The sequence below is a fragment of the Pelecanus crispus genome, chromosome 2, assembly GCF_030463565.1.
Source record: "Pelecanus crispus isolate bPelCri1 chromosome 2, bPelCri1.pri, whole genome shotgun sequence".
NCBI lineage: Eukaryota > Metazoa > Chordata > Aves > Pelecaniformes > Pelecanidae > Pelecanus > Pelecanus crispus.
In genome coordinates this window covers 70,728,335-70,872,513 of record NC_134644.1, presented here as the reverse complement: position 1 = coordinate 70,872,513, position 144,179 = coordinate 70,728,335, and the positions used below count along the sequence as shown (strand labels likewise).

The window sequence follows — 144,179 nt, the reverse complement described above, 5'->3', positions numbered from 1 at the left end:
TAAGGTTAGGAAGTTGGTCCACCTTTATATCAAATTTATAGGTTTCATAAATAAAAGACTTATCCTGAAATCTGCTGAGGTCATTAGAGGTCATTAGAGGGGCTCCCTTATTTGGCTTCAGGGAACCAGCAATCTGGAGCAACAGCATAAAAAACACAGAAAAGCAGAAGTGACAGCTACTAAGTGTGCCGAAGAAAGTTTAATGGTGAGTTCCTGAACTCCTGAAAAGGTCAACCTTCTAACTGTGAATTGAAAACATGGGAAAATATGAGAATTTGACCATAGAGATAAGCTGGAAATACACAAATAATAATGATCCAAGATAACAAGAGTTATTACAAACAAAATGGTACAACATCCAGGTACCTGTAATGAGATTAAAGGTAAGCCAACTCCAACAGTTCCAGTATACAAAAAGGATGATACATACCTGAAGAAGAGATTGTAAAAAGCAGATTAGTAATGAATATTAATGTAACCAATTTACTAATTTTTCATGATTCATCAGAATTTAAACACATTTTACATTAATTACATTAGTATACTAAAGGTTATCATCACAAGTACAAACCCTGAAAAACTGCACAAGAATGTGATTGCTGTTTATATATTCTGCTAGTTCCTGCCTGGTCACCATACTTCTTATCACGTATGTATTTATTAGTGATACGCTTTAAACTCATTGATCTGTAAGAATCTGCAGGAACAAACATTTTTCTCTCTTTTTCCTTCATGCAGCAAAAGCCATTCCTTTCATTTTGATTAGTAACAACATTCACCATTTAGAACACTAAGCACTTCTCATTCACCTGTTCAAAACCACAAAAAGGACAAGACATGAGTATCAAATAAGTAAAAATTTGCTTTCAATATCATTTGTGCAATTTCTAATGCCAGTTGAGTCTCAGGTAAAGCAGAGTTCTAGATGACACAAAAGGAATGGAAATACTCAGTAGAAACAGGTAATTTAAAAATATCCCTATTAGAAAATGAAAGGCTTTCGGCGAAGAGCATCCGGAATGGTTATATGCTTTTACGACACAGAAGAACCACTTGTTTAATTTCAGCTGATCTTGTATCCCCATGAAGTGTGCAAGCTAGGAAGCACAGGAGATCCTCAAATTCTTGAAACTACTAGCTCTTGCTTGTTATCTTATTGCCTAATGAGACATAACTTCAATTCTTTATAAATGTAAATGAAAGAATATTAAACTGCCTTAATGATGAGTACCAATTAGTTACAGGTAACAGGTATTTATTGAATGGCTTTTTTGTTAAACTGAGTAGTAATTCATGCAAGAAAACAAATCATTCCTGGATTACCATTGTGAAAATTTGGAACAGACTACTGATCCTAATATTTCAGAGCAATTAACCCCCGCTTCTCCTTGAAGTAATCAAATTTATAAATTGTGTTCCAATATATTATTCCACCTGGCTGCTTTTTTCTTTTTTTCTTTTTTTTTTTTTTCATGTTGGAAAATAAACTTGCTGCTGGAAATGCATGAGCAAGAAAACTGTAAGAGTAAAATAATTCTCCCAGCAATAGTAGGGACAATGATTCAAAGATAAGAGGCATTTATCTGCATAGGCTGACACACAATTATTTTGCTCACATACTAAGCCAATTTAGACCATTTGATAGCTGTATAGCTTCAGTTAAGGCAGTGCTGGCAGGCAAGGTGTATTAACACTTTTAGTAATGATGTTAATACTGAGCTTAATAAGGTGTCCAGTTGGCTTGGACATGCTCATCGTAAAAAATTTCTTCCTTATATCCAATCTAAATTTACCCTCTTTCAGTTTAAAATCATTGCCCCTTCTCCTGTCACTACAGGCCTTGGTAAAAAGTCTCTATCTGTCTCTCTTACTAGCCTCCTTTGTATATTGAAAGGCTGCAATAAGGTCTCCCCAGAGCTTTCTCTTCTCCAGGCTAAACAACCCCTTTCAGCTTTTTTTCACAGGAGAGATGTTCCATCCCTCTGATCATTTTCGTGGCCCTCCTCTGGACCTGCTCCAACAGGTCCATGTCTTTCTTGTACTGAGGACCCCAGAAGTGGATGCAGTACTCCAGGTGGGGTCTCATGAGAGAGGAGTAGAGGGGCACAATTGCCTCCCTCAACCTGCTGGCTGCACTTCTTTTTATGCAGCCCAGGATATGGTTGGCTTTCTGGGCTGCAAGCACACATTGTTGGCTCATGTCCAGCTTTTCACCATGAGTACCCCTAAGCCCTTCTCCACAGGGCTGCTCCCAATCCCTTCATCCCCCAGTCTGTATCGATATTGGGGACTGCCCACACCCAGGTACAGGAGCTTGCACTTGGCCTTGTTGAAATTCATGAGGTTCACATGGGCCCACTGCTCAAGCCTGTCAGGGTCCCTCAGGATGGTATCCCTTCCCTCTTGCATATCAACTGCACCACTCAGCTTGGTGTCATCTGCAAACTTGATGAGGGTGCACTCAATCCCACTGTATATAAAGATGGAGCCAGACTCTTCTCAGTGGTATCCAGTGGATGGACAAGAGGCAATGGGCACAAACTGAAACACAAGAAATACCATTTAAACATAAGAAAAAAACATTTTTTTGGTGAGGGCGGTCAAACGCTGGAACAGGTTGTATAGAGAGGTTGCAGACTCTCCATCCTTGGAGATATTCAGAAAAAGGGCTAGACAATGTATTAAGCCACCAGCTTCAGCTGACCTTGCTTTGAGCCAGGGCGGGATTGGACAGATGATCTCAAGAGATCCCTTCCATGACATCAAAGAAACACCCTTACATAGAGCAAGAACCGGGCTCCTAGTCTGGTATAGAGAATTTCAGACCTCAGGAACAGAGGCAAGAATGAATTCCATTTGCTTACACAATCCTTAAAGCTACTACACTTTGTACGATAATTTTATGATTATGTAGTGTCAGATATTTTTAGGTGTCCTTAATCCTCCTGTCTTTATTTTTCCAACCCATACTGATAATTGTTTCCTGGAACATGAACTGACTAATCAAAAAAATATTTTAATGACCTTGAAACTGAGGTAACATATTTGTAGCTATTTTAATGCCAGTATCTTCAAGCCCCAGATTTTCTTTTTAACATCTTATAGAATTTTTAAAATCTTATCTAATATCTTCCAATTCTAGTATCTTCTTCATTTTCCCCCTAAATTAGACTCGTAAAGAAAAATGTAGTCATTTATCTTGAACACAGTGTACCTTCTAGCTTTACTATCGTTCCATTTAGAAATTGTTTTCCTATAGGCCTTGCACAGAAATTCTTGGGGGCACATTTTTCAGAGGCAAAAACAGCAGGTAAGGAATCTATCATCAAGAAAAATTATTGTCCATTAGGTCCCAATTTCCAGTGATGCCTTTGAAAATTTCCTTGCATACACTTGCATGAGAGCTGCAGATGAATGTCAAGAGCTATACGTACCTCAAAAGTAACAACTGTACTGGCACTACATTGCATACTGGTGAACCTTAAGAGGTTTACTTCTTACCAGCATAGCCAAAAGTTAATTCTGAATATGCATCTGGCAAGCAGTTAACTACTGCTACACATGCATTTGATATACCAGGCCCTAGAAGTCAGAATAGTACCACTGAAATCCATGGAGACCAGCTAGCATAAAATGGTGTAAACCTCATTATAAGAAAATTAACATATCCTTTCAATGATTTTTTTAATGTTCAAATTAAGCCAGCCACAGAGTGCCCGATGCCCAAGTCACTGCACTTGTGACCAAGATAAGAGCACAATAGGGCTTATCCTGAGATCTCAGAGTGGCCTGGGGGGCTGCACCACCACACTTTAGGATTCTGAGTGACTGGCCAATAAAATGGCAGATAAAATTCAGTGCAGATAAGTGTAAAGTCATGCATGTGGAGAAAAATAATCCTGTCATTACTAGTTTATTATCACTACTCAGAACTCAGGTCTGGAGAATATGATATTTTCTCAGAACTACGAGCTCAATATGCAGTCAAAAAAGCAAATGAAATGGTAGGCATTCACAGGAAAAGAACAGAGAACAAAATCAAGACCATCATAGAATCATAGAATAGTTTGGGTTGGAAGGGACCTTTAAAGGTCATCTAGTCCAATCACCCTGCAATGAGCAGGGACATCTTCAACTAGATCACGTTGCTCAGATCTCTGTCCAGTCTGACCTTGAATGTTTTCAGAGATAGGGCATCTACCACCTCTCTGGGCAACCTGTTCCAGTGTCTCACCACCCTCATCATAAAAAATGATCCTTATATCTCGTCTGAATCAACCCTCTTTTAGTTTAAAACCATTAGCCCTTGTCCTGTTGCAACAGGCCCTGCTAAAAAGTTTGTCCCCATCTTTCTTACAAGCCCCCTTTAAGTACTGAAAGGCCACAATAAGGTCTTCCTGGGGCCTTCTCTTCTCCAGGCTGAATAACCCCAACTCTCTCAGGCTGTCTTCATAGGAGAGGCACTCCATCCCTCTGATCATCTTTGTGGCCCTCCTCAGGACCCGCTCCAACAGGTTCATGTCCTTCTTGTGCTGAGGGCTCCAGAGCTGAATGCAGTATTCCAGGTGGGGTCTCATCAGAGCAGAGCAGAGGGGCGGAGTTATTTCTCTACATGTGCTGTCCACACTTCTTCTGATGCAACCCAGGATACAGTTGGCTTTTTGGGCTGTGAGCGCACATTGCCAGCTCATGTCCAATTTTTTGCCCACCAGTGTCCCCAAGTCCTTCTTCACAAGCTGCTGCCAATCCCTTCATCCCTCAGTCTGTATTTATACCAGGGGTTACCCCAACCCAGGTGCAGGACCCTGCACCCCTGCCTTCTTGGCCCTCATAAGGGCCACTTCTCAAGCTTGTCCAGGTCCCTCGGGATGGCATCCCTTCCCTCAGGTGTGTCAATCACACCACTTATCTTGGTGTCATCTGTAAACTTGCTGAGGGTGCACTGATCCCACTATGTCACTGATGAAGATATTAAACAGTACTGGTCCCAATACAGACACCCAAGGAACACCACTTGTCATTGATCTCCATCCAGACTGAGCCATTGACCACTACCCTCTGGATGTGACCATTCAACCAATTCCTCATCCACCCAACAGTCCATCCATCAAATCCGTATCTTTCCAATTTAGAGAGAAGGATGTTGTGGGGGACCATGTCAAAGGCCTTACAGAAGTCCAGATAGACAACATCCTCAGCTATTCCCTTGCCCACTCATGTAGTCACTCCACCATAGAAGGCCACTAGATTGGTCAGGCAGGGCTTGCCCTTGGTGGAGCCATGCTGGCTGTCTTGAATCGCCTCCCTGTCTTCCATGTACCTTAGCATAGCTTCTAGGAGGGTCTATTCCATGTGTTCCATGATCTTCCCAGGCACAGAGGTGAGGCTGACAGGTCACTAGTTCCCAGGGTCCACCTTTCTACCCTCTTTAAAAATGGGTGCAATGTTTCCCTTTTTCCAGTCAGCAGGGGCTTCACCCTGACTGCCATGACTTTTCAAATATCATGGAGAGTGGCTTGGAAACTGCATTAGCCAATTCCCTCAGGACTCTGCAATACATTTCATCAGGACCCATAGACTTAGGTATGTTCAGGTTCCTCAGGTGGTCTTGAACTTTACAGTGGGAGGGACTTTGCTCCTCTAGTCCCTGCCTTGAAGTGCATCTACTCAAGACGTGTGGGAAGAGAGATTGCCAGTGAAGACTGAGGCAAAAAAGTTGTTGAGTACCTCAGCCTGCTCCTCATCTGTTGTTACCAGTTTGCCAGTGTCCTGATTTCAGCTGGAATAGAGTTAATTTTCTTCCTAGTAGCTGGTACAGTGCTGCATTCTGGATTTAGTATGAGAATAATGTTGATAACACACTGATGTTCTAGTTGTTGCTTAGTAGTGCTTATACTAGCAAAGGATGTTTTGAGCTTCCCATGCTCTGCCAGGTGCACAAGAAGCTGGGAGGGGGCACAGCCAAGACAGCTGACCCAAAGTGGCCAAAGGGATATTCATTCCGTACCATATGATGTCATGCTCAGTATACAAACTGGGGCGAGTTGGCCAGGGGGCAGTGATCGCTACTCAGTGACAGGCTGGGCATCGGTTGGCAGGTGGTGAGCGGTTGCATCATTTGTTTTTCCTGGGTTTTGTTCCTCTTTTTGTTGTTTTCCTTTTCACTACAATTTATTATTATTATTATCATTATTATCATTATTATTTTTATTATTTTATTCCAATCATTAAACTGTTCTTATCTCAACCCACAGTTTTCTTTACTTTTGCCCTTCCAATTCTCTCCCCCATCCCACCGGGGGAGGGAAGGGTGAGCAAGCAGCTGTGTGATGCTTAGTCGCTGGCTGGGGTTAAACCACAACAGCCAGTCTTGCTCATCAGGGAGGTTACGCTATCTTTGACCTTCCTTTTCTGGCTGACATACCTATAGAAGCCTTTCTTACTATTCTTTGCATCCTTTACCAAGTTCAGCTCTAGCTGCACCTTGGCCTTCCTGACCCCACCCCTACACAACCAGGCAATGTCCCTGTACTCTTTCCAGGATACCTGTCCTTGCCTCAACTGCCTGTGCATTTACTTCTTGCCCTTTAGTTTGACCAGCAGGTCTTGATTCATCCATGCCAGTCTCTTGCCTTCCTTTCCTGATTTCTTACACCTGGGGTTCGAGAGCTCTTGTGCTCTGTGGAAAGCATCCTTAAAGATCTGCCAGCTCTGTTCTGCTCCCTTGCCCCAAGGGCATTACATCACTTTACAAGCTTATGGTTCACCTGTACTTTGAAATTTATGTGCAGTCCTGCCTCTCTCATCTCAAAAATAATACAATTTAAATACAAAGGTTTCAAAGAAAAGCAACTAGGATGATAGAAGTTACAGAACACCTCCTGTTCAAGTAATGGCTAGGTGGGCTAGCTAGTATTCTTCAGTCTGTAAAAGAAATAATTTGAGAGTGAATATGCTACTTCAGAAGATTATTCTTCTGAAGAATAAGAACTGTTAACTTTCTCTTCCAATACATAAATCTCAGGTTCCATCAAATTAAACAAGTAGTATTAAAGAAGTTCAAAGCCAACAGAAGAGGTGATTTGTCTTAATTTTGTGTTTCTGTGAATACTTCAGAGAAGTGTTATCATATGATTGCACGGTTCTTACCTTTCCATAGACAAGCATTGATGACCACTGCTTTTTTCCTAAGGCAAAATTTACTGTCAAAAAGATGGGTAAGAGTACAGAGACAGTATATTCCATAGACACATACGTAACACAAATGTAGACATTTCACACTCAGGAAATAAGTATTTAATCTCTGGATCCAATGCTGCTTCTTTCATTTCCTCTTTCACTCCTCAGAAGAAGAATGCAGAAAATCTATGGCAAGACCATCTTTGTGAGGAGGCAGCTGCAACCTATTTGGAGACAAGATACTGGGCTAGATGGACACTTTACCTCAAGCAGGCTCAGAGGGTAAAAGATACTGGAGACCTAGTACGGCATTAGTTTATTGGGCAGAGGAGCATAACTAGGATGATTGTTGCTCCACATAAACTTGCAGCAGTGCCCATGAAAATGCATGTATCCAGCTGCAAGTAGGATCGAAAGACAGAATAACAGATGGAGATTAATTTCTAATGCCTACACATCATTATTGATAGCTGAGCAAAAAATTAAGTAGATAGAGAGGAAATCAGCACTTCAGAAACAGTAGCTGTCCTGAGCAGAGGGACCGGTGAGCACAACTAACAGTCAGTTGTTTAGTAGCTAAGGTAACTGACATTAGAATCAGATATTCAGATGGTAAAAATTCTGGTATCAAGTACTGTGCTTAAGTCTCTACATTGACAGTATAATGATTCTGTTCCTTTTCACCTTAATTTGTTTAAAGTAGATAGTATGTTTCCTGCAATTAAAATTTCTGAGAGAAACAGTCTATACTGCTCTGAAAATCCAGTATTTAGCACATTGTTTAAAACTGTGTGGCTGCAAAATCACATTTATATTATGAAAAGAAAAATCCTGATGCACTGAAATGCACTACAACGTCTATTTTAACATAGTATCTTTTCCTTGGCTTGTATGCATTTGTTGGAGAAATCCTACTAAAGGTAATATAAAAAGTCCCTGACTTTATTTTCTTAAAACTGTATTAAAAGAGACTTTTGAAAATTTGCAGAACATCAAAGTACTTTTTCCTGTGCTTCCTTCACATAGTAACAAAGGATTTCTTAAAAAATCTGCATTATTTGTACAACTATGGTTACTGCAGAAAGACACTGAACACAATATGGATGAAACACATTAACACTCAGTGTATGAACAGAATGCTATTTGCACACAAATGTGGGAGATGTATTTTTCTGAGTCACTCTAGACAGGGAAAGAAGAACTCTGCATAAACCACCTACTCTTCTTGTGAATCTTGGCTTTTCTATCAGCAACTTTCAACATCTACTTAAAATCCTCTTTTGACTGTGTTCTGTTGCAGGGACTTATTAGTGGTTTTATATTGAGTGGGGTTTTGTTTGTTTTTAATAAGAATGTAAAGGATTTGGATGTCAAAAAGATTTGGAGAAAGTAACATTTCATTTTCCCCTGGTTAATGTCCAGTCAAATGCACTCTGGGAACTAATTAGATTATTCTAATCTTGTGAGAATAACTTTTATTTTACCAAACTTGTATTTCAAATTTCTGTAATGGTAGACATAGTTTACTTTTCTAGCTATGTCTAAACAATATTAATTTTTAAAATATTAAATATCTGAAGATTTCCTAGTCTTCATATCCATTACTATGATGAACCAGGAAACCAATAAACATGAAAAATAATTATCTGATTAACCTTTTGACTCCTTAAAAATAGTTCAGATGGGCTACATTACATTATCAAGTATTGCTGACACTCAGGTGAAGATTTGTAGAGAAAAATATTTGGTGCTGACTCCCACACCCAGTATACTTGGCATATTCATTTATAGCCATTACTTTAGAGAACCTTTTCCTCCCATTCCTGACAAAATTCATATGGTTAGAATAAAATGGGAACAAAACACATCCACGTTTAAGGTGAATATGCATAGTAAATACACTGTCTCCACTTCACCCACTTTTAATTAATACTTAAAGAATTTGATTTGAGATAACCATTAGACCAAAAGCTGGAAAAAACTTTGACAAACCTGCACCAAAAGCCCCCAACCTGCCTTATTTAGGATAGATAGTGGTCTAGAACTGTAGGCCAACCTCTAAAAGCTTTCCTTGGCCAACTGAAGATCACTTCATTAGTGGTTATTTATTAGTATGTAGTGAACAAATGACGGACTTGTTAGAATGTATTTCTTGGCAAACTCCTCAGTGTAACTACTTATACAGCATATCTTCCTGCAGCCATTTGGATCCCAATATATTCTGTCCTCTGCTAAACACGTCACTTAACTATCACTGATAACAACTAGAAGTCTTATATAGTGTAGAATCAGTCACAGAATCATAGAATGATTTGGATTGAATCGAACCTTCATAGATCAACACACCCTGCCATGGGCAGAGACTCTTTCACTAGACCGGATTACTCAAAATCCCATCCAACCTGACCTTGAACACTTCCAACGACGGGGCATCCACAACTCCTCTGGGCAACCTGTTCCAGCGCCTCACCACCCTCATCATAAAAAATTTCTTCCTTATGTCCAACCTAAATCTACCCTCTTTCAGTTTAAAGCTGTTGCCCCTTGTCCTGTCACTGCAGGCCTTGGTAAAAAGTCTCTGTCTTATTAGCCCTCTTTATATTGAAAGGCCACAATAAGGTCTCCCCAGAGCCTGTTCCTCTCCAGGCCAAACAACCCTAACTCTCTCAGCCTTTCTTTATAGGAGAGATGTTCCAGTCCTCTGATCACTTTTGTGGCCCTTCTCTGGACCCTGTCTAACAGGTTCATGTCTTTCTTGTACTGAGGGCTCCAGAGCTGGATAAAGTACTCCAGGTGGGGTCTCATGAGACCGGAGTAGAGGGGGAGAATCGCCTCCCTTGACCTGCTGGTCACCCTTCTTTTTATGCAGCCCAGGATACAGGCAGCTTTGGTGCTTGTGCAGAGTTTATGAAATTAATTAAATTAAAAAACATCCTTAATTTTAATTAAATTAAAAAACATCCTTTGTTAAAAAACAAAGGATGACAGTTTATCACATTCATCATCTGTTCTGAACTGCTAAATGAAGCAGGGCCAAGGAGAGAGCTAAAGTCTACCACACTTCCTGGTACAGTTTTCAACTGTACCAACTTGCACTCTCCTACATAAGGCCAGAGCACAGTTCAAGGGATAACATATACCAGAGACCACTCCCAACAGCCACTCTAGAGAAAACTTTCTTAGGTTTCGCTCCCTTCTCCACTACACAGACATCAACAGGCCTTCATGACACAACCTAATCATAAAACACATGCTTTGTGTTCCAATTTGTGAAAGCACCACTCGGAAATAATACAAAGTCTGTGTTGTAGCCTATCATATACGTTGAACTAAAAAACAGACAAAAAAATTACTATTTTGCCTTAGAGCTACCAGGACATCACATGTGGTCAGAGGTACCTTGGATATGAATATTCTATGCCACTAGGAGAAGAAAAGAGCCTCTGGCCATACTTACTTAACCATACAGACACAACCAAAAAAACAACCTGGCTTCTCCAGCCCAGCTCTCCATGGTCATAGGTATCTGTGAAAGCAGTGCCCAGCCCAGATGAGTCCACAGGACACCTACTCCATATGCAACAAAACACAGAATACTAATCAATACTCTATAACAAATGTAAGATCTATAGATAAATACCAAAGGAAGAACTGTAACACTCCACAGGAATAAGCAGGCAAGATTGAGAAAACGTATTTCCAATTTACTCAAGATATACATTACAGTCCTGAATAATCCTAGGAAACTGGTACATTCCATGCTACAGACAAGCTAAAAACAACCGCTAGTCCTTGCCAATTTACCCATTGCACTCATTATGAGACTGATATACCTGCCTTGACAGGAAAAAAATGGACTGAGGAAGGAGAAATCTATGTAAACTGTTCCATGCTATTTTTTTCATTAATTCTGTTGTCTGGGGAGTGTTCTTTTCATCTTAGACTCTTCTTGGTGCTGTTCAATTTCTTAAGCATTGCATTCTTATGGCTTATTTGGACATTAGACTTTCTAAAGTCCAAATTTTACCATTACTGCAATAAGTTGAAATTTATACTGAGTCATCCTATTGAAGCTAGTTATTTCATAAGAAAAAAGAAGAAAACATTCCTGGACCACTAGCAAAAAGTGTCAGATTGGTTGCTTTGAAGGTGATAACAGGAAAAAAACCTGGCTCCAATTCTGGAAGTTATTTTAAAGGAAGTTCCACTTATTTGGCCCTGATGCTTTTCAAATTTTACTTTTGAGCTTTCTTCTTGTTCCTTAAAAAAGGCAAATGAAAATATTGAATGTTAATTTCAAAGTAACTGATATGACTTTAATAGATTGATGAGTTATATTAGGTTAGCAATAAAATATTATTCCATTTCCAAAAACTGATCAAGAATTGAAAAATAGCTTACACAGATGATCAGCCGTATATTATAATGGTGACAGAATTAGGCCCTAAACAGATAACATAAAGAATGGCAGATTAACACTCTGAAGTAGATCAAATAAAAAGGCAAGACGCTTGAGCTACAAAACTCTTTATAATATAAGGAACAATTATGTTTACTACAAACAATGACATTGAGAAAAAAATCTTTAAAAAATATCTCCTAATAAGCAGAATGAGCACTAGGAAACTGAGATAGGATGCAAAGAAACGGCATAAAGCTGTGTCAGGGGAAGTTCAGATTGGGTATTAGAAAAAAGTTTGTCATTGAGAGAATGGTCAAGCACTGGAAACAGCTCCCCACTTGGTCATGGCCCCAAGCCCATCAGTGTTCCAAAAGCATTTGGACAATGCTCTTTGACATATGGTTTAACTTTTAGGTTGCTCTGTGTGGAGTCAGGAGTTGGACTTGATGATCCTCGTGGGTCCCTTACAACTCAGGATATTCTATGATTCTGTGTTTTTGGATTCACAGTACAGGTATTTCAAGTGACAAGAGCACCATCTAAATAAAGGTGCTATTTAATGGATAGAAATTAAGAAGAAAAAAGCACAAAAGTCAGATGTTAAACACAACGATGGATATGAATGTTGCAATTACTTTGCCCTTTGATTCTCTTTTCTTCCTTCTTGCTAACATCCCTTATTCCATAAGCAGCCAAAGATACGCTATATAACCTATATTTCAGGAATACCACAGTAGTAACACCTCTGCACATGAATGTAATTATGTATGTCCTGACCATCTGTCCCCTTTCACAGTACCTGCACAGATTTTATGCTTATCAGTTCTCAAGCTATGCCAATACGAAGTTGTGTTCATCTTACCTAGCTCTGATGGTACAGATTCATATTACTTTTGCAGACCTTAATGTTTAAGAGTTTCTTTTTTTCTGTTTATTCTAAGAAATTCACTACTATTCAGAATCAGGCTTTTTATCTGTTCTTTATCAAGAGGCTACAAATCTGAATCATGGTTTAGTCATTAATCCAACTCCCATTAAACCAACAGAAAGACTCCGTAACAATACTGCTATGTGTCAGATTCATCATCAATTTAATGCAAATATTTTGCAAAGACAAACAGAAATAAAACCGGGTAGACAATCAATACTCAAGAGAGCTTGTCTTTATATCAGTTTTTTAAAAGGCAGGCAGTACAGACAGGTAAAAAGGCAAGACACTTTCATGGCTAAAGATGGTCATGCATTCCTTTTCTTTAGTATAGCAAAATGGCTACAAATTAGAGGACTTTAAAGGACTACTTTATTAAATCTGAGTATAAGCTTGGTGTTTTAAACTGAAACTTGGTAAAAACAAATCGGCTGCATTCACAGCACATAAACATATTACAGCTTAAAAATTTTCCTACACCAGTTAAAAAAAAAAAAAAAAAAGGAAGTCCAGCAAGTTAAAATGTTTTTTTATTTTCCGTGCACTTTTTCAGAATGTAATTACTTTTCCATCACGAAAAAATAAAGTATTTCAAATTAATAGTTTACAAAGGATGGCAAACGAGTTTGCTTAATAATACTGCGCCTACACGTGAGGAAAGGAAGACAGCCGCGAAAATTCCACACTGGCTGGCAGATGGCAATAGTTGACAGGTACTAACAGCATTTTCACAGAAACATAGAATGGTTTGGGTAGGAAGGGACCTTTAAAGGTCATCTAGTCCAACCGCCCCCTGCAATGAGCAGGGACATCTTCGGTCAGCGCAGCTTATAACCGCTCACGTTTCACGCACAGAAATACAAACAGGCGGCCCATTTCTCGGTCTTTCCCCTTTCGTGTTTGCTTCCACAGCGCAGGAGCTGCCCCTCACCCTCCAGATGCTTAGGGTCGAGCACACCCTGTCCCTGCCCCGCGAGGGCAGAGCTGGCTGCAGCACGCTCCTGCTCTCCAGACAGGGCAGCCCCGTTCTGTTGTTAGCGGCACCACCAGGGCCGCGGCTCCGAGCACCCCCTCCGCCGCCGCTGGCAGCCCCGCAGGCCCCGCGCTCGCAGTAGCGCCCGAGGGCTCCAGCTGACTACCTGACGCATCACACCGGCGCTGCGCCGCGCTTCGCCGCGGCCCACGGCGTCACCTCCGCTCTTACTTCCGTGAGCAGCGCCTGCAGAAGCTGCTCCGCAGCTCCAGGCCTAGCGACGCCTTCCCCCCGGCCCGGCACGCCCTCAGCGCCGGGAAGGAGGAGCTCCCCCACCTCCCGCTCGGTGTGGAGCGGAAGCCGCGACAGCGACGAAAGGCCCAGCCCTGCGGCTGCCGCAGCACCGCCCAACCGCCGCCATGAGCCGCTCAGGCCCGCCCGCGCACCACGAGGGCGGGGGCGGCGGCGGCGGCGGCACCGGCACCGCACTCAGCGCTGAGGCGGTGGCAGGCCCCGTGGTCACGCCTCCGGCAGGCTCCGATTGGCTGCGGAAAAGCGGATGCGCGGAGGGCTGGGCGGTGGCGCGGTGCCTGCTGGTCGGAGTGGGAGAAGAGGGAGAGGAAGAAGAGGGGGAGGAAGAAGGGGGGGGGGGAGGAGGGGCGGCTTGCCGTACCGCACCTTGGGAACTGCCCCGCGGGAGGGGGCGGAGGAGAGGGGAGGGCCTTTGGGGGCGGTTCTCCCTCCCTGGCTGACGGTTCCGTCCGCTGGGCGGGGGGAGGGTGCTCCGTGCAGGGGCCGGGCGCGCTGGCCTCCCCCGCGCTTCTGGTGGTTGAGGCGGTGGCCAGGCTTTGGTCCTTGTGACTGCGGCTGGGCTGTCATCGGTGGGCGTGGCCTGCTACACCACCGCTGACTTTCATCCCCGGCTCGGCCTTTTCTGAAGGTAGCTTGCGCTGCCTGCGTCCGCATTCCCAGGGCAGAAAGTTAAAGATAACTTTGTGCTGCCTTAGTACTTCCTCGATTCTTGCTGGCTGCAAACTTGAGGGACGAGCATTACTGTAATACAGTTAAACTTTAACGGGTGTCACTTTTCCCCAGATCAACAATTCATATGTTGTTAAAATTACTTCACAGTGGTAAACCACTCAGAAGAGCATTTAACTCAGGTTTGGGTTTTTTTACACCATAGGTAACTCTGTTCTCTCCAAATGCTTAGTCATAAGCAGCGTTCTGTCCTTTGCCTATAAATGCAGCTAGTAAAGGCAGCTTAAGCAGAAGAAAATGCAGATACTGTTCTATTGGTCCGGAGAAAACACAACCACACCACAAGAGTATGCTGTCTGATTTTTAACTGCTGTGTACACTATACACTAGAATAGCTAGTTTGCTGATTGGTTGAGTCGCTTGCCATCTTGCACTTTAGGTAGTAATTTATTAGTGTGCTTCAGGGATGTAAATCTCTACAAAATCAGACTGTGTAACTCATTGTTCACGTGTATGTATATTATGTAGAGGTACTGCAAGAGAGAGACAGCCTCTTAAGTATGTGATTTCTTATATGCTTAAGATTAATTAATAGATAGTTGATGTATGGGGTGTCTTGTCTTCATTATCATCTTTCGTCACTGCTCTTCTTTCTCTTTTCCTTCATTCCAGTGCTATATCTTCCTACTTTGCACCATCTCTGGCATTCATCAGTTCATGCAGTATAACAATTCAACTTGCTAACCCAGCAAAAAGCTATTGCATAATTCTGGTTTTGTTGTCCATTATTCCATGCAAGTTGATTAAATCACTGCCAGAGTAATCAGAATAAAGCAACAGGAGGACATAGCTGGAAGGAAGGTGGATGTGGTAGGAGCAGGACTTAAAAGTTTCTTAACCTTAGGCTGTGGAAAAAACCCTCAGGTTGTCTTATCTTTCTCCCTTAAGTAAGCCAGAAGGCCTGGAATTCCTGCATAGGAATGTCCATTGTTTCCCATCCCTTTTTCATCTGTTCCCAGGTAATAGTGAAGCACCAGGAAGTGTTATCCTTTCTGTTTTGGCTGAGCTGCCATTTATAACCCTTTTCCTCTATTAGTAGATTGTGGATGCTGAGAGATTAAAAGAAAAAAAGACAAAGGAATGTCTGTTCCCCTTGCCTACTGCTTTTAGATAAAGAAGTTGTTAACAAATACTGTGTTAATCTAACTATTGCATAACTACGTAACGGTAAACTCAAGCTAAAATGCAGTTTATTAGCTTTTGGGCATCTAGTGCGATGACCTAAATAGGAATCATCTAGACAGGTCCAGAAGAATTGTTAGGTAGACCTGGACAGGTTTCTGAGTTTTTAAGCTCTTCATTTCTATGAATGAAGCTCATCATTTTAAGCTCTTCATTCCTATGTGATTGGGAGGAGAGAGTTTTTCCCTCTCCTCAGACAAAAATCTGTGGCTGATATTTGACAGTGTATTGTCTGACAAATGTAGTTTTCTCATTCATGGCGATTTGTTTTTCGTAAACCTGTTTGAAATTACTGACATTCTTAATTTGGATCTGAAGGGGAGCAGAAATTTGGCTGGTGTTCAGTACTAGTCCCAATAAGAGCTAAGTTAATTTAGATGTGCCATTGACATAGTGCAGTGTTTAAATATGTTCTATTTAATTGTTTCTTGAACTTTGAATAACATGAAATGCAAAGTGCTTTTTACAATTCAATGCCTGAAAACCTAAAGTTTTTAAAAATGATGTAATGCTCAAACACCCCAAGATACTTGGGAACAGCATTCCTAGATACAGAAACTAAGCCTATTAAGGCTTATAAATCTTCACAAAAGAACATGTTACATTTTGAGTTAAATCATGGGAGGGGTATAGAGAGTGGTGGATACACAGAGAGAGAGTAGGAATTCCTGATTTAGAAATACATACTTTGTTTCTTGTGTCCTGGATGGATCTTACTCTGGATGCCTCCTGCACTGTATTAAGTACCTTTTCTTTATAATTATTCCTACAGAAATAATGGCATAGAGTTCAGCAGAGATAGGCCTAATGCTATCAGAGAAAGTGCAACCCGTTTTCTCTTTCATACATTACCTTTATATTAAAAAAAAAAAAAAGTTGTTGATTATTGCAGGCTCATAAGACAAATCTAAAAGGTTGATTGTGGTCAAAGCCCTCATATATTTAGAAACTGAGGTTTTATTGTTCCATAGCTTCTTTCTTAAGGAAGATGATACACAGGCCTGTGTAGTTGAGGGGTGTTCTCCCTGTACAGAAGATGATAGTAATTTAATTTGTGTAATATGCAGCTGCTATAAATACTTGTTTTCAAGGAAAAATTGGAAGCATAGAGGTTATTTTGTCCAGGAGAGTGGATATGCAGGGTTTTGAGCAGGTGCTGGCTTGATATTAAGTGACATTTGAAAGATGTAATACTTCTTTCTAGCTTTGTTTTGCAATCATTACCAAATAGTTACTATTACTAGTTCTACCATTAAAAAAAAAACCCAAAGCTAAAACCAACCAACCAAAAAAAAAACCCCAAAACTCCTCAAGTAGCAACAAGAAATCCGTTTCCTATTTTTGTTTAGTACTAAAAACGTTGTCCTAGTTCTTGACGTACTGCAGAATAGCTTCATCCTGTATTTTGTATTAACCATATTAAGTATTAAAATGTATAGAAGATACTACCTGCCTTTCTTATAAATATGCTGAGGTTAAGTATGTTGCCAGCCATGCCCCCAGACCCTGCCTGCCCTTTCACTCTGCTGTAGGTGATCATAGCATCATAGAATCATAGAATGCTTTGGGTTGGAAGGGATCTTTAGAGGTCATCTAGCCCAACCCCCCTGCAGTAAGCAGGGACAGCTTTAACTGGATCAGGTTGCTCAGAGCCCCATCCAACCTGACCTTGAATGTTGCCAGGGATGGGGCCTCCACTACCTCTCTGGGAAACCTGTTCCAGTGCTTCACTACCCTCATTGTAAAAAAATTTCTTCCTTATGTCTAGTCTAAATCTATTCTTCTTTAGTTTAAATCCATTACTCCTTGTCCTGTCACATCAGGTCTTGCTAAAAAGATTGTCCCCATCCTTTCTATAGGCCCCCTCTAAGTATTGAAAGGCCGCAATAAGGTCTCCCTGCAGCCTTCTCTTCTCCAGGCTGAACAACCCCAACTCTCTCAGCCTGGCCTCGTAGGAGAGGTGCTCCAGCCCTCGGATCATTTTTGTGGCCCTCCTCTGGACCTGCTCCAACAGTTCCATGTCCTTCTTGTGCTGAGGGCCCCAGAGCTGGACGCAGTATTCCAGGTGGGGTCTCACCAGAGCAGAGTAGAGGGGCAGAATCACCTCCCTCAACCTGCTGGCCACGCTGCTTTTCATGCAGCCCAGGATACGGTTGGCTTTCTGGGCTGCAGGCGCACATTGCCGGCTCATGTCCAGCTTTTCATCCACCAGTTCCCCCAAGTCCTTCTCTGCAGGGCTGCTCTCAATCCCTTCATCTCCCAGCCTGTATTGATATTGGGGGTTGCCCCGTCCCAGGTGCAGGACCTTGCACTTGGTCTTGTTGAACCTCATGAGGTTCACACAGGCCCACCTCTCCAGCTTGTCCAGGTCCCTTTGGATGACATCTTGTCCTTCTGGCATGTCAACCGCACCACTCAGCTTGGTGTCATCTGCAAACTTGCTGAGGGTGATGTTCAATCCTTGTTCCTTTGTGGAAAACTTCAGGAGAAAAGAACTCATTTATGAAGTTCTCTGAAAGATTTTAGTCCCCTGAAATTCCTAGATCTCTCTCACAATGCATTGGTTAGTTTGGAGGTAAGGACTTTGTCTGGTTTTTTAACAGCTAGCTTAAGAAAGATGTAACCAATACACACTGAGTCTTGAAAGCATATGGAAGATGAGGTTAAGAAAGTGTCAGCTGTCTGTAGCAACATTGCAAGAATTACATGTGTGCTTTGTTCGCCTTTGTTTTCTGTGGAAAAACAAAAATAAAGTATAAGGGAGAAGTTTATTTTCCAATAAAGGTGAAAATCGGTATTTGTGAATTGAGGGAGTCTCAGTGCCTAATTCCAATTCCAATACATCACTGAAGTTGTAACTAAGGTGCTGATTTCTGAGACATGTGTCCTAAGAGATGGGCAAGAAATGGTAGGTTTCAGGCTGAGGTGGTAACTTTACTTCTGCACTTGATCATCAGCAGATAAAGCTTATTTTCCTGTAGCTATTCAAAGTACACTTTAGAAAGCATATATGGATTTAGTCTATTTCAAAATGAGGAGCCATAACAAGCAAACCTTTGGCAGTAGTTTGAGTGAAGTAGATGTAGAGCTTGGGTGTTTCAAACTTCAAAGTTTGTCTTTCACAAAGATTACATTGCACTAGCCAGTGAGTATGCCTCTGCATGTTGAATTGACAACACTTGGAGGAACTTCTTTTTAATAGTGACTATGATTTCACAAAAACTCAAGAAAATCATAGAAATCTCAGCAGCATCATGGGGATCCTAGGTGCTTATTATGGGGATCTTAAGTAATTGCTTGTGTTCTGGGATTATCTGAGTTACTTAATTATTTTTATTAAAAAATGACATCAGTATATTCAGTAATTATTACTTCTGAAGTTTTTCTGACTCAAGTGAGATAGCAATTAAGTCCGTGAATTGTTGAGCAGTAATGTGGCTGAAATAAAGGTATTTGCTGCTTCCTGCCCCTACCACAAGCTCTAAAACAGACCTTTGTATGGCTGAGTGCTGAAATAAATCTAAAAAAAAAGATATTAGAACATCAAAAACTACCCCAGATAGTTATCTTTCAACTGGATCAGCTTTCCAGTTTGGTTTACTGTAGTGATCTAACACCTGACATAATGAAGAGATATAATGTAGCGTGGTGGGAGAACTTGAACTCAAGTGACTGGAAGTGGCAAAGGAGAAATAGCAAGTGCTGAGGTTTCACATGCTGCTTCAAAAGCTGGTTGTCAGGCTTTACCCTGAGATGTCTTTCTGTAATTAAAAGGAAGTTTGCTAATTTTCATTCTACTGTTTATAGCTTTTTGCAATGGTAATACAAAAATAAAATCGCTGTTTTTTCCTAGTTTGTAACAGTCAGGTTATTTTCAAGAAAAATGGAGTGAAATGAATGGCTTGCTGCTGCAGCAAGGGAGAACTTTTGTCCCTGTATCTTACTTCTCTGTTCCCTTCTCATACCTCAGGTCCTCCCTCCCTCCCTCCCTCCCTCCCTCCCTCCCTCATCCATGGCTCCTGGCTGATACAGAATGTAAGATCTATACTTTTGCATCAAAACTTCGGCCTGTGACTTTAACTCTCAGTGGAGAGAAACTGCAGACTTGTTTAGAGATTCTTTGAAATAGTATCTCTACTGTAAGATTAACAAACCTGGAACAAGTTCGTTAAGAACCAGCAAACACCAAGGTCAGAACTAGGAGCATCATCACCCAAGACAAGTGCAGAGAAACCAGTTAAAACTAGCGCATATTGTACCAAGCTGTGACAAGCTGCTCAGTGAGCCAACTCAAGACTATATTTGGGAAAAGGATCCAGAGTTTATAGAAAAGGCACTGAAAGACCCCTCTACAAAGACCACTAGGGACCCCCAAGGACCACCCAGCATGCGCACCTGGGGAGAGAATATGTAAATAAGTTCCAGGGATTCATTATCCTAAGACCACCTTTTCCAAGAAATATGAAGAATATGTATATTTCTGTCCTACATAAATGGTATGTCTTTGGTTGCATGGCATGCACGTTAGGTGGAAATATCCCCCATGCATCCGGTGCCGTAAATAAAGAATGCCTGCTTTCTAAAGCTCCAAGATGAGTCTTAGAGAGTTTTCGTAAGTCATAATTTTTGGTATCATGGCCACGTAGTCCTGCACATTCCTTTGCCTTCACTGTGGCTCTCATCAGACAATTCTGTGAGTCAGTTCAGTTCATTAACCTAGCAGAGAAGACAGTTGTCTTTTTCATGGTAGACTTGTTTTCTGGCAAGTTGACACGTTGCATGAGCTTGCAGAGGAATCCAGAGAACACAAGAGTTTGTGCAAGGTAAAAAGTATGTGCAATGACAACTTCTGGTGGGAAGCATGGAGAGTGAAAATACAAGAAAAGTATTGTCAGCTCCCTCCCTTTCAGGGTCTGTGAGCTGTTAGATCAGGTCATCTTATGATGCCACAGTCTCAGGTCGATGACTGCCAATATTAGAAGAGGACTGAGTTCATAATTCAGTCTTGCTTCTCTTTCAACGTTATGCTTATTTAAAGTAAAATATTCTTGGTTTGAAAGTATGTAAAGGCAGGCTTTGTTCACCAAATACCTTTATATGGACAACAGATACCCAGTCATGTTTGTTTCTCTTCTCACACCTCTCCTCCCCCGCCCTAAAGAAACACCACCACCCCCACACCCCGAGCCCATTTTCATAGAATCATAGAATCATAGAATCGTTTAGGTTGGAAAAGACCTTCAAGATCATCCAGTCCAACCATTAACCTACACTACCAAGTCTACTCTAAGCCAATCAAGGGTAGACTAGACTAAACCATGTCCCAAAGTGCCACATCTACCCATTTTTTGAACACTTCCAGGGATGATGACTCCACCACCTCTCTGGGCAGCCTGTTCCAATTCTTGACCACCCTTTCTGTAAAGAAATTTTTCCTAAATTCCAACCTAAACCTCCCCTGGCGCAGCTTAAGCCCATTTCCTCTCGTCCTATCACTTAGCTACTTGGGAGAAGAGACCAACACCCACCTCACTACAACCTCCTTTCAGGTAGTTGTAGAGAGCGATAAGGTCTCCCCTCAGCCTCCTCTTCTCCAGGCTAAACAACCCCAGTTCCCTCAGCCGCTCCTCATAAGGCCTGTGCTCCAGATCCTCCACCAGCCTTGTTGCCCTTTTCTGAACACGCTCCAGCACCTCAATCTCTTTCTTGTATTGAGGGACCCAAAACTGGACACAGTATTCCAGGTGCGGCCTCACCAGCGCCGAGTACAGGGGAACAATCACCTCCCTGCCCCTGCTGGCCACACTATTCCTGATACAAGCCAGGATGCTGTTGGCCTTCTCGGCCACCTGGGCACACTGCTGGCTCATGTTCAGCCGTCTGTCTACCAACAGCCCCAGGTCCTTTTTGGCCAGGCAGCTTTCCAGCCACTCTTCCCCAATCCTGTAGCATTGCATGGGGTTGTTGTGACCAAAGTGCAGGACCCGACACTTGGCCTTGTTAAACCTCATACAGTTGGCCTCAGCCCATCAATCCAGCCTGTCCAGGTCCCTCTGCAGGGCCATCCTACCCTCAAGCAGATCGACACTCCCACCCAGTTTGGTGTCATCTGCAAACTTACTGAGGGTGCACTCAATCCCCCCATCCAGATGGTTGATAAAGATATTGAACAAGACTGGCCCCAAAACAGAGCCCTGGAGAACACCGCTCGTGACCGGCTGCCAACTGGACTTAACTCCATTTACAACTACTCTCTGGGCTTGACCACCCAGCCAAGTTTTTACCCAGCGAAGACTACGCCCGTCCAAGCCATGAGCTGCCAGCTTCCCAAGGAGAATATTGTGGGAGATGGTGTCAAAAGCTTTGCTAAAGTCCAGGTAAATGACATCCACAGTGTTTCCATCATCTACCAGGCAGGTCACCAGGTCATAGAAGGAGATCAGGTTGGTCAAGCAGGACCTGCCTTTCATGAACCCATGCTGGCTGTGCCTGATCCCTTGGTTGACCTGCACTTGCCTGTTGAGTTCGCTCAAGATGAACCTCTCCATAATCTTTCCCGGCACCGAGGTCAGGCTGACAGGCCTGTAGTTCCCCAGGTCCTCCTTCCGGCCCTTCTTGTAGATGGGCGTCACATTGGCAAGCCTCCAGTCATCAGGGACCTCCCCTGTTAACCAGGACTGCTGATAGATGATGGAGAGTGGCTTGGTGAGCTCCTCTGCCAGCTCCCTCAATACTCTCGGGTGGATCCCATCTGGCCCCATAGACTTGTGAGCATCCAGGTGGCATAGCAGGTCATTAACTGCTTCCTCCTGGACTATGAGGACTCCATTCTGCTCCCCATTCCTATTCTCTAGCTCAGGGGCCTGAGTACCCTGGGGATGACCGGTCTGGCTATTAAACACAGAGGCAAAGAAGGCGTTAAGTACTTCAGCCTTTTCCTTGTCCTCGGTGACAATATTCCCCCTCCCCCCCCCCCGCCCCGCATCCAGCAAAGGATGGAGATCCTCCTTGGCTCTCCTTTTATTGCTAATGTACTTGTAAAAGCATTTTTTATTATCTTTTACAGCATTGGCCAGATTGAGTTCTAGCTGGGCTTTTGCCTTTCTAATTTCCTCCCTGCATGACCTAACAAGATCCCTGTACTCCTCCTGAGTTGCCCGCCCCTTCTTCCAAAGGCGGTAGACTCTCCCTTTTTCCCTGAGTCCCCGCAAAAGCTCCCTATTCAGCCAGGCCGGTCGTTTTCCCCGCCGGTTGGTCTTACAGCACGCGGGGACAGCCCGCTCCTGCGCCCTTAAGACTTCCTTCTTGAAGAAGGCTCAGCCTTCCTGGACCCCTTTGCCTTTCAGGACTGTCTCCCAAGGGACTTTCCCAACCAGGGTCCTGAAGAGGCCAAAGTCTGCCCTCTGGAATTCCATCGTAGCAGTTTTGCTGCCCCTCCGCTTGGCATCACCCAGAATTGAGAACTTTATCATATCGTTTTTATGTGAAGATCTAAAGCATGAATGGAAGGGAGATTTAGCGTGTTGGTTCTGTCTTTTGATACAGCCTAGTAGGTGTTATATAACTTGAGATTTTGTTTATAGGTTTTGTAGGAGGAGGTTTAACTCGCTGTGTCCGTCAGAACATGGACAACATTAGCATTCATTTTGCCTAGAAGATGCTACTGACTCATGCCATGCAGCAAAAACGTTCAGTTTCTAGCTTCCTGGTTTATTGAAGTGATGTACAAATGTTAACTTGGTTTGTTTTCTATGTATTAAGAGGGTATTCAGAATCTACGTTCTTTAGAAAAACTCAGTCTCTACTACAACCACATTTCAAACCTATCAGAAGTGTTTAGACTTTGTAGCTTACTGCACTCCAAAGTTTGGACCTGCATTTGAATTAACATGTAAAAAAATCTGATTATTACCTTTTCATAGTGCTCATGCTTCCAAGCTTTAGACAATTATGTAGATAAACAATACATGTTTACTGCATAAATGCATTTCCTTGTTTTTATAGGACAGGCAATTTTAAGGAAAGTGGGCTTCGGGTTGGGAGTTTGCTTAAAAATCTCATGTAGAGGATCTGTCCATGTGTTCTTTGCTTTTTATGTGTCATGATGTAATCTTTGTAATGCAATCAAAACGTTGTTAATTTTTTATCTTCTACTTAAATAGCAGACAACGTTTGTTTTGATCTGTGTGTTTGGAGCTATTCTGTCTTGGTTTTTTTAATGTTTGGGATAAAATACTTTCACCACCCATGACAGATTCCTAGTAGAGCCTAAGTGAACAGTCAGTAATATTTCTGATCTTTTTTGGTTTTAAAATGCTGTAGAATGCATTTCTTTTGTATAGGCACTGTCCATCCATCCTGTCTAGTATGTGGGGAATGGATGCTTAATTCTCTGCTGTGCCGCGTACTGTCATGTGATCTTGAGACTGTGTCTTAAGTTTATACAGCTTGCATGCGTACTAGTAAATTAAACAGTCCTAGTATAATTTTAGTGGCCTTAGCTGCTGTGTATGTGCCCATGCTTGCCTTTGGCACCGTACCAGGCAATGAGAGTATGACTGCCAGAGCTATAGTTCAATAGGTATGAATAGAACAGAATAGCTGAGTTGGAAGGGACCTACAACAATGATGGAGTCCAACTGCCTGAGCACTTCAGGGCTGACCAAAAGTGAAAGCATGTTAATAAGGGTATTGTCCAAATGCCTATTCAACACTGACCAGCATGGGGCATCAACCACCCCTCTAGGAAGTCTGTTCCAGTGTTTGACCACCCTCTCTGTAAAGAAACGCTTCCTCATGTCAAGTTTGAACCTCCCCTGATGGATGCAGCTTTGAGCCTTTCCCACGTGTCCTGGCACTTGATCCCAGGGAGAAGAGATCAGCACCTCCCTCTCCACTTCCCCTCCTCAGGAAGCTGGAGAGAGCAGTGAGGTTGCCCCTCAGCCTTCTTCTCTCCAAACTAGACAAACCCAGTGTCCTCAGTAGCTGTTCCATTTATAACATGAAATGACTTCAAGGCCACATCTTTATAGGGGTGCCTTTCAAGCAAAATCACCAGCATGATGCGCACTAAGGTTGATGTCAGTCAGTGTTGTGGCTTGTTAGTTTAATGTAACAGAAATGTAAATAATGAAAGCTGAAGAAAGCAAGCAACAAACTCCCTTAATCTAATTATTTCAAGTATTATTGCTACCATTTTTAAATAAAATGAGGTTGTTCAAAAAATCCATCAATGGATGACCTTGAAGTTGCAAGGATGTGGACTTTCAGGTTTAGATATTAAGTGTGTTCAGCTTTGGCATAAATCCCGTTCATGTTTTGGGGAGACTACACTGTCTTCTGTAAAACATCAGACTCCATTAATTCTGTCAGTTTAGACTGTAGTTTGGAAATAGAAAATTACTTCAGAAGTTTTGAAGTAGAGATCAAGGTAAAACTCAGGGAATACAAAACAATACTATATTCTGCACTTAAGCTTTTATATTACTGTCCTATGAGGATATGACTTGATTAAATTCACACAGGTACGCACACACCTCATTTACAGATTAACTGTATACACAAATGTTTTGATAACATAGCTTATTTCGTTTTTGTTTTCATTTATTCCTTTGAAATGTCTTGATAATAGGCTTACCTTGTGCTTACAGTTACACAAGGGAAGAAAACTAGATTCTGTTTCCTCTGGGAAGCTGTGCTGTTTTTTCTTTTCTGTGGAGCTACAAAAGAAATTGCTATATTATTGCTTTGTGAACTTTAATCTGCCATCCGTATTGTAGTTTTGTCATGTTTGTATTGTTGGTTTGTATTGTTGCTTTGTCATTGATATCAAAGGCCACAGAAAGTGAAGACAGCTACTTCTGTTAGTAGTTACTAGTACTACTAACTGACTAAACACTATAGCAAGATGTATATTTTTAAGTCGATGTTAACTGTGAGGCCTTCCTGTGTTTTCTGTGACTTTCCTAGAGTTATTTCTGTATTATTTTTTGCATGTGAAGGCTATTTGTTCAATTTTTCCCTCCTACCAAATTTCAAGAGTTTCACAGCAGACAGTTTGCATCATGCTCAAATGAAGTATTCAGAAGCTTTCTAATCTGCATATGAAGTCTCAATGCTACTGACATTAGTCATCACTTTTGGCCACTGATTCTGTTCCCAAAAATTCTCATTGTACAAGGCCAGCCTAAATTTCCTACATGTTGCCAAAGTTCTATATTTGTCACCCTCCCTTTATATTCCTAGGTAATCTAAAAGTATAATTAACATAAAGTCAGCAAGTTTGTTCCTATTGCTTTCTTTATAGCTCTAATGTGCTATCAATGGGAGATGATTTTTGGCAACTGATGTAATATAATGGATTTTTTCGAAATGACAGTCAAGAAATAACCTTTTTCTGACATCCAAGTTAAAAAAAAATCGCATTTCCTCTGTAGAATGGTTTGATTTACAAGATTTGTCAAGATTTTATGTACAGTTGCTATGTTAGTATGGATTTCATGTCCTACAATGCTGTCATCACACATCAGTGTGTTATCAACATTATTCTCATACTAAATCCAAAACACAGCACTATACCAGCTACTGGGAAGAAAATTAACTCTATCCCAGCTGAAACTAGGACAAATGGGTTTGCTGTTGTGAAATACCTGGTTTGAGTGTAGTTCAGTTGCATTTAAATTTCCACTGTGTTCATTCTTTGTATTTATGTAGCTATATATTGTGCCTTTAGGCACCACTCTGGCAATAAAAACAATTTTATATTATTTGTTGAATGTCAGCTTTGGTACTATCATTTTGTTATATCAAGATACAGGACTAGATTATAGAAATTACAATTATAGTAATTTTAGTATTTTGTCTTTACATATTTCTATGAAATTTATTTTTATAACTTTATCTTTTTTATATATTTATGCTCACATAAACACAGGCATAATGCAATTGTTAACTTGACCAGTGTTTTTCGGTTTAGCAGTGCTTCACTGTGTCCTATTTACCTAGCACATTGTTGCAGCTTTCAGAGCGATTCTCAGGTGGACTAGCCTGCCATTAATAGGTCTAAATTAGTAGACTTATTTTAGCCATCTGATTTTAATTGTGGAGGTGGCTAACTCATCAGGTTTTTAATCTTACATTTTTAAAGGTCTCTCGCAATTAATTACTTGTAAATAAAATAAAGGCTTTGTGTTTCCTTCCTACCAGTCCCGTGACTGTCTGAAATACTTTCATCAGCAATGTAAGCCTTCCAACCAGAAGTTCTGTTGTCTAGTTTCTATTCAGCTGAAATTATTCTTCAGCATGTGTTGTACGTAGAACTCGCTCAAGTGGCGAATCCATAGAGACCCTAATATGTCTGTTCTTCTTGTTCCTCTTAAGATATTGTTTTTCTGGACAGGCAGTCTGAAAATTGTGGAATGAGAAAAAACTATTTAAGACCACTGTCATTTAGTGTGCATTTACTTAAATTCCTCAGCATGTTCAAACTTGGGTGGCTAAAGTGGATGTATAGACTTATGTTTAGGGCTTTTACCTTCAGTTATAACAGCTTTTTCACTTGCCTATGTGATTCTATAGATATCTTCAAAGAGGTGAGTTAATGGAGGAAGTTATTCTGAATAAATGTATTCTGGGTAAACTTACATTACTTTCCCTATTTCCATCCCAAAGCAACAAGATAATTTCTGGATTACAAGGAATTTGGTATTTACAAATGTATAGCAAAGATCAAACTGCACTTGGCTTGCTGCTGGAAAGGTACCTTACCAAGCTTGAGGAGTTGGCTGACATCATTGAGTTCAGCAAAGACAAATGCAAAGTCCTGTACCTTGGGTAGAATAATCCCCTGTGCCAGGTACAGCATCTGACTGGTTAGGTACCACCTCTGCAGAAAATTTAGACTCTTGCCGGATAATGAGCTGAATATGAGTGCAATACATGTTGGGCTTTATTAACAAGAGCAGATTGAGAGAAGCGGTTATTCCCCCCTACTCAACACTTATGAGGCAGCATCTGTAACACAGTGTTCCACTTTGGGGTTCCCAAGTAAAAGAGAGGTAAAACTGGAGAGAGTCCAGTGGAGGGCCTCTAAGATGGTATGGGGCTGGAACATATGACATACAAGGAATAGCTGAGAGATCTGGTTTTGTTTACCCTGGAGAAGAGTTGGGGGCAGGGGAGCAGGAGGAGAATCTAATTGCTGTCTTCCACTACTTAATGTGGCCATATAGAGAAGACGAAGCCAGACTTTTCACAAATACACACAGTAAAAGGACAAGAGGCAGCTAGCATTTCTATGGCAACAAAGACAGTTCCAGCTGGATGTAAGGCAAGTATTTTTTCCCTTGGTCCAGCACCCAGGGAGGACTTTCAAAATATGATTGAACAGAACACTGTGCAGCTTTGTCTGACATTGAAGTTAGAGCTCATTCAAACAGAAGGTTGGACAATGGAGGACATGGAGATATCCCTTACAGCCTGAGTTATTTTATGATTGTAATTAAGATACAAGCTAGTTTCATACAACTTAGTATTTTAACTTTGATTTTTCCTCTCAGAATGGTGTTGGAAAATTTTCTAATACATTATTACCTTTCATTTAATCCCTACTCTGAAGTTGTAATGTGGATTAGTGGAGTCACGTGCAGAACTGCAGTGAAAAATGACACTGGCCATAAGTAGCAGAGAACAATTATTGACCTCCCCATTTTATAAAATGGAAGTTGTAACACAGAGGAGGTGGATAGACCAAGAACACTCAAATTTCTGACAGACCTCTAATTAAAACTAAATTGTTCTGCCATAACTGCAAGAATATCCTACTACAGTCCATTTGAAAAAAGCTTACACTGTCCTGTGACATCCCTTTTGCTAGAAGCTTGGAAAAATCCTGTGAAGTAACCAAAACCAGAAAGGCTCTGCAGCAAAATTACTGATATAGGTGTTTTCCTCTAAAATTTTATTAGAATCTGAAGGATAGCCATAATGCAAACTTAGGCCTGGTTTTACATCTCAGACAGGAAACTGCTGTTACGGATTTCCCTTTGAATTTTTGTTTTGACACAAATTGGATTTGGACCCAGCAGAAATACTAGGAAGTACAGGAATTTGCTGGTATTTCAGGTTCCAAGGACACCATCACTTTCTTATTGCTGCTACAAGTGCCTTTCCCCCTGCTTTGGTTACAGTAGGATTCTTCTGTGCTTTAAGAGAGCAGTGTTCTGGCTGCTGCATTCTAGTGAGAGACTGTTGCAGGGAAAAGGGGAATAAGCTCTAGTAATGTGGTCATCATCTTGCTAGCAAAAGTCTTATTGATCTGATGGAGATCAGCAGACCTTCCTGTTAATGCTACCCTGTGTAACCTGGTCTTTGCACTTGGGAAGGTGAAATAATTAGTCAGCTTATATCTATATAATTTGTGAAATCTTCAGCAAAAAACCCAAAAGCTTGGTAAATAAAGTTGTGGGTAAGGGGAAGATAGTATTGTTTCTCTGGCTTTTGTGAGACTCTGATTGATACAGATCTTAAAGTTCTGCTTCTGGGTTAACATGTGAATTAAGCTTGGGATTTGTATAGTTTTACTTTCAAGTGATGAAGGCAGCTGCTGATTATACAGTTGTTTGAGACATAATTTTAAGAAACATGCATGTTTGGTACTTGTAGTCAAGTTATTTTTATGTTTTTAAATTTTCAAATATTATTTCCTTGGTATCTGTAAAATTGATGGCATAAATGTTAAAGAACAAGAAGTCTGAGATTGGACCCACCTCTCAAGTATGGAAGCAACATGGTAATAAATAAGTAAGCTTGTATTGCCATTAGCTGTTTGGTACCCATAGCTGTTTTGGTACCAGAGATTTAATGAAAAAAACCCTGCACCTGTATAGGTACAGGCTTAAAGAAATACTTTTCTTTTGGTTGTAGATGAAATGATCTTAAATGTCTGAACTTCTTTCTGGGATATTCACCTTTGTTCTGTTGTCAGCCTGGTATTTGCTCAAAACTGGGAGCATTTCAGGTTACAACTGAGGTACATTGGGCTATTGTTGGAATAATCTTGCCTTGTGTTGTTAGTTTGGCCTTGTCTAAACCTTTCTTATCTCTTTCCTTATTTTTGATGTGTAGCTATAAAATTTCTTCCCACTGCTAATGGTAGCTGCAATGGTATTTACAAAATTGGGCTCTGCTGAATTGGTGACATCTTTCTCATGGCTTTTGCAAGTTTAGCTTGTAACTTAAGGCACAAGTGAACTGAGCAGCCTGACACTACCTGCTTTGCCAAAACTAAAAACCAGAATAGATACTTCTTTCAAATACTTTTTTCCAGGTGAGCCTTTCTTTTACTTGTTAAACATTTATAGGGTTTTTTTTTGTATTGCTTGAAGGTCAGCAGCTTTATAGTCTTTGGGATCAAAGTGTTTCTACCACCAGCTCACTCTTTAACATTTTAGATAGTAGGACTGACATTTCCATTGCTAATAAATGAAGTAGAATTGCATGGGAAAGGAGACTAGTGCAGGAAGTGCTTCACAGTTGGCATAGCACAGTCATTTTACATATCTGCTTTACTGGCCAACTGTAAGTTCAAGGTCCTGAATTTTTAGCAGTCCTCACTGTTTTTTCCTGATACTTAGAATTGTCATATCTGCGTAAAGAGAGAGATTGAGGTTTCATTGTAAGAGGTGACAGTCTTACGTGAAGACTGTACTGCTGTCTGTACTTTTTTTGGCAGAGATAGAGTAAGTTTGTATACTGGCTTTGAAGAGTTACATTTTTTTCCTTTGGAAAAAAAAAAGGCGGGGGGGAAATGAGAGAAGAATCATTAGCAACCATTTTAACAAGCATGTTTCTGAATACAAGTTGTTAGAAATACCTAAACAGCTTTGTGATAGGAAATTCAGCTAATGCTAGGAAAAGATTAACTCTCAAGGGTCTTGATTCCTTAAAGAATGCAAGTGTTTGACTTCAAGCAGGTAGAATGATATATGAAATACCTTATAAGAATTAGCTCTTGGTGCTTTAAAAAAACCCAAAAGGTGGCATAAGACATTTGCATTATGTTTAATCACCTATATTTGGAACTTGTGTGGAATTTTGCATTCAATCCTTGTGCCTAGAGTATGAAATTTCAGTGTAGTGGAAATTGCTGAAGATTATATTAGTGTTTTTTAGGCAACCATGAGTTCAGTGTACTTATGCTCTGAATCCACAGAAAGCAATTTTAACAGCGGTAGTGCTGACACTACATGCTATAAGAAAATAATGCAGCATACCACAGTATACACATTGGCAATCTATGGAAAAAAGCAAAAATAAAGTGTAGAACAAAATTAGAAAATTATCAATCTGTTATCACCTAGTTTTCTTATAATCCCAAACAATCAATTAGTGTGGAGTACCTGGTCAGTGGCTCAAATTTCAAAAGCTGTATTTCAGTTCTGTTCAAAAAATACCACGTTTTATTTTGTCATGCTTGGAAAATGAGGATCGTCTAAGTGATCCATTAGCACTCTTTTCTCTTGCACATTCTAGTGTATATCCATATATTAAATTATCTGTAGTTATTTGATAACAAACCTATTTTTTTTTTTCTTTGCTACAGTGTAAGTATTTGTCTAATGTTTCACTAGCTAAATGTCTCAACAGTAAATGAGGACCTGAAAAAGAAGTAGCAAAGTTACATTTTCAGAAAGTAAGAGTAAGGATTTCTCTAGAAAAGATCCAAATCTAAAACTTCAAGATGAAGCTGAAGCTTATAATAAAATTACTGTCTGGGCTAACTTTACAACCCATCCAGGTTTTAGCACTTTAATTCTTCTGCTTGCTTTGTTCAAGGTGTTGATTACCATGGTGCAAATTATTACTGTATCTTCTGTATAAGAAGTATGTGTCTATGGCTGTTTATGGCTGTTTTCTACTTTGTTTATTATTCTCTGTCAGTATCTCTGAGAGATATCTAATCTCTGTAATGAAATGGCCATCAAATTCAGTCTTCAAGTAGAAGGAATTTTTGAGCTTTCTAATTGGTGTCTTTACTGAAGAAAAGACTGCAGTCTTCAGTTAGTACGTATACCTGTTGTGGCTGGCTCCGAGTTGTGTGCAGACTGGCCAAAAAGTGCCTCTTGCTTAGCAGGTAGCATGCATGAGAGTACTTCAGGAGCGCAGGGAGGTAATGGCTTAGGTGAACATTAGGTAATTTGGCTAATAACTGGAGCTAGTGTTGTGGAGGAAGAGATGCACATGGGCTGCACAAAAGAGGATCTTGAGCTAATACTGAGTGTTGAATGCGTAAATAAAAAGAACATGATATAACAAATCTACAGGTATAAGGTATCATACAGACTGCTAGATACTGATTTGCAGTTCCATTAATATTGCTAAATCTCTTCTACCCCACAATCCTCAGAGACATAATGGACACACATCTTGCAGTAGAAGTGGCATGGAGCAGATGCACGAGCCCCTCTGCTTCCTTCCTCCTGTGTGACAGGAGAAATGGGTGTGACCTTTGGGCTTCAGCTTGATGTCATACATTAGATATTTGGTAGTTCACACTCTCCCTGATCTTCTCTAGCAACAGCATACAGTGTAGGCTTTAGGAGAAAAATCTTTGTCTATTTAGCAGAAAGATTCTTTTTTCCTCCACATGTAGTCAGTGAATGTGCATAGAAGTGAACTTGCATTGCTAAAGTGAGATGAGATTTGCTCGTAGCCTGGACTTTTCATTGAAGTTTGTCATCAATAATTTTAACCTTAGATTTTGGGGTCTCCTTTAACTCTTTGTGATGAGTTGGTTTTGGTTTTTTTTTTTTTAATCGAAAGCAGTTTCTAGGTGGGAGTTAGGTCTCCAGACCATTGCCTGTTTCCTCTATGCCTTGTGCACCACCTCGTGGATTCTTTTAACATCCCTCCAAAGATTCATCCTGTCACAGGTCCACGAAATACAGTAATTGCTTTTTTCCAAAAAGATAACTCACACCCCAGTTACTTTGTCTAGTAACAAAATATGTCTCAATTCATACCTTTCTGTTTATCTTCCAGTTGTGTTTAGCAACATCATAAAGAGTTCTTACTTTAATATATGGCACAAATAATCATTAGTGGCAATTTAGCCTTCACTGATCTAGAGAATCAGGAAGGACAGTACTTTCAAAAGTCTTAAATACTGTTTGCATAAAACCGTGTGAAAAGATCTCACTAAGACTTGGCAGTGAAGATGTTTTACAAAGTTGAAACTAAGTCTTGATATTCTTTCTCCCCCTTGCTAAGCATCATGCATACAATCAGATTTAGTTGCTGGCATTTCACTTCTGTAAATTTAAATTTGTGACTCAGTTCTATTTACTACAGACAATGTGTATTACAAATTATTCCAGTAGTTTATACATGCATTATTTTTCCTTAAGCAAAGATCCTTTTACATTTAGTTAACTTGTATGTAAGGTGATGACATTTTTGCAGTTGCGAGGAATATATGAAGTACTCCAAAGCAAGTAAAATTTTACTGAAAGAACTAAGCTTTTCCAAAATAAAAAAATAGATACCTGAGAATTAGTCTGGAAGTGTTTTGATCATCTCCAGATCTAGTTTCAAAAACTAGGTGGATTTTCATAGTAAAAAAGTCAATAAAAGTCAATTCTTGAAAGTCATTTTAAAATGAGGATATTCTGTTGACATGACTGTGTATTTTTTTCTTTTTCAGACTCACTAGAAATAGATGAATTATTGCCTTCTTCAGAGGAGCACATGCAAGCTCAAGAGAGTTCTAACACACTCTCAGCATCTGAATTGCCTAGCAATAGAAAATTGTACAATGAAACAAACCAACGTGCTGAAAACAAAAAACTTCATAGGTTTGCAGAAAAATAATGAACAACCTAAGTATGAATGCCTAGGCAAAAATTATTCATCACCTCTCTGGAAACTGTATGTGGAGAACAAAGAACAAAATTGGCAGACAGCAAACCACTAGAAAAGAGAGCTGATTATTGTGCATTATTTATCTCAAGTGTTAAAATGGACTTCTAATGGCAATTACATTTTCTTAGATTGCTTTTCAGAAATTAATATAGTTCTGTCAGTCAGTACCTTTTTTGCTTGCCAATGTAAGAACTGCTGAGAATCCTGTTCTCTGCAGTGCCAGGCTTAGGACTCTCTAATGTTTTCATTCATTTGGTAAGCAGTCAGAAGACCGTGGTGATGGTATGTCAGTCCTATAGGGAAAGATCCATCATCTTGTCCTGTTTATTGGAATAACTTTTGCCAGAAAGATCTCTGGCTTCTATGGAACAGTACAGTAGCAATTTGTTTTAGACATATATGCATTAGCATTATTTGTGATGCCAATTTGTCTTTTAGTGAAATCAAAGATGGAATTGTGTTAATTCTCTGTTTCATGTTTGGGTTGGGCAGCTTTGTAGTAATGTTAGTAGGGACTTCATTATAGGAAAAGTTAAACTTTATAAAGTGGAAGAGCTAGAGAAGTAGTTGAGAAGCTATGCAAAAAGCTTTTGCTTAAGGCTCTGGTTTAGTCCAAGAGACTACAGTTTTGTAAAACTACTTAAAAACTGAAGAATGGGAGTCTGTAAAGGAAATTTTTCAAGAGCTTTAATAAAAGTAAATGCATCCAGACTTTTCCATGGTAAAAGCATTTGACTTAAGAATGGCCAGCATAGTGGTGCTTGGGGTTTTCCCAAACAAGCTAGAGCTTGTTGAACCCTACTTAATACTAGAGCTAAATATAGGCATTCTCATCTTGAAGAAAGTAAATGCTTTTTTTTCAGAAAAAAAGTTAGAACTACAGAACAAACTGTTGAGTACCTGTTTTAGGGCTTTTTAATGCATATACAATGTAAAGGATTTTTGGCAAAACTACCTGATTGTACCATTGTTTGTTGCATATCACACTTTGCAATTAGGAGATAACTGCAGTTTAAAAAAACACCACCTAGAATTGAAAGTTTTCTATTTTTTCCCCTCCAGTTACTTTCAGGAAAATCATAGGGCAAGAGCTCTGGCAGTCAATAAACATGTACATAAAGCAACACCTGTGAAACATCTTCTGGACGTAGTGGATAAATACTGGAGTGGTAGTAAATCATTTCACTGTGATGAGAAATTTCTTTTTAAGAATTTTACATATAAATTGTGTATTGTGTTGATATTTTGAGGGACTTTCATTGAAATTACTTTAAGTCTTCCTGTCCTAGTGGATGTTGTGTGTTCTGTAAGTCTATGAGCTAGTACAGTGCAGTTTAAATTTTGAATAGCTTGTGGCATATAAACTTCTTTCCTCTGTGGTATGAAAATCGGTATTCCAATATAAGTACAGAAGTAGTTATGTAAAGAATATTTACATAATTGCATACAAAATTTACATAAAGTTTTAAAAAAGTGATAACTAACCCACAACCTTAATTAAATCCACAGGAAGTGAACTCAGAAAGTGAACCTGCAGTGTTGCCTCAATGACTTTGGAGCGGGCAAAATGATACAGTTGTTAAGTGGTCTAGTTGTAATTTTTAGCTTAAGGCCTAACTGTAGTCTAGCAAAACCATTGGCAGAAGTGTGAGGGGGTGCAAGGCTTCTGCTTACACTCCTGGGTTGGGCTATTTGTAATGCGAGGTGGAGCAAGTAAGGATTCATTGGTTATAGGTGTGGCAGTGCCCTACCCGGTGGTGTAGGGCAAAGGCTCTAGACTGCCTTATCTCCTGTACCCTTTTTTTCTTCCTCTGCTGTGTGCCAACTAACCCAGCTAGGACGACTCGAAAGAGAATTCATGCAGAGTTGGAGATAAGCCTGCTTCAGATTATTCACGCTGGTCAACAGGTCTCTTCTGAAAAGATATTGAACATTGTAGTGTCCCTTACACTGGACTTGCAGCAAAGTTGTGTCTGAACCAAAGCATTTAACTCATTTTTGGTTAGTCTATTAGTCATTCAGATCATGTGCCACATTCACAAATCTTTGATGTTGTGTGGATAATTGGTTGTCTCTGGGCTGTGGATTAAGAAGTAAGTTTGGAGACCTGAAAAAATGTTTTGCACAAGAGGCAGCGTTATTTTTAAAACTTGCAGTTTTAGTACTTTCTTTCAAATGCAGATGTTTCAGATTAAGCTACAGTTACTAAATCTACACAAAAACATTGCCTTTTTGTCCAGGTAGGTTTATATGACAAAATTCTACTACAATCCTGAGTCATGCAGCTAATGTCACTGAAGTTCATGGAAGTCACTGACAGACTGCAGCTGAGGCAAAGCTTTGCATTCTTAGGAAATGTAGAAAATGTGTGTTTAAATAGCCAACCTTGATTTTTTTTTTTTTTTTTTTTAATTTAGAGGTAAAGCAGGACCTGTTTTCTGCAATGTGAAAAAATCCAAAAGCAGATCAATAGAAAGATTCTGCAAAAACTTGTTGAGAAATTAATTACCTGTTCTCAGAGAGGAAAAAAACTTTACAAAGCAAAACCAACAACATAGCCTGAAAATTAATGACCTGATGTCAGAATTGGGCCATACTAACTGGAAGATTTAGCTTATAAAATTTGCCATAGGGTGTTGTTGCATTCAGTTGGATGCATTTATAAAGCTTTAGGACTGTTTGCACTTTTCACATCACTCATGAGGTTCAATCTTTGTACACCATGTATTTTTGCCATAATTTTCTCCCTGGCAGAATCTAGAGCTAGCTGTGAACATGAGTTCTGTGAAGAATATTCTTTTTTCAGGGTTTTCACAGGCATGTTTGTCATCAGGATTCAAAAGAGGAGATGATGACTCAAGATTGCTGGTCTGACAACCATATTCATCAGCCTCCTCAGAACCTTTTTTCAGCCTTTTTTCCACTGAGCATTGGGAGAATTTGCCTCTGCTTTTTTTTCTGAAGATCAGAAAGGAAAAATGTGGTTCCTGGAACTGTGGTTTCTCTGAATTCATTCGTTTTGGCCTTCAGTTATCTGAGTAACATCACGCTCACTGGCTTCACATTCTGATTGCCATACCTTACCTCCTAATTTTTGCTAATTATATAAAAACGCCTCATGTCTCCTTCAAACATGTGGATCCTGCTTGCTTACCATCTTGTTTCTACTCTGCATTTCTCACTGAGACATGATGAGTATTCTGTTTTTCTAAATTTTTCTGTAATCTAAGTATTCAGCTTTGGCAATACTGACTTTTACCTTCTGCTGAAGAGCAATTGAACAATTTCCTCTGCTCTGCTCATTCCCTTCTGACATCAGGCAGGCATCAAGAATAACATGTATTGTTTTGTCTTAAGTAAATTATCATAAGGTGTGAACTTGGAATTCTTATTTTGCTGACTTTGGTTTGTGATCAAGCATAAACCCCATCTTTCTTTCCCCTTCCTGTCTTTGTGGTGATTTCAAAACAGCAATCAAAAAGGCAATCTCCTGCATCTGTCTTGATTCTCTGGTCATCATTTATCATGTTGCTGTTTAGGGAGAAAGAGGTCTAGAAATTCTACAGGAACTAAAAATTCTTTGTATACCCCTCAGGTTGATGCAACCATAATAACTAGAAAGGGTTTGAAATTTAAACTATATGTAGAGCTTCATTTCATGAGCTTTGGATGCAATGGTGTCTTGGTGAATTAAATCTGAAATGTATTAAGCGCTGTAATACTCAAGCCAATGCTAAAGGAAATTCATTAAACTACTGTATTTGTAATAAAAGATCTGAGTGTGCATGAGACTGATGGCAAATGCAATTGCAGACACAGTGGCCATCAAAGGCAAGTTTTTAGGCTGCCTTCCTTGAAGGTAGACAAGTGGTGGTTAAAGAACAAAAAGAAGTAAAAGCATATGACCTACTTTAGCAACACAGAAGAGTTCAGGCTGTCACATGAAAACAGAAGCTCTTTACATTCCAAATGTAAATGTAGAAATACCAGAGGAAGTGTTTATCTTCTAGGACCAGATCTAGATCATAAGAATAATAAAGGAGGACTCTTTTGAGCACTAAATCTAATCTGTTAGTTCTCCAGGCCTACATACCATAAATGGATCAGGTAGTGTAAGATAACATCCTTCTTTGTGCTACTAGTCAATTTACCTTTGGCTTACTTTTTGGTTTTTATGTTCCTGAATAATGCTGTGGTAATCTACAATGTTGAAGGCAACAAATTACCTGTAGACTGGATTGGGAACTACATGTATGCTGCTGTTTCTGTCCAGACCAGATGAAAAGTTAATATCCTAATAAATATCCTTTTGGGATTGAAGTTTTCCCAGCTAGGAAGTTATGGTGGTAACACTATGATGTGGGGTTTTGGGAGTGTGAGGTGGTGTGAGGTGGTGTTTTTGTTTCATTTTGGTTTCATTGGTTGATTGGTTTTTTTAATTTGTGAGTGCAAATAAACTTTCACATTGTGTTGCTAATAAAATATATATGTAAAGTAAACATTTTCTTCTAGCACAGAATTTTTCACTGAGTGTTTGACCAAAGTAATCTGTTAAATGCTGGGGTTTGGGTTTTTTGGTGGTTTGTTTTTTTTTTTTTTTTGGTTTTGCTGTAGTAACTTGCCACCTTTTAGGTGGATCCAGGTGTACATGAATCCAAGCAAATTGGCAATATACCTTTGCACCTATGATTAAGACTCAAATTCTTTTTCATGAACCAGGAAATTTGTCCGATGAACTAGCAATTTATAAAAGTGGTGATAGCTTAAGCCAGTTTAGTGGGAAGAGGGAAGTGGGGAGGGCAGGGAGAAGTGGATGTACTGTTGGCTAGACCTCATTTGCTTGGCATGCTTAAGGTGAACTCTGTTGTTTGAGATCATGTTAACATAACTGTATTTTGAAAGAGATGAGCTTGGGCCTGTTTGTTTTAGGAGCTTGGCTGCTTTTCTGTTCATTTATAATTTATGGCATTCTAGTTTGTGTAAAATATCTGGGAAAAATAGCTACTTATTCAGTAATTAAAATGAGTTGTTATATGGTCTGCCTTCTAGTTGATCTGCAGAGGAGTAAAAATTTGGGCTAAAATGAAATTTTAAAAGACAGTCTCGTATTACTTCTAAAAAGAATTAGAAACACCACTTGGTCTAAAATTATCTCAGTAATGTTTAAATGAGATCAAGCTATGGCCCAAGAGAAGATAGACAAGAATCTAAGAGCAGCAGGAGACACAGATCAGTGTGAAAGCCATTGTCAAGTGCTGTTTATGAGGTTCATGAGAGCATGAGAAGGCGATAACGAGCATAGATTGTTCATGGGACAAAATGCTGTGGTGCTGCTTTCAGGCAGACAAGATTTACTTTAGTAAAAGAAGATTACATCCTTAAGGATGACTGCGTCATGGCAATTAGCTAAAGTAGGATCTCAAAATTAACACAGAATTTCAATTCATGCTGGTGACAGTGCCTGGGAGCAGAGCCAGAATTTCAAATAATGGGAAACATTTAATACCAGTTTTTAATATTTTAATACATATTTATTGATATATTGTACATGCAATTATAGTTAAAGATATATTTAAATTTAAATATAATATATAATTTTTATATTTTACACTGCATCTGGTCCAGTGACTTCAACATGTGGAACTTATTCTCATTGGATAGTTATCAATGTATGACCACACTAATTTTTTCCACTAAGTAATTTATAGGAAATGCTACTTTAAAAAGTTTGCTTTGAAGTTCAAAATACTGCTGAAAGGAAACTTTTTAAAAAATCATTTAATTTAGCTGGGGAAGTGAACAAAATTGGTTGCCTGCATTTTTTTAATTTACAGAACTTTAAAATCTACCAAGAATTAACAGACATGCACATGCCACAAGACTACAGTTGAGCAATTTAACTGGAGCTATTACCAGTTAAGAAACACAATGAAACAACTTTTTCATAACAATATGGGCAACAACAGGCGTTAGTAACATTGCAAAGAAGGCAAAGTTGTTTCATGAGGGTAGTGTTGATCAACACAGCCAGAAACACTGAGCACTTATGAAAACAAAGTCAGTACCACCAGCAAAACCAAACCCAGTACCAACAGCCTGTCTCTGTCTGATCAGGATGAATGGCTGTTAGTAGGAAACATGCGTATGTTCAGTGTTGTTCCCTCGAGATAGTCTATGCAACAGCCAGTGCCTGGATCCCTCTTTTCCCCTGCTGCTGGCACCTGGACATGCAAGCCTATGAGGACCACAGCTATGCTTCAGCTGCTGGTACACTTCCCCCACACCCCACCCTTATGCATACCAGCACACACCGTGGATCCCTTGAGTAACTGGGCTTTTACCTGTGCAGCCAGTTCAGTAACTGGCCCCTGGATTCTGTTATCTGCAGTTGCCTCCTACATAGAGACACACACCTTCAGCCCCTGTGGTCTCCCCAGTAGTTGGCCAGGACTGCCTGGTCCCTCCAGTATGCTCTTCCAGTTGTCTCAGAGACATCTGGCCCACTTCTATGGGTGCTGATGCTAAAGCCCCTTCACCTACTTGCTGACGAGGTTCAGCTTGATATTTGCTAGCAGTCACATGGTGGTATACATCCCCTCACTTGAGCCAGTGGCTGACACCACAGGCACATAGGTTCCTAGTACCCATGGTCCCCAGTCTAGTTGCTGGCACAGAGCCTCACTCACTCTTAGCTGCTGGCACCACAGGTACCATTGGCTATTATGACCCGTGGTCTGACTCCGGTTGCTGGCAATTAGACCTCCATATGCACATATGTACACAGAATAGAGAATCCCCTCACCCAAGAAAACAGTTAGAAATGAAATTTAGTAAGACAGGACAGCTGGCACTTACGAGGTCCAGGGCATCGCCAAACGACTGTACAGACCAGCGACCAGCACCTTTTCCCTCTATTTTCCTGTGCTTGTTCCTCCCCAGACCACCTACAACCCTGCCTTTGGTTCCTTCCATATATATCCCATAATGTTGTACAATCCCTAATTGCTCATGCCTGCATAGGCCTTGATCTGTAAGGTGCTCTGGAGAGCCATTGACTCATCTCAATGTGTTTCACACCTAGACAGTGAGGCTGACTGCTCTTCTGTGACAGCCCCAGGAAGGGTTGTGACAGGGCCTCCTTCTCTCTGACCAAGTTCTTTGGGTCTCCCCAGCTGCCATCGTGCCTTTGTGCTCCTTTGTGTTTGTGGGGATGAGCTTTTCAATCACAGAACAAATGATAGAGTTGCTGGACAATGACTGGCTACAGTCATAGACAGCATGAAAACTGATCACTGCTTAATTTGAAACCTTGGAAACTGCCCTTCTTTTTCCTGGCAGTACTGACCTTGCTGCTTTAGCCATTCTAAATAGTGAATGAAAAGAAGGATGATTTTGTTTCTCCATTTATGATAAACTGGCATCCTGCCACTGTACTGTCCCTGTAGCTAACAGCCCTCTCTTCAAATACCACCTTAAATAACTGTCAATGACAGCTACCAGAACAATCCTGCCTGCACTTGGTTGTCTTCAGTATTCAAGTGCTGTCCAATAGGTAACCCATTTCAGTGGCAACTGAATTCAGTCTTCTATACTAATATTATGTATGACTTGGTAATGTTAGGTTAATGGTTGGACTGGATGATCTTAAAGGTCTTTTCCAACCTAAATGACTCTATGATTCTATGTATGTTTCAAATCCAAGTTGAGGCCATTTTATAATAGACAGAAAATGGGCAAAAAAAGGTGGGTAAAACAGAAGTATTTGTAAAACGTTGACCAGAACACTACTCCTAACTTTTGAGTGCTCTTCTCATTTTTTTTCCTTCCTCAGCTTTCTTAGTCTGAGAAAAATAAAGCAGAGACAGAAGGGAACAAAATTAACAGGATGAGTGTCCTGATTTCGGCTGGGATAGAGTTAATTTTCTTCCTAGTAGCTGGCATAGTGCTGTGTTTTGGATTTAGTAGGAGAACAATGCTGATAACATGCTGATGTTTTAGTTGTTGCCAAGTACTGCTTATGCTAGTCAAGGACTTTTCAGCTTCCCATGCTCTGCCAGGTGCACAAGAAACTGGAAAGGGGCACAGCCAGAATAGTTGATCTAAACTGGCCAAAGGGCTATTCCATACCATATGGCGTCATGCTCAGTATATAAACTGGGGGGAGTTGGCCGGGGAGCAGCGATCGCTGCTCGGGAACTGTCTGGGTATCGGTCTGTGGGTGGTGAGCAATTGCATTGTGCATCACTTGCTTTGTATGCTATTATTATTATTATTATTATTATATTGTTATTATTATCATTACTATTTTACTTTATTTCAATTATTAAACTGTTCTTATCTCAACCCAGGAGTGTTTTTCACTCTTACTCCTCCGATTCTCTCCCCCATCGCATCGGGGCAGGGGGAGTGAGCGAGCGGCCGCGTGGTGCTTAGTTGCTGGCTGGGGCTAAACCACGACAATGAGTGAAGTAAACAATTAAAAGGCATAGTGCACAGGTTGCTTCAGATAAAGAATGCCTTTACTGAAGTTGCTTCAGTTGCCCTACCTGCCCCACCCTATTATCAGCAGAAAAAAACCTGATCCGATTTGTCTTCAGGAGTGGAGGATGGTTAAGGGCACGAATCCATCTCGAGCCAGTGAACTTAAGAAGCTTAGCTAAATTATTGATACAACAGCAAAAGTAGCAGTTCAAACAGATTTGACGCTGAATTATTTTCTAAATCCTTCTTGTTTAAAATCAGCTGTAGTATCTGAATGTGTAACAGCTCATTTTTAAATCAAGAGATTATATTTAAATGTCAAGCGGGTGGTCTATTTGTTTATCTTTTGTTCAAAAAAATCAGAATAGAAGATAAGGGTAATGCATGAAATTTCACTGACAGCTCTATGTGGAACTATAGAAATACTACAACTACTAAGCTGCTTTCAAATGATACCAAACAAATACAACAGCATAATATACCACATGTATTTTGTCTTGAATGGATGAGTTGAAAAGACCCACAAGCTCTAGTAAAGGCACTACTTTGCTGAATTAGCTTTCAGGTTGAATTCATGGCATTTTCTTAATAAGGGACTCACTGTTCAAATATTTATTGGCATCAAATGGTCTTTTGTTTAAAAATAAATGTCAATCTAGGTATCTGGAGTTTATTCATGTTCCACCACACTGTGTGGAGAATTCCTGGCCCCGCCTTTTTTTTTGGGGGGGGTGTCATTATTTAATAATGGCAATAACAGCAAATTCTTATTTTTCTGCATGACCCTCAGTTCCTCAACTGCAATTTTTTCTTAGGTACAAACAAAACTTCCTTGGATGAAGAGTGTAGTCTTATCCACTACTATAAAAGCACTTAATTAGATGATCCCAGGTAAAGAAGCTATTTAGCTGGCCAACTTGGAGAAAACAGTCCATCCTATCCAATTTCTGTTTCCCATACAAAATTCTCCTGGTATTACAGTGATGATCTTAAAGGTCTTTTCCAACCTAAACAATTCTATGGTTCTATGTTCACAGAACTCAAGTGAAAATGGGATTAAAACCTCTATTTTATTTTCTATAGTATCATCTAGTATCAGGGATTGTTACAGAAAAAATTATCCTGTTGCCACAGTAATGATATAACAGATGGTAACAGTTTTCTGTTATCATTCCAGTGAGGGTGTAAAACTCATGCTCTAGTTGACTAGTGTACCTGCCTCAGAGAGGGAAGACACACTTGCGCTAGCTGGAAGCAAGTTCTGTATGATTCATTCTAGCAGCCCCAGTTAGCTATTCTTTCCTACTATCCCTGCCACTCCTTATATTCCTGCATTCATTCCTGAAAACCCCTGCAGCCCTTGAACCCTTAAGTGACCCACAGGATGGTTGTGTAACCTCTTGAGTTCACAGTTTTGGAAATAAAGTGATGTAGACCTGGAATGAACTTCTGGTTGGAATGTGAACCAGAGCAGTAAATTTCAAGGAGCCTGGGTTAGTTTACATTATTAATAAAGCAGTGCAGTGAGTTAAATAGGCAGCTGAAGAAAGGAAAAAAGACTAACCAGAAGACCAGGTTTTATGAGCCCCTGAAGATTTGGCAGAGGTAGTGCTTTTTTTTGCCTTTCCTCCACCCCCACCTTTCTTCATGCAGTCCTGTCTGTGGTAGAACCAGGAGAGATTAGCCTGCATTTGGCACATGGACATGAGAGCAGGAGACCTAACTGATGCTGATGTGAGTGGTCAGTTCTGAAAGCTTGGAACAGAAAACCAGCAAGGGTTAGGTGGCACTCTGTCAGTCCCATCTCAATAGGACTATCTCTACCTGTACAATCTGTGCGTGGTTACTGCAACAGTAGCTATACAGAGAAAAGGTAACCCAAATAATTGTATTCCTTGAGTAAAGAGAACACATACTGGCAGATGTTTTTTCATTTTTTATTTTAAAGTCGTGATGCGTAAGTGGCATGTAGGGTTGGGTGGGCATTTCTAAAGGCTTTACAGGAAAATAATAAAAAAAACCTGAAATCTTTTGAAAATACAGATCTTATATTGTGTCTTATATTCTCATAGGGCAGAAGGGTACTATCTCCCCTTCCTTAAGGGCTTTTTGAATGCAAAATATTCTTGATTTTTCCTTTAGTAATCCCTAATGCTTCTGCTTCATTAGGATTTTTACAGTTTCAGTAATCATAGATGCTCAGAAATAAAGGAGCTTTATCTGGCAGTCATACTACAAACAGCATATGGTCTCTATGCAGGAAGAAAAGCTATCTCAGGACACAACTGTATTAGATTTCACTTAAAAGGCATTTCTAAAGAAGGTTGTCTAGTGAGTGAGCACAGAGAACACCATTTCCAGTTCATGAACAACTGGAGAAGAGACAGTGTAGCTGTAAGCTGCTTAGTTATGTTTCCTTGTAGTTGCTAATCCAGTACCTTTACATTTCTAGAGCAGCACTGTGCCTGGGTTATTGTCATATTATTCATTATGTTATTATGATGTTCTGAGTTTAATTAAATAACTTCAGTCTTCTGTTTCTTGAAAAATCATGGTATTATTGCTACTGGGAAGATGAAGAATATTGTTATTTATGATTTATGAATAAAAGGTCCGTATTTGCTTTTGAATGTAACATCCTTAAAACAATGTTCCGTGTAGCAAATGACTTTCCTTGCAAGTAAAACATTTTCAGCACCACTCAGAGAAGCTGAGAGAAGTAACTCAAGCTTTTGAGACTGAGGACCAATCTACGGTAAAGTAGCTAGTTAAGAAGAAATTGATTCATCCCTGACACATCTCATTTGGTAGATCACTATCATCATGGCTATTCAAGGATCATACCAGAGTTCTCAAAATGTTAATGGTCAGCTTTACTCATTATTAAAACTAGGAAAATAAATGGTAAGGAATAAATATATTCTGCTCAGAACCAGAGCTGGTTGTTCAGAGAGTATTTTGATGTAATTTATACATCTAAACTGTAAAATAACTGTTGGTAACAAAGTTTATCAGCAAATACCATTTACTTCAAGAAATCCAGGAATTGATGTAGTAACACATTTATTGATCACTTTACCAACTAAAGATACAATTTTATACAGTCAGTCAACAGCAGTAACATACTTTATGAGAAGCTATGCTTTAAAAAATGGTGTTTACAATATGGATTTCACTACAATTTTTCAAGCCAAGCTTTTACAGTGCTAATCAAACAACTGCTGTACTTGAACTTTTTCCCTAAAACATCAACAATAATATTGTAGACAAAGTAGCTTTTCCATTGTTAATGTGGGTTTAGAATTTAACAAGACAACTTTAAAAGGTTTAAAACATCCATAACATTGTCATTACTTTAACATTCACACTGATAAAGTGATACATTTAATACTTTCTAGCATTAATAAACAGTGTAAAAATATATTGCATATATATATATATATATAAATTTGTTTCCTTTTCCTGAAAAAACCTAGTACAAACTAGTAGTATATGATCCCCCTTCAAGTTTCTTTTACTTATTTTAAAGATTGAATAGTAGTAGTTTTAAATTAACAGAAACAAAGATATGGAAATAGAGAATCACTGTTGTGCTCCCCCATAACCTCTTGTCATAGTTACTAAGCATATTAACCCCTTGGTAATGGTAGTTCCACTTTTGCTAACACCAGTTAGAATTTTGGCACTGACTGCAGTGGGGATAAGATTCTGCCCAGTGTGCTTTGCACTGGATGGTGTCAGGCCCCCTTCATCAAGTGGTTAAAAGTCTTTGCTTAGGATGTGTTTATCTATTGTAGTTAAGATTAAGAAATGCTACGCTCAAGCTGTTCATTTGCAATAATGAAAAAAAAAAGTTTCAGTGTTAAATTAGTGAGGAAAAAAGTAAACTTGTAAGGATAAATGATCATGTAAAATTTTTACCGTGTTGAAAATTTCACAGTGAACACAGTAGGCTAGTACAGCTGAATGTTAATGTTTGCAATGCCCGCAATTATAAATATTGCAGGTAATTATTAGCACACAGCAGCTTCCTGGTTTTCTGAACCAAGAGGAAAGAGAAATGAAAATAAGAACAAGAGAGAGTAAGATTCACTGAAGGTTTTTATCATGCTATACAGTGTTCCAAGGAAGACTATGTCAAGACCTATCTCCATATCACAACTATTTAAGGATTAAATTTTTATTAGTGTTCTAGGTAATCAAAGGCAAAACAGTTTTGCCTCTACACTTTATGATCAGGTCCTGACAGCATGCACATCCAGATTTGTGGAAATAAAGAATCAAAACATCTAAACCAAATTAGAAATGGATGTTGGAACAACATGGACAGATAAACAAGCTAGCAAAGGAATAAAGCATAATGTGGATAAATAAATGGTTCATGACTGAAGAAAACCAATCTCAACATTCAAAAATTATACTTCTGTATAAATATATATTTCTCCTGTAATATTTAAATCTGTGAAACATAAAACCTTGCTAAGAATAAACTTCAATGTACTTAACCAACATTGACCATTTCTCTGCTTTACAGAATGTAAAGACAAATTACTTTGTATTATAAGTATTATACAAAACATTTTCCCTGCTGCAATAGTTTGCCAAAGCTGATATATTCTAAACCCAGCACAAAGATAAACACAAACACACTTTTGATGCATCCTATAACTTGTTTTTGTCTATGACCTTGCTGTTTCATACTCTACAGTGCTAACAAAAGTAGTTTGCCAACAGGATTTTATACGGGACATTAGAGTTTGTAGGTTAACTGACCTTACACAAAACCTTTATAAAGAGCTAGTATGTATTCAGCATGAATATTACAGACATACAGCATTTCAGTTGCATTAATACAACCATATTTAACAGAGCCCAGGCTGCATTATTTCACATTATTTAATTATTTTGTTTAAAAATAGCATTTGAGCAAATGCAAGCATACAGAAACTCATCTGATGTAAACTGGAACTTAAAATAATTCACTATTGTGGGGGTACAGATTGCCATCTTTTTTCTTATTTTGTTGATCATCCATAATATAGCTCCTGATCAAAATGTAAAGATGGATGAAGTATGAGTGTATTTTTAGGGCTACATTATTAATCAACTTCAATGTAACTTTATTCATGTTTGTGATCTGTTCTGAAAAATGTGCAAAGTAATAGAAAAATCTTAAATAAAGATAACTGAACGTAAGGGCAAATTGTCATAAGCGTTATCTTTAAGACCTTTACAAATGCTTACAACAAAATTCACTTTGTACAGTGCCATAGGCTTTACGGTAACTCACAAAAAGCGATGCTGTATAACTATATTTGAAAATTAATTCATTGGGTGGTTACCTGCAGTGGAATATAGTAGGTGCCTAACATTTTTCCAAATCAGATTAGTCAGTTGGGCATTTCAATGTCAATTTCCAAATGTAAGGTATTAAAAAAAAAAAGCCTCTTCTGTAGTCTTGCCACTCATGTATATATATGCCCCAAAGTAGTGCATGTGTGCCTGCATGTGTGCATTTGCATGATTACGAAAGAGAATTTATTTTTAAAAAAATAATTTCAGACTACCAGTATTGCAAATGTCTGCCAAGAATACCCAGCAAACAGGCTGGGGTTTTTTCCCTTTTATTTATTATCGGGCTTGCTCTTGCCAAAGTCTACCTCAAGTGGATGATCAATTAGTTTGAATGAAACAAGCCAATCTAAACGTTTACTGACAACAAAGTAAAGAGTTATATCTTTAACCTGTTTTGAAATCCACCTTCTCCATATGGATTTTGAAGCAATATAGCCAAAGTAATATACTGAAAAACATGAAAAAATACCAAATATATTACAGTTATTTCTCCCCACAAAAACAAATTACTTGAACAATTCAGATGTGGAGGTTCTATCTGCAATACTCTTTAGCTTCCTGAAGCACCATTCCTATAGCTGGGACATTTTTCAAAGCATTGTTTTTGAGTTTAAGGAGCAAGCATGAATGCAACTAAAGGTCTCTCACTAATTTTAGGATTCTGAAGACTTAAAAAGAACATCCGAGTCCATCATTTCCAGCTTATATTAGGTAAGCCGAATGGGCACTTGGGTACACAAAATGAGTAACTGAATGTCTAAATGCTATTTTATGGGCAAACACTCCAAACACAGGAGGTACACATTGTATCGAGTTGAGGCACTCCAGACTGTGAGAATTTTACACAAGCTTGAGATCCATTATGCTTCAGGTATTTAATTTTATAAAGGTCTATGGTCTAAAAGGTCTTTTTATAAAGGACTCAAGTCCATAGGCATTGTACGACAGTCCTGTTCCCTGTTCCCACCTCAATATACCATGACTAACTGATGATGAAGAACTGTGTGCATACGTAGTGACTGTCAACTTGCTTCACAAAGTTGGGGCAAAGAAAAATATAGGGCCCACGCAGGGCATAATTTTAAGTGGTCTCTTAAGAACACTCAGAGGAAATTTTGCTTTCACCCTGACTCTCATACTTCCTCACTACGGAGGAACTCTTCTTGTCACACCATGTTAGAATCACTGAAGAGTGATTTCCTCTAGAAACAGGAACAGGGTAGATGTGTAAAAACATAAAAGCCTCCTTAGACCTTTTACATTCATGCTATGGAGGGAGCATGGCAGTGTCACCAACTGGCCAAGCTGAACAGCATTGGCTGCAGGACTAGAGTTTGGCCCTAATCAGATCTAAGATTTGGATCAACATCTATATGGTTTAATCACTTAGCTGGATCCAAAAAGTATGTGTACGCACACACAAACCTGTACAAATCTTGTGTATTGCATTACTTATTACCAATTAACAGATGAGCCAAGAACATTATGTGTATTCATACTGCAAACAAGGTACACAAAGGTGTAGTTATTTTGGCACATACGCAAGGCTAACAGTCAGTTAAGAGGACGCATACTAGTGCAACACATTACATTTGCTCTATCATGACGGTAAAAGGTTTGTTTCTTGGCCAGTGCAAACAGAGAATTCATGGATGACAGGCACATGCCCCCAGAATACATGCATCACTGAAAGGCAGGGTTATGTTTTGAATATCATACATGCAGGCACAAGAATTAAAATTTATTTTATAACTATGACAAGCCTTAAGGAAAAAACCTATCAATCACAACTTTAAATTTTTGATTTTGGAGAAAGATATATGAGGATTTTCTCTACAGATGGTTACTCATGGCTGGGATACCTATCACTTGCAAGCCAAACCCACAGCAGTCATTTCTCTTTTAGGTCTGGCTAATTCCAGCTACCATAAAAAATATTAATTGAGCCAATAGAGGGAAAATATGGGTGACTGAAATGCTAATTCATGAACAAAGCTTTCTATAATGCCAAAAAGTTGTCAGAGGAATTTTTAATTTAGGTAAGGCCAGTAAAATACATGGAAAATATCATACTTCAAAATATCTTTGAAGGACAATCTCTGTGCTGAATGAAAAATGTAAGTTGTGACATGTGAGTAGTTTTGAAATCTCCCTTTCCCTTCTCTAAAGAGAAAAAGAGATAAGGAATACTGTAGGTTTAACAAAAAAAAAAAGTGGGTAGATCTTGGCCACTGTCCAATGTTCAACATTTCCTTTGGGATTCCAAATATTTGATTACAATTAATGACAACTGTTCACATAGGAGTGTTGAAACAATGTATGTTTTTTAATGTCTGCTTCTCAGTAACATTATTGTGATAGCTTTGATACCCACAAAAAGCAGGACAATATTTTTTGTTTCTGATATTTACATGTTGATAAGGTTGTCGAAAAACTCTCAACAAGTAACTAAAGCACATGGAGTGACTAGAGAGAATTAGTAAGCAAGCACTGATAAGAAAACCCATTTGAATTCTGCATATTTTATTTTAAAACTATGTTATATTTCAAAAATGTAATGTAAGGACTATTCTTTTGCCTCAGTAAGGATTTTTTTTTATTGTCCTCAGTCTTGCAAAGGCTTTGATGGTCAGGTTAAGCCTCAGTGGAGATACAGAAAAGATTGTGTACTGCCATAATATTTAAGGGTTTAATTTTAAATGAACAGTATAATTTGAGTTTGTTTTTTAAGGCAGTTATTGCTAAAAGCTACCTTTTGGTAGCATGTTCAGCAGTAATGAAAGCATTTTATAGAAGATGTCGCATAGAAGAGTGCTGCATAGTATAAGATGCTGAAAATCAGACTGAAAAGTTAGATGGAATGAGTTGAGAAGCCCAAAAAAAGGAGATGAGTGTAAACCTTACTAGGTACCCATGTCCTTACTTCAGACATGACATTTAGTTACAGTTTGGAGTATGGTGCATAGGAAGAGCATATGCTCTACAACACCTCAAGGGTTGAAAATGGGTCGTCTCCTGCACCCCCTGAGCTATCTCTTCCCCTCATCTCTGAGGACCCAGCTGTACTTGCTTTCCTGAGAGTTGACGGAATGGCAGATGAAAAAGAAAATGTACTTCGCCTCATTCCCAAGCAGGCCTGGAACTTATGGCTAACATTCAAGCTAGTATTTAGGCTTTTAATTTCCTACAGATATTGGTGGAAAAGTAAGAGCTTAAGTAGGTGGCTCTACCCCTAATGCACAGCTGCATACACTGCTTTTATTCATAGCCCTTACCTTCCACAGCAAGTGTAGTAAAAGGGAAAAATCTTTGCAAAGTACTATCTTTCCAGCCACAACTTCCCTTTGCCACTGTCATATCAGAATGACTTCTTATCATGCATCTCTTTGATTTGAGTTTTAAAACTATCCAACTGTAGAAACAAAGAAGAAACAAACAAGTGTGTTCCTCAAAATAAAATACTGCTATCTGAAGCATCTTCTCAGGTCCTGATCAAAAGCTTACGACGCCATTGAAAGTATTTAAAATAATTTTGCATCAGGTCCATACAAAGTGCTTTGGTTCATGGCAGGGCTTTTATACTGTACAAGTAATGCAAAGTAAACTCTGGCAGAACCACAGCTAGTTCCATCAGCCTCTTCTAAGCAACAGAGCAGTTCAATTTCTAGTCACTGTCAGCTTGGATCTGTCCGCATTCTCAATTCCTTTGCATGCCTTCTATCTTGTGAGTGTGCTGGTCTCTCTCACACTGTGAACTAGCAACTTAAAACCTAATTATACCTTAAAACTTTCCTAACCAATCACTCCTATGTAGCAACAGTCTGGCATTACTGACACTCAGTATTTGGGTACTTGAGAAACCCTGTCACTTGTGCACCTCAGGTTAAGTATCCCCTGATGTGCCAGACAAGGCAGCTAGCTAGCAGAGCATGCTGAAAGGGCTCTGCAGTAGACTGGACTTCACCCTTCATTCAGGCTGGGTCCAGATCTTTTCAGTTACCAATGAGTTATGAGTCAAGACTTAAAGTCAATGGGAAGAACAGGGACACTGGGTTTGCCTGTAACTTAGCTGAAAGATTTATCAAGGGTTAGAGGCTTAGCCTTTTTATTCATAAAAAACACGACTATCCTGGAGCCTTCTTCAGGTGCACAGGCACCAGTGACGTAGAAGAAGGTTCCCTACATCTAGACAGTTCGCTACCATGCTGGAATAATTTAGCCATTGTTGGTATCATCATGGTATGCTATTTCCTGCCTCAGAGTGTGACGGGTCACCAGCGCAACACAGGAGAGGATAATCCTTCATTCCATGGAAATTTTTCTTCAAGAACAATGGGTTACTCTTGGAAAGGATTCACAAAACTGGATGATTCTCACCCTGAGCATCCTTACATACATCAGAAATCTTCCCAGGTAACTAGAGCCAACCATGGGAAAAGCCATTTAAATCTTTACAAGATCATGTGCTGAGTTTTGGCAAACTTCCCTCCCTCTTAAAACAAAACCCAAAACAAATTATAAACAAACAAAAAAATCTCCAAGTCCACAAGGAAGTCCTTGCCTTTGTTCGCTATTGTTGTTTTGGTTTCAGGCTGATGTTTGGGCTCAGTCATTGGAGACAAAGTTACAAGAAAGGCTACCATTCAATGTCAGAAAAACAAAACATGAGCTGTTTAAGGGCTGAAAACCAGTGCTCTGTTTCCAGACATTGGCCAAATACAGACTGTTGACCTGCATGGCACACGACAGCACACACTGCTCACTAAATTTTATGTACTCTGAGTGGGATGCTGATACAGGTGGGAGGAGAGCAACAAATTTATTAACCTTTATTCAGAGTTGAACATGAAAACGAGTGCATGAGCTCTTTTTGAAAGCAAGCAAAGCAGAACTACTAGCAGCTGTTTTTGAATACTGAAAATCTTATCTTTCATAATTTTAGAGAAGCAGAGTAATACATTAGTGTACTTGTTCAGCTCCTGTGGAAAATTGGACCAGTCTTTTCTCTCCTTTTTAACCAATACAAAAAATGAGTTATTTTTATTCCTATCAAGTTGTTTTGGTATTCTGGGCCCCATACAGGTCACACTCAGCTGCCTATACCTTACGCCTGTGGAATTGGTTCTCCTTCTATAGCAGTGGAAAGCCATTCCCATCAATACCATTACTCCCACGTTAGGCAGCAAAAATGAACAGAGAATCAAATCCCTTGGCTTCAAACAAATCCAATATAAAATGTAGTCCAGTTATAATAGTATATTTTTGTGAGAAAATTGCAACTAATTACATGGATATTAATTATAAGTGTCCTTATTCGAGGGGGCCGTAAAGTTGCCTTATGTGTTATAGCTTAAAGGGAATATGTGCCAATGCATGTGCATAATAACATTCACTTAACAGCAATCTGATTGGCAGTGTTTAGTCATAATCAATATTTTAAAGCATAATTAGCTTAATGCCCCCTTCATTTCAAATGTGAGGCAGTGCAAACTTGAAAACAGAATGCAAAAAGCTTTAATAGACTTTCTTAGTAATGTCTCGATCCTCACCTCTTAGGTTAGTACAACAGCTCCATCCAAACCCAGCCAGTCAGAACCATGCTACAGTACACACAGTAACAAGCACACAAAGTATAGACAGGAGGAAAGTAAGGGCTGGTATTTTCCACCTCTTTCTGTTGACATAAAATACTTTAAAACCTATATTGTCCTCAAAATAGCTTTTTTTCAGTTTTTCATGAGTGGTGTATGACATTTACAGGCTAGCACCTTGTATATTACAACCACTTACTCCCCAATAGTATATTGTTGAATGTTTTAAGGAAAGTGCCAGATCCTGTATAAGACATTTTAAAAAAGCCCCAAAACAGTAGTCAAATCAAACTGCATAAATAATGGGATATTCTTCAGAAAGTCTGCTAGGAAAGACCCCTCTTTTCAAGAGGTTCTCTTCAACATCCTCAGGGCAACTGGACATTTAGGAATGTTTGAGATCTTTTGCTTGAATTGACAAAGTGTGGTATAACTGCTCTTGACTTTTTTTTGCCTAAAACTCAACAAAATCATGTATTTTTTGTACCGATATATTTGTTCTTGCCAATATACGCATGAGGAATGTAATGAAGTGGCATTGTGCTGCAAGTAGCTCAGCAGATGTTGAAATCAGTTCCAGTTCCTGAAAACAACTTCTTGACAACATAGTCTTAGCATTCACAATAACCAAAACATGTGGGATTCATCTACATCATTCTTACAAATATATTCTCTTTCCCCCTCTCTTTCTCCCTCTGTGTTGTAAACCCTCAGCCTTACTTGCTTCCTTGTACTTTATGATCGTATGTGCCTGCATGCTTATAGCCAGATACATATCCTGAAGCATCCACCAGATCTTCTCGGCCAGCTTTGCCTTTTCCTTTCCCACTGGGATCAAACCTCTCTTTGTGAGAACCCGTGAATTTTGATGTATCTGTAAGGCGCGATACAGTTGGAGATGAAATGGCTTTCTATTGGAAGAAAGAAAAGAAACAAAAAAACCACATAAGAAATAAATTATTCTTAATACAGGTATTTGCACATGCTACTGACATTTAAATCTTTGCTAATGATGGAGACTATGTAAATACCTACTCACTTCCAGCAAAAGGATACAAAAAACCTGTTTGTTTCTTGCCGTTATATACAATGACAATAATCATACAGCCAAGAACAAAATAGTGAAAGTTATGTCAAAAACTTTTAGAAGATATGAGATACTTCTGATTAATAATCAAGTTCTAAGCACCTAAGTTATGACAAAGTCATAGGGAACAGCCATGTTCAAAATCCATTATGTTAACATCCAAGCATAAAAGCCTGGCTCCACCAATATAGAAAAAGCAAACCAATGCATCTAGAATTCATTGCTTCAAGACACAAATTTATTGCGAACTCTAGGATTCATGAAAGAAGTAACAAACTAGGACTGAAAGTTATTTTCAATGATAGCAAATTAACAGTCTATGAAATGACATTGAGAAAAGACTTCCCTCTACATTGCTTCCACTGAGTCATATCAGGCTAGTTAAAAATCAAAGTTTTGCTGTCATTGAGACAAAAAAAAAATTGACTACACAAGCAGAAAGAAAAAGATATTTCACAGAACAATATAGGAGCATGCTAACCTGTGTGCATGGACTGTGAGCAGTCTCTTTGATCCTTAAGTTTACATTTTAAAATCAGAAGAGAAAGGGCACTAAAGGAGAAGGGAAACCACAAAAGATTTTTGCATAGTAGTGGAAATGGAGCTAAGATGAACAAAGACTGATAAAATTTGGGTATCTTTCTTACGTGCACCACCCTGTTAGGGTGCATTTTAGAGACAGAAGTGACATGGGCTTCATTGCAGTGAAGCAATGGGAAACACCAAAAACCTCATTCCCCCTTGTCCTGGTTTCAGTTGGGATAGAGTCAGTTTTCTTCCTAGTAGCTGGCATAGTGCTGTGTTTTGGATTTAGTATGAGAATAATGTTGATAACACCCTGATGTTTTGGTTGTTGCTAAGTACTGCTTACACTAGTCAAGGACTTTTCAGCTTCCCATGCTCTGCCAGGTGCACAAGAAGCTGGGAGGGGGTACAGCCAAGACAGCTGACCCAAACTGGCCAAAGGGGCTATTCCATACCGTATGCTGTCATGCTTAGTGTATAAACTGGGGAGAGCTGGCCAGGGGGCAGTGATCACTGCTTGTGGACTGGCTGAGCATCAGTCAGCAGGTGGTAAGTGGTTGCATCACTTATTTTTCCTGGGTTTTGTTTCTCTCTCTTGTTGTTTTCCTTTTCATTACATTACTATTATATTTCAATTATTAAACTGTTCTTATCTCAGCCCGCGAGTTTTCTTACTTTTGCTCTTCCGATTCTTTCCCCCATCCCACTGGGGGGAGTGAGCGAGTGGCTCTGTGGTGCTTGGTTGCAGACTGGGGCTAAACCACAACAATCCTTTTTGGCACCCAATGTGGGGAACCAAGGGTTTGAGATAATAACAGATTAACCAGGGCTTATTAAGGAATTTATATTTATTAACAGTTGCGGGTCATGGTATTTATTCATCTGTTCTTGATCTTAGTTTATCTTATCTGCACCACACTCTTTTTTTTTGCTGTACATGTTGAAGATTGGTGTTGGTTTTTGCAGTTTGCTGTGCCCTGCAGTGATTGGTGATGTTTTGCCTGGGAGATTTGTTATTAAAACACTGACCTTGAGCTTTATCTGGTATTTAAGCTTTGTACTGATGTCATTACTGTACTTAGGGTACCACCTTGTAGAGACATTTAGCAATTACACTTTTTCCTCTGAGAGGTTTTTTATGGAGGAAATGCAGAATGGCACCTTCACTACCTCCTTCTATGATGTTTCCTCCTTTATTACAATAATTTTTCAGTATCTTGAACATTCTTGGACGGTTAAGATACTTCTATTGGTATTTGTTAGGAGTATTGTTTCAGTTTTGTCTAAGGTTAATTAGCAATTTAAGAATATCATGCAGAGATCTGCCCCAGGGATGGATAGTTATGAGTGGCAGGGTGTGTGGGATAGCATGGGCAAATGCCTAGGATGGTGGGCACCTCCAGTGTTTTGGAACTTCGCCCCTGAACAAGTGCAGAATCATGAAAAATTAGTAGAATATTTGGAAAAAGTATGCTGTCACCCTGGCAATTCTAGGGAGACACAAATCACTGCAACGTGCTGGGGCCTGGCCGTGTTCAACATTATTCAGTACCCTCAAGGGGAAGAAAAGGTCTCTGGATCTGATGACAAAGTGACAGGCACTGCGGCTACTCCAACCCCCATGACAGGCACTGCAGTTGAACCAGGGAACCAACCCATGCCAGTATCAGTCGCCCCTATACACAACAAGAAATATTGGAAGCAAAAGTCAGCTTGTTTAGAAAGGGATGATGAAAAAGCAGGACCATCACAAAGAGAGGAAGAGGAAGAGGAAGAACTCGTAAACAAGACAGACACCACCTGATCCCTATCCTTGAGTGAGCTGTGAGGTTTGTGAAAAGATTTTAGCTGTCATCCAGGTGAACACATTGTCACTTGGTGGCTCCGATGCTGGGATAATGGGGCCAGTAGCCTGGAATTGCAGGGTAGGGAAGGCAAACGGCTGGGATCCCTTTCTAGGGAAGGGGGCATTGACAAAACAATTGGAAAAGGAGCACAAGCCCTCAGCCTCTGGAGGTGACTCCTGCCAGGTATGAAGGAAAGATATCCCTTCAATGAAGATGTTATGCATCGCCCAGGCAAATGGACCACCATGGAAAGAGGTATCCAGTACCTGAGGGAATGAGCCATGCTGGAGGTGATTTATAGTGACCTGAACAACGAGCAGTTATCCAAAGATCCAGATCAAGCCCGGTGCACATGGCCCATGTGGCGGAAGTTGGTATGGACCGCAGCAGCGTCATATGCCAACTCATTGGAAGTAATGACCTGGAAAGATGAAGAGGCGCCAATGGTGGATGAACCGGCTAGCTGACTCTGGGAATACGAAGAAAGTATCTCTTCCTCCCTCATCTCGGCTGTGGAGAAACCGTCCTGGAAGGTCCAGAAACTCAAAGAGGATAGGTGCTACTCTCCACCTGTACAGACCAGTATCTCAGCTGTTAGGAATCAACGTTGTTCTGCTCAAGAGAGAGGATATAGAGGGTACACACCACGGGGCACCCTATGATTTTACCTGCGTGACCATGGAGAGGACATGAGGAAGTGGGATGGAAAAACCTACCTCGACCCTAGAGGCACAGGTACATAAGTTGCAAGGAAAAACAATCAAACAAGGGGGTTCTTCCAGGAAAATTGCTGCTCCAGTTTCCAGTGGGCAGTTCCCCAGACAGAGTAGAAGGGCTGATCTTACTTCTGATCTTAATGATCCTGACTCATATCTACAAGAAGTGAGTAACCATGACCAGTATACTATGACCAGCACTAGAGGGGCCCTGCCTCCAGCCAAGTGGAGGAAAGGGACAGTTGGGTTTACTGGACCGTGTAGATTCAATGGCCTAGCACATCAAACCCACAGGCTCTAGTGGACACTAGTGCATAGTGTACCCCAATACTGTCAAGCTATACAGGGGCAGAACCCATCTGTATTTCTGGAGTGACAGGGGGATCCCAACAGCTAACTGTATTGGAGGCTGAAGTAAGCCTAACTGGGAACGAGTGGCAAAAGCACTCCATTGTGATTGGCCCAGAGGCTCCATGCATCCTTGGCATAGACTACCTAAGGAGAGGGTATTTCAAGGACCCAAAAGGGTACTGGTGGGCTTTTGGTATAGCTGCCTTGGTGACGGAGGAAATTAAACAGCTGTCAACTTTGCCCAGTCTCTTGGAGGACCCTTCTGCTGTGTGGTTGCTGAGGGTCAAAGAACAACAGGTGGCAATTGCTACCACAACAGTGCATTGGTGGCAATATCGCACCAACTGAGACTCCCTGATGCCTATCCATAAGCTGATTTGTTGACTGGAGAGCCAAGGAGTGATCAGCAAGACTTGCTCACCCTTTAACAGTCCCATATGGCCAGTGCAAAAGTAGAATGGAGAGCGGAGACTAACAGTAGACTATTGTGGCCTGAATGAAATCACACCACCACTGACTGTTGCCTTGCCAGACATGCTAGAACTTCAATACGAACTGGAGTCAAAAACATCCAAATGGTATGCTACAGTTAATGTTGCTAACTCGTTCTTCTCAATCCCTGTGGCAGCAGAGTGCAGGCCAGAATTTGCTTTCACTTGGAGGGGCGTCCAGTACACCTGGAATCGACTGCTCCAGGGGTGGAAACACAGTCTTACCATTTGCCATGGACTGGCCATAAGGCAAAGATTTTGGAATATCGCCAGAGGAGGAGGTGATGCATGCTGAAGAGGCCCCACTGTACAATAAACTGCCAGAAAATGAAAAACAATATCCTCTGTTCACTGATGGATCCTGTCATATTATAGGAAAGCACCAGAGATGGAAAGCTGCTGTATGGAGTCCTACAGGGCAAGCTGCAGATACTGCTGAAGGAGAAGGTGAATTGAGCCAGTTTGCAGAAGTGAAGGCCATCCAGCTGGCTTTAGACATTGCTGACCGAGAAAAGCAGCCAGTGCTCTATCTCTATACTGACTCATGGATGGTGGCAAATGCCCTGTGGGGGTGGCTACAGCAATGGAAGCAGATCACCTGGCAGCACAGAGGCAAACCCATCTGGGCTGCTGCATTGTGACAAGATACTGCTACCCGGGTAGAGAACCTGGTTGTACCCCACGTAGATGCTCACGTACCCAAGAATTGGGCCACTGAAGAACATCGAAACTACCAGCAGGTGGATCAGGCTGCTAGGATGGAAGTGGCTCAGGTGGATCTGGACTGGCAACATAAGGGTGAATTATTGATAGCTCGGTGGGCCCATGACACCTCAGGCCATCAAGAAAGAGATGCGACAAATAGATGGGCTTGTGATTGAGGGGTGGACTTGACCATGGACACTATTGCACAGGTTATCCATGAATGTGAAACATGACTGTAATCAAGCAAGCCAAGCGGTTAAAACCTCTCTGGTATGGAGGATGATGGCTGAAATATAAATTTGGGGAGGCCTGGCAGATTGATTATATCACACTCAGCTCTGTGTGCTTACAATGGTGGAAGCAACCACCTGATGGCTGGAAACAACATATCCCATGCCCCATGCCACCACCCAGAACACTATCCTGGGCCTTGAAAAGCAAGTCCTGTGGCAACATGGCACCCCAGAAAGAATCCAGTCAGACAACAGGACTCATTCCAAAACCACCTCATAGACACCTGGGCCAAAAAGCATGGCATTGAGTGGGTATATCACATCCCCTATCATGCACCAGCCTCCAGGAAAATCAAATGATACAATGGACTGTTGAAGACTATGCTGAGAGCAATGGGTGCTGGGACATTCAAACATTGGGAAACACATTTAGCAAAAGCTACCTCGTTAGTCAACACTAGGGGATCTGCCAATTGAGCTGGCCCTACCCAATCAAAACTTTTACATACTGTAGAAGGGGATCAAGTCCCTGTAGTGCACGTAAAAAATACGCTGGTGAAGACAGTCTGGGTTACTCCTGCCTCGGGAAAAGGAAAACCCATTTGTGGGATTGCTTTTGCTCAAGGACCTGGGTACACTTGGTGGGTGATGCGAAGGGATGGGGAAGTCCAATGTGTACCGCAAGGGGATTTGATTTTGGGTGAAAATAGCCAATGAACTGAATGGTATGATGTTAATTGCTATATAATACTCTATGTCATCTCTTTTACGGTTGCTATATGCTGTATCAACAGTATTATAGTAAGAATCGCCCAGATTAATGAAGACTGAACTTTGATGAAACCGAGCAAAGTGCAGCAGTGATGGAACCAGAACTGGCTTCAGCATGCAACAATCCAACACCACACACCATCTCGCCAGCCCTGAAAGACTGTTGTGACAGATGGAGCCCAAAGTCGTGGACTAAATGAACTCAGCGAACATTTTAGAGGATGGCCGATGGACTAAGGGAATGACATCTGGGTGTATGTATCAAAATACAGGAAAGGTGATGGTGATTAATTGGAGTGTATTGGAAAGGGTAGGACCTGGGCATGACATAGATTGTATAGAATAGGGGGTGGATACTCTCCTGGTTTCAGCTGGAATAGAGTTAATTTTCTTCCTAGTAGCTGGCATAGTGCTATGTTTTGGATTTAGTATGAGAATAATGTTGATAACACACTGATGGTTTTGTTGTTGCTTACACTAGTCAAGGACTTTTCAGCTTCCCATGCTCTGCCAGGTGCACAAGAAGCTGGGAGGGGGTACAGCCAAGACAGCTGACCCAAACTGGCCAAAGGGGCTATTCCATACCGTATGCTGTCATGCTTAGTATATAAACTGGGGGGAGTCGGCTGGGGGGCAGTGATCGCTGCTTATGGACTGGCTGAGCGTCGGTCAGCAGGTGGTAAGTAGTTGCATCACTTGTTTTTCCTGGGTTTTGTTTCTCTCTCTCGTTGTTTTCCTTTTCATTACATCATCATCATTATTATTATTATTATTATTATTATCATCATCATCATTATCATCATCATCATCTTTCAATTATTAAACTGTTCTTATCTCAGCCCATGAGTTTTCTTACTTTTGCTCTTCCACCACCATGGAGAGAGGTATCCAGTACCGTGCAGGTGATTTATAGTGACCTGAACGACAAGCAGTTATCCAAAGATCCAGATGAAGTCCGGTGCACACAACCCAGTTACACAACAGAGCCAAAGCATTGTCTGGCCACTGGAAATTACTCTGACAACTCGTGGAAAACAAAGACACACACTTCTGTAACAGTGCATAACCTGTTAGCTTCACTGTGGGCACAGGCACTAGGAATTCTGTGATATTTTAAGTCTTACTTGTGAATCACTGTTTTGTTTAGTAAGTGAAGGGAAACATGGGGGCTTGTACCTTGAACAAAAATTCTGCCACAAACCAGTAGGAATAAGCTTTTATATAGTGTAACATTTCCTGTTAGGCAGTGTGCACGAGCAAGAACCCAGCCACTACTTGAAGACAAACTGTCAGACTGCTTGACTAAACAAAGTCTTCCACCAAACACCATTTCGAACCATGAAGCATCTATAGTAGTGGGCAGTACATGTGTCTCACCTAACTCTTATAAATACACAGGCTCCTGTCCTGGTTTCGGCTGGGATAGAGTTAATTTTCTTCCTAGTAGCTGGCATAGTGCTGTGTTTTGGATTTAGTAGGAGAAGAATGTTGATAACATGCTGATGTTTTTAGTTGTTGCTAAGTACTGCTTATGCTAGTCAAGGACTTTTCAGCTTCCCATGCTCTGCCAGGTGCACAAGAAACTGGGCGGGGGCACAGCCAGAATAGTTGATCCAAACTGACCAAAGGGCTGTTCCATACCATATGGCGTCATGCTCAGTATATAAACTGGGGGGGTCAGCCAGGGAGCAGCGATTGCTGCTCGGGAACTGTCTGGGTATCGGTCAGTGGGTGGTGAGCAATTGCATTGTGCATCACTTGCTTTGTATGTTATTATTATCATTATTATATTGTTATTATTATCATTACTATTTTACTTTATTTCAATTATTAAACTGTTCTTATCTCAACCCAGGAGTGTTTCTCACTCTTACTGCTCCGATTCCCTCCCCCATCCCATCGGGGTAAGGGGAGTGAGCGAGCGGCTGTGTGGTGCTTAGTTGCTGGCTGGGGCTAAACCACGACAGCTCCCCATTTCACTTGCATTTTAAAACCCCCGCAGGTCCTAACAGCTGCAGGAGCATACTAATAAAGGCTGACTGTACGACAGAATACATGTGGGGAAGTTTCTTATGCTTATTTAAGTTATTACTAGATCATTCTCCCTCCAAAAGAACATATGACGCTTCTTACTAAAAGGCATTTTCTTAACTATTAGCACACTCCTTGTGTGTTCTTAACAGACTTACTAAGAAAATGAAGATCCCATCTATGACTCTTCCCATGTAAGCCAGCAAGCAAAAACCTAGGGCACAATACTTGCCAAAGTATCTTTCATCATCCCTAACACCAGAAGAAGCTGCTACAGAAGATGGAAGAAAGCTTACCATATAATCAAAGGACTAAACTTTGCTCTATGTTTACTTATATAACACTATTGCTAAAAGCCACAGGATGCTACCAGGGACAAAAGCTGTTTGTACTGTAAACATGGAAATACTCCAAATGCAAGACAGGGGCAATATTCAGTATAAAGTTAATTAAACTTAACACATACTTACTTTCCTTGTATTTCATCACCACTACTTTACAGAAAATCAGTTTTCTCTAAATGTGCATACACTCTGGATTATCACATGCAGAGAGAATTCTCAGAAACTCTAGGTGACTGCCTTTCCCTTTACCAAATTCATTCTCAGGACAGACTGCTATTCTGAGAATTTGTAATGGTAAGTTTAATCACTATTTGGAAAAAGAAGGACTACAGCTTCTGCTCCTCTGTTTCAAAGGGGTGGCATGATCAGTATGAAATTTGCCTCAATACCCAAATTACAATAAAAATAAGTAAGAATTTTGGTACAGTAACATAATTGTAATAGACATACAAAGGCTTGTATCAGTGCAATATGAAAGGAAATTCATGCATATTAACATGTAAGAAGAAATAGTAAAACAAGGATTCATAGAATGTTTGTGTCATTAATGAAGGACGTTCTCAGGAAACTACTCCCAGGACATCACTCCCAGTGATAAACTTAAGGAATGTGTAGTTTATATCAAGACAGCCTGTACTCTGATAAGACCACAACACAGATGACTTATCAGAAAACAAAGGTGCATCCTAAAAACAGGATGATAACAACTAGGTTGCAGTGTGCCACATGAGCCTTTCCTTTTCCTGTTAGTCTACTGGGAAAACAGAGACACATTTCAAACCAACAAGGAAAACAGAGGATGGGCAACAACTTGGCCTACAATTTACAGTCTGAACTAGGATCCTGAAGCAAAGGACCAATCTGTAACAACTATTGACTCTTAAAGGTCATGAAACATCTATCCAAAAACTAGTTTGTCATTGTCAATCATAAAGAACCCAGGAGACATAGTCATGTCTTAGTAGTGATCATCCCTTGTCCTTTGTGTCCCACACACAGAGGGGACGCAATGTGTGTGCCAAAATGTGACCAATTTGGCACACACATCTTCGTGCTTGACTGTGAGAGTGTGAGTGAATTAAATGTATTAGAAAATAGGTACATGTGAATGAGAATCAGCTTACTAGAGACTTTGTAAACAAATTTTACCTTCACCTTCTGTAGGATCTTGCACTGAGTCGAATTTTGTTTGTTTGTTTGTTTCTCCCCACTAATTTCCCTTGATACTTCTCCATTTGGAATTTACCAGTCATCTGTCTACAGATTTCACATCCACTACTTCCTCCTGGTGTCTCTTTCATAACACTGTTACATCCTCTGGTGAAGACTTCTGCTAGGACTAACATGAAAACATTCGCTTATAACTCATTCTTCATCTGCTAGAGCCAAGTGTGTTCCCAGTGCAACAGCAATACAGCAAATAGTTGAAATACAAAAAAATACCTCTATGGTTTAGAACCCCTTTGACATACCTCAAAAAAAAAAAAAAATCACACTTACTTAGCAGACAGCTTGGGGCAATGGTTCAGATCTTTGTCTTTCATATCTATTAATTGAAAGTTGACATGTGTATGTGCAGGGAGAAAGAAACATCAACATTATAAGTAAAGGTAAATTAACACCACAGATCAAAAAAATACAATCTTTTTGTCCTGAAAAACAGTTAAAAAACCCCTAAAACTCCAGCACAATGAACATCACAAATCCAGAGCAAGAACAACAGTGATCCTCCATCCTGTTTCTTTCAGCCCAGGATGGATCAGAAGGCTTCCTGCATCACAGGAGTCACAACATGTGAAATGAACATAAAGGCAGTAGCTGCAAGGCAAAGATTCTTTCTCCAAATTGTTTTTAACTGAGTAAGAACTGCAGCCTTTTCCTAAGTTGCACGTGAGGTCACTGGTGCACCCCTTCCCACATGTGACAATGTTACAACTGAAAGATGGCAATCCCTGTTGGTTTCATGACAGCACAATTTCTGTGAAATGGGAGGCTCACTTTGTTTCCAACAGTACAAAATTCAAGCAATTTTAATTCCTTGTACAATATGCTCTCACTCCCTGAACTGATCCATCCATATGAAAGATCAGAGCTAATGAGATGCCACCATAAGGCTATGCAGAACACCCCATTTCTCCTTTTTCTTCTCCTTTTTCTTCTCCTTTTATGTTTCTTATGATGAATGCATATCCATTAAAAAGAAAATACTACTTCCTCTTTAAGGTCGTGTGAACATTATGCAGAAGGGCCAGGTGCAATCTAAGCATCCTGCTAAGGTGCTTTCTTTCAAAAAAGCCTTTGTAAATACAGAGTAGAATACACATGATTTCACATCCATCTTGGACTCCTCAACCACAAGCAGCTAGTGGTACTATATACCACAGAATCATAGAAGGGTTGAGGTTGGAAAAGACCTCTGGAGTTCATCTGCTCCAGACTCCCACTCCCTCACCTAGAGCCAGTTGCCCAGAATCATGTCCAGATGGCTTTTGAATATCTCCAAGGATGAGGACACAACAACCTCCCTGGCCAGCCTGTGACAGTGTTTGGTCACCCTCACAGTGAAAAAGTGTTTCTGGATATTCAGACAGAACCTCCGATGTTTCAGTTTGTGCCCATTGCCTTTTGGCACTGGGCACCACTGAAAAGAGCCCGGCTCCATACCTTCCTTCAGGTATTTATACACATGGATGACATTCCCCCTTGAGCTTTCTCTTCTCCAGGCTAAACAGTCCCAGCTCTCTCAGCCTTTCCTCACAGGAGAGATGCTCCAGTCCCCTTAGTCATCTTCATGGCTCTTCATTGGACTGTCTCCAGTAGCTCCATATGTGTCTTCTGCTGGGGAGCCCAGAGCTGAATGCAGCACTTCCAGATGTGACCTCGCCAGTGCTGAGCAGAGGGGAAGGAGCACCTCCCTTGGTCCACTTGGCAATACTTTGCCTAGTGCGGCCCAGGATACCAGTAGCCTTCCATGAGGTAAGAGCACATTGCTGGCTCATGTTCAACGTGGTGTCCACCAGGACCCCCAGGTCCTTTTCTGCCAAGCTGCTTTCCAGCTGGGTGGCCCCCAGCATATCTCTGGTGCATGGGGTTGGATCCTCAGCAGGTGCGGGACTTTGCACTTCTTGATGAACTTCCCAAGGTTGCTGTCAGCCCATTTCTCCAGCCTGTCAAGGTCCCTCTGGATGGCAGCATCTGGATGACCTATCAGCCATTCCTCCCAACTTTGTGTCATCAGAAAATTTGCTGAGAGTACACTCTGCCCCGTCATGCAGATCACTAATGAAGAAGTTAAACAGTACTAGACCAAATATGCCCCCTCTGAGGTACACCGCTAGTTACTGGCCTCCAGCTAGACTTTGCGCCACTGATCACCACCCTCAGGGCCCAGCCATTCAGCCAGTTTTCAATCCACCTCACTGTCTGCTCATTCAGCCCCTACAGCAACAACTTGAGGGGCTACGAGACTCTTATGGGACACCACGTCAAAGGCCTTACTAAAGTCCAGGTAGACACTATCCAATGCTCTTCCTTCATCTACCGGGCCAGTCATTTCATGGTAGAAGTTTATCAAGTTGGTCAAGCATGACTTCCCCTTGCTGAAGCCATGCTGAGTACTACTGATTACTTTCTTGTCCTTCATGTGCCTGGAAATAATTTCTAGGGTTAGCTGTTCCATCACCTTCAGTGTCCTAAGGTGACAAGTTTATTCATAAAGATTCCTCTGTGAGCTGATGACTTATTTTTAGTGAACTGCCTTTATGAACCAAATGCACACCCAACTTGTTTTTATCAAAATGTGGTTTCTGTTTATGAACAACAAAACCAACTACAGAGAGTAAACTGGCAATTGAACTAAAGGCAAAAAACAATTAAAAGGGTAGCTGGGATCTCATTCTTCTGTGCAACCCAGCTGTTCATTACAATGCACATGGGCATTGGGAGGCAAATAAAAAAAAAAAGGGGGGGGTGTGGGAGGAGCTGACCATTTCTCATCACTGAGGAAAAATGTAGGATGAAATATAGTGAACAGCATAAAGGGATGGATGAGGCCAATTTCGATCTTAGCAAGACAACACTCTCCCTTCATTTTCACAACAAGTCAGAGACAAATGATTCTGTCTTGTCATATAGCAATTCTGCTTGAACTGTTTACTATCTAGAGTAAATTATATAATCTTTCTAGTTACATTTTTCTAAACCCAATAAATTACTTGGAGCCAACCTCCTCCTCTCCTTTCTGTGAGCCCATGGAAGGCTCCATTTTCTTTCTCTTATTTGCACATACAGTTAACCACAAAGTTTGCATCACAGAAGATGCACATGACCTTAAAATTCTTTTTTTTAAAGATCTTTCTCTTTAAGAGAAAAGTTTTACTTAGCACAATAGAATCAAATATAATCACCGTATAAACTCATTTAGGGAACACCAAATGAATCAACCAAAGGTACTTTCCAAAAATATCAAGACTTCTGGTCTCCAAGACTGACCATTCTTCCCTTCCCTTAGTTATTTCCATTAACACAAGCCAGCAGCTGTAATTTCAGTGACTTTTCCTCTATCAAAAGAAGAGACCACTGACAAGAGACCTGTTCATTCACCAGGCTTGTGTTTTTACTGATATTTTGCTGGACCACTGTGCTCCCCCAAATCTTAAAAAAATCTTTTAAAAATGGCTGTTACTCCTTCACTGTCTGTTTCCAACCAAAGATATGGTCACATGACCTCCAAGTTCATGGAAACATCTCAGATGAGTCAGGAAAGGTATGTATGCCTCCTGCCTTTTTCAACTGAAACTCCTCATACACCAAAACCTCACTGAGATCAGAACAGGCCACAGTCTCAGAAGCAGCTATGGAAATAAAAAGAAATTTTATTTAGACCAGTACATTTGTTAATCTAAAGTGATCATGCATTTTTTGTTAGCAATTCAGTATTTTTCCTGCTTTGTGTCAGTGTTTACAGGGAAGTGCTGCTAAGACAGCGAGGAGCTTGGAGTGTGTGGCATACAAGAAGATGACAGAAGGGTGTTTATTCAGACTCAAAAGAGAGTAAAAAGAGGGGAGACAAACCGAGTTCAGAAGTACATAGCAAAAAAAAACCAACCCACCCCACCCAACCAAAAAAACCCCACACTACAAAAAAACAAAACAAGAGATAATGGACACTATTTGGAAGATGGGAAATTCCAACTAGACACATGGGAAAGAATTCTTCACCACTGTGGTTGGTCAAGCAAAGAAATGGCTTACCTAGAGAGACTGGTGATTCTCTATCCCTGGAGATTATCAGAACTTAAAATCATAAAGTCACAGAACAATTTAGGTTGGAAGGAACCTTTGCATATAAGTCTTTATCTAGCATAAACACCTAATCACAGCAAGGCTCAGATGAGCTTGCACAGGAACTGCTCCAGGCAAGTCCTGAATACCTCTGAAGACGGAGGTTCCACAGCCTCTCTGGGCAACTTGTTCCAGTGTTTGACCACACCCAGGGTAAAAAACAAAACAAAAAATCCAACACCTCATCCAAATTACAAATTGCCCATGTTCCAACTTCTGTCTGTCTGAAAAAGCCCCCATATCAAAGACAGGAAGTGAAAGCTGTAGAGTCTTTTTAAACCCTGAAACCCTTAACCTCAGTGCCACATGCCTCCCTCCTCCTTTCTTTTTGCAGACACCTCTGCAAACTTGGGTAGATTTCTCCTTCAACCTCAAGATAACAGATGAACCCAAGAGCAGTTTACAGAGCAAGTAGAACATTCCATTTCATCAGTTTTGAGAGTTAGAATAAGTTTCAGAAATGTACTATCCATCCTTATGAAACTGAAAGGAACTACAGCAAAAAGGAAATGACAGCACAGAAATCAGGAACGTACAATCTGTCAACACTACTGCAGAAGAATATAGCTCTTTGCCAAAGAAAAATACATCCACTGAAAGCCATGGTGTTGCACTGGCTTGGCCCGTTTGCAGCAGAGAAACTGCATCAATGCAAGTAAGTCAGCGTGTATTTTATGGACTCAGCAGGAAATCTATCTCAACTTTGGTGTCAAAGGCTTAGAATCATCCTATGAAGCTTGTGGCATAATCCTGAAAATAGGGTAACAGTGTAAGACTAAAAGATTCCCCACACTTTCAGGACTCTGCCTGACAGAACAAAGCTGAGGCAAGAAGAAGGAAGACAATTCAGTGCTGCCAAGGCCGTGTTCTTCAATTTCTGTCAGCAAGCATTACCATCCTTTTTACGAAGCACGCAGTTTAAAGCGCCAAGCTAATGCCAAGAAAGCTGGACCATTCACCTGGCACAATGCAACAGGCTGGACAAGCAGATCAGTGCAGCCCCACACAGTGGTAGCTGCATCGCTTCCATTTCTGCGGCTAGCACAGTCTGCCGCAAGCTCTTGTTAGCTGTGCGGATTTGCACGGAACATGGCACCGTTCCCAAAAAGGATCTCGAGAGCCAATTACTGGGAAGTAAACGCAGCAAGAAAAGCTACTGGACTTCAGGAATATCATACGTTCAAGACAGACATGAAGTGCAATGGTTTTTACAATGAACTCCTGCCTCCACTGAAACAACTTGCCTCAAGATATTTTCTACTGCTTGCCATCACCAACAAAGACTCAGGTTTGATTTGAAGCTGTTCCACAGCTTAAGCAGAAACTTACTGCCTTGATGCAAAACACTGCAGTAAGGTTTTTTGAGCTTTTTTGCTCAAATTACAAGTGTCCAGATAGTACAGAAACATTACCTTCCTGCTTTAGGTATTGTATCTCATTGATCATCATTTTTTCTCAACTCATGTGCCAAATTAAATCAATGATATTAACACTCTGATGCGAGAGCTGCAAAAATTGGTGCTGGCTCTTCAGGATACAATGCTGCTCTTCAAAATAACCAGTAACTCAGTAGCAGTACTTCTGTTTAGGAAAGCAGCAGTGTGCTGGGAGTGCACTGACAAAAATGCTAATGATGGGCAGCAGGTAAGGTGCCAGCATCACTCCTTACCAGTAGGGTACACATTTTAGCCATGGTCTTCCTGGCTACACTCTGTCAACTGTAATCATCCTTCCTCAATTCCTCACTGAAACTGAATGGCTTTCTGTATTTGCTCTTTCAACCATAAAACTTTAGTATCTAACAGCATTTCTTCCTAAAAAAGGTTGCCATAGAGATTTGTTTATGTAATTAAAATGTTCTGGGAGCCTTAAGAATCAGCACCAACGTCGGCAATCTTAGCAAGATTTTAAAAATTATTTATTTGCTGGTAACATCCAGAACCTTTGTAAAGAATGAGAACCTAAAACTGACTATGAAAGGGGGGAAAAAAAAAAAATTCTCAAAGGGAAAGTTTTTCTTTTTTGGGGATTATACCAGGACTCCATACCAAAGAGGGTTTTTTGAGGTTGGGGGGTTTGTTTTGGGCTTTGTATGTTTTTGGTTTTTTTTTTTTTTTTTAATTCCTGGGAATACATGTATATGCATTAAAACAACCTGCAGATAGTCAGGAACAGAGATCAAGCTTCAAAGAAAAACTTGGATTTCAGTCATGTTTCTTCAGTTCAGCATGCACACAAACACACAGACACACACACACACGAAAACGATAAGCAACACTACTTCAATAAAGCCAGAAAGTAGTAAGTAACACCATTTTCATTAATCAGGGTGACGACTTTCAAAGGAGTAGTTGCCAGTAACACCACGTGGGTGCTTTAACACCGCAAGTCCTAACTCTGCATATAGCACCTAGAACATCTCACCAACTAGTAGTCCGGCTAGAGCTCGACCAAACTACGTTAAGAAGGTGACGTGTATGTGACATCACTTCCAGGAACAATTTCAAATTAGTAAGTTAAACCTGCCTGGCCCAGATCTAACTCCATCAAGCTAAGACCATGTAGTGCACAGCCTTAAAGGGCAGATCAGGTGTTGTACACTTAGCATTTACAAGTGACCCTTTCTTTTCCTCCTCTGTAATATTAGCCCCAGACTCCAGCTCCCAAGCAGTTCAAGACTCCAAGCAACTACAAATCATGGCGTCTAGTAGCCCGATTAACACGGCCTTCCACAAAGTTGAAAACAACGTGCCAACACTTCTCTGAGGAAGAGTTTTATATTCTTATGGGTGGTGAAGATGAAAAAGAATAGGGAAGATAGTACAGGCTCACGGGGTTTTTTCAGCTGGGGCGTTGGTGAATCTTTCTGCAACTTAATGTTACCACCAGTCTTCAATGACATTTGTTCCGATTCAGTTGTAGAATAGTCCTCTTAAAATTTCTAGATAATGGGAAGAACACAAGAACTACAACATTTATGGTATACTAATCTTCTTTACAAGATGGATGATTTCACGCTCCTGTCCTTATTTTAATGAGTCAAACAACGTACATACATATACACATGCTTTGTTCCTACAAAATTTCCCCTCTAACTTCAGAACAGCAAGTTAATTTCTATCCTTTATGCAGGAACATAAAGAAACATACATATTTTTTTCCTGCCACAGTCATCATATACCACAACCAGCCCCCTGACCATCTTGGTGGCCCTGCACTGGGCTTGTTCCAGTGTATCAAACTCTTTCTTGCACAGGGGAGCCCCAGAATGGGCACAGCTCTCCAGATACAGTCTCACTAGTGCCAAACAGAAGGGAAGGATCCCTTCCCCAGACCTGCTAGCTACACATTTACTCATGCAGCCCAGGATGCGGCTCCCTCCCTTGCTGCCATGACTCACTCGCTCCAAGGACTGCTGCTGACTCATGTTCAACTGGTGGTCCATCACGACCTCCAGAACTGCTTCCTAGACTGTCGGCCCGCTATCCAGCCTATACCTCACCAATTTGGTGATGACGCGACTGGGGCCAAGGCCTTGCCATAATCAAGGTATACTGCTTTGCCCACAGTGCCAGGCATTTCTTCAGAGAAAGCAACGAGGTCGACCAGGCATGACTTGCCCTTAGCAAATCCACGCTGGCTGTTCCAAATCACCTTCTTGTCCTTTGTGTGTTGAGAAAGGGCTTCCAAGAGGATTTGCTTCACAACCTCCACAGGGACTGAGGGTACGCTGACAGGCCTGTAGTTACCTGCATCCGCCTTCTTGCCCTTCTTGAGTATGTGTGTGACGTTTGCCTTTTTGCAGTCACTGGGAACCTCCCACCACTACCATGGCCTTTTGAAGATGACAGGGATCAGCTTTGCAATGACATTGCCCAGCTCCTTCACCACCCTTGGATGCATCCTACCTGGTCTCATGGACTCGTGTAAGTCTCATTGGCTCAAGTGATTCTTAACTGCGTCTTCCTTCACTGTGGGTACTGCTTCACGCCCACAGACTCTGCTAGCAGGCTCGGGGACCTGCGAACCCTGAGGACAAGCCCTACCGGTTGAAAAGGGAGGCAAAAAAGGCATTGAGTATCTCTGCCTTCTCCACATCCCTTGCCACCAGGTCCCCTGCCACACCAAGCAGTCGGCCCACACTTTTGCTTGCCAGTGTACTTACAGAAACCTCTCATGTTGTCCTTCACCTCCCTCGCTAGTCTCAACTCCAGCTGAACTTTGGTTTTCCTCACTTGCTTCCTTCATGCAGGGGCTACATTCCTCGCACAGAGCCTCTCCCTGCTTCCACCTCCTGTGTACTTCCTTTTCATGTTTGAGCTCCGTCAGAAGCTCCACGTTCATCCATGCTGGCCTGTTGCCATGCTTGCTCGACTTCCTGCACATGGGAATGGACCGTTCTTGTGCTCTGAGGAAGCTGTCTTGAAGATCAACCAGCTCTCCTGGGCCCCTCTGCCCTCCAGGGCAGTTTCCTGTGGGAAACTGAACAGGCCAAGATCTGCCCTTCTGAAGTCCAGGTTTGTAATTCTGTTGTTCATCTTGCTCACTCCTCTCAGGATCTTAAACTTTACAGTCACCTGGTTGCTGCAGCCAAGGCTGTCTCAGCTCTTGCATCTTTAACCAGTTCTTCCTTTTGATTGTGAGTAACAGGTCCAAAGTATCTCCTTGAATCATTGACCATCCACATTAAGAATTTTTTTTTAATTCATTTTAGAAATCTTATGGATCACTTATTTCCAGTCATTTTAGCTTGCTTAATGTCACCCATGAGTACCAAGGCATGGGATTGCAAAGTTTTTTCTAACTGTCTGGCTTTATCTATCTCCTCTTCTTGATCAGTAGCTCTGTAGTAGATGCCTACTATAACATCATCTGTGCTGGTCTGTATGCTGCTCCTTACCTGCAAGTTCTCGACTCGCTCATCACCTGCCCCAAGGCAAAGCTAGATGCAGTCAAGCTAAACCTTTACATCGATCACAAACCCTCTTCATCATTTTCCCCACTGTATTTCCTGAAAAGCCTCTATCCATCCATTGCAGCACTCCAGTCAGGAGAGCTGTCCCACCACACCTCCACAATCCCAGTGAGGTCATAGCTCTGCAACTAATTTGTCCTGCTTGTTCCCCATGCTATGTGCTTTTGTCTACAGACATTTGAGATGGGTACAAGTCCTGCTGTATTTACAGAAGAGTGAGAGCCTCCCTTGTCAAGCTTGTCACCTAGACACATCTGCTCTGCTCCTTATGACCTTTCCTCTTCAGGTTATGGTAATCTTCCATACCCAGCTTAACACTCTCCTCAATAGATTAGCAAGCCTAGTTTGCAAAGACACTCTTGCTCCAGTTTGTTAGATTTATTCCATCCCTGCTGAGTAGCCCTCATTCCTCTGGTCACAGAAGCCAAAGCCCTGCCTGCAACACAAGCCATACAGCCAGGTGTAGTCCATGTCTACCCAAGCTTTCCTCCTACCTGTAAGGATTGGGAAGGCAAGACCAGAGCTCCATGCCCTTCACCCTCACCCCCCAACTTCTGTGGTCTCTTGATATGCTCCAGGTTACCTCTGGAGCAGTACTGTTGGTACCCACAAGGAAGAGGAGGAAGAGGTCCATGATAGAAGGCTAGACAAATCTTGGCAGTGCATCTGCAACAATCCCAGATCCTGGCACCTACCAAAGAACAAAACTCCTGAGACATCAGGTGGGGTCAGAAGATACATGCCTCGATTGTCCACAAGAGGAATCTCCAGTAACTATCTGTGACTAGTACCCATTGCTCCTGACACCTGGTACAGCACTGTTGCCAGGGTATGGTGACACGTTATGGAACAGAGAGGCGTAACAGCACGTGAGATATTCTGGATGACAAAATCCATGATCCCTCAGTGGTCAGGGACGCCTCCTGTTCACTCAACTCTTGCTCAGATTTTGGCTAACACACAGCTCATGCTAAGGCCTGCTGGGAGCAGTGCCATTAGGTCAAAGCAAGGGCAACGTGTAGGCAGGACACAATGGACAGGAAGAGGTAAAGATCATTACGCAGCCATTATCACCTGCAGCTTGCTGGCTCCTGCAGCCAAAATTCTGGCATACTGCTTGTCTGGCAGCCTCTTCAGAGTCCACTAACTTATGGAAATTGTATAGGCCAAACCCCTACACTGAGAGGTATAAATATATCAGCTTATCAAAAGGTTTTTGAAGCTGAGCCAACAGCAGACAGACTGCTAAGGCTTTTGTGCTTCCTGGTGTTATACAGGGGACACTCACGCTGTGATAAAAGAGGAAAGGGGGAGCACTCTCACCGTGGGCTAGAGTACTGCGATACCCCCTCCACTGTTGTTCTTCTGAGGATTGAGTGATTCATGTACTTTTTAAAGTCAGAGTCCAGATTATGATTATTCTATTGCTCGCTGATTATTAAAAATTTGACTTGATCTGCAGAGGGTCCAGGTGACTGAAAAGTATAGGTAACTGCAATTTTAGGTAATAGGAAAGCTATCCTAATTGCTAGAAATTCTGCGTAACAATAAACTACGCTGATTACTAAAAATCTTTCTATAATAATAAAGCTCTAATTATAACTACAAACTTGTGGCCAGTTCTCATTCTACCAAGGATCCTTAAAAAGAACCTGCCTGTCCCCATAGCATCAGGCAGTGTTGGGTGATGCTATCACTCATTTTTTCCCTTTTGTGTGGACACTAAGTTCAGACTCAACTGACTCTGATGGGTCTTGTTGATCCTCACCAATGCCCAGAGTACTATACCTATTCTGAAACTGGAGACCTGTGGGTGGAACAGATCTGTGACAACTTCTTGTTGCCAGAAGTCACAAGCTTCCAGCCTTCTCCATCTTAATAGTCTCCATTTACTTGGTCTCCAGCTGTCGCTCCTTCCTCACCTTGTGTAGCTTGGGTTTTCCACAAGTACCATCTCAGTGTCCTCTTCATCTTCCTCCTTAATCTGGAATCTCAGGGCCTTGACCACAGCACATCTCCCACAAGCGAGGCCACCACTGCCCTGACCTCTAGGGATAGGCAGGAGCACACTGCAGCACAGGACCTAGACAGAGGGCACCTCCCTCTGGAGCCAAGGACTCTGATGTGCTAATGGTAGTCCTGCAGCATGTTGAGACCACCATTGTACAGTCTTCAAGCAGAGCCACATAGTCTTGAGTGTAATTTCTAAGCCTCTTTGCACTCCTGCTGCAACAACTGCTATGTCTCATTTGCCGTGCTCTGTGGGCTGCATTCTGGCTTCCTTGCTCTTTCCCAACAGGTCCCTTTTTGTGATAATACATTCCTGCCCACATCACCATCACCCTGAGCACACATCACCTAGCTTTTAAAGTGCTGTTGCTGTTGTACTGCCCTGCCAACCATACCACCCTCACAGCAACTCTGACTGGACTGGGCCCTGAGCAACCTGATCTAGCTTTGAAATTAGCCCTCCTGTGAACAGAAGGTTGAATGAGATCATCTCAGGTTCCTTCCAATTGAAATTACTCTACATTTCTGTGTCAGGGACCCTGTTGAATACACACTGAGGTTCAACTGGTTTCATTTTAAGAGCCGGCAGTGACCAAAGCAAGTACCTGTTCCACAGGAGGTGCAAAAATGCATTCAACATAGTTACAACTCACAGCTTTTGGTACAGGAAAAGAAAGAACCTCAGTCTTGCTCTTGAAGCCTTTGTGTGGAAGTGAGGACAACTAAAAGGCCCTAGACTTCATTTACATGTCTGATTGTAAACTGTCAGAGATATATGACCTGTACTATATATTCTATTGCCAGATCACTACCAAATGAGCTAATAAAGCTATGGCTTAATCAACCCCTATCACTTGCCTGTTGTTTTTCTTCCTGTGTGACCAAGCCAACCATACACCTTCCATTGCAGATGAGAAAGCAGCCCAAAATTTCACTCAGTTTCAATGTCGGGCTGCTGAGCCTTCTCAACCACATCAACCACAAGTAGAGATTTTTGTAATTCTACAACATTCTGAAGGAGAAGAACAAATAAACAGAAAAAGAAAAGAAAATCTTCCATCACAACACACACAACACACACTAAAATCCTCCTTGTCTGATGTGAAAGAAAACTTTCCAACCATCCTGTTGAAACAGTGGTTTCCCCAGGCTGCCATTCAGTACAGACATATTGCCCTGCTCTGCCCCCCCTGCCGAAACAGGGAGCACAAAATATAAGAAGTTAAGACATAAAAATCTCCAAATGCTGCTGAAGTATACTTATCCACAAGCCTCACTTAATCATGCTTTCAGCTCCCTCCCTAGTCTGTTTATATTACAACGTCTCAGTAGTCACACTAAAGTTTTCTGGCTGAAACCTGAACCAAATCTACATGACCTACAGCAGAGCTATACAGAGCAGGGCACACACTACATGGCATGACAGAGTAATCCCAGAACAGTTTAAGAAAAGCTTCATATAACTCTGTCTAAGCATATAGAAAGCAGTCCAACTTAAAATTTCCAGGACATAGACTTCCCAAAATAAACAAAGCATTAGAATGCTTGTATATAAATCTGCATTCCCAGGTTGCTGGGGGCAGAGTGGCTATGTATTTATTTATTTTAATGCCTTCAATATCAAAGTGTTTGGGTCATTCTTACCACCCAGGAACTAAATTAGCATGATAAATCAAACATAAAATTTTGGTTCTTCCCCCCCCGCCCCACTCCCAGCCTGCAATCTCCCTCCCTTTAAGCTCTGCCTCCTGTTCCTCACTTTGCCAGCAAGCAGGAGAGAATATTGTGATCCCTCCGCTTGCCCATTATGCCTTCACTTCTCCAATTCTCCCCAGGACTGCATGCACAATAGGAGTACAGGCAAGCCTTACACTGCTGGCTCATATTCCCCCTCCATTCCTCTCTCCCTGCTGCTGGCACATTCGTATACCTCTGCAGCACCTATAATATACTACCCTGCATCTGCAAAGCTCTCTCTCATCACCCTGTCATCCACGCAGAAAGAAGCTGTTCCCTTATTAGCAGCCATTGATCATTTCAATATCTGACTGCCGAAATACCGAAAATGGAATCAGGAGTGAGGCCTAGAAGAATGTGCACAATTCAAAGGGAGAATCCCTGGACAGATGAAAAAGTTATTCGAACTCACTAAAATGAGTGAAGGACAAAAAGAAAGTTTCATTATTTTAAGTCTACCATACTATTTTAAGCCTGTTATAAATCAAAACTACCACTTGTTTCAAATGAGAGTACAAGAGTAATAAAATAAAGTCTTGAAAAAACCTGACAAATTGTCCAACTCAAGAGATCTTTCCACTTGACATTTCCACTGTTCATTTGTGCAGAATCAATTTCTGGAAAGATTATTTACAATTAGATTCTCATTCACAGATCTACAGCCAAAATTCAGGAGGATCACAATTTTTAAGCAGATGAACTAAATTGACAGGACTATTCAAGTTGATGTACTCCAGTATCTCCTAAACTACAGGGTAAAAGCTTGCCTAACCCGAGCATTTAAAAGGACAAACAAACTTACGCACACTAGGCTTTATAACTTCCTTTTCATATATAAAGCTTAATGCCAATATTTAAAAAAGAAAAAAAAAGAAAAAGAAAGAACATTTGAGTTCTGACAGACTTGGAACAAACAAAAAACAAAGACCAGACCACATGATAATTATTCCCAGATTTCCAGTGTTGTGGGATTCACATGGTGTATTGAATGTATTTTAAGATGTCTTTGCTTTAGTCATTTTGGTATTTCAGACAACATCTTAGAACTGTTTAATGAGGTTCTAAATTTAATTCCCTTCTATTCTTTTTTATTTGGATACACCACTCGTCATGAACGTTTCTATGTTCTAACCACACACAAGAGCTCTCCTTGAATTTCCCTGACTGTGCTGCTAGGTGGTACTACAATTCCCAGCAGAAGCAATGACAGTGCCACACAAGAATACACCGTAGTGCAATACTCAGCTGTTGCATAATCTTTGCTCCCGCTCAGCTCAGCACAGTTGTTGCCTTCAGGCCCACAGAGGCGTGCTGCTTGGATTTGTGGATTGTAAAGGGAAGCAGGTGAATATAACAACACTGCAGCAGAACAAAGGACAGCTAGAACAATCCATCCATTAGATCAGTAACATACCGTTACTCCAGATATAATCGGGGCTTTTCCTTCAATTAGTTTATATATTTCTTGAACTGCTTCCTCATCACTCTTGTCTTTAAATCGCTTCTTGGAGAGTTCTTGAAGAGCTTCCTTAAACTGCTCAAAAGTGATAGTTCTGGAAGACTTTCCCCTGTTGAAACACACAGAAATTGAAAGAAATTACAAGAGAGCACAACAAGCATTCCAAGAATAGCAGAATGGTTTTGGTTTACCACAGTGAACAACAGAATACTGCAACAGAACAGGAAGACCCATGCAGCCCATTTATGGTGTCAAATAAAATGTATCCCAGGAACATCACTTTCTTTTTTATGTACTTCAGTAGGATAGTGCTTTAGAATTTCCTTTGATGACTGTCCAGAAATAAAGAGGAAATAAAAGGACCCGGCCTGCTGTCAGAATGCATGCAGCTCATCAAATCTAATATAGTCTCTTTTGGTTGATCACCTGTAAAAGCCTGCATGCATAAAAGACAAGGACTGAAGCATCTTAGGTGAGTTTTGTTATTTAATATTTTTATTCCTTGTTGAATAACTGGTTATGACATATTATTCATAGGTCACTACCTATGATTTCACAAGTAGATTAAGAATAATGCTGTTGTGTAAAGCAAACTATTGAAAAGCACTTAAAAACTTGAAATTCCTCTTCGAATAAAGACTGACAAATTTTAAAGTGATGCATTTAAATTCAATACCCATTTTCCTTCTTAGACCATCACCTTCATAAAACATTCACAGGTTCATGGAAAACACAGTATAGCAGTCTGATAAACTCATAAACCCGCCAGAAATTCAGAGCTGAAGACTTGCTGTTGTTTTCACAAATAGGAAGCCCATATTTCCACACTAGTAAATTACTTGCTTAGGTTTACTTTCAGTGGAGATTTTGCTATAGCAATGTACAGTGCAAAATCTGACAAGTAGAGTGGGAAATTCACACTTTACAAACATCCGTTTATACAGTCACTCCTGCAGATCTTTTGCACCTATCAGGCCAAAGGGTTCAATTGATAAAACTCTTACAAAGAAACTCAGCATTCACTACAGAGGTGTGTTTAACCAAAAGGGGATTAATGCAAGTCTGTTTTCTAGCATTTTAAAATACTCTGTTTAGGCAGGAGATAATGTAGTGGAATACTGTTCCTTTCTTTTCCCTAATACAAAATTATTTTTAGTGTTCCTCATTTTAAAATTCAGGTATGAGGCTACAGCATTAGTGAGATTACTCACCATTAAAAAAAAAAAATTCTTTTCTATGAATTATATCACACACAAAACACACCTTGTTCTGTATTATTAAACTACAGGTTCCCTGATCTTTAGAACAAGATTTTACACATCAAAATTTAGCCATACATTTTAAGCTAAAATTTAATACATCAAATAGAAAAAATTTCAAAAAGGTGTTCTGATACTTACACTGATTTAACCTTAAATAGTACCATCTTTAATAGCAAAAGACGTTTTTAATTGCTTACAACATTACAAAACACTCACAGTCAAAGCAATATTTGAAAGTCCATGTTGCTGGGAAACTTGCTACTACATGAGTTTTTTCTGCTGCTTAAGCATTTCTTTTTATGCCAATTTAGAGAGCACTTCAAGCAAATCAGAGGAGGGGAAAAAAATCCCGAACACCACCATACAACCCAGACCAGTCCTTTCAACAGTGACAGCTGTTTATACAGGAATAAATGATAGATGCAAAGATGGAGAAAGCGTGCACTGGCAACAGAAAAACTATGCATAGAAATCTGATTTTAATTCAAGTGTCACAAAGAGCCACTGCGAATAGCTATTCATCTATCTATCATTGATTTATCTTTGCTCTTCTCTTAGACACTTCAGAGGTCTATCTGTGAAAGTGAAAGTGAAATCCCACTCAGCTGGAGGGTGTCTCCACTAATGAAAGGGGGAACTGAGATTTCTCAGTTATAGACACCAGCAGTTAGGAAGTGACTCCTCCTTCAATTAATTAAATACAAAATGAAATTTTATCCCAGGCTTTTAAAACAAGGATAAATTGGTTATTCACAGCAAAATTCAACACTAATGCAACCCTTTACATACCATTCATTACTAGTATCCTGTATTTCCAACACAGCCCAACATGTAACAAATCCCTACATCCTTCACACTCTACTTTAGTCAGAAGTAAACTTTATCTGTTTTTTGACCAAATTTTGCTGTTTGCAACTACTTGTCTGCTTTAGGTGAAGCATATGCTGGAGTATCTCATGGAATTAGCTAGTAAAAGAACATCATGACAGTGGAAATGAAGAATATAACCCAATATTTCATTAATCGGAAAGACACATGGAATAAACTGCAATTAACTACTTGGAATTTGTCCAGGATTCTCATTAATAGGATTAACATCCCTCTTCTGATGAAACATGTCCAAGAACTTTTAACTAGCTCAAGAGGTCAGGACTTCATTTTGTTTTGCCTCTCATTTAGAAAAAGACAGCATTGGCAATCACTGCAAAGCTTCAGTGTAACACCACGCTAAGGCCCTTGTTCACTACAACTCACAGCCAAGTCTAACATACAGACCTTTCAAATGCAATTTTCTGTAGCACATAGGTTACCTGGAAGGCTCCAATCAGGATTGCTACAGTTTAGCTTGGATCATCAGTCAGGATCATCACAATGGGAAAGGGAATGACCACTTTCAGCAAAAACTGTTGAAGTTCATGTTGACTCCTGCTATTTTTATTAACCCGTGTAGTATTTTTGGTTCTGCACTTACCAAAGAGATGAGCACAACCTTTTTTTTTTCCCTTCATTGAAAGGAAAATATATAAATAAGGGTGCCAAGAGGAACAAAGAACATCTCCTTCTGGTCTAAGACATAGACATTGGTACCTCTCACATTCGGTCTTTTCCCTGTCACACAAACATGGGGAAAGGAAATGAGGTTTCCTTCCCTCCAACTTGAGTTGTAACCACAAATTGGATACATATATGAGCAATGTACTATTGCTGCTGGACCCAAAAGAAAAAGAAATGTGCATCATAGCAAATATTCTTTACCAGCAAAAAACACTAACTGAAGTGACACTAAAAATAGGATTGGGAGTAAAGGAATTTTTGGAACTACATCCCAAGTAAAGTTGCCCTAAATAAAGCAGCTTTAATTTTGAAATTCGTTATCTTTTTCTACACTCCAAAAACATTCTCTCTCCCCCTCCCATCTGTTACAATATTAAACCCATTTGAAAAGCATCATAATTAACTCAAAAATTGTACAGTTGCAAGGTACGCTAAGTCTTGTGGAAACCCCTAAGAACATAACTTTTGATTAACTCGCGTATACTGGCACTTTTGGTATGCCATGTACGGTACACATATGCCATGTACCATATCATCTAAATTACCAAGTAGCAATGCTACAACCCCTCCTGCCTCTGGAGAAAGGTCTCAAAGTGCTCTGAGCAGCTGCTGTCATCATTGTTACTCAGCAGGACTGCATGCTCTTACCCCCTCTTCTATCTGTACAGTCCTGGGTTGAATGCAGAGGAGAAAACAGACTGAGTAGGCAGAAATGACAGAGGCAAAGTCTCTCAACAAACCTACATAGCTCTTGATTGACACACTCTTAAGCCACAGGATCAGCCCCCTCCAGGTGCACAAAAATGCCTTGCGGAGAAGGACTTGGGGATACTGGTGAAATTGGACATGAGCCGGCAATGTGCACTCACAGCCCAGAAAGCCAATCGAATCCTGGGCCGCATCAAAAGAAGTGTGGCCAGCAGATCTAGAGAAGTAATTCTGCCCCTCTACTCTGCTCCAGTGAGACCCCACCTGGAGTACTGCATCCAGCTCTGGAGTCCTCAGCACAGGAAAGACAGGTTGATACTTGTTAGAGCAGGTCCTGAGGAGGGCCACAAAAATGATCAGAGGGATAGAACACCTCCCCTGTGAAAAAAGCTTGAGAGAGTTGGGGTTGTTCAGCTTGGAGAAGAGAAGGCTCTGGGGAGACCTTATTGTGGCCTTTCAATACTTAAAGGGGCCTTATAAGAAAGATAGGGACAGACTTTTTAATAGGACCTGTAGTGATAGGACAAGGGGTACTGGCTTTAAATTAAGAGAGGGTAGATTCAGACTAGATATAAGGACCAAATTTTTTATGATGAGGGTGGTGAGACTCTGGAACAGGTTGCCCAGAGAGGTGGTAGATGGCCCATCCCTGGATACATTCAAGGCCAGGTTGGATGGGGCTCTGAGCAGCCTGATCTAGTTGAAGATGTCCCTGCTCATTGCAGGGGGGTTGGGCTAGATGACCTCTAAAGGTCCCTTCCTACCCAAACTATTCTATGATTCTATGAAAAATTATAATACTATGAACACTGCATGACACACAAGGCAGTCGTACCCTCAGATTACTTCCCCCATTTTTAATGTCCTGTTCACATTCAGGAAGCCCCTTCCTAACACCAGCTTTTCAGAGGTCATGAAGTTAAACTAAAAAAAACCAACTAAAAAGCCCCAAACAAACCAGTTTCTTTCTATTAAACAGTTGCTACAAATAATCAGTTTCTTTGTGCATACTTGTAACTTGTTTTTAGAAGCTCAGTATAAATATCTTGTTTCTGTGGGAATAACAAAACAAATACATTAACTTTCATTTTCCATGTGTTACGAGTTCAAATAACTTGTCTACAATTAAGTATGCCAAGGGCAATATCTCAGCTATTAACAGTCTTCTCTTAGGTTTAGGACTCCAGAGAGTTAACAGAGACCTAGAAAGAAGGTAAAATACTGTACTTTAAACAAGCAAAAAAGAAGACAAATTGAGTAGAAGGAACGTGTGAACAGCTACAGAAACACAACACAATCAGACACTGGAAACACAAATTAAAACTATCTGACCAGAAAATGAGACAAAATGGAAATAGTAACAATAGAGGGAATGTGGGGCAAAAAAAAGGCTTTTATGAAAACAGATGTCATAAGGTTGGCCACCTCAATGAAAATAACAAAATATATAGAATCATAGAATCATAGAATGCTTTGGATTGGAAGGGACCTTGAGAGATCATCGAGCCCAACCCCCCTGCAGTAAGCAGGGATTGAACCTGTAAACTTGGCGTTATTAGCACCGTGTTCTAACCAACTGAGCTAACCCGGCTATATTAGGGACATTAATAATATAAATTTTTAAAGCCCTGTACTTTGTTATGACACAAAGAAACTTTATGTTTAGGAAGGATATATCCTTACATGCAATTCTATTTTAAGCTCTGCTTCTTACAACAAACAGCATTACACCAGTGCATCGTCCTTCGGTGGAGGAAATAGTGTATTCATTGTACACTCATGAAAATTGCTTGCATCTATGCTTACCTTTGGGAACAGACTGAACACACATTTTAGGAAGCTTCCCCTCACTTCATCTTCCTTGATGGGTCTCTCCACATGTAACCGCTACAAATGGGGAGAGCCTGAACTAAAGCTTGAATTCCTCAGTTTGCTCTTGGGAGCCCAAGTTCACATATGTAAAAGCATCAGTTCTGAGCCTGGGCATCAGCATAGTGAACATAAAGTGTAAGAGATCAAACATTGGCCCAAAGTAGATTGCAATAGCAAGTGATGCAGTTTTGCTTTGCAAATATTACTACTAACAGAGTCCTACGTTCACAAGATTAGAACAACGCAATGTGAAAATATACTGTTGCAAATTAATACTTCTGTGTTATTTGGACTTGAATACTATTAACAGTTGTCTACAATTTTAGCTGAAAAGAAAAGCTAATACAAATACACTCCACATACCCAATACACAAAATCCTTGACCAATATTAGAAATCTTTATCTCCATAGCACTATTACAGTTCAGTGTTAATACAGCAAAGTCTCCAACTGAATAGTTTTCTGTCTTAATCTCTGAGCTACCCATACTCCCATCCCAAAAGGTCACTTTCCCTTTCAGTTTTCTTAGACTGAAGAAGGGAAAGAAGATGCAAAAATACTCAGAGAAGCTTCTATTCTTGCTAGCATGCCACAGAGGCTTACAGCAGGATACGCTAACCAAGACTGTTTTGCTGTGGAAGTTGTCACCTACCCACAAAGCTCTAAGGAGCATAGAAAGTCTGACAAGGGTCTGAAGACTTCATAACTAGAAGTGGGAGCCCAACAAATGTTTTTGCATAAACTCTTGTACAAGGAGTTTTGTCTGTCTAAATTCACCATGGACTTGGGTGTCTCAGTCAAATGAGCACTCAAGCAAAACTCAACAGCATCATCTCTTGTAAGTCAAAACAAACAGGATTTTGGGTATTCCCTGTATTTATTCCCTTCCCAAGAGTCCCATTCATTCAGAAGACAGAATGAAGCATTGTGCTGGCAACAGAATGCCTGAGTGGCTTATTTGTCACAGTTTCTAACTTACTGGCACAATAAATTTAATCGGGCAATTTCTGATTTGCCACTACTACTCCCACATCCATGTAGGTAACCGCTAACCAAATAATAAGAAACACTCCTGAATTATCAGAATTAATAATTTAAATCATTCAAATTAGTCATATAAAGGTGTCATGACAACATTGAGAACATACCATAAATTGGACTTTTTACCCCAAACACTAACAAAGGCTTATTTCCTAATGACACTCAGATCAGACTTCGAACTTCAGCTGTTTCTACTTTATCTTAACAAACAAACAAAAAAAGGGAAATGGGAAGTGTTTCTTCTAAAACATGGTGGGGTTTTTTGTTTTGTTTTTTGGGGGGTTTGTTTTTTTGTGTTTACCTTGCTTAACTTCTCCAGAATTTTTTACTTGTTTTCCAAGAGCAATCTGCTGTACTAAAAATTCACTACAGCTGAAATTCCCTGATTTTCATACCAATAGATTTTTCTAATTTACCACTTCACAGCAGCAACTCTATGATTATTATTGTGGTATTTCCCAAACCATTCACTCCTGTTCGTTTAGTAGAATTGACATTTACTCTTTTCTTGCTACTTGTGATCACACACTAAGTCTTCTTGATGTAGTCTTAAACATAATGGACATTAATAGCACTGATTAGTGGTATTTGTACTGTACACGTTGGCAGTAAAAAGGTACCACAGACAAACTCCTTGAAGCAAAAAAAGGATTGTACTGGTCTTTGCAAAATACATCAGTCATCTAACAGATATGTTCTTTTTGCCAGGAATGTCTGCTGTAATGTTACCAGCACAAAGTTCAAGGCTAATCTGTTTAACCAAGAAGCAGATTATGCCACGGGGCTGGTAGTTTATTTTTTTCCTTTTGTGGTTTACAATTTTCATTTTGTGCTCTTTTTGGGCTACACAGCTCAGCATTTTTACTGATCATCAGCCCCACAATTCACAGCCAAAAAAAAATTCCCAAACTAAAGCTAGGTCCCTAGGTAGGCTAACCAGGCTCCTAGAACCTTGCAGTCTAATGGAGTATTTAACGCATCCTGAGAAGATCTCTTTCTTGTTATATATCAGTCAAGAGCAAAATTACAAAATTTTGATATACAATGCAACTCAAAACCAAAAAAGAGAACACAGTTTCTTGGATAAAACTGTACAATGTATGACTAACCCAAAGCAGAGACTTGTGTAAAAATTTGACAAATATAGCTGAAGGGAGAAGCAGCAGGGGGGAAGAAAGACACTGTAATACAATTCTATCAGGTTCTTTGTACTGCACTAACAGCTCTAAAGAAAGGTGGTTGTAAAAGAACCAATTAAGAAAACAAAACTTGAAGTATCACCTTGCATCAGAGACTTCTACCCAATTAATAGGTAGAACTGGGATACTGAAATTAGACATCTGGATGTTGATGCAAGCGGAAGTAAATTGGCAAATTGTTGGGAAAGAAGATAACCTTCCAGAAGATATCATCAGAAGAATGATCCTAGGAAGAATATACAACAGAGATCTTCAGCTAAGGTAGTAGTCAATTCTGGAATGCAGGCACATTTGAGTGCATGGCTATTTACCAGCAGTGGATTCCCTTGAGGGAAAGATTAGGACTGCCAAAGGACATCCAGATGACCTTCACAATTACTCTATAAATATAACTTCTAGCTTCTTGGTCAAGTCAGACAGAAGGAGCTGGACTGAATGGCTTCATACACCCCACAATCACAAGGCAATGCCATTATCAGTTTTCTCATCATTCCGGCAGAGGAAAGCAACAAGAGAGGCACAATGCAAAATGCAGTGCAAAATGCTCTCTCTATATCACAGCACTAGTCATGACTTGCAGAAACGTCTCTGAAGTCAGTGAGTGGGAAGCAAGGGCAGAAGAACACACATCATTCACTCAGGAACTGAACCTGGAAGTGCCAGTTGCCCTACAGGTGCTTTTTGTCTCATTACTGAGCAAGGATAAAGCAGAGTGCTCCTAGTTCATTCTAAGTAGCTGAAACTGTGACAGCTTGTGAACTGCCATACTTTGAAAACCTGAAGCAAGAGGACGTCAGCGGCTCACTAAACCAGCAGTCAATAATCTTTATCAGACTTTATTTTAACCTAAATACTTTATGCTTATCTCATGAAAACTCTCTTCTATATTTGAAGTTAACCTTTTTCTTCTCTCGGCTTTGTTTTTGTAGCATTTCCTTCCTATGCGCTTCACTCACAGTGAAAATTCATTTTCATTAAAATAAAAACTTAAGTTTTTAAAAAAAACAAAACAAAACAAAACAAAAGCTATGAGCCTATCCGATAAAATAGTATTGGGAAGGGAATGAAGAGGAGGACTGGAGAAAGAAAATGACGTGGCAAAACCATGTAGTAGGTAAAAGCTTCCAAAGGAAAGCAAGCCCCAAAATGAGTTAAAGGGGTTAAAGAGATTAATGGGACTTAAGGAGGATGAGGAAAAGAAAAAGTCCAAGCAGAAAGTAGGTCTGATGGTTATATAGGGCTTAGAGGAAGAGATGAAATTAGCTTAAAAAAGAGTAGCAGAATCCACTTGTTTGGGGTTTGTTTGTTTGTTTTGGTTTAAGAGAACAAAAATAATGTTATATCTGGATATTTAGGAATAAAGATCCATGTAATGGTTAGCTACTGATAAAAAGCTGCAAAGGAAATATTTGGAAAACTCTGTGAAAACCTGAAGAAAGGCATGCTCCAACTTAGGACAAAGGAGTTTGCAAATGCATTGCTCATGACAGGCATGTACCTGAGTTTGAAAAGAGACAGAAGCATGCACTACCAAGTAGTCTGGGAGGACTTCAACTTTTCTTTGTTAACTGGTATCATACAAAGACGAGAGATGTCCAGGCTGTCAATTGCCTGGACTCTACACAAAGTATGTAATAACTGTACACACACAATGGATGAAAGATAGTAATTTTATCACAAGTGTATTGCTTTTATCCTTAGAATGCTGTCTACTTCTGTGAAAGAATCCAATAAACATGCAATTTACAGAGCATGTTGTTCAGTAACATAGAAATCTATCTTCCTGGTGCATGAAGGACTGGCACTATTTGTCAGCACAACTCAGGTGGAAGTTAGACATTAAAGGACATGGCAGGGGTGAGTGAAAGCAGCAGGGAAGTTAGCCAAAGTACAGAAAGGTGTAAGAAAATGATAGCAAAAAATGAGAGGCTGCAGACAGGTCTTAGACCCAAACAGTAGGGGACAAACTAGTGCTGAAGCAGGAAGACAGTGCCTCAGAATCAGCTTCTGCAGATATGATAGTTTCTTCTCCAGAGGGCTGTATTTGCCATTCTCTTTGGTTCTTGTCATCTTAAGGATATGCACTAGGCTGGGCACACACACACAGATGTCACGGGAAGGGAGCAGAAACTGTTAACCATGGTGTAACAACCTAATACAGTTCGCAGCTGCCAGGGACACTGCTGAGCACATCCAAAACATGAAAATCCAAGAGGATGATATCATAGTGCTCATTAAGTCAGCCTCATACCAATAAATGAAAGCAGTTAAGGATAGCTGAAGATTTACTAACAGTTTTCAATAGCTAATCATTTAATCTGTCAGTCTTCCCCACGCTGTGATGAGCTTACTACACAAGCTAGTGCTAAGAAGCTATTTTCTTATAATACTACGTAGCATTTTATCTTTCAGAGGGCTGAAGAAGGTGATACAGCCACTACAGTTTCAAAAGCTCTTTCTGCTGTTGGAGAGGCTTATGGCAAAGGCATTACAGCTGAGAAGACAGGGCTAAGAATTAACATCACCTGTACTTTCCCTGCCCGTTAAAGCAGTGCACATGAACTCATTGCTTGATAACCCAGGGAAAGAAAAGTAGGAAACACAGATAAGGCATCCTTCTAGAGCTCACCAGCAATCCCATATGAGCTGACACATCTCATTCAATTCATGTCCCAGAAAAAAAACCCAGCAGCTAGGTTTATTTTGATTCACTTTCCCCAGCAGTGTGAAATATTTGGTTAAAAAGGAGATCAGTCTACATACAATGAAACAATGTCCAACACAAACACTGTTGAAAGGAAAAAATGCTGCATGGCCAAATGTCCTCTAAGCAAAAGTGAATGCATTTGATCCCAAGCAATTAAGCCATACAAGCTATACAAAATTGTTCATAAGTATGAAAAGAAAACGATTCTCAAGGACAGATTTCAGATTATTAGCTATTTTTCAGGACTTCTGTTATATTATTAACCTGAATTTGTATAAATACACAACAATCAGAGATAGGAAAAGAGATGTAACCCAATGAACTTAGTGTTAGCACCCAGTCCTCTAAGGCTTTTGATAGCCAGTAACCTTCCTTACTGATTTCTCTCCACATGCAGTATCTATGTTTTGACTGTGTGGACATTCAGGGAAGACAAGTTACGTCTTTTGATGAGACCAGTTAACCAAGAACAGGATGTGGCATTTGATAGAAGAATGTGATAGAACGAAATCTCCACAGTAGAAATCAGACAGTTACATTAGACAGTGCTATTTTTATTAATGAGATGCGAAACAGAAAAGCTCAGTACCTCACTAAGGAATAGATATTGTATGATTATATGATACGACATCTTACTTGATTCAGATGAAATTCAAACACAACTACAAAAGGTCAAAGAACAATGGCATTATTAAATAGGACTTGACATAGTAAGATCTTAACTCATTAAGTTGCAACATACTGGAGTCAGAAGGGCATGGTGCGGCAGTTGGTGCGGCAGTTCATGTGTGCGGGGAAGGTGAAGTCTCTCTCCTAGCTCAAGAGGTAGGTTCAGAAAGTTCGGCTGGTGAGAGGGAGCCTAACCACGGCCATGGTATCCACCTGGCGGAAGGCTATATCCTCTGCGCTAGCCGGAAACCATATATCAACCCAGACTGAGCTCCCAGGAAAACACACAGCCATCCAGGTCTCCAGCTGCAGGGAGTGCCACCAGCTTGCACTGGGAACAGATGGCAGTAGAGGGAACAGCTGTGTACAGTGTGGTCACGTGGACTATCTACTCGGCCTGGTGGCAGAGCTAAGAGAGGAAGTAGATAGGCTATGGAGCATCAGTGAATCTAAGCAAGAGATAGACTAGTGGAACCACACTCTGACCTCCCAGAAACCTGAACAGGGACAGCCACCAGAAGCAGCCTGTGATCAAAGGGTTCCAGTATCCTCCCCCCATCAGGACAGAGGAAAGGTCTTAAAGGGAAGCAGCGAGTGGAAACAAGTCCACAATTGGGGCAGCAAGTGAACCCTTTCCTTGCCTACCACGACTCCCCAGGTGCCTCTGCACAATAGGTATGAGGCTCTAGATGTAGAGGACTAGTCAGTGGATGATGTGGGAGTCAATCCATCTATACCAGAGGAGTTGCCAAGACCAGAAAGACCTACCCCTCATATTACTACCATCTCCACAATGAAAAAAAGATGGCTCACAGTTGTAGGAGATTCCCTTCTGAGGGGAACGGAGGGTCCAATATGCCGGGCGGGGGGCATCATCATAGGGAAGCCTGCTGCCTCCCAGGAGCCCAGGTCAGAGATATCACTAGGAGACTTCCCAGCCTGGTACAGCCCTCAGACTACTACCCATTACTGCTCTTCCATGTGGGTGGTGACAAAGTTCCAGTACATAGCCCAAGGGTGATTAAAAGAGACTTCAGGGCGTTGGGATGGTTAGTGACGGAATCTGGGGCACAGGTTATTTTTTCTTCCCTCCTTCCAGTTGTGGGCGGTGACATTAGAAGGAACAGGCAGGCCCAATCTATTAATACATGGCTCTGCGGCTGGTGCCACCATCACAACTTTGGGGTTTTTGACAATGAGATGGCCTACCCGGCACCAGGCTTGCTGGCATCAAGTGGGAGCCACCCTTCTCAAAGGGGAAAGAGCATCTTTGCTCAGGAGCTTGCAGGGATCATTAATAGGGCTTTAAACTAGATGCGGAGGGGGAGGGGGAACATATCAGGCTTGCCTGTGACAAGCTGTGGGATGGTACACAATGGTTAGAGGGATGGGGTGCTACTATGAGCCCTCAACCTGTTGCCCAGAGGCGTTCTGTGCTGCAGCACAGTTCAAGTCTTGCGGAGATGAGGTGGGGGCTCCTGAGGTAGTAGGAGCCAACAAGGAAACCTCCATGAAACGCCACAAGGGAAACAAGGGATGTTCCACTAAGAAGGAGACACGGCAACTCAGGAAGAGCACAAAGATCTCGTTAGGTCATGCAGAGAGGAAATCAGAAAGGCAAAAGCCCAGCTAGAACTCAATCTGGCCACTGTTATAAGATAAAAAAATGTTTCTACAAATACATTAACAACAAAAAGAGAGCCAAGAAGAATCTCCATCCTTTATTGTATGGTGAGGGGGGAACATTGCCACCAAGGATAAGGAGAAGGCTGAGGTACTTAATGACTTCTTTGCCTCTTTCTGGCTATTAAAGACCAGTCATCCCCAGGGTATTCAGCCCCCTGAGCTGGAAGACAGGGATGGGGAGCAGAACAGAGCCCTCATAGTCCAGGAGGAAGCGGACCTGCTACACTACCTGGATGTTCACAAAGTCTATGGGGCCGGAAGGTATCCACCCAAGAGCACTGAGGGAGCTGGCAGAGGAGCTCACCAAGCCATTCTCCATCATCTATCAGCAGTCCTAGTTAACAGGGGAGGTCCCTGATGACTGGAGGCATGCCAAGGTGATGCCCATCTACTAGAAGGGCCAGAAAGAGGACCCAGGGAACTACAGGCCTGTCAGCCTGACCTCAGTGCCGGGGAAGATTATGGAGTGATTCATATTGAGTACGCCCAGCAGGCATGTGCAGATCAACCAAGGGATCAGCCCCAGCCAGCATAGGTTCATGAAAAGCAGGTCCTGCTTGACCAACCTGATCTCCTTCTATGACCTGGTGACCCGCCTGGTGAATGAAGGAAAGGCTGTGGACGTCACCTACATGGACTTCAATAGAGCCTTTGACACAGTCTCCCATAGCATTCTCCTTGGGAAGCTGGCAGCTCATGGCTTGGATGGGTGTACTTTTCACTGGGTAAAAAACTGGCTGGGTGGCTGAGCCGAGACAGTTGTGCTGAATGGAATTAAGTCCAGTTGGCGCCCGGTCACAAGCAGTGTTCTCCAGGGCTCTGTTTTGGGGCCAGCCTTGTTTAATATTTTTATCAACTATCTGGATGAGGGGACTGAGTGCGCCCTCACCAAGTTTGGATGGGAGTGTCAATCTGCTCGAGGGTAGGATGGCCCTGCAGAGGGACCTGGACAGGCTGGATCGATGGGCCAATGCCAACTGTATGAGGTTTAACAAGGCCAAGTGCCGGGTCCTGCACTTCGGTCACAACAACCCCATGCAACGCTACAGGCTTGGGGGGAAGAGTGGCTGAAAGCTGCTTGGCCGAAAAGGACCTGGGGGTGTTGATCGACAGCTGGCTGAACATGAGCCAGCAGTGTGCCCAGGTGGCCAAGAAGGCCAACAGCATCCTGGCTTGCATCAGGAATAGTGTGGCCAGCAGGAGCAGGGAGGTGATTGTCCCTCTGTACTCGGCACTGGTGAGGCCACACCTGGAATACTGTGTCCAGTTTTGGGCCCCTCAATACAAGAAAGACATTGAGGTGCTGGAGCATGTTCAGAGAAGGGCAACAAAGCTGGTGAAGGGTCTGGAGCACAGGCCTTATGAGGAGCGGCTGAGGGAACTGGGGTTGTTTAGCCTGGAGAAGAGGAGGCTGAGGGGAGACCTTATTGCTCTCTACAACTACCTGAAAGGAGGTTGTAGTGAGGTGGGTGTTGGTCTCTTCTCCCAAGGAGCTAGCGATAGGACAAGAGGAAATGGGCTCAAGCTGCACCAGGGGAGGTTTAGATTGGATATTAGGAAAAATTTCTTCACGGAAAGGGTAGTCAAGCATTGAAACAGGCTGCCCAGAGAGGTGGTGCAGTCACCATCCCTGGAAGCATTCAAAAAACAGGTAGATGTGGCACTCTGGGACATGGTTAGTGGGCATGGTGGTGTTGGGTTGATAGTTGGACTGATGATCTTAGAGGTCCTTTCCAACCTTAATGATTCCTAGTTTTTACTTTCATTACAAATAAGCCAGCCACCAAGCCAGGAAACATGAAATTATTACTCTACCCTTAAACGGTTTAGTGATGGACTTTGGTAATGTTAGGTTAATGGTTGGAATGGATGATCTTAAAGGTCTTTTCCAGCCTAAACAATTCTACGATTCTATATTTTGTGGCCAAGAAATTTAGAAAGCACTAGCTGATAGGTGACGTACCCAGCTCCCCTCCAGCTCCAGGACGTCCCCCCCTACCCTCCAAGTATTTATTTCCAGTTACAGACTGGTTTGGGGTTTTTCTGAGAGATAAGTATAATACCATTTAGTACCATACATGGGAAGTATCTTTGCATAGTTATTTCTGAAACATAATTTAAACATCAAGTAACATGACTTGATGTATTTGGGGACTGCGATAGCAGCTCATTGCTTCCAAAAATGCTACTACGGAAGCCTGAGCATCAGTCTCATCAATCCAAGGTGTGACTTTCCTTTAGAGTTTAATAACACAGAATTGAAAACCAACAGATTTTTATCAGACTGTCGCAAAAAGAAAATACCATTGTCAGATGGTTTTACAACAGCAACATACCCATTTTTCCAAAGGATTTCACAGGGCTGGAATTTTTTCCATGTCAAATCACACATAAGCATGAAAGCAGTTTCTGAACCCCGTGACAGCTCAATGACAGTGAACTCTCCTGAGAGGTCAGATATATTCATTTAAGTAAAAAAGTGTGTGTATGTGGCAGGGGTTGTTTTAATGATCCTGAAGACAGGGAGAAAACATGGATCTATACATATCTGCTAACATTTTCTGCTGGCAATATAAGAATGTGGTAGCATTAAGAATAGACAGCTGGCATTAAAGCACAGGCTCAGCCTATGGGAATCATGGACCATAGATGGAGATAGAAAGGTGTGAAATCACAAATGACACACCAAGTGAAAGAAGAAAAACTAACTACAATGGCCGTCCATATCCAGAGGTCACATGCAGAGAAACCCACAAGACATCTGTTTGTCATAACCAATGGCCAAGGACCTTCAAGAAAGGAGACTCCAGACTGCAGGTACATACACAGCAGAAATATCACAATTTCTCTTTCAAGCAAAACAAGACATATAACCTAAATGACGAAGAAACTGCACATGCCTCCCCTTCTGGAAGACTGCCTTCCCACATGAAAAGGAAAATTGGATGGTCACAGGAAAGCTCTAAATATGCAGATGGTCTCCAATCTTCCGATTCGTCCTGGTTTCAGCTGGCAGAGAGTTAATTTTCTTCCTAGTAGCTGGCATAGTGCTGTGGTTTGGATTTAGTAGGAGAATAATGCTGATAACACACTGGTGTTTTAGTTGTTGCTAAGTACTGCTTATGCTAGTCAAGGACTTTTCAGCTTCCCATGCTCTGCCAGGTGCACAAGAAACTGGGAGGGGGCACAGCCAGAATAGTTGATCCAAACTGACCAAAGGGCTATTCCATACCACGTGATGTCATGCTCAGTATATAAGCTGCGGGGAGTTGGCCAGGGGGAGGGATCGCTGCTCAGGAACTGGGTGGGTGTCGGTCAGCAGGTGGTGAGCAATTGCACTGTGCATCACTTGCTTTGTATATTATTATTACTATATTGTTACTATTATCATTACTATTTTACTTTATTTCAATTATTAAACTGTTCTTATCTCAACACAGGAATTTTCTCACTCTTACTCCTCTGATTCTCTCCCCCATCCCACCAGGGCAGGGGGAGTGAGTGAGCAGCTGCGTGGTGCTTAGTTGCTGGCTGGGGCTAAACCACGACACCATTCTATGTGTGTTCCTTCTATGTGAGATTTAAACCTGTGATAAAACTCCAACATTCACAACAATATCCTGCTCGCCATATCCCTCTTACCTTTATGTCTTCTGAAACAGCATTAGAGACTTAAAATTACTAATGCAATTGTCTGCATTGCCAGCAGTCATTCCTGTTTTACAAAACAAAAAGAAGACAGAAAACCAGGCAGACTGTGGCCAAAACAGTCTCTCAAACAGTTTACAATGAGAGTAGGAGAATATCTGAAGAGATATCCATCTGAAGAGAACTGTACTATTTAAAAAACCAGGAAACCTATAGTTGTTTGATGTGCAAAATATTCCTCCTAATCTTTGCCCACGAGTGAAAACAGCACACACAGAGGAAAAAAAAACTTGCACATATTTGAGATGCATACAACTGACACTTCAACATTTTAAATCATGTTCTTGCTTTGAGTACAGCATTGCTCAATCAGCTACAAACTTACAGAAACATCAAGTTACTTCAACCAGGAACAAAGCCAATTAGTTCACGCAAAAACTTAATGCACACAAGAATTTGTGGAAAAAGTATTTTTCTATCATTCAGAAAAACTGGGGAAAACAAACCAAACCAGGAGACAGGAAACAAAACAGGAGATCTAGGAGTCCAAGCTAATTCTTCCTGATATGAAAAATGAGTAAGTAAGCTGAACTTAAACAAGCATTGTAAGAATTTTTTTTAAAATGCCCAGTCTTGCATTTTGTAAATTTTCTTCACATGACAAAAGAAACTAAAAGCCAAAGGTACTCCAGATACCAAATCCAAGTTTTCTGAAATATCTCTAAATTTGCTCTTGTTCTTATTTGGTAGACATCATGCTTTCTAGTTCAGATGATATACAAGTCATTTAGAACACTATGCATGTAAATGAAGGTTTTTAAGCAACAAGGAGTTTTAAATGGTGAACATGGTATTTATGAAAACCATATATGCAAAACTGTAACCCACTCAGAAATCATGTTGAAAATTAATTCTCTAAGGTAGGGTGTTCAAGAGAATGTCAGAAGACAAATTCGACATCAAGAACACAGTTTTGCTCAGTTCATCGTTCGCAGTAGCTTCGATATGTCCTTACCACAGTGAATGAATAGGGCAACACCAAACACATGGAATTCTTCTCATGGCACATAATAAAATGCTTTCAAGTTAACCTGAAACTGAAGTGCAGTGAAAACCAGCTCAACAAAAATGAACAGACCAACATTTTTCAGAGTGCTGATGCTGCAATCAGGTGACTAGAAACAAAAAACCCAGCAAATCAAAACCATAAATAACCATAAACCAAGGCTGCTTCCATTCAGACCAAAGAATAAATATAAGATGATTGTCATGTCAACGGGATCCTTATTTAAGCACAGGGCTTTGTTTTTTTCTATGGATCCAAAGAAGCTAATTTGGCTTTGAGTGGTCTGACTTCATACACATCCTACATTCTTGGAAAAAGCTCTGTTGCAACATTACCATAAAGCAATGATGCATGTATTTATTACAGAAGTTACTTCTATCTGCTCACTCAAGCATCAATGTCATTTCCAGAAAAATCTTAACTGTTCTTTTGCAGAACAGGCACTGAAATAACCTCCATGAGAACATACAGAATGCTGAGCAGTTTCTAACTATTGCGAAGTGCAAGACTTCATGTAGGAGCTGAAAAGGCTCACGTTCTCCTAACACTTGTAGTTAGTCTCAAAACATTATTGGTCATGTGTGCCACAGATATATACATAAATTGAGAGGTAAATACTCGCTTTTCTGTTATCCATGCCTTCTAGTCAAGTACCAGTTCTGGACTGTTTCCCTCCTTATTAATTTCTCCGGTAATAAATTTCTCTTTCCTACAGAAAGAGAATGAGGACTAGGGGTAGCTGTCAATGCAGATGGGAAGTCTTCAGGCTAAATTATACAGCAGCAAAAGCTATATAACACTTGCATATGAGAAAGGTGGCACCTCATTTCTTCTACAGATCCACAAGTCTAAAGACAATTCCATATGTATGCTATTGCCAATGCAGAGAATATTCTTTAACTCAGGTTCCTCTGCTATGCCTCTACCATTTCTCCTTACCATACCTTGTGGAGGTATGTACCTTTGCACAGCTTAGGGAAAAAATAGCTAATGCATCTGCCTACTTACTTATTTTGTATACCTCAGGAGCTATCTCCATGCACTTCCCATCCCAACACAAAGTTGCAGTAACTGAAAAGGCAACCATCAATCTGAATGAAGATTCCCCTACTAATCATAAGAAGGAACATCTGCAGGAAGCGCAATATACCTCACAAGTGATAAGTGCAGGCCCTTGAGCTCTGAGACCTAAACAAATCAATGTAGGCAAAATAGAGACTGATGAGAAAAAAATAGAGGGTTTGCAAACTACAGAGTTCTATCCATTTCGTGATAAAAGTCCTAAGGTAAAGTTAAAAATCCTAAGATAACTTTACCAGAGAAAGTCTGCCAAATAAGTAGTTACAATAAAGCTACATCCAGCTTCAGAAATAAGCCATTTTGATTCTGAGGCAGCCCTCCTCAGGGTGAGAGATATTGATCCTCTCACTGTGTCCAAAGAGGGAAACATATTTTACTAATGGAAGTCTCAGTTGTACCACAGAATCTGCAGAACAGTCCATGCCAATAATGTCTTGGCACTTTGTGAAAGCTATAAACAGACAGTGACCAAATTCTCTATGGGAATCTATCTCCTCCCCTGGATTAAAGGTTTGTTTATCAGTCTTTACAGTTGTCGTGGTTTAACCCCAGCCAGTAACTAAGCACCATGCAGCCGCTTGCTCACTGCCCCTGCCCCGGTGGGATGGGGGAGAGAATTGGAAGAGTAAGAGCGAGAAACACTCCTGGGTTGACATAAGAACAGTTTAATAATTGAAATAAAATAAAGTAAAATAGTAGTAGTAATAATAACAATATAATAACAACAGTAATAATAATATACAAAGCAAGTGATGCACAATGCAATTGCTCACCACCTGCCAACTGATACCTAGACAGTTCCCGAGCAGCGATGGCTGCTCCCCGGCCACCCCCCCTCAGTTTATATACTGAGCATGACGTCATATGGTATGTAATAGCCCTTTGGTCAGTTTGGATCAACTATTCTGGCTGTGCCCGCTCCCAGTTTCTTGTGTACCTGGCAGAGCATGGGAAGCTGAAAAAGTCCTTGACTAGCATAAGCAGTACTCAGCAACAACTGAAAACATCAGTGTGTTATCAGCATTATTCTCATACTAAATCCAAACCACAGCACTATGCCAGCTACTAGAACAAAAATTAACTCTGTCCCAGCCAAAACCAGGACAACAGTGCTGATTCATGTGCATCTGAAACCAATCCAAAAGAAATGCAGAAAATTATGACAGTTAACACCAATACAGATATTTTGTCATTTATATCACACTTCTCTCAATTCAAAGCACTAGCTGCATTTAAAAGATCTGAAAGTTTACAATAAATGGAGGTTCACCCACATAGTTTTCTATCTTGCAGACATCATCATCAAGAACCAAAATGACAAGGAACAATTGGGAAGCCTCCAAGATGTTGGAATGAATTGTTAAAGCAGAGAGGAGACTATGAAAGAACAAGTGTACATTCTTTTGGAAATCTGTGACTTAAGTAGATCAACAGCTACTGAAGGAAGGTATCAAGCCAGCACTGGCAAAGATTCCAACAATTTTGGAGATGTCTAACATAACTTCAGTGACTGAAGGAAGCAGCTAGAGTTACTGAACTATTAGGGGAAATTTCTGCCAATTTTACCCTGTCTCTTACATTTGCTGCAAAATCTATGAGGGCACAGGACCCCCCTGCATGCCAGGATGAAATTGAAGCTGTCCTTAGATGAGTCCAGTTGAACAACATTGCTGTGATCAGATACCATTGAACAGTTAATAGCATTTAATAAGCTCAAAATACCTTAGAAGCTTTTCCTTCCAAAAAAAACCCAAACCAAACAAACCCCCAAACCCTCACAATGTAACAAGCCATATCAAACATCAGAAACCTTCTTGAAGAGGAATACAAACTCCCTTTCGATGCATCTCTTTTTCACTCTCTGTCAGGTCACAACTCCCCCGCTTTGAAATACAAACTGCTAAATATGTGCTGCCCTCTTGACTTTTGCTTTGTACAAAGGGCACTTTCCATTTCACTTCCAAACAATTATCACATTCTTACATTAGCAATATCTAGCAGCTCTTCGTTACTTACATTCAGAAAGTAAGGCTTCACATGTTTTTTTCATGAATTACTATCTCAGTTCTGAAGCTGACATTTTCTTCAAAGCCATTGATTTTACTAGCTGAAGTAAGAAAGTTAAGTATTGCTCCAAACTGTCATTTGCTGACAATATGGTATTTTGGTGCAAGAAGGATACTCAATGTAGAAATAGCCATTCCCACAATGTTCGGTACAGGAGGGCAAGTTTTCTAAATTGTGGCCAGTTAATGGTGCAATTAGCATTAGAATTCTGTGCTCTTATTCCAGTGCATACGTCAGAAGACTGTCTTACCTGTCAGATTCTTACATACCCATTTCTCTGTGATATAAAATCTTCTGAATGAGGACTACTGATGAATTTCCATGGGAGCTAATTCGACATCTGGTCTCTCACATTCTACTAGCACTGCCTGTAGGGTAGATTGCTGTTCATAAGCAAGTCAAGTATATCCTCATAGCCTATTGTCCTGGTTTCGGCTGGGATAGAGTTAATTTTCTTCCTAGTAGCAGGCATAGTGCTGTGTTTTGGATTTAGTAGGAGAAGAATGTTGATAACACACAAAAGCATCAAAAGTCAAATTCTCTTATTCGTCAAAGCTCCAAAAGCCTCAAAGATTTCAAATGGAGCTGAATGAAGATGACAAGCAGAAATGTTGGCCAGAATTCTTCTGAGTACGTGCAAATCAGGCACACTTTATGTGCTTCATTTTCTTAAACAACAGCATATATGACAGTTAACCTCAACAACAGCTGTTGAGGTTAGTCAATACTATAACTCCTTTAAAAATCACTACATATGTTGAAGAAGCTGTGTTGTTCAAATTACTTTTTCCAAGATTAAGAGATTACACTTGCAGCAAGCACATACAGGAATCTAATCAACACTTGGCATAAGTTATTTGGATAATTGTCTCCAAAAAGTGCTGTCATCTTGTCATCTTCTTTATCTCAAGACTTTGACAAATGGAGATGAAACACTTCCAAAAAGTACAAATGTTGTGGCAGATCACATCAAGTCAGCGTCCCTAACATTAAAGAAATCCCATTCTCTATAAGTAGCCCTTAAGTCCGATAGCTCTTATGTACCTTTACTATTTACCTCAGGTGACCGTCACTTCACTGTCCATCTGGACTATGCCTTTCACAGACTACTACTTAAAGATGTAGAACTAGAACTTAAGGAAGCCAATGACAGGGTGACACAGTGTAGCATCTAAAAGACGAATAAAAGGAACAATCTCCCAAGCATGCATGAGATACTGTATTGCTGGACACAGAACACAGGACTAAATCAGAAAAGGTATTATTAAAGTCAGACAAACTGTTCAAAATGGCCAACACTGATTGAAGTTGTAGTCAGCTGGATTTGCAGGTCAAACTCAAAACCAGACTGTTCAATCAGCAAGCAGAGCTCATTTTGTCAGTACAGCAGGAGGAAAACTAAACAGCTTCTTTAATTGACTGCTCAGTACCCTTCCTATAGCTTTCTTCTTCTGGCTAGAGAAGACCCAACAGGCCACAGTCTGTTGTCTTGACAAAAAAGATCAAGCTAGTTCTGTGCATTTTAGTTCAACAGCTTTCCCAGCTACACCGTCCACTTCAGCATAATTTAAAGCTCTCCCATTATTCTCATCTGAGGTGAAGTGATGAAAGAAAAGCCACCTGTCTGGAAGAAGAAACCACAGTTCCAGCTTTTCTGTAAAAGTAAGGAAATAATTTCTATTTATTTTTACTACAAAAGCCTAGAAAACCAGTCATGCTATCTATGCTATCTTAATAAAGGATGAGCTGCTGGAACACATGAAAGATGTATTGGTCCTCTCAAGGAACTACTAAACTGAATACTCTTCACTGTTCATTTTAAACCAGTACCAGGACTTAGTGGGAGCAAAACATTTCATCAGATTATAGTCATTACTCTCAGATTTGCATCCACACCACTCATTATCTTTAATTTTTAGCATAAAAAAGGTCCTAAACTCAAATCACAGCTCACCACCATTTTTATCCGACACCTATTTCCAATACAGTGCTTGAAAAGTATCAAAATTCTTTATTTTTGGATGTAGACAAGAATATCACCTAATAGAGTGGCTATCAGCTACCATATGGGGTATACATTTTCTTTCATCACAGCTACCTTTCAGTACCTTCTATTGTTTTCTTATATTTGAAACCTCTCTCAACTTACAAAGCACTTCAGATAAAAATTGTAAGACCCTATAAATGCCAAACTACTCCCTTTTTCTTCCTTTGTCTATCTATAGGCTTGTTTAAGAATACCAACTCACCTGTTCATTTCTTTTGCTAAAAGAAGAAAACCAAAACCCCAAACCCACCAAAAAAACCCACTTAAACCTTCTCGCTAGACACCCTCTTGTAGAGCTGTAAACACTAATTGACGCATACTGCTCACAAACCTGCGAAACCTTCCAGTGACACCATACCAAATGAGAATAGTATAACACATGCTATTTTACCCACAAGAACACACTGATCTCCACTTGGATTACAAGTGCCCCAGGCATCTGTTACATACAGCATCCATCACAGGAAGAAAATGTAACTAGCTTAAATTTGGAAGAAAGGTTACTCCCCTGTTCCAAATTGAGCCACAGGAAGACTGAGCATAAGGAGTATCAAAATAGCGTTCATTATGTTCCTCTAGTGCCACAAACTAACTTGGCATGCAGCAGAAGTAGCTGCTATACACTGGGAAGTGACTGGACGGGATGGTAAACAGTGCAGTCACCATTTTTCATCTATCCCATACCACAGAGCCTCATTCTTGCAGAAGTGAACACACCACATTTTTGTGAAACACAAACTGCACATGATCATGAGTAAGAGCTGCCTGCCCCTCTCCTCTGTGATCCTCTCATCAGTAGCCTCTTGTATTACTCCCACACTGCTCTGCATCAGATAAACTCTCCATTCTTAGCACTGTCAGTTCCATTCAGGACCTTAACAAACACCACCCCACATTGAGTAACAAACACCTCAAATATCATGAAGCAGATAAATCTAGGGTTAATTGGTACTGCACTGGGAACTATAATGAGTATATCTGGAGATCTTGTATAACTCAGATTCCAAAAAATAAGCACAGACGTATCTTGTTTTCTCATACTCATTTTCCAGTTGTGGTGCAATGGACTACTATCGTGTTACAGTATCACTGTATATCTGAAAAAACCCCAACTTATCTGAGCACACGTTTTTATGATGATATAAAAGCTATCAATTGCATCTTTTACATAGCATAAAAAAAATACAGCCACTGACAGCACAACCACTGCTCCTCTCATTAGCCTGCTTTCTTTTTTTAAATAGTATTTGCAACTGAAGGGCATAGAATAAAGACCCAAGACATCTGGGCAATGAAGCAAGTGCTGTCATGTGTCATGAGAGTCACAGCCTGGCGCCAAAGATCACCACTGTTCTGCAGCTGCTGGTACCCATGATCACAAATGGCACTAAGTGGTACAATGGTCTGCTGTATCAGCAGAGACAGAGACATGAACAGGTCTACAGCACTAACTTCTCATCAGGTGATGGTGGGTTATCCTTTTCTTGAGAGTCTTGTACTTCTGCATCTGCTGAAGGAGCACTCCAAAAAGCTTTTAGCTTTTCTAGGCATCCTATGAAGCTTGTGGCATAATCCTGAAAATAGGGTAACAGTGTAAGACTAAAAGATTCCCCACACTTTCAGGACTCTGCCTGACAGAACAAAGCTGAGGCAAGAAGAAGGAAGACAATTCAGTGCTGCCAAGGCCGTGTTCTTCAATTTCTGTCAGCAAGCATTACCATCCTTTTTACAAAGCACGCAGTTTAAAGCGCCAAGCTAACGCCAAGAAAGCTGGACCATTCACCTGGCACAATGCAACAGGCTGGACAAGCAGATCAGTGCAGCCCCACACAGTGGTAGCTGCATCGCTTCCATTTCTGCGGCTAGCACAGTCTGCCGCAAGCTCTTGTTAGCTGTGCGGATTTGCACGGAACATGGCACCGTTCCCAAAAAGGATCTCGAGAGCCAATTACTGGGAAGTAAACGCAGCAAGAAAAGCTACTGGACTTCAGGAATATCATACGTTCAAGACAGACATGAAGTGCAATGGTTTTTACAATGAACTCCTGCCTCCACTGAAACAACTTGCCTCAAGATATTTTCTACTGCTTGCCATCACCAACAAAGACTCAGGTTTGATTTGAAGCTGTTCCACAGCTTAAGCAGAAACTTACTGCCTTGATGCAAAACACTGCAGTAAGGTTTTTTGAGCTTTTTTGCTCAAATTACAAGTGTCCAGACAGACAGAAACATTCCCTTCCTGCTTTAGGTATTGTATCTTTTTAGTAACCAGTGGATCAAACAAAGTATTGGAAGCAAACATGACCTAAAAAAGGCAGACTACAAGAAGCATTACTCCCCCACACCTTTTTTTTTTTTTTTAAAAAAATGATCATAATTTTTTCTCAACTCATGTGCCAAATTAAATCAATGATATTAACACTCTGATGCGAGAGCTGCAAAAATTGGTGCTGGCTCTTCAGGATACAATGCTGCTCTTCAAAATAACCAGTAACTCAGTAGCAGTACTTCTGTTTAGGAAAGCAGCAGTGTGCTGGGAGTGCACTGACAAAAATGCTAATGATGGGCAGCAGGTAAGGCGCCAGCATCACTCCTTACCAGTAGGGTACACATTTTAGCCATGGTCTTCCTGGCTACACTCTGTCAACTGTAATCATCCTTCCTCAATTCCTCACTGAAACTGAATGGCTTTCTGTATTTGCTCTTTCAACCATAAAACTTTAGTATCTAACAGCATTTCTTCCTAAAAAAGGTTGCCATAGAGATTTGTTTATGTAATTAAAATGTTCTGGGAGCCTTAAGAATCAGCACCAATGTTGGCAATCTTAGCAAGATTTTAAAAATTATTTATTTGCTGGTAACATCCAGAACCTTTGTAAAGAATGAGAACCTAAAACTGACTATGAAAGGGGGAAAAAAAAAAATTCTCAAAGGGAAAGTTTTTCTTTTTTGGGGATTATACCAGGACTCCATACCAAAGAGGGTTTTTTGGGGTTGGGGGGTTTGTTTTGGGCTTTGTATGTTTTTGGTTTTTTTTTTTTTTTAATTCCTGGGAATACATGCATATGCATTAAAACAACCTGCAGATAGTCAGGAACAGAGATCAAGCTTCAAAGAAAAACTTGGATTTCAGTCATGTTTCTTCAGTTCAGCATGCACACAAACACACAGACACACACACACACGAAAACGATAAGCAACACTACTTCAATAAAGCCAGAAAGTAGTAAGTAACACCATTTTCATTAATCAGGGTGACGACTTTCAAAGGAGTAGTTGCCAGTAACACCACGTGGGTGCTTTAACACCGCAAGTCCTAACTCTGCATATAGCACCTAGAACATCTCACCAACTAGTAGTCCGGCTAGAGCTCGACCAAACTACGTTAAGAAGGTGACGTGTATGTGACATCACTTCCAGGAACAATTTCAAATTAGTAAGTTAAACCTGCCTGGCCCAGATCTAACTCCATCAAGCTAAGACCATGTAGTGCACAGCCTTAAAGGGCAGATCAGGTGTTGTACACTTAGCATTTACAAGTGACCCTTTCTTTTCCTCCTCTGTAATATTAGCCCCAGACTCCAGCTCCCAAGCAGTTCAAGACTCCAAGCAACTACAAATCATGGCGTCTAGTAGCCCGATTAACACGGCCTTCCACAAAGTTGAAAACAACGTGCCAACACTTCTCTGAGGAAGAGTTTTATATTCTTATGGGTGGTGAAGATGAAAAAGAATAGGGAAGATAGTACAGGCTCACGGGGTTTTTTCAGCTGGGGCGTTGGGGAATCTTTCTGCAACTTAATGTTACCACCAGTCTTCAATGACATTTGTTCCGATTCAGTTGTAGAATAGTCCTCTTAAAATTTCTAGATAATGGGAAGAACACAAGAACTACAACATTTATGGTATACTAATCTTCTTTACAAGATGGATGGTTTCTCGCTCCTGTCCTTATTTTAATGAGTCAAACAACGTACATACATATACACATGCTCTGTTCCTACAAAATTTCCCCTCTAACTTCAGAACAGCAAGTTAATTTCTATCCTTTATGCAGGAACATAAAGAAACATACATATTTTTTTCCTGCCACAGTCATCATATACCACAACCAGCCCCCTGACCATCTTGGTGGCCCTGCACTGGGCTTGTTCCAGTGTATCAAACTCTTTCTTGCACAGGGGAGCCCCAGAATGGGCACAGCTCTCCAGATACAGTCTCACTAGTGCCAAACAGAAGGGAAGGATCCCTTCCCCAGACCTGCTAGCTACACATTTACTCATGCAGCCCAGGATGCGGCTCCCTCCCTTGCTGCCATGACTCACTCGCTCCAAGGACTGCTGCTGACTCATGTTCAACTGGTGGTCCATCACGACCTCCAGAACTGCTTCCTAGACTGTCGGCCCGCTATCCAGCCTATACCTCACCAATTTGGTGATGACGCGACTGGGGCCAAGGCCTTGCCATAATCAAGGTATACTGCTTTGCCTACAGTGCCAGGCATTTCTTCAGAGAAAGCAACGAGGTCGACCAGGCATGACTTGCCCTTAGCAAATCCACGCTGGCTGTTCCAAATCACCTTCTTGTCCTTTGTGTGTTGAGAAAGGGCTTCCAAGAGGATTTGCTTCACAACCTCCACAGGGACTGAGGGTACGCTGACAGGCCTGTAGTTACCTGCATCCGCCTTCTTGCCCTTCTTGAGTATGTGTGTGACGTTTGCCTTTTTGCAGTCACTGGGAACCTCCCACCACTACCATGGCCTTTTGAAGATGACAGGGATCAGCTTTGCAATGACATTGCCCAGCTCCTTCACCACCCTTGGATGCATCCTACCTGGTCTCATGGACTCGTGTAAGTCTCATTGGCTCAAGTGATTCTTAACTGCGTCTTCCTTCACTGTGGGTACTGCTTCACGCCCACAGACTCTGCTAGCAGGCTCGGGGACCTGCGAACCCTGAGGACAAGCCCTACCGGTTGAAAAGGGAGGCAAAAAAGGCATTGAGTATCTCTGCCTTCTCCACATCCCTTGCCACCAGGTCCCCTGCCACACCAAGCAGTCGGCCCACACTTTTGCTTGCCAGTGTACTTACAGAAACCTCTCATGTTGTCCTTCACCTCCCTCGCTAGTCTCAACTCCAGCTGAACTTTGGCTTTCCTCACTCGCTTCCTTCATGCAGGGGCTACATTCCTCTCACAGAGCCTCTCCCTGCTTCCACCTCCTGTGTACTTCCTTTTCATGTTTGAGCTCCGTCAGAAGCTCCACGTTCATCCATGCTGGCCTGTTGCCATGCTTGCTCGACTTCCTGCACATGGGAATGGACCGTTCTTGTGCTCTGAGGAAGCTGTCTTGAAGATCAACCAGCTCTCCTGGGCCCCTCTGCCCTCCAGGGCAGTTTCCTGTGGGAAACTGAACAGGCCAAGATCTGCCCTTCTGAAGTCCAGGTTTGTAATTCTGTTGTTCATCTTGCTCACTCCTCTCAGGATCTTAAACTTTACAGTCACCTGGTTGCTGCAGCCAAGGCTGTCTACCTTGTCCTTTAAATCTTAATCATCTTCTACTTCAATCCATGGAAAACAAGAGGCAAAGTCTACACTGATGTTTAACAGTGTAGAAAATACTTGCTTGTTTAATCAGTAAAATGAGGTAAATTTGTAACTACCATAGACTTCACATAGTTGCTTTTATAAACAAAAACCAGGGAATTCTAAATGATGGTGCAATATGATGAAATTAGGCTGACTTGGGAAAAAAAAAAAAAAAAAAAGGCTAAAAAACCCCACGATAAGATCTCATACCAGAGCCCTACTTCTGCTCTAAACCAGTAGAAGTCCTTGCAGTCCCCAAGTGGCATATGCCACAAAGTGTAGCAAATACCAAGCAAGCTGCTCTATATTACTGTGTATGATACCATGCAGCATTCTGTATCAGCTGGGAAATGAATCACCCACCAGTGTATCTATAGATTTTCATGTGATGTCTACTCATATAAAAAGGTGTTTTTAAAATCATAATCAGCATACATCATTAGGGATACAGAACTTAGCCATTTTACATGCACAAAACAAGCCTGCCTAACAGCAAGTGAATCTAAATCCATCTTTTCTCTCAGTGTTTTACTTTTAGAATTTATGCCTCTTGGCAGAATGGGGAGAAGATTTGCTTTGGTTTTTTTAAATAAAAAGCCTTTCAAGGATAAAGTGCAAAAGGCAACATTACATTTCGATTCTTGGACAAGAAAGGAAGTTGGATCTTAATTTCAATTAAAATAAAGTATAGATGATGTGGTAAAGAACACCTTCTATCTATAACTGCACTACTTCACATTTGCCTGGAAGGTAGAGATTTATTAGCACAGATTATGCTCTGCATACCATTCTATATCCACTTAAAACTTATTTCCTGATGCAGACATATTAAAGTACACAAGGTAACAAGTAGGATTACACAAATCAGATCCTATGTCACTATTGAAAGAAACTCTCCAGTCAGGAAGTAAAACACAACTATTATGTGCTTCATTTATATATAAAGACCACTTCATACCTATTTACATATTTAAAAAATTTAAGAGAAGCTTCAGTAAAACCACTGTTAAATACAAATTACTTCACAGAAACCTCATGGAGAGATATTTGTTTTGAATGAGTGCAGGTGTCAAAGTACTACTCCTTTCAAATATATTTTATTAATATCTTAATATTAAGATATATAATTATATATTAATCTATTTATATTAAGAAAGCAAGAAGTATCATAATTGTTCAATTACAAAAAAAGACAACAATTATATTATAATTGACAAATGGGGAAAGCTTGTACTCATTCTTGCCAAGAACCATCTTGCCAGCTGCTTAGAGCAAACATTATCTCTTTTAATTCTTCCAGTCTTGCAGCAATGGTGAACTCCTGCTGAATTAAGACCCAGCTGGTCTCAGGTGGAAGCACTGCTGTAGAGACCTGACTGATCCAGACTGTGGGAACTAGGCTGAACAGCTGACTGTGCAAGATGTACTAAGGATAGAGTATGGGTGGGACTGCTCAGAAGTCAGGCCACAATAAAGTGTGTTGTGAAGATTCTCCATGGGAACAAAACCTTCCTTTCTCAAAAAGATGGAGGAGAGTTTTCTGGCCTTTAGAACACATGGCTTCCTCAGCAACAAGAAAACATGTCAAAGCAACATAAGAAACTATTAATGGAATTTGAGAGGACAATTATGCTTTTACTTGATCTTTCACCAAAAATATTTTAGAGGGTGGGAAGTAAGGTATATTTACAAAGCTTCTGTAGATTAACTAGTCTTCAATAACAATCCAGTATAGAACCACAAAAATTTGTTTAAAATTTAACACATAGTAACATCAAAACAAACAAATGTTTCCATGGAGACAACTACCTAAATAAATGCTCACAATGGATCCAAGGCGTGACGTCACCCAGGCCTGCCTGCAACCATAGTAACATGCCAGTGTAAACAGAAATATTTTTATTTTTCTATCTAATAATGTCATATAATTAGCAGTTTTATGGCAGTGCTTAAACCATATTCTTGCAGGGCCAAGTGGTAACATTTCTAAAATAAGAGCAGAAGTATTTATATCAGGGCTATTACTATTACGATATTAACTACATACAACAAGTGGAGTATGTGTATGGCATAGCTAACATATCAAATTTCCCAGAGCAGTTGTTGACCCCAATAAACAAAGAAATTTAAGTTCATGAGGCAACATGCCAGAATGCTGGTCAGAGATCAGTAACATCTACTCTTCCGGGGTAATCTGCTGTCATTAATACAAAAACCCTGAAGTTCTTAGACTGTTGTGTCTCACTGTCTTGCTGGATTAAGAAGAAGAATGCAGCCACAAGTTGCTTTTCATACCAAATGCAGAACACTTCTGTGCCCTCCTCCTGTGTCACCAATGAGCTTGCTTCCTCCAAGGCAACAAGATTCACTAAACCCATATTTGCACTCTGCAAGCTCAGTACAAGACACAGCCTACAAACTTTTGCAACTCTGGAAGAGTAACATAAAAGAAACAGCCAGTTAATCAGGAAAGTTTCCAAGAAGGCAGGCAATTGTTTCTGCTACTAAAAAGATACCCATGGAATTCCCATTCTCATGAAAACCATCCATTTTCAAATACTATTGCATATCTGCAAGCTGTATGTCTCTAAATTCAGCAGACCCAGATTGCATTATCACTCTTAATTTGCACGACGTAAGAGAAAGATGTCTATATAAGGTTCAGATAGTATGTGAAAAATGAATGCTTGGAATGATCTAATATTACCAAGATATTTATACTAAATCCCTGTATTTTAGCAGAAGCCTGAGCTACAGGGAAATTGACGTTATTGTCATTACAAAAATGGTGAAATATGATTTTTGGTCCTGTCATGAAAATTTCACATACAGAAATTTATGAAAACTTTTCTTCTCATATAATATGATTGTGATTTACCCTTGTCTTCAAGTATGGCAGTGAATTTAGGGACCAGTTAAAAAAATTACTTCCTACAAAGTAATTTTCAAGGCTGCTTTTTTTTTTTTTTTTTAAACAATGATATAAGCAGGTTTTTCAGAGAAGGGGTTGCTTCATTTTTGCCATTTAAAGAGAAAAAGCTATCCTGATACCAATTAGCAAAAGAGATTTTTATGTAACTTCAAGCAAGGAGCTAGCTTTGAAATGAAAATTTACCCTGCAACCACAGTGTTACTGTTGTATGCAGTCCAATGAACATACGAAGAAGAGAGTCAAACATCTCAAGTTTTGACTGTGAAACTATAAAATACAGTAAGGAAAGCTTACTACAGTTACATACACTTTTGTTGGTTTTGCGGCATTTTTAATAGATTTCATCCCATAAGACATTGTAAAACTTTGTAATTCACTCTTCACAATTTCTTTTGCTTTTCCAGGTGCAACATGCATAGAAAGATACCAATGTTGTATGAGATGTCTTTACTGTATGTTTTTATAACCTAAAAAAAAATTTACTTTTCTAATTATAGAAATGGCAGTCTATCCCAACTGTATTGATGCAATCCAAATATTTGGCATAAATGTAGGTGGTTTTCTTCTGATCTCTAGGGATGCAACTTATAAATATTCATACACTCCTACTCTCACGAGTGGGCTTTGGCTTTTCATTTCAAGTAATTCCATTGCAAAATTCATTGCTGCTTAATTTCTTGTATTTTGTGAGCTGACAACAGAAAGCTTTTAAAATAGAAAAAGAAAAAAAAGGGCAGAAAAAGACATCTATTAAATCAATTTTTAAGACACAACAAATTACATTACAAACCACCAAACTGGAAGGATTTGTGAGACCCTTAAGAACCTACAAATTACTGTTAAACAAAAATACTTCGGGAAGCGGGGGTGGGCAGGGAGATCACCCAGTTTACATCTTCTCTTACCAAACAATGCAATTCTAGTAATTCTTCTTTCATGTCTACTACTGTGCATTCTTTGCCTTAGACCATTCCTTCTTCTTATCCTAAAATACATACAAATGTTGTGCTTGCATGAAGGCCTTCAGTGGACCTTTTATGCAAGATAAACAGACAAAAAGTACACTTCATTCTGACCTGACATTCTCATGCAGAAGGAAAACAGCATTCTACACTTATTTTGTTATTTGTAACAAAGGTTCATCAGAATTTCCTCAACCTTTATAACAACATAAACTTAACCTTAAATGAACTAACCTCTGAAAGACAGACACATAGTTCCAGCTTTGAAGAAGTATCATGGACTATTCAAAACTTTTAAAAGTTTTGTTCACCTGGTTTGGTGGAGGTGGAGAGGGGGGTGTTGAGTCTACAAAAAACGTTCATTACTTCTCAGGACTGAGCTGATAAAATCTCTCCTGCAGCAGAGAAAGTTACCAATCAGAGAACAAAACACTGTCTTTCAGTGGCTCTTAGGTAAACATATCTGTTACTAATTTCCCTGTTACTTTACCCTGACTAGCAACACATAGTTTCTACCTATTTTGCCAGTATCTGTAGCAGAACAATAAATGAAGCCTGGGAGAGTTAGCAAGATGAAAAACATGGTCTTTATACACAAAAACATAGTAATTCATAAATCCAAAGAACAATTCTACCAGATTAATTATTTTCTAGCGTTTGAACAACATGTGCCATTGTCATAAACTGTAAGTATAGCCCGCTAGAAAACCAACCGTGCTAAACACGGTGGCTTCCCAGTAATAGACCCAACAGAAAACCTGTTTGGAAGTTCTACCACAATGCTAGATGGCAACTGTAGCTGGGTATGACAAACATATCTTCTTATCTTTGGGTGTGTTCTGTGGCCAGACTACAACTGCCAAGATCCACCAGCCCCATCTCACTGAACCACTGTGGCTGACCATAAAAATCCCAGGCCAAAGTCCCTCTTGTGAGACACAGTCTAGCTGAAGAACCCAAAACCAACAGTGAGGTACAGAGCCTTCTGATACGCATAAGCATAACTCTTATTGAGGCATGGAAACAGCACTCTGCACTTTCTGGGGAGCTGGAGATTCTTTTAGAGTGTTTTCATTTTTTTTTCATTCAACACAGATGAGGAAAAACTTGGGTTGTCAAAAAAACCTTAGTGCTCTGCTGGGAAAAAGCTGCTTCTAAAATGGAAATGAGTACGAGTTTATTTTGTGAGTATGCCTGTTTTGATGCATCACCAAATCTATCACTATCCTTTAGCTTAGGGTTAAATGTGAAGCAAAAGAGAAAACAAGGAAAACCAGTTGTCTGAACATGCTTGAGAAACCCTATATACTCAGCCTCTGCATAAGCCTCCTAAGTTATAGTATATTACTAACACTTGAGTAACTACAGACATTAAATCTTCCTTGTTAAATCTTAAAATACTATATGTGAAATAAATGTGATCTAGACTAGAAAGAATTGCTGACATATGCTCTCAAGAATAAAAATGTAAAAAAACCCCAACGCAACACTTAAGAAAAAGTGGAAGTATACCTACTGAAAGCATGCACATGAAAAAACAGACCCTCCTAATAAAGACAGCAAATCTCAGCTATTGTAAATTTCCCCATCTGCCATTTAAGCAATATTAATTTTAAAATAAAATAATTTTAAAAGAGAATATATAAAATACATGTTATATGTTTATGTACAGTGTTGTGGTTTAGCCCCAGCCAGCAACTAAGCACCATGCAGCCGCTCGCTCACTCCCCCTACCCGATGGGATAGGGGAGAGAATCGGAGGAGTAAGAGTGAAAAAACGCAGTCCTGGGTTGACATAAGAACAGTTTAATAACTGAAATAAGGTAAAAATAATAATAATAAAAACAATATAATAATGATAATAATAATATACAAAGCAAGTGATGCACAATGCAACTGCCTGCCGACCATGCAATTACCTGCTGACCGATACCCAGACAGTTCCCGAGCAATGATCGCTGCTCCCCGGCCAACACCCCCCCCCCCCCAGTTTATATACTGAGCATGACGTCATATGGTATGGAATAGCCTTTTGGTCAGTTTGGGTCAACTATTCTGGCTGTGCCTATTCCCAGTTTCTTGTGCACCTGGCAGAGCACGGGAAGCTGAAAAGTCCTTGACTAGCATAAACAGTACTCAGCAACAACTAAAAACATCAGTGTGTTATCAACATTCTTCTCCTACTAAATCCAAAACACAGCACTATGCCTGCTACTAGGAAGAAAATTAACTCTATCCCAGCCGAAACCAGGACAATGTACGGGTACAGGTGAGGAATGAGCAAGTAATTAATAAACAATTAAAATGCTTTTGCATTTGATGCTGTTATCTTCTAAACTATTAAATACTAGATAGAGAGAGGAAAAGATGGCATGCGTCTTCCAAGAGAAATGACAACACTTCACAGCGGTCACAGGAGAAAGGTCTGAGAAACTGCTGAACAGGCACCTCCCCACAGAGGCAGAGACAAGAACCCCTGAGCTGAGACTGCTGAACAACAACAAGGGGATATGCTGACATTCCCCTTGAGCCTCAGGTCCTCACCACCTCACAACTCATTCCTGCAGAACAGGACTGGATTCCTTCCACCCCAGCAGGCACCAAAACTGATAATTCTTTCTATCTGTTAACGTTGCACAATTGTTTATGCCATATCATGCCAGCATTGTCTATCATAGAATCAAGAAAGAAACAAAAAATCCTACAGCCTAAACATCTATTTCAAATAGGCTAGTTCACTGATATATTAGGTATACCTAACTCTGGCAACACAACTTCCAAAAAAATACAAGTAGGGACTCAAAGAGAAAGTGGATTGATACAAGAACAACAGGGTTGGAGTGTGCATATATAGGGTATTCAATTGCCTAGATAAGAACCCTGAGGAGAAAAGAAACAAAGAAAGAATGAAATCAAACAAGTAATGTCATTCTAACTGTGCATGTTACACTGGACAACCTTTCAAGATCAGGGGCCTTTTCTTCTCTGCCTTTCTGTGCTTTGATGCACTCTAAAGGGTCAGTGCTTGTCGCAAGTTTTCCCAACTACCCTTGTAAGCAACTCAGTTTGCATGTCCTCCTCAGCATTACACCACAGTAGCACAAGCCAAATAAATGTTCCTACAAGCTACAAGTACAGTTAAGAGACCTTCCTTAAAGTATGTCCCTCAACACACTGAGGTGTGAGACAATTTAAACAGTTACTGTCGTAATAAAAAGCAGAAAAGACAAGGCTACCAGATCAGATACCGGGGGGAGGGGGAAGGTGAAAATGATCCAATTCTACACATAAAGCGAGAACAACAAAATTATTTGGGGCTTCATACAGAATATGCTAGAACAGTTGAATGTCTTCCCTTAGATTTGATGAGTTTCTGGATCAAGCCTGCCTAGGTTTTCAATTTAGGGAGAAAGTTTCACCAAAGCTCCAGTCTGCTCACAAGAATAAGCTAGGACCACTGAAATAATCCTAATTAATTAATCGTAGCCATGGGTCTGCATCAAAAATTTACCACCAGTTTGGCATGGCCCTACACTTTAAACTTGAGTACATATTGTGCTGTACATCACGACTATTATTAGAATAATGGATTTTAGTTCATATCGCACTTTAGCCTCAGTCCTCCGAGGCTGAGTTTTTGCAAGATGTAAAACTACATCCTGACTTCATTCAGATATACTTCAGGAAATATTCACATCATTTACTGCAGTCAAAAAAACATATGTTTCTTGGAATAGCCTGCATTTGTCCTGATGACATCATACCTATTTGTACAGCATAACACCTGTGACACTGAAGTCAGGTTAAGATAGCAGGACAGAAGCTGAAAGCTGTATCTTCAGACAAAGCAACGCAGTTTCATAAAGGAACAAGAAAGAGATTGATTATGACAAAGACATACAGTGCCTCACAACAACTGTAAGCCACAGAAAATAATTTTTTATATATCTACATATTTATTTATATCTACGAAACATGTTGGGGAGACAAGGAAATGATGGCAGAAGGGAACTTACTTGATTTTACTGAAGACAATGTCAACATCTGTGATTGTGACATTCTTCCCGTCTATCACATGACAGTCCTTACATAGCTTTGACCAGTTCTTCCCATGCATTTCTTTTCCTGTGGCTCTTGTATCACCATGGATGGCAAATTTTCTAAAGGCCTCTTCCAGAGCACTTATTTCTCCTGCCATAGCTCCCTCATGGGAGCTGTTTGAATCGCAGGATAATCGTTTTGCTGCTCGGTCCTTTGCTGGATCTGAAGGAGACTTTGGAGGAGTCTTATTCACAGGTTTGGTCGACTTCGCTTTATTGTCAGCCATTGTGCTACAAAGAAGAGGAGGGTAAACTCATTACATTAATTTGCACTAATTTACTTTCTGTTAAGCTACAGGCTACAGTCCATGTCACAACATAAGAAGAATAAGTGGTCTATAAAGTTAGCAAGAACACAGTGCCCTCCACCATCAAACAGCACCCTGTACATAGAACTATGTAACACTCTGCCCATCTAGAAAAAAATTCTAGCATATTAAAAAAAAAAAAGTCAGAACATTCCAAAAAAAGTCAGAACATTCCAAAAAAAGGCACAAACCTAATTTCACCACCATTACATCAGCCAACAAGAGAACACTTAGTGTTTGTTTCTTGTTTTTTTTAAACAGTAATCACCACAGTCACTCATACTTTGAATAAAAGTATGCCCTTTACATTGTAGGCATTACTACCTACTTTTATTTCTGAAGGAAAAATAAACAATTTATTTTCTGGACTGTGGCTTTTTAATTATTTTTTATTGAAAAATGAAGTATTTTGAAAGTGCAGCAAAAATATTAATGTTATATAAACCTTATGTTACATAATGTAAGGGCTAACAAGTAAGGAAGCCTCAGAAATGCTTAGGCAAGTCTCTCTTGTTAAAGAAACCATTCATTTCTCAAGTTTATGCCCAAAGAACTGTAGCCGTGGAACTCATTTGGAATGAACACATCCATGATGCAGGAGCACTGAGAAAGGATGTCACTACTGCAGAGAACAACTTTCAGATTACCCTATGGTCATGTGGGATAGGTTTGCCTTTTAAAAGAAACCTTAAACTAAGCAACAGAACACTAAAGTTATTTTCAGGAATCTCCATAAAGAAAACCCCCCTAACTTGCCAGAAGCATACCACAGAAGCCTTTACCTTCTGCCCATCCACTCTTACCTTGGCAGAAGTAAGAGGCACTGAAAGGCCTAGGGATAGGGTGCACCATGTGCCTGCCCCAACAGCTACATCCAGACTGTTGCCCAGACTCATGTCTGTGGTGGTGCTACAAATTTTAACCTATCAAGAGGTGCATCAGGTATCAGAAGTTTGGCAAATACTGGAAAAGGGCTGGAAAGCCCACCATACTTACCTCATCCATTCTGCTGAAGTCACAGCTGTACATGGTATGTGACTAACATATGCAAAGCTTGGTATGTATTTCTAGTTAAGGTTTTATTTCTGCATCAGATAGAAAGTTCTTTTGGCTTATATTACTGTACTTCAATACAAACTCCTCAGCAATGGAAACAATTTGAAAATTCTACCTCTTCCAATACTGCTTAACCTCTGTCACTTGAACTACGAAGGCATACCCTTTCCTGCACACTGCAACATAACTAACCATAACTACCTGCTATGCAGCAGTTACGGTTAAGCTTCATGATGAGAAACAACCTTTTAATAAAAACTATACTAACAGATCTTTGTCCTTTACACTTGAGCAGATGCAGTGTGACCAAAGCATTACTGTCAATTTTGAAAACATGCTTAAAAACCTTGTTATATCTTAAGCCTAGGGAACCTTCTGTATTGTTTACACTGTTAGCACAAGTTTTGGCCAACAAACTAAAATGCTAAATTAAAATTAATATGACAGGAATTTACTAACTGTAGCCTTTGAGTTATATGTTCACCTATGAAATAAAAAGAAAAGCACAGAAGGGGGGAAAAAAAAAAGCGTTTGAAAATGTAAAGTTCATTGAAAAGTCAAAAATGTAACCAATTCCCATTTTCTTCCTTTGCACCCTGCCTGCTCTCCAAAGAATAGCAATTTTACCTCAATAAACTTATCTGAAAGTCTCCCAACACTGAAACTCCAAAACAATAAGCACCCACAGTAAATTGTAAACTACTACAAGTATTACAAATGCACACATTTTTACCAAAACAGTGTCTAGATCAGTCTAAACTGTCTGATTCATCAGGCTACACACATTCTTTTGCTACCGGAACAGTGGTGAGAGAACATAAGCAGAAAACGTAAACACTGCTGACAACAATCTATGCAAAAGAGAATTACAGCAAAAATCAGATCATGAAGATCTACGATCTACCTCCCACTTCAAGGAAGCTTGACTTCCAAAAGCAGAAGTCTCTTCCAAGCTTCCACCATTTCAAATCCACTGAGGCTGGAAACTAGAACCAGAAATTTTCCAAGCTAACACTAACTGGTGCGAGAAAGAGAGGGAGAGAGGGGAAAAGAGAGAGGGGGAAAACATCAGCAAAAAGCAAAGCCTGTACTTTAATGTCTGTATAGGATACTAAAAACTAAAGTTACCTCCATAAGCAAGTAACAGGACAAAAGAAGGTGGAGATCTGCTATAGTAAGGTATGTACAGCTCATATAATTTTGCAATTTTATCTTGTGCCAAAATAAACCTTCCAAGAGTTTCTCGGGGATAGTCCCCTCTTAGCAAGTCTGTCAAGCAGTTATACTCAGTGTGAACATCCTTGAAAGATACAACTGCACAGTTAACAAACTATAAGCAAGAAAACATCTGTGCCACTCTGTCTCATCTGAAATTAGAAAAAATAAACCCATGCCTACATTTTTAAGTATCTCCTGAACAAAATCTTTCTTTAACCAGTGTCAGTGCCTTGCTGGCCAACTTTGCCTAATCCCATGTCACCCATAACCATAAATCAACTTTACACAGCACAGCAGAAATGTGTTTTAAGAAGCAACTAGTAATTTCAAAACATGAGCTGAAACCCACACTTGAAAGGGTTCTGATTTTCTGAATCATGTGATTCTTAAAATGACTACATTATTTTTTGTCTGTACTACTGTCTTACACTGTGTCAATATGATAGCTATTTCTACTGAAAATAATTTTTACTTACTTTCAGGTGCTAATAAATTAGAAGTCTATAAACTTGGTATAGGAAAAATGCTTAAAGTGACATATTTGGCCTTGAGAAAGATAGTTCACTTCTAGACTTAGTTCTCTCAGACATCAGTGAATGAACTTTGTATTGGGGTGTTTTGAATAGTTCTGGGCCAGGGAAGAACAGGACACACTTGACAGAAAAGGCTTCAGTTTTGAACGGTAAAGTCTGGTATGCAAAGCAGATTCATTTCAAAGAAATCCTCACCAGCTAAAGCAGAAGGTCAAGGATAGATTAAAACTAGGGTTCTATTGTGGTTGCCAAAAATTGTCATGGATACTCCTTTTCTTGTTGAATCATAATGAAGTTTACTTGTTAAAATCCCACATAATAGCATGAAATTTACTAAAAAGAAGCTACCTGCTATATGAGAATACTGACCCAGCCTCAACTTAAAATTTTGTTTCTTAACACTACAATCAACACACTCTTAAAAGAAATATATTCATTAATATACTATATTAGAAGATAAAGAATTGCACGACACAGAATATGAAATCAGTTTTTTAATGGGGTCAGCTCCTTTAACTTTTTTCAGTGATTAGAGACAAGGAAGGAGATCATGTCATGTTGAAGAAATGATCTCTCAAAGACAAATACAGAATAACCTGTTTGCCAAAAATTCAAGATCAAATTCAGTTTTGAATCTTCCTTACCCTTTTTTCCCTGGACAAAGGGATCAGAAGGTGCTTGCTAGCTTCTACTAGAAGTAAAGATTAGCAGTAATTTGGGGAGGGGCCACAGCAGGGCGATAGGTGGAAGTGACAAAAGAAAGCGACTACTCTAAAACACCAATTCTAAAATTCAGTAAACAAAATTAAGCTACTGTTCAAAAGCATGAACTGTGTAGATGCCAACTATAACAATTACAGCTAACCAAAGAAACATCTTTCATCACCATCCAAAAAGTCTAATATGCACACAGTTAGATAATACTATATTTGAAAGCCAGCAGAGGGACGGAAGGCAGGACTAGCCACCAATCCCATCCTCTCCAAATACTGCTGGCTCCAACCTAGCAGGTCCACATCACCGAAAGCAGCCATATAAGACATTAAGAAAGAGGTATAAGCAGATACTAGAGTTGAGAAGGCTTTGTGAAAGAACAACTGTCCCAAAAGCCTGGAGTTCCAGAAATCCACAGAACATTTAGACAACTAGGTGTTGGTTATGAACTGCTACAGTCTGTGTCATGTAATACTCCTTTAGTATCATTAAAAAACAGTTCTTGTCCCTTCTCTCACTGTGCAATATGTAAATAATACACCTCATTATACAGACAGAGATAAAGCTAGGGATCAAACTGACTGAGGTCATGACTGACTCATGCTAAAATAGACTGAAAGTGCAGATCCGTGTTCTCAGCACATGCCTAACTCATTAGAAAAAGTTTTCTCAAATCATCAAACTTCCTTTTCAGCCAGAGACTACAATACATACTCATCTGCAGACAGCTGGAGAACTCCCCTAGATAAAGTCATGTATTAATCTGGATTCTTCCAAAAATGAGGGGACAAGCAGCTATTGTTTCTGTGAATTCCAGTTGCCAATCCTCTAAAGCTGCATGAATACCAGGTACATATAAATAAGCCCAAAGCCTCAATACTGACCAACTGTCACCTCTACTGAAAGATTTATATTACTTTACATTCTTTCACTTGTCCACATCCTCTCCAGGTGTCAACATATTGCAGGAATTCTGGTACGACTTTGTTTTAGATTCGGCGGAATTGCTCTTATCTAACTCTACAGAATATGCACGTATCCTACCTGGTCAGAATTCACTGCGGCACCTTCCCTGCCCTGTCCCTGAGAACTAACACATGGCTAATCTGCTCATGAAGTGCAGACAGCTTAGTATTTGTAACGGAAGTTAGCATCGCTGCCATGTCACAGACAGGGAAACCAAAGCTGGGGGATGAAGAGAAATATCTGTTCTGCTACCAGAGTTCAGAACAAATGAAGACCCTTGGACCCATACTCTACACTGCTTTAATTATTAGGCCACATAAAGCAGGTACATGATTGTATGGAGTGCTCTGAAGAACCAGTGTTCTCTGACTCTATGGAGGAAAAATATAGTCTCACTAGCTGCAAATGTATTAACCCAGTTTACGATCTCCACGCAAAAAAATGCTTTTCCAAAAACAATCAACAGGAAAGTATCAAAAGTGTGAATGCCTAGCTTTTTGGGCTACACCATGTACTTTCTCATCTGCTTTGTCTAGCTTCCCTCTAGCATGCTAGGAATATACTGTGCCAATATATGTTGCTTTCATTTGCAGCAAGTATTACAAAAACAGTTTTTAATGGAAGTCTTCTCGCAGTATTAACTGCCAAAGAAATGAATAAAAGCATATTTGTCTAAGACAGGACAGAAGATTAGAACACTACAGTAGATACTTATTACAGCCTCAGATATAATCCAGTTAATAGAAAAGGCAGCTTATTTTAAAACTATTTGTTCTTTAGAATATTTACCAACCAAGATTTGGCTAAAACTTTCAGTTCAAACACTTTAATGGCAGAAAACATTCAAGCATAAAAGCAGACCTCTGTTCAGGAGGCTGCTGAGATTGATGAATTTGGAGAAAAGATTCAATAGCATAATGGCACAGTTGCAATGCAATAATGGTATTACTAATATCTACTCTTTCCTGTAATGCTTGCCTTGGCATATTGCAACCTTATTTCTCACACACAACACCTAGCTCCATTGGAACTTGCAACACAACTCCTTAAGACCCCAAAGTTATGTTTACACTGAGCATCAGGGTCATCCCCTAGCTAAAATCCAAAGTCTGCAGTGCAAATTCCTCATCTTGAGCCCAAAGACAGTAACTCGAATAAAAGAGCCCTAAAATGGAGTATCTGCTCAATTTCTCAATCTTAGCCCCGATCCCTCTCTAAGTTCTTAACCCCTTCTACCATATGCCCCAGACAACTAAGCAGCAAAAATCTACAAACACTGTCCTTGACTTCCTTCTGTTCTGCAATTCCTTTTGCTGTTGATTTTATGCAAAGTCCAAGGTTCTGCTTTGCTTACAGTCACACCATAGAGCTTTGGCCACAAGGTAGAGTGGAGATGGTACCCTAACTGTACCCTAAATAGCCACCAAGATAGAATCCAAAACAGAGATTCCCCAGACAGTCTTTCTGCAATCTTCTTGCCACCCAGCAATTCTGTTGTACATTTTGTCTCCATGATCTGTTAAGTGAGAAGGGCAAGTAGGTAATCCACAGCACAAAACCTAGACTTATAAGCAAATATACTGTTCTACTATCGGCAAAATGTCACCAGCAGGTTAAAAAAAAAAAAAAAAAAAAAATCTTACAAGCACTCAATTCCATTTTTGCTAGTCCTTAAGCCAAGTATGAGTATGCAGGCTTTCCAGCACTCCTGCTCTTTGTAACAGGCATTCAGACCAAAAAATTCCCTAGCTCATGGGCAAATTTCATCCAACTGATCTTCCTTGCATCCTCACCTTCCAAAGGGGGGAAAATATAACAGATTAATCTGCAAAAGCATCTATACAACTGTTAGTTGGCCAAGAAAAATAGGATTCTGTATTCAGTCAGATAGCATCTCTCAGGCATGTGACCACATCAGACATTTGAATGAATGCTCAAGAAAACAGTAGCCAGGAATCTACTGATTTTATTGAGAATAGAAATAGAATAAGGGGAAAGAAGAGTGATGGTAGACCCCTTGCAATGCAGTTAAAACAGCCAGCAAGTTGAGATAAGTCTGGTATTAGATGAAGATTTGAAGAACCGTATGTTGTTAACATTAACAATTCTACTTCTGTTTTAACCTCACAATAAGCTTCCTGTTTCTGTACCATTCTCTTGTAAATGCATCAGCCTCAACCTCTCCACACCTACATTCTCAGCTCCTCAGCCTAGCCAACCAACCAGCCTTCCTAAAGATATTTCTTAAATGGTCTAAAAGCCAACGACCTTTCAGGTTTAAGAAAATAGGCATACTACAAAGAATTCTACCCACAGGCACACAACCTAGTAGTTTTATGTTGTTATCTGCTTTTACCTCCCAATTCTCCTGCTAATTCTTCCTGCACATCAAGCAGCGGTAAGCATGCAAGTGCTTAAGGTGTAATTTTTATCAGAATCTGTTTCTGCACAGTTGGTAAAACTTATCCACTGCACTACAAATAGTTGTCATCCAGAATTTCTTAGGACCTTCCAGCCAATCCAAGCAAAAAAGAAAGCAACTTTTCAATGAGCGAGAGGTGCTATTTTTATGAGTGAATTGGATTAATAACATTATTGAACTGTGCAAGGCATTTGAATTTGTCTGACTGCATCTGTCTTACTTCAGTACTTGATCTATCTTCCCCATGTTTTAAAGAAGTTACAGAATTGCAGTTAAAGGGAATTCTCATTTATTTTCTGTCTGTAATTATTTATGCCAAATAAAAACAGCAGAGACAAAGTACAGCAGATGGAATCTTTTCCCTACATTTTTGCATAAACATTCAAGCTGAGGGAAGGCATAAACAGCTGGAGAAACGCAACATCCTCCTAATAAAATGCAATGCTTTAGACAATGGTCTTAAAGCTTCCCTTAAGCTTCCTTCACAGCTATCAGTAGGAACCAAAGTTAAGGCATTTCTCTTCTGAGTTCTGCTCTGGACATATTTCTCCACATGTGATGCTCAAGTGAATGACAGCCATCCATTTTCCCTAGCATATAACACAGAAGGAAAATGAGCAGAGAACACTGCAGACCAAGCAAAGCTAGCACAACTCTATCTACATTTAAACCCATCTTTACTTAAAGAAAATTAAATCCTTTCATAGGCTTTATAAGGAACTGCATGGCTGACCTTGAGTTCTCTTCACAATATATGTGTATCTAGCACTACGGACAAGGGCAAGGCTGGCTAGATCATATGGCTACATTAAGACCTTCAGCAGGACACACATAGAGTAACAAAAAAGGTGGTTACTCAAGTTGTCCAATATTTCTCCTTAGCAAAACAGTATTTCAGACTGTGATGAAGTTACATATGCCATTAAAGAAACAACCTCAGAAAACACATTATCAAGCACAGGGATTATTTTGACTGCTGACAGATGGATTTTACTGTTTTATTTCTAAAAACTATTGCTATCTGCCTACATAGTTGCTGCTACAATATCACTTATATACAAAACTAAGTTTAGTTCTTCATAAATTACATTTCTCCATTCCAAAGAATCACTTCATAAAATATCACCTCTCTATCCACGCATAAATGAAGCGCCTATACAGATACACACACCTTTATCAGCAATAGTTCTATAAGAACTTTTTTCTTTTAAAAGACACATGTTCACCTGGCAACACTTAAAACTACACAAAAACTCTTTATCTAACTAAATAACTCTTAACTAGCTCTACAATATACTGTAATACCACTGTGTCACTTATACAAGGTTTCAACTACGAAGGCAAAAGCATAAATACAAGCATCCACCACACATGTATGTACTGGTGAACTCATGCATTTTTTTCCATTATGCGACTATCCCATTTGAGGATTCCACTTACTAAGTATTTATCCTGAGCTCTGCTGGACTGCTGTCATTAGTAGATGAAGAAATAATCTGGACACAAATATTCTGCAATTCCACACACAGGCGAGGATACAAGCCAGTGTCTGGAACAGCCTTCACAGAAGAAAGTGAATACAATGCTGATTAAAGCACAACAAAAGAGAAGCCTCAGCTGTTTAGGTGAGGTATTTTTTCATGATGTACCAAAAAAAAACAAAACAAAACAAAAAAAAAACAAACAAAAAAAAAAACCAAACTTGGGAATCACAGATCCAAAAAGACTGGAAGACAACAGCTGCTTTCTGCAGTAGCTAGTCATACAATTAATTTACAGCTCCAAATAACATGCTGGGCCTATCATCACTTTAGGATTAGTTGAGTACAGGTTCTCCGACTTGTAACATTACAGTTGTAGACTATGCTTAGCCTCATTTCTTCATACACTACACCTTGTCCCCTCCCACCACCCGCATCCAGAGCAGGCTACTAATCTGAACTTTCATAGAACCCTTTCAAAATATTTCTGCAAAAACTATGAGTAATGAAGATCCACTCTATGAAAGGACATCAGAGATTGTACAGCAAGATCACTTCAAACACCAGTAAGATGGGGGGGGCTTTGTGTACCACCTATAGGTAAAAATATCAAGAGAACCAAGCTGATGCTATTGACAGGGATAGAATTAGATCAAAGAAAAATTGAGCTAACAGAGACTTAGAGGCCTTGAAAGCACTGTAAAATTTAATAGTCAAAAAGCATCACCCCTGATCAAAGAACTGGAGATGGTGCAAGAGCTACAAAATCATGAGACAAGATATTCTACCATCAGAGACTTAAAGAATACTACCAAGGTAATTTGTCAGGTGATTGAAGTCACTTGGGTACCTTTGTAGAGCAACTGCATCACATACTAAATGGCTCTTCACTGTTAAAGATATCGAAAAACTCCACAGCTGAAAATTCGAGCTATGCCAATGCAAATTAGAGATAAGACTTCCTTAGGGTGAGACAATCAGCCATGGGAAATACTAAAGGTAACTTCCAAGAATAGCTGCAAATATTTCACATCCTGATGTCTGCATATTAAACTTCATTTAATACAGAAGATACACTTAGTCAATCATCTCTGAAAGACAGACTTTATCAAACATATGTTATTGGTCTCAGATAACTAAGTGAAAATAACTAATACATGCATCAGATTAGATTGTCTAAAGATCCCTTATGTTCTTAGTTTGCTGCTTCAGTTTTGTCTGAATCCAAAAAAATAAACTAACCTCTAAGTACAAATTTTTTTCAACTACCCACAGCTCAGTACAAAACAGGAGAGGAATACTTCCCTTGCTAAATTATCAATAAGTTCTTTCACATCTATGTAAGATTAATTACTTGGGTACTGGTCCTTCCAATAGTGAAATTGAATGAGATAGGCAAATGCAGATTTGGGTTTATTGAGAGAAAAAAAAAAAAAAAAAAAAAAAAGCAGAGTCATCAACAACAAAAGAACACTTTTGTAAGCAAGACCTCGAGTACTGCATCCAGTTTTGGGCCCCTCACTACAAGAACGACATTGAGGTGCTGGAGTGTGTTCAGAGAATGGCAACAAAGCTGGTGAAGGGTCTGGAGCACAAGTCCTATGAGAAGCAGCTGAGGTAACTGGGATTGTTTAGTCTGGAGAAAGGGAGGCTCAGGGGAGACCTTATCACTCTATACAACTACCTGAAAGGAGGCTGTAGTGAGGTGGGCGTTGGGCTCTTCTCCCAAGTAGCTAGCGATAGGATGCAAGAAAATGGCCTCAAGTTGCGTCAGGGGAGGTTTAGATTGGGTACTAGGAAAAATTTCTTGATGGAAAGAGTGGTCAAGCATTGGAACAGGCTGCCCAGAGAGGTGGTGGAGTCACCGTCCCTGGAGGTGTTCAAAAAACATGTAGACATGGCACTTTGGGACATGGTTTAGTGGGCATGGTGGTGTTGGGTTGATGATTGGACTGATGATCTTAGAGGTCCTTTCCAACCTTAATGATTCCTAGTTTTTACTTTCATTATAAATAATCCAACCACCAAGCCAGGAAACACAAAATTAATTATTACTCTACCCTTAATTGGGTTAGTGGTGAACGGTAGTGTCAGGTTAACGGTTGGACTGGATGATCTTAAAGGTCTTTTCCAACCTAAACAATTCTATGATTCTATGCTTCTAAGACCTCTTAGCATTTGAATATCCATTGCAAGAATTTCCTTAGCACTGATCCCATAGAACACCATTCCTCAACTGTGCATTTAAGAACTTGTTTGAACTAGGACTGCATTCCTCAGAGATTCAAGCAAAAACTGTTATGTCCTTGATTTTTTAAGTTTCTCTGTGCTCATTTTGCCAAATGCTCCAATATTTGAACACTGATACACAAGCATATTCTTGAGATTAGCCAAACTGGGCAAGAATTCACTTCATAAGATTATTTAAGACAGTTATACTGCAGATTCATTTTTGTCTTTTCATCTGCCACATAACACATTGAAGCTTTGGTCTGTATACTCTTGGTTTCTAGCTCTTGGGTTTCTATCCAGGACAAGGTAAGTTCATATCACACACTCAGAACACTATGAGGCAGGGAAAAGATAAGGAGGAAAAGAAAAAGAGGGAGTCTTAAGACAACTGGCAAGAGTAAGAACCTAGGCTTCTCCATATCGGCCTTAAGAGTCCTGACAGAGTTAAGATTCCCTCTTAGCAGGAGCAAGCTGAATTGCTCACCCACTACACATAACAACTAACAATAGAGAAAAACTTCCCATCTGTTTTGATGGGTATACCACTGTGAACCAAGAAAAATGACCAGCACAAAATCAGTCTGTTCTGCTCCATCAGGACTTGAGATAAACACCCAGTCAGGAAAAGTGTCCCAAAACCTGAACAGGTTATGCATACTTGTCCTGTACCACACATACAGGCCCTGTGTACTTAAAGATCATATTTACATAGGGGTATTTTACGAACAACATCCTCTCAATGTACAATTACTTTCACTACTCTTTCAAAGTATTCCAATAACCAGACTACATTGCAATGGGAAATTCTTGCACTACTTCTGTGTACGTGCAATTTGGGATGGGCAGGGTGATGCATTCACTGTGAAATTTCTTTCTGCTGAAGGCATATTTGTTACTATGTATGTTTTGTGAGTTTGGGCACGAGGGAGATCAGAGGAAGAAAGTGCTAAAACAGCTTATAGAAAACATTGGAGGGAAAAGGCAAAGCAATGTGATTTATCCTGTATAACACTTTGATTTTGAAATGAAAACTCCATTTCAAAATTTAAAAAAATTACCTTAAATTTAAAGAAGGGTAAAAATTAAATATGTAGGTTTTTTTAATTTTATTTCAACTTTCAGCATTTAGTCAAGTTAAATACATTTAAAAATCCCTCAAAACCAAGCCATTATTCACATATCCCAAGAGTGCCCTTTGATACCAGAACTTCCCTCAGAGAACTGTGCGAGTCTCATGTTAAATTCTACAATTCCCTTTGCTCTAACATACGAGAAAGAGAAAATACATAGCTGGATAATGCATACACATGTACCAATGTATCCGTCCTAACAACAGCTGCATTTCCTTTTTTGTACCACTTACAGTCTCTTGTTCTGTATTTTGGATCATAATATTTTGGGGGCCAGGCCCAAGTTTTTGTTCCATAGTTATATTGCACCTAACACATTAGTTAAGGTCCCTGATCACACCTCCCAGATGCTATAGCAATACAAACAGTAAGCAAAATATTTCTTTTCAACTAACTGGCAGAGGGACCTAAAAGCATTTATGCTCATAGTATTCATGCTATGGCATGGCAGAGAAACACTAGGAGTGAAAATTATATACCTGCATTTAATTTCATTTATGCATGGCATAAAAATGGGTTTTGAAGGGAGGAAAAAAAAAAACAACCACCAAACTGTTTGTTACTTGCTGAAAAGAGTCCATTTCATTTATGCAAGGGCTGCAAGCAGTATGCACGTACAAATAGAAAGGACATGACATCATCGAGTGACTACGCCACAGGGAAGACTGTTCTTGTTATAAGTTTTTCTTCATACAGTGATACAGGTTTGTAAATACAGTCAAATTCTCACACTGAAGATTTACGTAATCCAAGTATGCAAAACAAGAAAAATATATGATATTATTTTAATTTGCATCTTAGCTTGTCATCTGAGAGCAAGTTATCAAGTTTAAACGCTGTATGGTTTATTCTCTAAAGCATTCTGAGATATACTAAGTACAATTAATTGCCTCTACCTGTAATCAGAATACACTAATCTTAACATACATTGACATAACTGCCTGCCTGCCTCCCTCCTTAAAAGAGCCTTTTTTTTTTTTTTTTTTTTTCCTTTTTTCAAATCAAGCTTAAGGTACAAGAAGTAAAATTAACTTCTATCATAGAGCTGCCTACAGAAAGTAATGGAATGAATATACCTGCTATAAAAATTAAAGACATTATTTTTCACCACAGTCAATCCGCAGTTTAAATTGGGCACAGAAACAACTACTTGCTGGATGTATATTTCCATTTATAAAGATCTTTTCTTACATTTACAAGGGTCAAGTGCAAGCACTGCAGGAGATTCCTATGCGAACTTTATCTGCAATATGATCCTTGCATGGCACGCTGTCTAAGCATTACACTGTACTATGATTTAATACTGCACATACACTTCAGCAGTTACAAATGATGGACTATTTAAAGGCATATGACTGTGACGCAGAGAGGTACAAAAGCATTCAAACCAGCATTTTATTTTGGTTTTGGGAGGGGTGAGGTAGAGTTGGGGTAGGGCCTGTAAAAAACATAATTTGAAAAAGAAGTGGCTCATCATTAAAGGATTAAAAAAATTACCATTGACATTTTAAAAACAAATAAATTGTATACATTTGATAAACAGTCATGCTATTTTAAGCCTGAGACTATGAAAGTGTATAGGTATCTCTCTGATTTTCCCCCAAGCTTTCACAGCACTAGAGAAAAAATAAAAACCAAACCTTAATGTTTCATTATCATGTTAACACTCGCCAACCTTCTAAAGCATGCTATTTAATGATACTAGTTGAGAAAACAATGTGAAGGCTCAGCAAAAGTCAGTGAAAACAGTCTGATATCATTTCAGGCTGGGGGTTGGTTTTGCCCCTCCTTTTCTTTTTAAATAAACATAAGCAGTTATGCAATCCTCTGTAAAATCTGAAAGAATTTCCCCCCTTAAACCTGCTCATGTAGACCCTGCAAAACATGAACAGGGAAACTGCTTGTCGACAGTATGTACTGCAAGATTCAAAGCTGTCAATGTCTAAGACACGCACTTTTCACATGTGTGTTCAGCACCTTGCAGCACACACCCAACTTCCCCGTAGAAGAATTTCACCCAGGTACAAAAGCTTTTACCCAGGATTGAGGAAATACTTGCAACCGCTGCTGATTTGGAGTGGGGGGTGCAGGGAGGGTGTATTTGCCTTCAAACTAGCTAGCCAGGGTCGCAGATTAGTTCACAGGATTTTGTCTCGTGCTGTTTTTTCAGCCTAGAGTACTGCGCTTGGCTTTATACCTGCGGGCGTTACACTGCAGTCCCTACATAGTCTCCCACACCTGATGCTGGTTTTCATGGAGGACGCCATATAGGAGCGGTTCTCGGAGACAAAGCCCCTCCAGCTAGCACTCGGGCATTTAGAAAAGAAGAAAAGGCAAATCATCTTTACCCATCAATGTCCATAAACGGGGATCGCTCGCTCTGCACAAGGACACGAAGAAGCAGCTGCAGCGGCTGAGGCTTTGTTGCCGTCTCTAGACAAGAGCCAACAGCAGAACATTTGGTGTGTGCGCAAGGTGGATCTTCCCTCCAGCTCCTCCGGCAGACGCCCGCAGGCAGAGCCGGGCTGACCAGCCGCCCGCAGCCAGCCACCAGCATCGCCCGTCCATCGCCCTGCTGCCGCAGCGCCGCCGGGAGCCGGGAAACAGCCCCCCCCCCCGCTCCCCGCCCCGCACAGGTTGCGGCCGCCCGTCCCCTCCCCGACAGGGCGGCAGACGCGGCTGCCGCGCCACCCCGACGGGCAGGCAAAGGAGACCAGCCCTGCAGCGAGCCCCTCGTCCCGCCGGGCCCTTCCCCGGGGCTCTCGCGGAGGAGCCGGAGGGACGCAGAAGAATGGGGGGGACAGCGAGGGGTTAATCCTGCGGAGGAACGCTGCCGCTGCTGCCGCCGCCGCCGCCTCGCCCGCAGCCCCCAGCGCGGACGTTACATAACGGCAGCGCGCGGCCCCCCGGGCCGCCAGCCCGGGCAGCTCCGCCAACGCGCCCGCCCCCTCCTCCCCTTGCGTCTTCGTTAACCGAATAGAAATCAATTAGCCAAAGCCCTAAAAAGCGGGGAGAGGGCAAGGAAACACGCGCACCACCCCCCCACACACCCTCCCCAAAAAAGAGGGGCTTGCCTCGCCCGCCCCGCAAGAGGTGCCAACTCACCGCCGGCTCTCGAGGGGCAGCAGGTCCCGCCAGCCCAACCTGACGCTCGCCCAGGCTCCGGCGCTATCGGCAGCCCCTGTCAAGCCGGCGCGGCGGCTCCGGCAGGCACCGCCCTCGCTGCCCGGGCATTGGGCGAGCGCCCGGCACCGCCCGCCCGCCCCTCGCCCCCATAGGCCGGGCGGGCTGTCCGTCGGGCGGCCTCTCCCGCCCCCCGCGGAGCCTGAGGTAATGAATTAGCGCAGGGGGCAGCTGCTGCCTTTGCTGCCTTAAATGGCTGGTTATGGCTGACAGCGCCTCTGCCCGCTCCTCCCCGCTCGCCGCTCGGCAGCAGGTGGGCAGGGGCAGGTGGAGAGGAGGCCAGGCCGCGCCAGGCTGCGCGGCTCGGAGGCGGTGGCCCCCTGACCGCTCCCCTCGCCAGGAGCCGGGGGCGACGCGGGGCGGGCCGGTGACCCCCCGCGCCGGCGGGAGCCGAGGCCAGGTCCAGCATCTTCCGCCATCTCGAGCATCCTATTCCCCCTTCCTAAGGGAGAAGCAGAGACCAAGGGGCGCCACCGTCCTCTGCGTCCTGCCAGGCTCTGGCAGGTTTGGGTCCGGATTGCTGCTCGCCTGTGCTTTAAGCTCTGGTTGTTGAAATAAAGTAAACAAAACTAATGTAAAAGACTGGCCTGTGCGGTGCAGTAGGTGTTCCATAAAACCTCACCTTCCCTCAGCTTGCCGCTTGCTTAGGAACAGGCCTAGGGTTGGCACAGCAGAGAGTGCAGCCACAAACCTAATCTGGAGCGATCCCATCCAAGATCGTAGAGCACAGAGTTCAGGAGTCAGCAGAACTCTAATGAACTGTCGTGCATCCTCATTCATCACCTTATAACCAGACTCCAATGACCCGGCAGAGCTTGGTGGACCATAACTTGATAGCTGCTGTGCTGGAATCAAGTTAAAACAATCTACCGGCAGAGGCAAGGGAGAAGAGCAAAAAGATCTAGTTAATGTGTAGTGGCGTGTCAATTTTTCAAATGCAGGATAGATACATAGCTAACGTTTAAAAATAGTCATATACCTATACTTACCTTAAAACACACAATAATACTTTATAAACTATTATAAAGCTAGTTTATAAACTCTTATTTCAGGGTCTTAAGGCAAAGGCAATTATTGAAATGTCGCAGAATGTCACAAATGCTTTAAGGCCCCTTCATATCAGGGTTGAGTTTGGCTGCACTACTGATGTTTTGTGGTAGAGTATGGAAAATGCACTTGTGATCTCTGATGACGGCACAAACCAAAATCCTGTTGTATTTTTTTTCCAAGTTTTCTCCTTCACTGTGCGGACACAGGAAACCTACCCTTTATAAAGGCTGAACTAGCTTAAGGCTCAAGAAGAGTCCCTACCATGCATCTGAGAAACAGATTAAGACAGTAAAGCTTTAAATCAGAGCCTAGTTTTGAAGGCAAAAATGAATGCAATATAGATTAACATGAAAAAAGGTATGATAAATAGCCCAGTGGAGACTACTGTCCTAATGTTTAATATCGGGCCAGTCCTACATTATTTTCAATTATTTCCCCCATCCCACGCAGCTTAGAATATAATTTTGTGTTTCTCTAATAGAATTTTCTGTCACAAACCATGCCATCAATCTTAGAAAACATGCAGAATCAGAGTTACCCAAATTTGATTCTGTGATAGAATTCAGACAAATTTCACAATGTATTTGTGCTTTGTTTAAAAAAGAAAAAAAAGAGAAAGAAGCAAACTTCATAGAATCATAGAATGGTTTGGTTTGGAAGGGACCTTTAAAGGTCATCTAGTCCAACTTCCCTGCAGTGAGCAGGGACATCTTCAACTAGATCACGTTGCTCAGAACCCCATCCAACCTGACCTTTAATGTTTTCAGGGATGGGGCATTTACCACCTCTCTGGGCAACCTGTTCCAGAGTCTCACCACCCTCAACATAAAAAATTTGTTCCTTATGCCTAGTCTGAATCTACCCTCTTTTAGTTTAAAACCTTTACCCCTTGTCCTATCACTACAGGTCCTACTAAGAAGTCTGTCCCCATCTTTCTTATAAGCTCCCTTTTAAGTACTGAAAGGCCACAATAAGGTCTCCCCAGAGCCCCCTCTTCTCCAAGCTGAACAACCCCCAACTCTCTCAGCCTTTTCTCATAGGAGAGGTGTTCCATCCCTCTGATCATGTTTGTGGCCCTCCTCTGGACCCACTCCAAAAGGTTGATGTCTTTCTTGTGCTGAGGACTCCAGAGCTGGATGCAGTACTCCAGGTGGGGTCTCACTGGAGCAGAGCAGAGGGGCAGAATTACTTCTCTAGATCTGCTGGCCACACTTCTTTTGATGCAACCCAGGATACTGTTGGCTTTCTGGGCTGTGAGTGCACATTGCCAGCTCATGTCCAATTTTTCATCCACCAGTATCCCCAAGGGATACTTCTCCACAGGGCTGCTCCCAATCCCTTCATCCCCCAGTCTGTATTTATACCAGGGATTGTCCTGATCCAGGTGCAGGACCTTGCACTTGGCCTTGTTGACCCTTATGAGGTTCACATGGGCCCACTTCTCAAGCTTGTCCAGGTCCCTCTGGATGGCATCCTGTCCCCCGGGTGTGTCAACCGCACCACTGAGCCTGGTGTCATTTGCAAATTTGCCAAGGGTTCACTTGATCCCACTGTCTGTCACTGATGAAGATATTACTCGTCCCAGTATGGACCTCTGAGGGATGCCACTTGTCACCGATCTCCATCCAGACATTGAGCCATTGACCACTACCCTCTGGATGTGACCATTCAACCAATTCCTCATCCACCCAACAGTCCATCCATCAAAGCCATATCTCTCTAATTTAGAGAGAAGGATGTTGTGGGGGACCACGTCAAAGGCCCTACAGAAGTCCAGATAGACGACGTGTAGCTCTTCCCTTGTCCACTCATGTAGTCACTCCACCATAGAAGACCATTAGATTGGTCAGGCAGGACTTGCCCTTGGTGAAGCCATGCTGGCTGTCTTGAATCACCTCCCTGTCTTCCATGTGCCTTAGCATAGCTTCTAGGAGGGTCTATTCCATGTGTTCCATGATCTTCCCAGGCACAGAGGTGAGGCTGACAGGTCACTAGTTCCCAGGGTCCACCTTTCTACCCTCTTTAAAAATGGGTGCAATGTTTCCCTTTTTCCAGTCACCAGGGGTTTCACCTGACTGCCATGACTTTCCAAATATCATGGAGAGTGGCTTGGCAACTACATTAGTCATTTCCCTCAGGACTCTGCAATGCATCTCATCAGGTCCCATAGACTTATGTATGCTCAGTTTCCTCAGATGGTCTCAAACCTGATCTGCTCTTACAGTGGGAGGGACTTTGCTCCTTCAGTCCCTGCCTTGAGGTGCATCTACTCAAGAGGTGTGGGAAGAGAGATTGCCAGTGAAGACTGAGGCAAAAAAGTTGTTGAGCACCTCAGCCTGCTCCTTGTCCGTTGTCACCAGTTTGCCAGTTGTGTTCATCGGAGGAGTACACTTCCTTTGACTTTCCTTTTCTGGCTGACATACCTGTAGAAGCCTTTCTTACTATTCTTTGCATCCCTTGCCAAGTTCAGCTCTAGCTGCACCTTGGCCTTCCTGACCCCATCCCTACACAACCAGGCAATATCCCTATATCCCAGGATACCTGTCCCTGCTTTCACTGCCTGTGCATTTCCTCCTTGCCCTTTAGTTTGACCAGCAGGTCTTGACTCCTCCATGCCAGTCTCTTGACTTCCTTTCCTGATTTCTTACACCTGGGGATCAAGAGCTCTTGTGCTTTAAGGAAAGCATCCTTAAAGATCTGCCAGCTTTGTTCTGCTCCCTTGTCCTGGAGGGCAGTTTCCCAGGGGGTCCTATCAACTAATTCCTTGAAGAGCTGGAATTTTGCTTTCCTGAAATTCAGGGTCCTGACTTTACTCTTTGCCTGTCCCATATGCCTCAGGACTGCACACTCCACCAGTGCATGATCACTGCAGCCCAGACTGCCTCCAGTTTTGACGTCTCTGATTAGCTCACTTGCATTTGTGACCAACAGGTCCAGTAATGCATCCCTTCTGGCAGGGCTGTCTATTACCTGCCTTAAGAAGTTATCCTTGATGTACTCCAGGAGTCTCCTGGATTGCCTACAGCTTGCTGTGCTACTTTTCCAGCAGATGTCGGGGTTGCTGAAGTCCCCCAACAGGACGAGAGCCTGCAACAGTGATGCCTCCTGCAGCTGGAGTAAGAAGGCTTTGTCAATAGACTCCCCTTGATCAGGTGGCCTGTAGTAGACACCAACCACAAGGTTCCCTTTGTTGCCTTGGTCTAATTCTTACCCATAAACTTTCAACCTGCTTGTGGCTATTCTTCAGAGACAGCTCTTCACACTCTATCCATTTCTTGACATAGAGGGCAACCCCTCCCTCCCTCTTTCCTCACCAGTCCCTTCTGAACGTCAGTAGCCACAGTCCAGTCATGGGACTCATCCCACCAAGTTTCAGTAAGAGCAACTAGGTCATAGCTTTCTAGCAGCATGGTGTCTTCCAACTCCTCCTGTTGGTTGCCCATGCTGCATGCATTGGTGTAGAGGCATTTCGACTGGGCTGTCAGCCATGTCACATTTTTAGAGGAACACACCTTAATTCCTTTGAGGTATTTCACTGGTGTTTCCCTGTTGGTTTCTATTACCTCATGGGCCCCTGGCTCATCTCCTTAAGACTTCAAGTGTGCTTCAGTGTACTGTCGTGGTTTAGCCCCAGCCAGCAACTAAGCACCACGCAGCCGCTCGCTCACTCCCCCTACCCCGATGGGATGGGGGAGAGAATCGGAGGAGTAAGAGTGAGAAACACTCCTGGGTTGAGATAAGAACAGTTTAATAATTGAAATAAAGTAAAATAGTAATGATAATAGTAACAGTATAATAATGATAATAATAATAATGATACACGAAGCAAGTGATGCACAATGCAATTGCTCACCACCCACCGACCGATACCCAGACAGTTCCCGAGCAGCGATCGCTGCTCCCCGGCCAACCCCCCCCCAGTTTATATACTGAGCATGACGTCATATGGTATGGAATAGCCCTTTGGTCAGTTTGGATCAACTATTCTGGCTGTGCCCCCTCCCAGTTTCTTGTGCGCCTGGCAGAGCATGGGAAGCTGAAAAAAGTCCTTGACTGGCATAAGCAGTACTCAGCAACAACTAAAAACATCAGCATGTTATCAACATTCTTCTCCTACTAAATCCAAAACACAGCACTATGCCAGCTACTAGGAAGAAAATTAACTCTATCCCAGCCGAAACCAGGACAGTATCCACCCCTTATTCTATACCATCTACGTCATGCACAGGCCCTCCCCTTTCCAATGTGTTCCAATTAATCACCACCGCTTTCCCTATCTTGATATACACACAGATATCATTCCCTTCGTCTATGGCCCATCCCTCTAAAATGCCCATTGAGTTCATTTAGCCCATGACTTTGGGTTCCATCTGTCATCACAGTCTTTCAGAGCAGGAGAGGTGGTGTGCAGTGTTGGACTGTTGCATGCTGAAGTCAGTTCTCATTCCAACATGGTTTCATCAAAGTTCATTTTCATTAAGCTGGGCAATTCTTACTGCAATACCATTGATGCGGCATATAGCAATCATAATATATAGTATTATATACTTAATATTAACCTACTATATTATTATATTAACATGCAGTTAAGAGATAACATATAGTTAAGAGATAACATACAGTATTATAAAGCAATTAATATTATACAATTCAGTTCATTGGCTATTTTCACCCAAAATCAAATTCCCTTGAGGTACACATTGGGCTTCCCCATCCTTTCGCATCACCCACCAAGTGCACCCAGGTCCTTGAGCAAAAGCAATCCCACGAATGGGTTTGCCTTTGCCAGAGGGGGAAGTAACCCAGACTGTCTTCCCCAGCATATTTTTCATGTGCACTACAGGAACTTTATCTCCTTCTACAGTACGTAAAAGTTTTGATTGGGCAGGGCCAGCTCGATTGGCAGATCCCCTGGTGTTGACTAACCAGGTGGCTTTTGCTAAATGCGTATCCCAATGTTTAAACGTCCCACCACCCATTGCTCTCAGGGTAGTCTTTAACAATCCATTGTATTGCTCAATTTTCCCGGAGGCTGGTGCATGGTAAGGGATGTGATACACCCACTCAATGCCGTGCTCTTTGGCCCAGGTGTCTATGAGGTTGTTTCGGAAATGAGTCCCGTTGTCTGACTCAATTCTTTCTGGGGTGCCATGTCGCCACAGGACTTGCTTTTCAAGGCCCAGGATGGTGTTCCGGGCGGTGGCATGGGGCACGGGATATGTTTCCAACCACCCAGTGGTTGCTTCCACCATGGTGAGCACATAGCGCTTGCCTTGGCGGGTCTGTGGGAGCGTGATGTAATCAATCTGCCAGGCCTCCCCATATTTATATTTCAGCCATCGTTCACTATACCCGAGGGGCTTGAACTGCTTGGCTTGCTTGATTGCAGCGCATGTTTCACACTCATGAATAACCTGTGCAATACTGTCCATAGTTAAGTCCACCCCTCGATCACGAGCCCATTTATACGTTGCATCCCTTCCTTGATGGCCTGAGGCGTCATGGGCCCACCGAGCTATAAATAATTCACCCTTATGTTGCCAGTCCAAATCCACCTGAGCCACTTCAATCTTAGCAGCCTGATCTACTTGCTGGTTGTTTTGATGTTCTTCAGTGGCCCGACTCTTAGGTACATGAGCATCTACATGACGAACTTTTACAACCAGGTTCTCTATCCGGGCAGCAATATCTTGCCACAATGCGGCAGCCCAGATTGGTTTGCCTCTGCGCTGCCAGTTGCTCTGCTTCCATTGCTGCAGCCACCCCCACAGGGCATTTGCCACCATCCATGAGTCAGTATAGAGATAAAGGATTGGCCACTTTTCTCTTTCAGCAATATCTAAAGCCAGCTGGATGGCTTTCACCTCTGCAAACTGACTCGACTCCCCTTCTCCTTCAGCAGTTTCTGCGACTTGTCGTATAGGACTCCATACAGCAGCTTTCCACCTCCGATGCTTTCCCACGAGACGACAGGACCCATCAGTGAACAGGGCTTATTGCTTTTCATTTTCTGGCAATTTATTATACAGTGGGGCCTCTTCAGCACGTGTCACCTCCTCCTCTGGTGATATTCTAAGGTTTTTTCCTTCTGGCCAGTCCATGATCACTTCCAAGATTCCTGGGCGACTGGGGTTTCCTATTCGAGCCCATTGTGTGATCAATGCAACCCACTTACTCCATGTAGCATCGGTTGCATGATGTGTAGAGGGGACCCTCCCTTTGAACATCCAGCCCAACACCGGCAGTCAGGGTGCCAGCAGGAGCTGTGCTTCAGTACCAACCACTTCTGAAGCAGCTCGAACCCCTTCATATGCTGCCAGTATCTCTTTCTCAGTTGGAGTATAGCGGGCTTCGGATCCTCTGTATCCCCGACTCCAAAACCCTAGGGGTCGACCTCGAGTCTCCCCTGGTGCTTTCTGCCAGAGGCTCCAGGTAGGGCCATTCTCCCCGGCTGCAGTGTAGAGCACATTTTTAATATCCTGCCCTGCCCGGACTGGCCCAAGGGCTACTGCATGAACTATCTCACGTTTAATTTGTTCAAAGGCTTGTTGTTGCTCAGGGCCCCATTTGAATTCGTTCTTCTTCCGGGTCACTTGATAGAGAGGGCTTACGATCTGGCTGTAATTTGGAATATGCATTCTCCAAAACCCCACAACGCCTAAGAAAGCTTGTGTTTCCTTTTTGCTAGTTGGTGGGGACATAGCTGTTATTTTGTTGATCACATCCATTGGGATCTGACGACGTCCATCTTGCCATTTTATTCCTAAAAACTGGATCTCTTGTGCAGGTCCCTTGACCTTACTCTGTTTTATGGCAAAACCAGCCTTCAGAAGGATTTGGACTATTTTCTTTCCCTTCTCAAAAACTTCTTCTGCTGTGTTGCCCCACACAATGATGTCATCAATGTACTGCAGATGTTCTGGAGCTTCACCCTGTTCCAGTGCTGTCTGGATCAGTCCATGGCAAATGGTGGGGCTGTGCTTCCACCCCTGGGGCAGTCGGTTCCAGGTGTACTGAACACCCCTCCAGGTAAAAGCAAACTGGGGCCTGCACTCTGCTGCCAAAGGGATGGAGAAAAATGCATTAGCAATATCAATTGTGGCATACCACTTGGCTGCCTTTGACTCCAGTTCATATTGAAGTTCTAGCATGTCTGGCACGGCAGCACTCAGCGGCGGTGTAACTTCGTTCAGGCCACGATAGTCCACTGTTAGTCTCCACTCCCCATTAGACTTTCGCACTGGCCATATGGGACTGTTAAAGGGTGAGCGAGTCTTGCTGATCACTCCCTGGCTCTCCAGTCGACGAATCAGGTTATGGATGGGAATCAGGGAGTCTCGGTTGGTGCGATATTGCCGCCTGTGCACAGTTGTGGTAGCGATCGGCACCTGTTGTTCCTCAACCTTCAGCAACCCTACAATCGAAGGGTCCTCTGAGAGACCGGGCAAAGTGGACAACTGTTTAATTTCCTCTGTCTCCAAAGCAGCTATACCAAAAGCCCACCGGTACCCTTTTGGGTCCTTGAAATACCCTCTCCTGAGGTAGTCTATGCCAAGGATGCACGGAGCGTCTGGGCCAGTCACAATGGGGTGCTTTTGCCACTCATTCCCAGTTAGGCTCACTTCAGCTTCCAGTACAGTTAGCTGTTGGGATCCCCCTGTCACTCCAGAAATACAAATGGGTTCTGCCCCTCTATAGTTTGATGGCATTAGCGTGCACTGTGCACCAGTGTCCACTAGAGCCTTATACTCCTGTGGGTCTGACGTTCCAGGCCATCGAATCCACACAGTCCAGTAAAACCGGTTGTCCCTTTCCTCCACCTGGCTGGAGGCAGGGCCCCTCTAACACTGGTCACAGTATTCGCTGTTCACTTCCTGTAAATGTGAATCAAAAGTCCCCTGATCAAGGTCGGAAGTAAAATTAGCCCTCTTACTCTGTCTCGGGAACTGCTCACTGGAAACTGGAGCTGCAATTTTCCTGGGAGAACCGCCTTTTCTAATAGTTTTTCCTTGCAACTCACGCACCCGTGCCTCTAAGGTTGAGGTGGGTTTTCCATCCCACTTTCTCATGTCCTCTCCATAATCACGCAGGCAAAACCACAGGGTGCCCCGTGGTGTGTATCCTCTATATCCTCTCTCTTGAGCATAGGGACGTTGACTCCTAATGGCTGAGACACTGGTCCGTGCAGGTGGGGAGTAGGACAGATCTTCTCTGAGTTGTTGGAACTCTTGGCACAGTTTTTCCACAGCTGAGACACAGGCCTGTAGGGAGGAAGAGAGCTTTTCTTCGTAGTCCCGGAGTTGTCTAGCCACTTCATCCACCGTTGGTGCCTCGTCGTCTTTCCAGGCTAGTATTGCCAACGAGTTGGAATACGATGCTGGTGCGCTCCGTACCACCTTCCGCCACATGGATTGTGTGCACCTGACTTCATCTGGGTCTTTGGTTAACCGCTCATCATTCAGGTCACTGTAAATCACCTCCAGCACGCCTAATTCCCTCAGGTACTGGATACCTTTCTCTACGGTGGTCCATTTGCTTGGGCGGTATAAAACATCCTCCTTGAAGGGATACCTTTCCTTCACGCTTGACAGGAGTCGCCTCCAGAGGCTGAGTGGTTTTGCCCCTTTTCCAATTGCTTTGTCAATGCCCCCTTCCCTGGAAAGGGATCCCAGCTGCTTGGCTTCCCTACCCTCTAAATCCAGGCTACTGGCCCCGTTATCCCAGCATCGGAGCAGCCAGGTGATGATGTGCTCGCCTGGATGACGACCGAAATCTTTTCGCATATCTCGCAGCTCACTCAGGGATAGGGATCGGGTGGTCACCATCTCATTTATGGGTTCTTCCTCCTCCTCTGGTTCTCGTGATGGCCCTGGTTCATCTTCATCCCTTACTAAACGAACTGATTTCCTCGTGTATTTTTTCTTCTGTATAGGGGCAACTGATACCGGCGCAGGTTGGTTCTCTGGTTTAGCCGCAGTGTCTGTCACTGGGGTTTGAGTAGCCGCAGTGCTCATGGCTGTGGCTGGAGTAGCCGCAGTGCTCATGGCTGTGTCTGGAGTAGCCACAGTGCCTGGGGCAGGGGTTTGAGTAGCTGCAAGGCCTGTAGTGGGGGTTTGAGTAGCCACAGTGCTTGTTGTTTTGTCATCAGATCCAGAGACCTTCTCTTTCTTTTGAGGGTACTGATTAGCGTTGACCACGGCTCGATAGGCATGGGCCAGTCCCCAGCATGTTGCAATGATTTGTGTCTCTCTGGAGCTACCAGGGTGACAACATACTTCTTCCAAATACTTTACTAATTCTTCAGGATTCTGCACTTGTTCAGGGGTGAAGTTCCAAAACACTGGAGGTCCCCACTGCCCCAGGTACTTGCGCATACGTTCCCACACACCCTGCCACTCATAACTATCCAGCCTTGGGGTAGATCTCTGGATGGTATTTTTAAACTGCTTACTGACCTTTATCAAAACGGAAACAACATTCCCAAGAATTATCAATAGAAGTATCTTAACTGCCCAGGGGTGTTCAAGATACAGGAAAGTTGTTGTAATGAAGGAGGAAACATCATAGAAGAAAGCAGCAAAGGTGCCATTCTGTATTTCCTCCACAACAAGCCTCTCAGAGTAAGAAGTATAATTGCTAACTCTCTCTATGAGGTAGTACCCGCAGTACAGTAGTGACTTCTGTATGAAACCCAAATACCAAAGAATGCTCAAGGTCAGGGTTTTGATAAGGAGCCTCCCAAGCAAAAGATCATGAATCACTGCAGAGCATAGCACACTACACAAACTGACAGCAAGCTTTAACGCGTGCTGCAAAAAAAAGAACATGGTGCAGATCAGAAGAACTAATATCGTGACCGGCAACTGTTAACAGACTCCTTAATACACTCTGGTTAATCTGTTGTTATCTCAAACCCTTCGTGCCCCACGTTGGGCGCCAAAAAGGACTGTCGTGGTTTAGCCCCAGCCAGCAACTCAGTACCACGCAGCCGCTCGCTCACTCCCCCTACCCCGATGGGATGGGGGAGAGAATCGGAGGAGTAAGAGTGAGAAACACTCCTGGGTTGAGATAAGAACAGTTTAATAATTGAAATAAAGTAAAATAGTAATGATAATAGTAACAGTATAATAATGATAATAATAATAATGATACACGAAGCAAGTGATGCACAATGCAATTGCTCACCACCCACCGACTGATACCCAGACAGTTCCCGAGCAGCGATCGCTGCTCCCCGGCCAACCCCCCCCCAGTTTATATACTGAGCATGACGTCATATGGTATGGAATAGCCCTTTGGTCAGTTTGGATCAACTATTCTGGCTGTGCCCCCTCCCAGTTTCTTGTGCGCCTGGCAGAGCATGGGAAGCTGAAAAAAGTCCTTGACTGGCATAAGCAGTACTCAGCAACAACTAAAAACATCAGCATGTTATCAACATTCTTCTCCTACTAAATCCAAAACACAGCACTATGCCTGCTGCTAGGAAGAAAATTAACTCTATCCCAGCCGAAACCAGGACATGTACTCAGCACGTCTTGCAGCAACAGGCTGAGGGTCCTCGCTAGCACACCATCCCTCAAACCTTGGCGTGTTGTCCCATGGCTTGTCACAGGCAAACCTGACGTTATCCCTTTCCCCCTTCAAGTCTAGTTTAAAGCTCTGTCAGTCAGCCCCACTAGCTCATGAGCAAAGACCCTCTTCCCCCTTTGAGAAAGATGAATCCCGTCGGATGCCAGCAGTCCTGTAGACCATCCCATTATCAAAAACCCCCAAATTCTGGTAGTGACACCAGTCACTAAGCCATGTGTTAATAGACTGGGTCTGTCTGTTTCTTCCAGTATTGCTGCCTGCAACTGGAAGGATGAAGGAAAAAATTAGCTGTGCTCCAGATTCCCTTACCAACTGTCCCAAGGTCCTGAAGTCTCTTTTGATTGCCTTCAGACTATGTGTTGCAGCTTCATTGCCACCCACATGGAAGAGCAATAATGGGTAATAGTCCTAGGGCTGTACCAGGCTAGGAAGTTTCCTAGTGCCATCCTTAACCTGGGCCCCAGGAAGGCAGCAGACCTCCCTAAGAGGAGGGTCTGTCTGGCATATTGGATGCTCTGTTCCCCTCAGAAGGGAGTCATCTACAACTACAACCCATCTTTTCTTCCTCATGGGGGTAGGCCTTTCTGGCCTTGGCAACACCTCTGGTGTAGATGGACCATCAGCCACATCATCAGTTGACTGGCCTTCCAAATCCAGAGCATCATACCCATTGTATAGAGGCACCTGGGAAGGTGAGGTAGGCAAGGAGAGAGTTTGCCTGCTGCCTCAAGTGTAGACTTGCTTCCATTCACTCATGTCCTTTAAGTCACTGCCTTCTGCCTTGTGAGGGGAGGATACAGGATCCCCTTGATCGTGGTGTTTTTTTTTTTTTTCTGGTGGATGTTCCTGTTTCTATCTCAGGGAGGGCAGAGCATGGTTCCAAACTTGTTAGAGTTTGTCAGATCCTGTGGTCTAATAGAGGCCAGGCTGCTGCAGCTCCATGCCTCCACCTCCAATCAACAGTGGGACTAAACCTGTATTCCCAGTAGGCACATACATACAAACACATTCTTGCAACACATACATACATATACACACATGGACAGATACACAGATCAGCACAGACAGAAATGCTCAGCACTCACACAAACACAAACAGCACCAATGGCCTCATCTTGTTCCCCTTTGGCCAATCAAGATGAAGGTCCATTAGTAGGAAATACTTACTTACATATAATGTGGATTCCTCTGGTAGCTGAGCTTAGATACTCAGTCTAGCCCTGGATTCCCGATCTCCCCCACTGCTGTACCCTGGACATAGAATCATATAATGATAGAATTGTTTAAGTTAGAAAAGACCTTTAAGATCATCCAGTCCAACCATTAACCTAACATTACCAAGTCCACCACTAAACCAATTAAGGGTAGAGTAATAATTTCATGTTTCCTGGCTTGGTGGCTGGCTTATTTGTAATGAAAGTAAAAACTAGGAATCATTAAGGTTGGAAAGGACCTCTAAGATCCTCATTCCAATCATCAACCCAACACCACCATGCCCACTAAACCATGTCACAAAGTGCCACATCTACCTGTTTTTTGAACACTTCCAGGGATGGGGATGCTACCACCTCTCTGGGCAGCCTGTTCCAATGCTTGGCTACCCTTTCTGTGAAGAAACTTTTCCTAATATCCAATCTAAACCTCCCCTGGTGCAGCTTGAGCCCATTTCCTCTTGTCCTATCGCTAGCTCCTTGGGAGAAGAGCCCAACACCCACCTCACTACAACCTCCTTTCAGGTAGTTGTAGAGAGCGATAAGGTCTCCCCTCAGCCTCCTCTTCTCCAGGCTAAACAACCCCAGTTCCCTCAGCCGCTCCTCATAAGGCCTGTGCTCCAGACCCTTCACCAGCTTTGTTGCCCTTCTCTGAACATGCTCCAGCACCTCAATGTCTTTCTTGTATTGAGGGGCCCAAAACTGGACACAGTATTCCAGGTGCGGCCTCACCAGTGCCAAGTACAGGGGAACAATCACCTCCCTGCTCCTGCTGGCCACACTATTCCTGATACAAGCCAGGATGCTGTTGGCCTTCTCGGCCACCTGGGCACAATGCTGGCTTGTGTTCAGCCAGCTGTCAACCAGCACCCTAGGTCCTTTTTGGCCAGGCAGCTTTCCAGCCACTCTTCCCCAAGCCTGTAGTGTTGCATGGGGTTGTTGTGACCGAAGTGCAGGACCCAGCACTTGGCCTTGTTGAACCTCATACAGTTGGCCTCAGCCCACCAATCCAGCTTGTCCAGGTCCCTCTGCAGGGCCATCCTACCCTCGAGCAGATCGACACTCCCATCCAGCTTGGTGTCATCTGCAAATTTACTGAGGGTGCACTCAATCCCCCCATCCAGATCGTTGATAAAGATATTAAACAAGACTGGCCCCAAAACTGAGCCCTGGAGAACACTACTCGTGACTGAGCGCCAACTGGACTTAACTCCATTCACCACTGCTCTCTGGGCTTGACCACCCAGCCAGGTTTTTACCCAGCGAAGAGTACGCCCGTCCAAGCCATGAGCTGCCAGCTTCCCAAGGGGAATGCTATGGGAGACTGTGTCAAAGGCTTTGCTGAAGTCCAGGTAGATGATATCCACAGCCTTTCCTTCATCCACCAGACAGGTCACCAGGTCATAGAAGGAGATCAGGTTGGTCAAGCAGGACCTGCCTTTCATGAACCCATGCTAGCTGGGCCCGATCCCCTGGTTGACCTGCACATGCCTGTTGAGCACACTCAATATGAACCGCTCCATAATCTTTCCTGGCACCAAGGTCAGGCTGACAGGCCTGTAGTTCCCCAGGTCCTCCTTCCGGCCCTTCTTGTAGATGGGCGTCACATTGGCACGCCTCCAGTAATCAGGGATCTCCCCTGTTAACCAGGACCACTGATAGATGATGGATAGTGGCTTGGCGAGCTCCTCTGCCAGCTCCCTCAATACTCTCGGGTGGATCCCATCTGGCCCCATAGAGTTCTGAGCATCCAGGCGGCATAGCAGGTCATTAACTGCTTCCTCCTGGACTATGAGGACTCCATTCTGCTCCCCATCCCTGTCTTCCAGCTCAGGGGCCTGAGTACCCTGGGGATGACTGGTCTAGCTATTAAAGACAGAGGCAAAGAAGGCATTAAGTACCTCAGCCTTTTCTTCATCCTTAATGACAATGTTCCCCCCCACATCCAGCAAAGGATGGAGATTCTCCTTGGCTCTCTTTTTATTGTTGATGTACTTATAAAAACATTTTTTATTATCTTTTACAGCATTGGCCAGATTAACTTCTTGCTGGGCTTTTGCTTTTCTAATTTCCTCCCTGCAGGACCTAACAAGATCCCTGTACTCTTCCTGAGTTGCCTGCCCCTTCTTCCAAAGGTGGTAGACTCTCCTTTTTTCCCTGAATCCCAGGAAAAGCTCCCTATTGAGCCAGGCCGGTCGTCTTCCCCGCCAGTTCATCTTACAG

General features: G+C 41.4%; 1 protein-coding gene across 1 annotated transcript; it reads right to left on the bottom strand.

Annotated features, from left to right (window-relative positions):
- Positions 1 to 53,767: 53,767 nt before the first annotated feature.
- Positions 53,768 to 114,089, bottom strand: TPPP (tubulin polymerization promoting protein). The gene is made up of 3 exons (XM_075705923.1): positions 113,779 to 114,089; positions 77,632 to 77,785; positions 53,768 to 53,962 (listed from the first exon to the last, which is right to left on the bottom strand). The coding sequence occupies exons 1-3, from the start codon at positions 114,087 to 114,089 to the stop codon at positions 53,768 to 53,770; spliced, it is 660 nt and encodes a 219-aa protein (XP_075562038.1).
- Positions 114,090 to 144,179: the final 30,090 nt, after the last annotated feature.

What these genes read in the sequence shown, in the direction of transcription:
- TPPP (XM_075705923.1), bottom strand. Translation starts at nt 114,089, where the DNA reads ATGGCTGACAATAAAGCGAAGTCGACCAAACCTGTGAATAAGACTCCT. An exon ending in ATTGTCTTCAGTAAAATCAA is followed by an intron (nt 77,786 to 113,778) that starts GTAAGTTCCCTT and finishes GTGTTTCAACAG; the next exon opens with GGGAAAGTCTTCCAGAACTA. An exon ending in CGATTATATCTGGAGTAACG is followed by an intron (nt 53,963 to 77,631) that starts GTATGTTACTGA and finishes TTCTTCCAATAG; the next exon opens with AAAGCCATTTCATCTCCAAC.